This window comes from Lampris incognitus, chromosome 11 (genome assembly GCF_029633865.1).
Source record: "Lampris incognitus isolate fLamInc1 chromosome 11, fLamInc1.hap2, whole genome shotgun sequence".
Lineage (NCBI taxonomy): Eukaryota > Metazoa > Chordata > Actinopteri > Lampriformes > Lampridae > Lampris > Lampris incognitus.
In genome coordinates this window covers 25,400,912-25,545,090 of record NC_079221.1, presented here as the reverse complement: position 1 = coordinate 25,545,090, position 144,179 = coordinate 25,400,912, and the positions used below count along the sequence as shown (strand labels likewise).

General features: G+C 44.3%; 4 protein-coding genes across 7 annotated transcripts; 1 reads left to right on the top strand and 3 right to left on the bottom strand.

The window, feature by feature from the left end:
* The first annotated feature begins 11,491 nt into the window (after window positions 1–11,491).
* LOC130120650 (transmembrane protein 50B) lies at window positions 11,492–34,983 on the top strand. 2 transcript variants are annotated; one of them, XM_056289312.1, is made up of 7 exons: window positions 11,492–11,607; window positions 13,079–13,318; window positions 16,202–16,314; window positions 19,228–19,295; window positions 24,157–24,249; window positions 29,642–29,699; window positions 31,407–34,983. In XM_056289312.1, the coding sequence occupies exons 2-7, from the start codon at window positions 13,220–13,222 to the stop codon at window positions 31,450–31,452; spliced, it is 477 nt and encodes a 158-aa protein (XP_056145287.1). In that variant the 5' UTR covers window positions 11,492–11,607; window positions 13,079–13,219; the 3' UTR covers window positions 31,453–34,983. The 2 variants fall into 2 exon arrangements, with proteins under 2 accessions (XP_056145287.1, XP_056145286.1); XM_056289311.1 differs by having other exon boundaries at window positions 24,154–24,249.
* A 9,350-nt stretch (window positions 34,984–44,333) lies between these two features.
* LOC130120763 (uncharacterized) lies at window positions 44,334–64,863 on the bottom strand. 3 transcript variants are annotated; one of them, XM_056289482.1, is made up of 7 exons: window positions 64,661–64,863; window positions 57,961–58,069; window positions 52,520–52,689; window positions 51,986–52,131; window positions 51,381–51,522; window positions 50,974–51,146; window positions 44,334–45,882 (listed from the first exon to the last, which is right to left on the bottom strand). In XM_056289482.1, the coding sequence occupies exons 1-7, from the start codon at window positions 64,698–64,700 to the stop codon at window positions 45,769–45,771; spliced, it is 894 nt and encodes a 297-aa protein (XP_056145457.1). In that variant the 5' UTR covers window positions 64,701–64,863; the 3' UTR covers window positions 44,334–45,768. The 3 variants fall into 3 exon arrangements, with proteins under 3 accessions (XP_056145457.1, XP_056145458.1, XP_056145459.1); XM_056289483.1 differs by having other exon boundaries at window positions 50,974–51,119; window positions 64,661–64,843; XM_056289484.1 differs by lacking the exons at window positions 57,961–58,069; window positions 64,661–64,863 and adding an exon at window positions 56,851–56,954.
* Window positions 64,864–82,715: 17,852 nt separating this feature from the next.
* On the bottom strand, window positions 82,716–121,508 carry il10rb (interleukin 10 receptor, beta). The gene is made up of 8 exons (XM_056289714.1): window positions 120,306–121,508; window positions 104,143–104,278; window positions 102,002–102,186; window positions 100,378–100,538; window positions 95,052–95,205; window positions 88,493–88,650; window positions 87,707–87,885; window positions 82,716–86,016 (listed from the first exon to the last, which is right to left on the bottom strand). The coding sequence occupies exons 1-8, from the start codon at window positions 120,403–120,405 to the stop codon at window positions 85,788–85,790; spliced, it is 1,302 nt and encodes a 433-aa protein (XP_056145689.1). The 5' UTR covers window positions 120,406–121,508; the 3' UTR covers window positions 82,716–85,787.
* Window positions 121,509–127,979: 6,471 nt separating this feature from the next.
* Window positions 127,980–143,689, bottom strand: crfb4 (cytokine receptor family member b4). Its single transcript, XM_056289801.1, has 7 exons — window positions 143,318–143,689; window positions 142,475–142,604; window positions 134,903–135,081; window positions 133,394–133,548; window positions 131,709–131,859; window positions 130,209–130,354; window positions 127,980–128,787 (listed from the first exon to the last, which is right to left on the bottom strand). Exons 1-7 carry the CDS (start codon window positions 143,373–143,375, stop codon window positions 128,584–128,586), a joined length of 1,023 nt encoding a protein of 340 aa, XP_056145776.1. The 5' UTR covers window positions 143,376–143,689; the 3' UTR covers window positions 127,980–128,583.
* Window positions 143,690–144,179: the final 490 nt, after the last annotated feature.

The window sequence follows — 144,179 nt, the reverse complement described above, 5'->3', positions numbered from 1 at the left end:
GCGTAGGCTGGCGTGACAGAGGAATATTCAGAGGACAGGAAGAGATGGAAATGGGGGTATGTGTGTATGTATGTATGTATGTATGTATGTATGTATGTATGTATGTATGTATGTATGTATGTATGTATGTATGTGTCTGTCTGTCTGTCTGTCTATCTGTCTATCTATCTATGATAGGAACAGACTACAGTGAACAATAAGGTCAGCAGAAAAAAAATCAATGGCACTCCCCTGCCCACCCTGCAGGACTTGCACACTTCAAGAGCCTGGAAATGGGTGGATAGAATCGGCACAGACCACCCCCCCCCCATACCCAGGACACAGTCTGTTTGAACTCCTACCCTCTGGCAAGCGCTACAGAGCGATGGGCACCAAAACCACCAGACATAGGAACAGGTTTTTTTTCCCCACAGGCCATCTCTCTCATGGACACTTAACAGTATGCTGCAGGAATAGACATGTAAACATGACACTTTGTAAATAACCCCCTCTGGTCAAGATGTCTCACCTACATATCTATGATGTGCACTCCCTCTTTAAACCAGATGTGCAAAACAAATGTTTGTGCAATATAAATGCACAACTACTGTATACTGGTAACAATTATTGCTGTTATTGTTGTGGTTGTAACATGGGTGAATATTATAGTATGTAATTGTGAGGTGGATGGGAGATGAATATATAGTGCATGTATACTTCTGGTACATAAGATAATATAGTGTAATTCAGCAGGAGTATATAACATTGTACAGGGTAATGATGGGCTATGGAGTTGTGGTATTAGTCTACTGTATTGGCAATATTAATATTGTATATTATATTAATTACTTGATATATTGATTAATATATTATATTAATTAATATTAATATAAGCAATATGGCATAAAATATGGGCATAGGTTATTGAACACTAAACCATAACAAGACTGTATAGTAGCAACATACTTGTGCATACACGTTTGCCTCCAATGTCCTGTTGTTGTTCCATTTATTTCTTCTGTTGTTTTTTTTGTTGTTGTTTTGTTTTGTTTTGCTTTTTTGTGTGTGTATGTGTGTGTTAGGGATGTCTGCAAGTGCTAGAAGCTGCTGTGTACCAGAGTCAAATTCCATGTGTGCATAGGCACACTTGGCCAATAAAGTTGATCTATCTATCTATCTATCTATCTATCTATCTATCTATCTATCTATCTATCTATCTATCTATCTATCTATCTATCTATCTATCTATCTATCTATCTATCTATCTATCTATCTATCTATCTATCTATCTATCTATCTATCTATCTATCTGACTAATATGATAAAACAATCTTTTTTGAAGCAGGTAAAAGCTAGTGTTCCTATCATAACTCCTGTAATGATATTCATAACATAGTTCACCGAGTCTGAGGTAACCTCAACGGCTAACTGATATAAGCATTACCCAGACTGTCGTTAGGTTTAAATGTGATTGGAAAAGTGATGAGGAAGTGATGGGTAATTATGGTGTCAAGGAGAGGAATGTGGAAGAACAGATTGTGGTGGATTTTGCGAGAAGGATGGAAATGGCTGTGGTGAATACAGATTTCAAGAAGAGGGAGGAACACAGGGTGACGTACAAGAGTGGAGGAAAGTGCACACAGGTGGACTATATCATATGTAGAAGGCACGATCTGAAAGTGATTGGAGACTGCAAGGTGGTGACAGGGAAGAACGTAGCTTGGCAACATCAGATGGTGGTCTGTAGGATGACGTTGGAGACCAAGCAGAGGAAGAGAGTGAAGACAGAGCCAAGGATCAAATGGTGGAAGTTGAAGAAGGTAGACTGTTGTGTGGAGTTCAGGAAGGAGTTAAGATAGGCATTGGGTGGTAGTGAAGTTGCTGGATAGCTGGGCAGCCACTGCAGAAAGACTGAGGGAGACAGCTAGGAAGGTACATGGTGTGTCATCAGGATAGAGGAAGGAAGACCAGGAGACTTGGTGGTGGAATGAGGAAGTACAGCAAAGTATACAGAGGAAGAGGTTGGCAAAGAAGAAGTGGGATTGTCAGAGAGGTGAAGAAAGTAGACAGGAGTCCAAGGAGATGTGGTGTAAAGTGAAGAGAGAAGTGGTAAAGGCAAAGGCATATGGTGAGTTGTATGAGAGGTTAGAAACTAAGGAAGGAGAAAAGGACTTGTACTGATTGGCTAGACAGAGGAACCGAGCTGGGAAGGATGTGCAGTAGGTTAGGGCGATCAAGGATAGAGATGGAAATGTGCTGACAAGCGAGGATAGCGTGTTTAGAAGGTGGAAGGAGTACTTTGAGGGCCTGATGAATGAAGAAAATGAGAGAGAGAGAGAGAGAGAGAGAGAGAGAGAGAGAGAGAGAGAGAGAGAGAGAGAGAGAGAGAGAGAGAGAGAGAGAGAGAGAGAGAGAGAGAGAGAGAAGGTTGGATGATGTGGGGATAGTGAATCAGAAAGTGCAGTGGATTAGCGAGGAGGAAATGAGGGCAGCTATGAAGAGGATGAAAAGTGGAAATGCAGTTGGTCCAGATGACATACGTGTGGAGGCATGGAGGTGTGTAGGGGAGATAGCTCTGGAGTTTCTAACGAGATTGTTTAACACAATCTTGGAAACTGAGAGGATGCCTGAGGAGTGGAGAAGAAGCTAGGTTAAGAGGAGAGATGACAATTAACGAGCAACAGTATGGTTTCATACCACGAAAGAGCACTACAGATGCGGTGTTTGCTTTGAGAGTGTTGACGGAGATGTATAGAGAAGGTCAGAAGGAGTTACATTGTGTCTTTGTGTATTTAGAGAAAGCATATGACAGGGTGCTGAGAGAGGAGATGTGGTATTGTATGAGGAAGTTGGGAGTGGCAAAGTATGTAGGAGTGGTGCAGCATATGTATGAGGGAAGTGTGACAGTGGTGAGGTGTGTGGTTGGAATGACAGATGGGTTCAAGGTGGAGGTGGGATTACATCAAGGATTGGCTCTAAGCACTTTTTTGTTTGCAATGGTGATGGACAGACTGACGGACGAGATCAGACAGGAGTCTCAATGGACTATTATGTTTGCGGATGACATCGTGATCTGTAGCAAGAGTAGAGTGCAGGTTGAGGAGAGCCTGGACAAGTGGAGGTATGCACTGGAGAGAAGAGGAATGAAAGTCAGTAGGAGCAAGATGGAATACCTATGGATGAGTGAGAGGGAGGACAGTGGAATGGCGAGGATGGAAGGAGTAGAGGTGACAAAGACATATGAGTTTAAATACTTGGGGTCAACTGTTCAAAGTAACGGGAAGTGCGGAAGAAAGGTGAAGAAGAGAGTGCAGGCAGGGTGGAGTGGGTGGAGAAGAGAGTCAGGTGTGATTTGCAACAGAAGGGTACCAGCAAGAGTTAAAGGGAAAGTTTACAAGATGGTTGTGAGACCAGCTATGTTATATGGTTTGGAGATGGTGGCACTGATGAAAAGACAGGAGGTGGAGCTGGAGGTGGCAGAGTTGAAGATGCTACGATTAAGATGGTTTGGACATGTGTGAAGGAGAGATGCTGGGTATATTGGGAGAAGGATGCTGAATATGGGACTGCCAGGGAAGAGGAAAAGAGGAAGGCCAAAGAGGAGGTTTATGGATGTGGTGAGGGAGGACATGCAGGTGGCTGGTGTGACAGAGGAAGATGCAGAGGACAGGAAGAAATGGAAACGGATGATCCACTGTGGCGACCCCTAATGGGAGCAGCCAAAAGTAGTGGTAGTAGTTGCGTCAGTATTCCAGTCACCCAGACAGTTTTTTTTTTGAGCTGGAACAACAAGTCAATGTCCTTTACAACTTGGCAGAATAGAAAACCAGCAGTACTGTGGGTCAACAAGGACAGAATGGAAAACTACTGGCACCGAGAAGGTTGTTGTGTTGACTAATCACCCCCCACTACCACCACCACCAAAAAAAAGAAGAAGAGAGAGATTATTCCTGCCTCGCCTTAGCCAACTGAATTTCCTATCCTCATGTCAAAAATACATCACATCAATTTTTTTTCACATCATTTATAATGTTATCCCATTGCCTTTTCTCCCTAGCCTGCAGGTACGTGCTGCACAATGTCCGGGCTGTGGTAGGGGGCCAACTGAGCAAGGCAGCATGTGGCCAGACAAAAGGTGAGTTTAGGAGATATTCTGCACTCTGAATGTTTAACAATCTAGGATTGTGTTTTTTTTTGTTTTTGTTTTTTGTTTTTTTCTGAACTCTGCAAACAAGTAGTTTTCATGGAGAAAAAAATGGTTTTGTAATTGCAGTGCTTACTATTGCAAATGTGATACATCTTAAGATAAATGGCAACCACAGCTGTTTATATATCATTTTCTTTTTAAGGGAAAATGAAATGCAAATACTTAGGATTCAAAACATTAAAAGTTTTTTTTCTTTTTTTTTGTGGGGTTTTTTTGTTCCCTAATAGAAAAAGCCAGCCTCTTGAATTCTGTTTGATTTCAAAAGTCAATATTGCAATTTCCTGTTTCTTTTCTCTTTTTGATATTATTTATGCAGCCCTTCAAAATGCATTAGGAATTGCAAAGTTGGCATTGATGCTACTGAATAATGAATAGCACCTGACAATAATGGCATTGTTGTCATGCTGGTACAAATTCATCTAGTCTTGCTATGATATCTCTGGTAATCCCTATAAAAATGGTCAAAAAATATGCTGCCCTGAGGGTTACAAATGCCATAACTGTCCTCCCAGAAGACAGACTGGCTCCCATATTCACTTCGTCATTCTCTTTTCTCCTTACCTACAACCATTACTTGTGACATTAACATCTAGTAAACCCTGTTAATACATCATTAATACATCATCATCAATACATCACAGGGAAGACGGGGACAATAACAGGAAAAGGAAATGAGAGCAACAATTTAACTGTCTTCGATTCTCAGCGCAAACATTACAATTAAGTGCAAGGGTCAGAGTCATAGTGCTATCACCATAAACTAGACACGTGTTGATTTGTATGTGTTTGTGTGTGCATTAGTCTGTGTGTGTTTTCCTCAGGTCAGCATAAAATTTCGCACTTCAGTGTTTTCACACTGTGCCATATGAATTACTCTTCCTTACACAATGGTCCATACCCCGGTCCATACCATATGGATATGGTCCATATCAGTCCATACCCTGGCTGTTCAGTCTTTAGAAAATTATGTTGAAATGATGATGCACTTTAAGCATCTATCTAAGGAATATAGACATAGTTAAACATAGTATAAATCATATGTGGTCAAAGATTGAAAGTAAGCAAACATCATATATGATTATATGGTAGACAAATTGCCGTCACACATGGGTGAGCGGGAAAAAAACACATACACACACATACAAACAAAAACAAACCCTCATGGATACACGGGCACAAATATGCAAGCATGCACACAGCAGATGCTCTGCAAGAATGTGCACAAAAGACCTCCCTCTAGCGTTTAGGTTTTCTTTGTCATATCAATTTGTTTTCTCTTTGTCTCACTCAGTGCTGATCTCTGGTCTCCTGTCTCTACTTATGTGTCTCCCTCTCTCTGTCACTCTATACCTCTATCGGTCTTTGTTCTCCCACCCCCCCCCCCTCTCTCTCTCATAGCTGCTTGAAACTCAAAATATTCAGTGGTCTTAGACCTAAGAATAGTCAAATAAAGAGAGTGCATAGAGCAGCATCTGGGTAGTGTAGCGGTCTATTCCATTGCCTACCAACATGGGGCTCGCCGGTTCGAATCCCTGTGGTACCTCTGGCTTGGTTGGGCATCCCTACAGACAGGTCTGCAGGTGGGAAGCTGGATGTGGGTGTGTGTCCTTGTCACTGCACTAGCGCCTCCTCTGGTCAGTCGGGGTGCTTGTTTGGGGGGGGGGGCTGGGGGGAATAGCGTGATCCTCCCACGAGCTACGTCTCCCTGGCGAAACTCCACACTGTCAGGTGAAAAGAAGCACCTGGCGATTCCACATGTATCGGAGGAGGCACATGGTAGTCTACAGCCCTCCCTGGATCAGCATAGGGTGTGGAGCAACAACCGGGACAGCTCGGAAGAGTGGGGTAATTGGACGGGCACAACTGGGGAGAAAAAGGGGGGGGAAATCCAACAAAAAAAAAAGAGAGAGAGCATGCATAGAAGCATAGGAGCCATTCTCCCAAGTTTCACTCAGATTGTCTCTGTCTCACATTCTCTCTCTCTCTCTCGCTCTCTCTCGCTCTCTCTGCCTCCCTTCCTCTGCCTCTCTCTTTGCAGGGTCAAAGGAGAGAAGCAAGGAGCATGGTGCAGGAGAATGGGCAGTGTGTTGAGCCAGGTTTCACCCCTGTAACATCTCCAGCACACCCAGACCTGAGAGTTCAACAGTGCAGCTCCAGAGGATAAACTGAGAGCTAGCAAGGATGCAGGGGACAAAATAATGAGGACACATGCACAACATGCACACACGCATGCACGCACACACACACACACACACTTACTTTAACATGCCGTGCATCAGAGCTTCCTGCTTGCATCAAATAACCCAAGACAGTCATACTTTTTCCACCCACACAGGCACACAGTAAAAATTCTCCAGTTTGGCCTCCTGTGGCCAGCTCTGTCTGTCTTGATCAGAAGGAGTGATGTGATTCAACCAGCAAAGAAAAGGAAGACCTGGCCATCAATTCCCCAGAAGAGGAGATGATCAGGCTGGATCACTGAATAACGCATCTGCTGCTCACACAGTGTTCAATCATCCATTCAGCTTTATTCACTGACGCATCTGAGCTTTTATTATTGACTTAACGGACTGTAATTAAAATGGAGCATCTCTCTCTTGCATTCGTGAGCAATATATGTCTCTTTCCATCTGAATAAGATCAAACAGAAAATTGTGGTGGGTTTCATCTCTCCTGAGCTGTAGGATCTGACCACTACGTATGTAAATGATAAATTTAGGATGAATAAACTGTATGCGTTTGAATTATCCAGTTTAATGATTTCATGATTGAATGCTTCTTTGATTACTCATAGGCTGTCTTGTGCTTGATGCCACATCATAACAATCATACAGTAAGGCTTGATGTACAGCTCGGACCATAATGGAAAGTCCAGGTTTTTCATGTGACCATTCTGAATTTGTTTCTTCACATGCATGTGAATAAATCAGAAGATAAATAAGACGTGTCTCTAGTTTCATGACTTACAGGCCTGTCATAGTTAGATTTAAGAAAGGAGAAAAGGACTTGTGCCGATTGGCTAGATAGAGGGAGCGAGCTGCGAAAGACGTGCAGCAGGTTATGATGATGAAGGATAGAGAAGGAAATGTGCTGAAAAGCAAGGAGAGTGTGTTGAGAAGGTGGAAGGAGAACTTTGAGAGGCTGATGAATGAAGAAAATGAGAGAGGGTGAGAAAGAGAGAGTGAAAGAGAGAAAAGAGAGGGAAAATATTTGCTTGTTTCATAGATTTTAAAAAAGCCTTCGATTCCATCTGGCATGAAGGACTTTTCTACAAAATCCTTCAAAGTGGACTAGGGGTTAAGGTTTATGATCTTATAAAATGTATGTACAGACACAGCCAGTGTGCTGTGAAAATTGGAAATCAAAGAACAGAGTATTTTACCCAAGAACGCGGTGGGAAGCAAGGATGCTGTTTTAAGTCCAACATTATTCAACCTGTATATAAATGAACTTTCAGACCAGCTGGACCATTCAGTAGCTCCAGGCCTCACACTCTATGATGCAGAGATTAAATACCTGCTTTATGCAGATGACCTTATTCTGTTGTCCCCAACCAGCGATGATCTTCAACATAACCTGTCCATCCAAGGAAAATACTGCCAAAACTGGACATTGGATGTAAACTTTAAGAAAACCCAAATCATGATCTTACGAAAAAACCCAGATGCCTTGAAAACAAATACCACTTTACTTTGAACAACACCCTAATTGAACACACAAAAACTTATACATAACTTGGTCTGTCCATATCTGCATCAGGAAGTTTCAGTATGGCAATACACACGCTCAAAGAAAAAGCATGCAGGGCAATGTATGCATTAAAAAACAAACTATTAAACATTAAGATTCCAGTTAGAATCTGGACAAAAATATTTGATTATGTTATTTTACCCATAGCTTTGTATGGAAGTGAGGTCTGGGGCCCACTCAGTGGATTGGAGCATGGCTCATGGGACAAACACCCGATAGAGGCCCTCCACACTGAATTCTGCAGAAAAATTTAAAATGTTCAAAGGAAGAAACCAAATAACACCTGCTGAGCAGAACTGGGGCATTTCCCATTACTGTTAAACATCCAAAAATGGGCCATAACATTTTGGACGCACCTGAATTCAAGCCCAAAAGACACCCTTCCATTCAAGGCATTAAAAACCCAAGAGCTGAACCCTGAAAACAGTCCCCTCAGTCAGCTGATGGTGAAGCTAACCAACCAGGCTCCCATCAGCACTGCCTCAAAACACAGCAGAATAAAACAAATTATTATGAATCAGTCAAAAGGTCTATATTTGGAACATTGGAGAAATGAAACTAAAACCCAGAGTAGACTAAACTGTTATTTGACCCTAAACAGAGAATATAGATTGGCCGAGTATCTCCGTTCCGTCAGAGATACGAAGCAGAGACGGATCCTGACCAAATACAGGCTCAGTGACCACCAATTGGCTACAGAATCAGGAAGACACAGACAAACATGCTACCCAGAGAGGAGCGTATATGTGGTCACTGCTCGACAGGGGAGACAGAAACAGAGATGCACTTCCTCCTCCACTGTGAGAAGTTCTCTTCAGTAAGAGATTTCCACTTCTGGGAAATAGCCAAGAAAGTACCAAACTTCCTACTGTTAAGCCCAGAGGAGAACCTGGCAGTTCTACTGGGTGAAAGAACAACAGCTCCTCTGGCAGCTAAATATGTATCTGCCTGCTACAGCCTGCGCCCTGAGGGACTCACAACCACTATAAGATCCCCAAAATTATATGCTATTAAGTAATTGCATTAAACTGTACAACATTTATTGCACTGTACTGTATGGCAATAAAAAAAAATGACTGCTTCAGTAGGCAAAAATATGGAACCTACTTATGTGATGACACTTATGTATTAATATGTGATGTAATGTGAATTTAATGTGTATTTAATATGTGACGTAATGTTTTAATCTTCTGCAAACTGCTTTAGCAACAACATATTTTTTGTTCATGCCAATAAAGCTATTTGAATTTGAATTTGAGAGAGAGAGAGAGAGATTTTTTTTAAATTTTAAAACAAGTCTTTATTTAACAGAAAAAATGATCAAAAAACAGACTTGAAATCTTTCTAAACATATAAACAATAGTTGTCAAATTACAAACACTCAACATGCATCTTTTAACAATCCCAAAAACAATCATTCAACAACAACTCAAAACATAAAAAAACAGGTAAGGCCCCTTAAAGTTGTGAATGTGTCCAGATCTTTCATCGCCTTGTAATAATTGAAATCTACTCTTATCCTGGCCTTGACCATCCTGCTAAACAACAGCTCAACATGACATTCTATACACTCTTCAATTATTTTTTTCCAGCTCACATAGATAGCCATTTTTGCCTGCCCTGCAATGAAGTTTAAGAGTTGACATTTATATTTTACATGTTGGCTGTATTTGAAACCAAAAATAAAATTCTGTTTGCAGAAACTTTCCCCAGATGATCTAAATAAGCGTTCTAGTAGCAGAAACAGGGGTGTAAGCCTCACACACTCTAAAAAGCAATGAAAAACTGTTTCTCTCTGGGCACAATAGGGACAGTTGTCATTCACATTAGGGTCTAAAACAGAAAGAGAGAGAGAGGGGGGGGGACACAGAGAGAGAGAGCAAGAGCACTGGATGATATGGGGATAGTGAATCAGGAAGTGCGGTGGATTAGCAAGGATGAAGTGAGGGCTGCTATGAAGAGGATGAAGAGTGGAAAGGCGGTTGGTCCAGATGACATACCTGTGGAGGCATGGAGATGTTTAGGAGAGATGGCAGTGGAGTTTTTTAACAAGATTTCTTTTTTGTTTTGTATTTTTGGAATATTTTATTTTTCATTTTCAAACCTTAGAACAAAACACACACACACACACACACACAAAATCCAATCCCCTACCTTTCCTATAAACGGAAGACAGAAGGAAAAAAAAAGTCAGTGCATAGAGTGAAATACAGAGCACTGCACTAATACAGTGTTATGTCCTTTAAAGAGGCCTTTTGGCTAACCAGAAATGATCATATCCCTATGGTGGCGTCAGTGACGTGTCTATGTACTCTAGGTAAGGCTGCCAAATTTTCAGAAAGGTGTTGTATCCTGTTCTAAGACTACATGTGATCTTTTCAAGAGGAATACAACTGTTCATTTCCAAAGACCATCTATCAATGAGGAGAGGGGAATCAGATTTCTATGTCACTGTTATGCTTTTCCTGGCCACACATAAAGTGATTTCCATAAATTTAATTTGGGAATTGGTTGAGGATCTACTGACACTTGTAAAATTCTCCAGTAAGCAAAGCTCAGGATCTAATGGGAAGGTAACTCCTTTGATCTTGGTCAAGGTGTCACAGAAGTCATACCAAAAGAGCCTCACCTTTGTACAAAGCCAGGTACAGTGCAGGAAGGAGCCAACCTCTATACCACACCTGAAGAACATTTCTAGGTTTGGATTTATATAGTTTCTGTGGGGTGAGGTACAGTTGATGGAGGAAATTATAGTGAACCAGTCTGTACTGGGCATTAATGGTAGCTGACAAACTACCTTGAAATAAATCTGACCAGAGTTGTTCATCACTTGCTATGTTAAGATCTGATTCCTATCTTGCTCTAGATTTGTGCAGACCTGCCTTTGGGCCCTCATTCAGCAGTAGGGAGTATATTTTAGAAATAAATTTGTATACATTTCCCTCATGAAGCAGTTTCTCCACATCGGTAAGTACAGGTTAAGACATTCCAGGGCCCAGGTTGGTTCTTAGAAAAGATCTTAACTGAAGATAGCAGATAAAACATTTCTTGTTGGACAAGTCGTTTTTTCTCTTTAAATTTTCAAAGGACATGAGAAATCCGTTTTTGTAGCAGTCTTCCAAATGCTGGATCCCTTTATGATGCCAAGTCCCCGGGATCTTGTTTAGAGTCATGGGTATGAGCTCATTTTGTTTCAGATGTGTTTTTGGTAACAATCCCATTTTCAGTCTAAGACTTCCATGAGTCGCACGCCATAGTTTAATCAAATGCTATGAAGTAGGATTGTCTGTTCTGTTGGATATAATTTTGGAGTTCCACTTATAAAGAAAATCACTGTATACATTTTCTTTCAGAGAGTGCAATTCAATTTGTATCCAGGTGGGGAATCTGGCACCCTCAAAAAAAGATGAAATACGTAACATTTGAGCTTCCAAATCTACTACCACCATTCCTTTTGGCTGCTCCCGTTAGGGGTCGCCACAGCGGATCATATACATACATTTAAGTTTAACCGATAACATTATCCGGTTCGGTGAGTGCCAGTCTGCCACTGTGATTGTTTATCACGCCCCCATTCGCAACACGTTGTGATTACAGCTGGCTAACGTTAGCTAAGGAAGGATCAGACCTTTTTACATGGAAACTTAAAGCAGTCATCAGCTCCTAACGAGGTAGGCAAAGTATTATTTGTATTTTAATAGTAGTAACATGGTAAAAGTAAAAAAGATAGTATGTTAAGTTATACATAGCCTGTGACGTTAATACACAACACCGTTATTTCGCGTTATTGCTTGCTTTAACTTCACCAGTTTGCTAGCTAGCCTAACCTTCTAGCTAACCTTAGCACACCACCACCACAACCTTGTATCATAGCCATGCTAATGATAAATAGTTAACTAGTAACTAACGCTAATTGTGACAGTATTGTGGTTGTCCGGTTGCACTAACACAAGTGTTTACATTAATGGCTGACGACCATGTCATCTGATCAACATTATTCAGTAAATGATACTATTTGCGTTTTCAAAACAGTCTATTTTTCCATTGCTAACACTGTTAAAGATAAGCTAACGTTATTGTCAGTAGGCTTTAGAGGTTTTGATATCAGACGTCCAGCTGAATCTTTCTTAGGGGTGACAGATATAATCATTATAACGGTATATACATATCATGTCATATGATTATGTACTGCCACATATTTCTACAGAGAATAGGCACCGTAGTAGTCCAGATGGATTCAAACTTCTTTCTCTGTCTGAATGATAAAAGTAGTCTTACAATTTCAGTGATTGGTATAAATAATGATTTTCGCATTTCATTTCATTTGAAAGTTGTATCTGTTTCTTTATACTATTGGTTGTAAGCACAATGTTCTTTTAATAAATCCATTTATTTATGTATTGTGTCATGTTCGTCCACCTCAGGTATGTATGTAAGTAACCTGCTAACATCTATTTCAGCATCTCTGATATATTCTCTGCACCATTGTACTTTATTACCTCTTATTTTGCCTGTATAAGTCAATCCTTGTGTATGTATGTGAAGATTGTTGTGTTGTAGTGTTGTTATTCTATGTTAAGTACACTGAGAGAGCCACGAAACCGGAGTCAAATTCCATGTAGTGCAAACCTACATGGCCAATAACATGATTCTGATGATTATGATTTTGTTATATTGCCTTGTGTTTGTTTTGTTTCGTATATTGGTATTGTTTGTTAGCTTTCAGTTAACATTTGTATAACAGCATTTTTGCTCCCAGTGTTTTGCGCGCGCACACACACACACACACACAAAAACATGTACACAAACACACACGCACACTTACACGTCTGCCCTTTTTTATATCCTAAACACACCATTGCCAATCAACATGTCCTCAAACACACTTAGACATTCACTCAGCCCTTACCCAACCTTATCCTTTCTGTGATGTTGGCTATCAACACACATACTTTGTTTTAACCCTAACCAAGATTTCAAATCACTCTACATTCTCCCCTATCTGTTTTTCACTTTCTGATGTAGTAGTTATATGGCTATATTGCAAATGTACTATGTGTGAGTGCTAGCCCTGGAATATGGTATATAGGGTAGTACAATCACATCTTGTGTATTTATGGATGTTAATTTGTTCTCTTGCAGGTAACATTAACAGCGTGACTAGTCTTCTCCAAAGTAGAGGAGGTCATAGTCTGTGTGGAAAGCAGGTAAGCAGCTGCAGTCATATAAGAACCCAAGGAAAGGGGTTTTTTACTCTTGAGAGGGAGAGAGAAGGGGCTGCAGATGGCTGGCTTCCTGGATAACTTCCGCTGGCCAGCATGTGAATGCATCGACTGGGGAGAGAGGAGGAATGCTGTGGCCTCTGTTGTTGCAGGAGTTCTGGTCAGTGGTCTGAAAGTGTGTGTGTGTGTGTGTGTGTGTGTGTGTGTGTGTGTGTGTGTGTGTGTGTGATACCCCTTGTACACCTGGTATCATTATCAGCATAAAGAATTGAAATACTATCACAATGATGACACTATCACTTGGACTCCCAATTTTAAGAGCACCATACATACATTGTGGTACACATCACATTGATCAGGACTGATACTCTACATCAGTAAGATGCATTACAGATGAAAAGACACACAACATAGGCAAAACTACAGTGTCCTGACAGTATCTCATAAGAAACAGATTATGCTGCAAGGGTAAAACAGCCAGATGATTCTGTAAAGAGGATAGTCACCAACTATTTTGTTTTGTTCCACGTACTACCACAGTGTACATGGAACATTACACTCACACAAACAACAACACATGTAACAGCAAATATTGACTTAAATTTTAATCAAATTGTCAACGGGGACCTAGAATCTTCCTCTCTCTCTGTTTTTAAAAAAATACATATTGTAGCAAATTCAGGGGGCAGCTGGGAAGCGGGTCGCCCACACCACGGGCAACTGCGCTAACCAGTCAACTAAAGGGTCCGACCCACCCCCCTCCTTTGGGTAGTGCGTCCACACACTTCAGCATATCAGCTCTCTCACGCCTCTGGGCGCGCACACTTCTGATGGCCTCACAGTCTCACCATCCCACTTCTGACACCAATGTAGCGAATTCAGGGGGCAGCTGGGAAGTGAATCTGAGTCGCCCGCACCACGGGCGACTGTGCTAACCATTCAACTAAAGGGTCCGACCTTTTAGCTAAGGGCTAGCAAGTCTAGTCATTTGTGGTCGTTACAATATATTTCTTTATTGAAACAAACAACACTATATTTCTTTATTGAAACAAACAGCGAGGAAATCTTTGACAGAGTTATTTAACACTAGAACGACCAAGGCCGTCATTTTGACCGTTTTGGATTTTCAGTTTAATAACTTTGTGGAGGAAAAAAAAGATACAGGCCTGCCGCTCCCTGAATGCTCTGAAAATTGCATATATTTGCATTAAAATGAGTTTTAGATAATTGCACAAAAAAGTTATGATAAGATCTACCTAAAATGACCAAGAGCCGTCAAAACATATTTGCATGTCATTGTGCGTGTCATTTCACTATTTATGACGTGTTGGTCGCGTCATTTCCTTCGCGAAGTTCATTGCTCTGTCCTAGAAATACATTAGCCTTCTCCGGTGCAGAGTAATAGTCTAAACTTGATTTTTGATTATTGCCAACATGTCTGGTTACAGACGCCATTACAGACACACCATGACTACCACTGAAGCATTGCAGTATATACAGGTGTTGGACAGCGGCGATTTTAAATTGTTTGAAAAATAGTATTAAAGTTGTTAAAATGTTAATTTTGGTGTCAGTTGTTTCTTAACACACATACTAACATATGAAATGCATTAATATCTCAATTGGGTATTTATCTTCACAGAATATATGGTGGTGGCATGGTGGCACAGTGGTTAGCGCAGTCGCCTCACAGCAAGAAGGGCCTGGGTTCAAGCCCTGGCGTAGTCCAACCTTGGGGTTCATCCCGGGTCATTCTGTGTGTGGAGTTTGCATGTTCTCCCCGTGTCTGCGTGGGTTTCCTCCGGGAGCTCCGGTTTCCTCCCACAGTCCAAAGACATGTAAGTCAGGTGAATCGGCCATACTAAATTGTCCCTAGATATTAATGTGTGTGTCGGCCCTGTGATGGCCTGGCGGCCTGTCCAGGGTGTCTCTTGGCCTGCCGCCCTATGACTGCTGGAATAGGCTCCAGCATCCCTGAGAGCAGGATAAGCGGTTCAGATAATGGATGGATGGATGGAATATGTAGTTTAAAAACTGGCGGTTATTTTTGGCCGCCCATGGTCATTTTAGGTAGGAGTGAAATCCCGGTCGTTCTAGTGTTAAATGAGGCTCATTGCAACAGTTTTCCTTTCAAGAGCCTAAATTCAACATAGCTGACCAAAGGAATTCAGTCCGTTCTTCGAAAGGAGACACTAGTGCAACGACCAGGACACATACCCACATCCAGCTTTCCACCCGTAGACATGGCCAATTATGTCTGTAGGGATGCCCGACCAACTTAAAAAATAAAATGTAAAAAAAAAAGCTTCATGATTTACAATGGAAAAAATTTTGGAAAATATGTTAATTTCACCTGTGCGTTGTGTAAGGTTTATTATATGTATAGCTTCTGTGTTGGTCTGGCAGATGACTACTGTATTTGAATTATGTATCTGGGCTACTTCAGTTTAATGCAGGCATTATTTCACTTTTATGCTCAATATTTACATCTGGCAGGGCCCTACATAACTCAGAAGTCATATATATCTCATAGACTAGTATTAGCCATATCTAATAGACTAGTATAACCTTAGGGTCACTGCCTGCATTTGCCAATTTTATGAACCGCTCACTTCAAATACAAAACGTTCAGCCTAAAATTCTTGAGTGCAACAGAGTAAGCCCAGTCAGTAAGTCTCATTTTCTTCCATTCTATAAATAATGCTGGCATTTACAGCAGAATTTTCATTCAATTTTCAAAATTATCAGTATCACAGCTCAGTTTCTTCCACTTGTCTCATACAATGTCCACTACTATGAACTGACATGAACTCAACTACATATCACACTTTCTACATTTTTGTGTGGCCCTCGTAATTGCTGCTTGCAGCTAAATTTCATCTTGTTACTTCTCTTCTCCATCACTGTTTCCCTCTCTTCCTTCCTTCAAAGTAATCTTTCCTTTCTATCAGACGTAAACTCCACAAATCACAAAAAAACAGTGATAATGAGAAAAAAGAATGTAATGTATATGAATGTCCAACCAGTGTTTCTTGTTTGCTAGTTTTTCACAGGTTGGTGGATCATGATTGATGCAGCTGTGATCTACCCATTAACCGAACAGTTGAACCACGCCTTCCACACCTGTGGAGTCTTCTCCACCATAGCATTCTTCATGTAAGCCTGGTTTCTCTCCCATCCTCCCCTTGATTGCTTTTCTTGCTCTCTTTCTCGTTCTTTTTCTCAGTTACTTGGTCTCTTGCTCTCGCTCTCATCTTTATCTGTCTAAAGAAGGGGAAGATAATCAGTGAGACAGGTGCAAAGTCTGATATAGTATCGATAAACTGTGAAGAAGTTTAGAATGGGGAAGCCATTTATATTCCTCTCACACCAGCACACAAAGTACTCAAAGTACTCCTTCCACCTTCTCAGCACACTCCTCACTTGTCAGCGCATTTCTATCCTACACATCTCTATCCTTGATCGCCCAGACCTGCTGCAGATCCTTCCCAGCTCGGTCCCTCTGTCTAGCCAATCAGTACAAGTCCCTTTCTCCTTCCTTAGTGTCCAACCTCTCATACAACTCACCATACGCCTTTTCCTTTGCCTTCACCACCTCTTTCTTCACTTTACACCACATCTCCTTGGACTCCTGTCTACTTTCTTCATCTCTCTTACTATCCCACTTCTTCTTTGCCAACCTGTTCCTCTGTATAATTTGCTGTACTTCCTCATCCTCTGTTCAGATGACTCACCAAGTGCCTTCCTAGCTGTCTCCCTCACTATTTCTGCAGTAGTTGTCCAGCCATCCAGCAACTCTTCACTACCACCCAGTGCCTGTCTTAACTCCTCCTTGAACTCCATACAACAGTCTTCCTTCTTCAGCTTCCACCATTTGAACCTTGGCTCTGCCTTCACTCTCTACCTCCTCTTGGTCTTCAAAGTCATCCTACAGACCACCATCAGATGCTGCCTAGCTACGTTCTCTCCTGTCACCACCTTGGAGTCTCCAATCCCTTTCAGTCAGATTGCACCTTCTCCATAAGATATAGTCCACCTGTGTGCACTTTCCTCCACTCTTGTACATCCACCCTGTGTTCCTCCCTCTTGAAATATGTATTCACCACAGCCATGTCCATCTTTTTCGCAAAATTCACCACCATCTGTCCTTCCACATTCCTCTCCATGACACCGTACCTGCCCCTCATCTACTCATCACCTCTGTTCCCTTCATCAACATGCCCATTGAAGTCCGCTCCAGTCACCACTCCCCCCCTTAGGTACACTCTCCACCACTTCATGCAACTCACTCTAGAATTATTCTTTCTTGTCCATCTCACACCCAACTTGCAGGGCATATGCACTGATAACATTCAGCAATACACCTTCGATTTCCAGCTTCATACTCATCACTCTGTCTGACACTCTCTTCACCTCCAGCATGCTCTTGACATACTCTTCCTTCAGAATTACCCCTACCGCATTTCTCCTCCCATCCGCACCATGGTAGAACAGTTTGAACCCACCTTCAATGCTCCTGGCCTTACTCCCCGTCCACCTGGTCTCTTGCACACAGTATATCTACCTTCCTTCTCTCCATCATATCAGCCAGCTCTCTCCCTTTACCAGTCATAGTGCCAACATTCAAAGTTCTGACTCTCACCTCCATACTCCTACCCTTCCTCCTCTCCTGCTGCCTCTGGACATGCCTTCCCCCTCTCCTTCTCCTTCACCCAACAGTAGCAAAGTTTCCACCTGCACGCTGCTTGCCAACAGTACTGGTGGCAGTCATTGGTAACCCGGGCCTCGACTGATCCGGTATGGAAATCTGATTTATGATCCGCATATTTGATTTGGCAAAGGTTTTACGCCGGGTGCCCTTTCTGATGTAACCCTACCCATTTTTCTGGGTTTGGGACCAGCACGAAGAATACACTGGCTTGTGTACCCTAATTAGCTGAGTTACTAACCCACAGCAATCAGCATCCTAAATCCTTCACTGATTGTAGAAGTATAGTCTCCTTAAGCACATGCATTTTAATTTGTTACTTTAAGGGCATGGGATATATGGTTTATATGGCATTAAGTGAACAATAATTGCAACAGTATGTTTTGTGGACAATCCTTGTATGTATTGTGTGGTTTTACGTTTACTGTTATCTTTGAGCACATCGAAACATATTCCAAATCAACTGTAAAGTTGATATGGCAAAGTATTGAATCTTGATGTTGAATCTTAAATCTTGAAAATTTTAAGTTCATTTGGTTCAAAAATGTTTTTTGGCTTTTCCAAATGGGCACCCCAGAGTAACTCAGAGTACTAAACCAATAAAGAAAGTAAGGAGAAAGGCAGTACTACAGACAAATGCCAAGTACTCTGCAATTTAAAGAAAACTTCTGAAGGGCAATCTTTTTTCTTTTTTAAGTATAAAGAGTCTTGATTAAATACTTTTTTTTAATGGCCTTCATCAGAATTGGACAAAATTCCAATGAGGATGTTGCCACCAAAACCACTATGTTTTAAAAATAGTGTTCAATAAAATTCAATGCAAGACATTTTGTTAAAATCCAAGCAAACAAGTAAGTTGCTTTGGTATTTGAAAATACCTTTTAAGAAAACTAAAAAGTTGATCCTTAATAAGTTAAAAAAAAAGGTTAAAGAGTTAGGTCAAATAATGGGTTCACTAGCTACTTTCATCAGTCACCTTCCAAATTAACCACCGGTGAAAGTTCCTCCTGATAGTACGCTGATTAGAGTTACAGTTCCTAGCTAGTGGTTGGGTCAGGCATTTACCATGTTGGCTCAGGCCTGATCCCATGGTCCTGGGTTTGAATCGGCCATAGGACTTTTGCTTCATAGCCCATCCTGCATTCTTCACCCTATCTTTCCTACTCCATGTGTACTGTCCTGTCAGAAAATGTTAAAAATGGCAAAACATGTTTTAAAAGAAAAAAAAGTTCACTCATGTACCATGCTTGGAGGTCATTTGCTCTAGAAAGCTGAGCCGCAGTACTGACTCTGTTGTCTAATATCATTTATGTAATGATAGCCTGTCACATTTTATGGATTTTTTTTCCATTCCTTTTCAGGATCAATGCTGTGTCCAATGGTCAAGTCAGAGGAGACGCATATGGAGAGGGCTGCCTCGGACGGACAGGTGTGTCTCATATGGTCTGTGTTGTGCTGTATGTTTGTATTGTGCGTGTGTGTTGTTTATCTGTCAGGTGTTATGCCTTCTTATGGGTTTGTATGTGTGTGTGTGTGTGTGTGTGTGTGTGTGTGTGTGTGTGTGTGTGTGTGTGGGTGGTTGTTACAGTGGCTGACATATTCAGGCGTATCACTGGAGATCTGACGATGAGCAGGATGAACTGTTGTTAGCTATATTTCCCACCAATAACTGGACTTGTTCTGGCGATTTTATCCCTTCAGCCCGGTCCATCAACAACTCTCCTCTGTCCTTCACCTGTGTGTGTGTGTGTGTGTGTGTGTGTGTGTGTGTGTGTGTGTGTGTGTGTGTGTGTGTGTGTGTTTCTGTGAATGTCAGCAGCAGTATTTGTGCTAGCTGTGGTAGTGGTGGTGATTATAGTACTAGTATTGGTTACAGTGGCAGTAGGCAACTGTTAAGCAACTGCTTAAATACCCCAGGAGTCAATCAGCAGCACCTGAGCTTAGGCTGCACCACTGTGGCAGGGAAAGCCAACACCTAGTAATGATTGAGATGATGGGAAAAATGGTGTGTTTTCACCCACTTTGTCACAGAGACCATGCCTAATCCCTGCATCTCTGTTTTTTTCTTTGCTCTATCAAAGGCACGGTGTTGCTCAGATACTTAGGTGAAAAGTCTGGGTCTATGCTGATCCTGACTCCATTGAAAGACAGGGGAGGTTGTAGGTGGGCAATTATGAGGATTTTCTCCTCAGGAAAGTAGTGAATTTTGGTGATGATGATGCGAGGTCATGTAGATGAAGATTGTGGACCTATGCAGTGTGCACGGTCCATTTTGAGTCCGTTGGAAAATTTATTTTTCCCCAGGAGTTGCGGTAGGCGTTCTGTTGTGAACTGCATTGGATTGTTCTTCTCCATCTTTTATGGTAAGCCTGATTTCTTTTTAATATTATTTTTTCGGCATTTTCTGCTTTATTTTAACAATGACAGTAGAAAGAGACAAGAGAGAGAGGATGACATGCAGCAAAGGGCCAGATTCGAACCCAGGCCACTACAGTAAAGATTCAGCCCCATATGGCATACGCTCTACCAGATGAGCCACCGGGTTGCCCCTGTAAGCCTGTGATTTTGATGTTGGAGCATCTTGAACGGTTTTCGAGGTCAGTTAGCTTACGCTTCGTGATAGTGTTGTTTTCCATCAACTCCTCACACCGCGTGGTCGGTTGTACAACCTTCTAAGTCAGTAATGCACGTTGCGTGGTCAGCCAGGGAGGCTTGCACTAGGTGTAGTTTTGAGTCCAGAGCATTGAATCCGATGGTCATGTCTTCCTCCAGTTTCCGGATTGCAGCCAGGATATTAGCCAGTGTGGGCTGTGGGTTTGGGGCATCACTGATGCTGATGGTAGTGACACTAGGGGAAGCGTCCATGAGCTATTTTAAGCCCTTCCCAGGCGGAAGCGGAAGCTTCACAGCAAACTGAAGTCAGACATTGGATGCACTAAACTACATTAGAAGTAAGCAGTTTGTTGTAATTTTCTTCGTTTTTTGCGGGTTTTTTTCGTTTTTTTTCCGTTTTCACCTATTTTTTTCTAGTGTGCCATGGTGTACATAAAACATTGCTGCTATGGGGAATGCAATAGTGACTCCAGATACGCAGGTAGTCCCACATATGGTGGGTGTACGGTTCCTTAATTTTCCGAAGAAGTGTTTACGTTGGATCAGAGCTTGCGGCCGTCCACACGAGCAATTCAATGTTAACAAAGTCCATAAAATGGTGTTCATCTGTACCAAGCATTTTATTGGAGAAGAAGGACCAATGGATGATCACTCTGGTCCAATTCCAGCACGTTATTGTCAAGAGCAGGTGAGTTTGACGTTGATCACATACATTGTTGTTCTTTGTGATGTTTTCTCAACAAGCTAAGGTAAAGGCCCAGGCACACGCTGCACATAGAGTGAAACTTATGTTTGACCATACTAACTTACATTACTTGCATGAACCTTCCTACCTGAGTATGATCCATTACATATGTGATTGGCCAGTTGTGTAACTTAATATGACATAATACTTGGTGTGTCTTGTAGGCACAATACAAGAGAAAACAGTAGCTAAATACCAAATACTACAAAATTCAGTTTACTATTAATCATAATGTTAATCTAATTACCTATCGTATTCATGTAATGGAATGTGCTCAGAAGTATGATTCACGCATGGTAAAATAATACTAACAATGACATTAAAATGAATCAAAACATTTTTGAACACCAGTTACACACACGCTGTGTGTTACTGCCTTTTGCATTACTGGGGTAGCATTGTTATAGTGCGTGTGGCAATGTCTGGTTAGTGCAGTACTCTCCAACTTGCTTATGTACTTTTTTCCAGGTGCACAAATTTTCAAGGAAGAGAAAATCCTAAGCATGGCGTGACAATCCTGCCTCGCAGTCCAAAAAATCTGCAGACAATGATGCTGTTTCATCGATTAATGAAACATCAGTGTATGAGGGGAGGCAGTTTGGGCCGAAATGAATAGCCAGTACACCACCAGCTCAGATCTCAACGTAAATAAAAGCTTCACTAAGAAACTCGGCCAGAAAATCTATCTTCAAGACCTACGCGCATCAAATCGCATGTATTATGGAAGTCACGCATAATCTAAACCAATATACAGTGTCTTCCTTAATGTCTGGTACAAAGGAGAATTTTCTCTTCATTTGGCTATATACTACAAAAGTTCAGATTTTAACTCAAACAATTTCATATGTGGTTAAAGTACAGATTTTCAGCTTTTATTAGAGGGGGTTTGTATAAATATTGGATTCACATCCATAGATGAATTACATGGAATCTATTTAATTTTTTATTTACTAATTATTTTAAATATTTTCATTTTTATCTTATCATTCTTTATCTCTGTATCCATATTTTGGGATGTGGGACTCATGCTAAAAATCATATTTCTATGTGGGAGGTTGTAGTGGTGTGTGTGTACAGTGAATGATAAATGTAAGATGTATATCTTATTGTGGCACTGGTTGTGAGTTATGTTTGTCTCTCCTGTTATACTGTAAACATGGAAAATGAATAAACAGAATTTTCAAAAATAAATGGATATATAAATATTGGATTCACCATTTAGAAACTAACACTTTTTTTTTAATATAGTCCGAGTATTTCAGACACTTAAATTATTGGGACAAGTTAACATTATAAAAAATAAAATGTTAAAAAGTTATTAAAAGCTAATAAAACAAGTCCACTAATTTAACTGTAATCAAGTGTTCATAAAACCATGAGCAGGGGGTTGGGTGCAATCAGTACTTTGTCCTGGTGCGTCCGCTACTGACAGGGTCAATAATATAAGCTAAATGCTGAAAAGCTGTACTTTAACCTCATGAAATTGTTCAGTTTCAAATCTGAATGTATGTAGTCGCCTACATAGCCAAATGAAGAGAAAATGGGAAACCTTACGCCGTGTGACAGCTGACACCCCCCTCAACTAACCGGTCAATCAACTCCTGTTTTTTTCCTGTCCTTAGCAGTCCACAACACTGCAACCATCTTTTTAGTTGCAGGTTACTCAATTTCCGATGTAAACTTTGCACCGGGAACGTCATTTGGGGTTAATATTATCGGATTTATGGCAGCATATACATGAGTTGGTGTTGTAAACAGCCATGCTGTACTGTCTAACGTGCTCCACATGTCTAACTTCCTGCTGTGACGCGCCCATACGACAGCGATGCTGTGACATCACTCGGACGCTGCCCCGTCTGACTGCTAGTGTCGTTGTCTTCCTCGGTGGTAAAAGCAGCGTTACCATCTTTTTTGATGGTGGGTTTTGGGTTTGTAGGTTTCTCCTTAGCAGTATTTCTTCCAGAGTTGCTCATAGTTGAACATTTGCAGTGCAAACATGGGTTATGAGTACAATTTTAGTGAGGATGTAATGAAGCCTCCCAGGAAAGCGTATAATCCATGCCAGCGCCCCGCCACATATGAGTTATTGATCCGGGAAATTTGAATCTGTGAATGAGCACATCGATCCATCCATCCATCCATGTCTTAACCGCTTATCCTGCTCTCAGCATCACGGGGATGCTGGAGCCTATTCCAGCAGTAATTGGGCGGCAGGCGGGAAGACACCCTGGACAGGTTGCCAGGCCATCACAGGGCCGACACACATGTATTGCAAATCCAAGGGCACAGTTTACAAATCCGTGGACACGGATTAGCAATTCGAGGGCACGGATTATGAATCCGAGAGTACAGTTTATAAACTGTACGCACATATTTTTAAACTGAGAGTACAGATTTACACAGGGTTCTTTTTTTTGTTCCTTTTCAGCTGAACCCAGGGTGGCTCCGTAATAGGAGGAATAGGAAGGATCCTTAGTTTTGTTTGTTTACTGTCTGGTGAAGGTGGTGAGGATAGGACATTCACCAATAGAGGGCCTTCTTCAATGAATGCCACTGTTCACTTACGCTTGTGTGTCTACATTTTTATCTGTGTGTTCATGTGCTTACACTGAAAATTACTGACATGACTCAGTAGAAAAGCAGCAAGAATACCGCCGGGATTCTCTTGTGTAGCTCAGTAGGTAGATCAGTATACGAATACTGAGAGAGGCAGTGTTCTGTTCTCTTGTGGCAGACCACGCTGTTATGTGTAATTATCTACCAAATGGCATGTGTATAATACGATCAAACTTTGCACACACAGATATAGCTGCCTTGAAATGAAAGGTAGTGACTTTCTTTTTAATTGTGGTCCGTTTTTCCTGTTTGTGTGTGTGTTTGTGTCCTAACCTGTGAAGTAATTAGAGTTATTGACTTGTCCGTGTCCCAGCAGGAGCTCGCCTGTGGCTCTTCATTGGTTTCATGATGATGTTCGGCTCTCTCATCGCCTCCATCTGGATCCTGTTTGGTGCCTATGTCGTTCCAAGTGAGTGTCCCTCCTCATATCGCTCTCTCGCCCCCCTTTTTGCCTTCCTTTTTCATTAGCTGTTTGTGGTTTTCTAACTTTCTTGCTTAACTTATACACTCACCGGCCAATTTATTAGGCACACCTGTCCAACTGCTCGTTAACGCAAATTTCTAATCAGCCAATCACATGGCAGCAACTCAATGCATTTAGGCATGTAGACATGGTCAAGACGATCTGCTGCAGTTCAAACCGAGCATCAGAATGGGGAAGAAAGGTGATTTAAGTGACTTTGAACGTGGCATGGTTATTGGTGCCAGACGGGCTGGTCTGAGTATTTCAGAAACTGCTGATCTACTGGGATTTTCACGCACAACCATCTCTAGGGTTTACAGAAAATATCCAGTGAGCGGCAGTTCTGTGGGCGAAAATGCCTTGTTGATGCCAGAGGTCAGAGGAGAATGGCCAGACTGGTTCGAGCTGATGGAAAGGCAACAGTAACTCAAATAACCACTCATTACAACCGAGGTATGCAGAACAGCATCTCTGAATGCACAACACGTCGAACCTTGAGGCACATGGGCTACAGCAGCAGAAGACCACACCGGGTGCCACTCCTGTCAGCTAAGAACAGGAAACTGAGGCTACAATTCGCACAGGCTCACCAAAATTGGACAATAGAAGATTGGAAAAACGTTGCCTGGTCTGATGAGTCTCGATTTCTGCTGCGACATTCGGATGGTAGGGTCAGAATTTGGCGTCAACAACATGAAAGCATGGATCCATCCTGCCTTGTATCAACGGTTCAGGCTGGTGGTGGTGGTGTAATGGTGTGGGGGATATTTTCTTGGCACACTTTGGGTCCCTTAGTACCAATTGAGCATCGTGTCAACACCACAGCCTTCCTGAGTACTGTTGCTGACCATGTCCATCCCTTTATGACCACAGTGTTCCCATCTTCTGATCGCTACTTCCAGCAGGATAACGCGCCATGTCATAAAGCTCGAATCATCTCAGACTGGTTTCTTGAACATGACAATGAGTTCACTGTACTCAAATGGCCTCCACAGTCACCAGATCTCAATCCAATAGAGCACCTTTGGGATGTGGTGGACCGGGAGATTCGCATCATGGATGTGCAGCCGACAAATCTGCAGCAACTGCGTGATGCTATCATGTCAATATGGACCAAACTCTCTGAGGAATGTTTCCAGTACCTTGTTGAATCTATGCCACGAAGGATTAAGGCAGTTCTGAAGGCAAAAGGGGGTCCAACCCGGTACTAGCAAGGTGTACCCAATAAAGTGGCCAGTGAGTGTATATTTCTTCGGTCTTTTCCAACTCTTTCCTACCTACCTTCTTCCTTGCTTGTTTTCTAATGTTCATTATATTTCCTGCCTATTAACATTACAGCAGGGATGAGAGTCAGCAACTCCAAGTCCGAGACCATGGTTCTCTACCGGAAAATGGTGGATTGCTCCCTGGGGTTGGGGATGAGTTGATGCCTCAAGTGAAGGAGTTCAAGTATCTCGGGGGTCTTGTTCACAAGTGAGGGTAGGATGGAGCGAGAGATTGACAGGCAGGTTGGTGCTGTATCAGCAGTGTTACGGCCACGGGTGTGTCCGTATAGTTTTGTGTTGCCTCCTGTATCACTCTGACTCTACATTCAGGTGCTCCTCATCACCTAATCAACCGGTCAACGAATCCAATCTTCATCAGCTGTTCAGTCTCCCATTTAAACCCCCACATGTCTTCAGTTCACCGGCCAGCTAGTTTAGTTTGTGTGATGTAGTTACTTTGTGTTTGTAACGTCTGGCCCGTTTTTGGTTTAGTTTGCATTGTGACTATTTTGAGTTATGTTTAGTTGTTTAGCTCTTTTGGGCGAGGGGATCAAGGTAAGATGCCCATGGGCAAACACCCCATCACGTAGCTTACCTCTGTTAGACACACTAGGTTAGCAGCGGTTGCCACCTTTTTGTCTTTAGGTTTGGTGCTTTTCAGCACTGTCAAGGGTGGGTTACTTTTGTTAATAGTTTGTTTTGGCAACCGTTCGGTTCCCTTGTCCTGTCATTGTTAATAAATATATTTATTATATCTATACGTTTGTCTCACTGTGTTGCACCCTCACCTCACTGTTACTCAGTACACTAATAGTTGCACCCTCTCCAGACCGAGGGTCGTAACAAATGGGGGTTCATCCGGGATATTGGCGACTTTGGTCTGGCTAGTTGCTGTTTCCTGTAGTGTGCTGTGTTGGGTGGTGTTGAGCACAGTGTTCATTATTGTTTAGTGTTAACAGGTGTTGTTGGTGTGTTCTTGGTTTGGTGGTGGGTACGGCTGTGGCTGCTGGTCCACTTCCTTTCATCCTCTGCCATGGTGTTGGTTCTGGTGGCAGAGCTTCGTGCCGACGCGGACGAGGTCCGATGCTAGGGCGGAGCTGCCGGCCAGGCTGTTGTGGTTCGATCCCTGGTCCCCTGTGTTGCACTCGGCGTGGGTGCTGACGCCCGCCTGAGAGGCAGGCTGAGTCAGGTCTCCAATGGGAGATTTGGGGGGCGGGATTTGTGGCAGAGAGGCTGGAGGGGAGTTGCGGACGGTAGACCTTTAAGGCTATGAGTGCGGGGCGCGCTGCGCTCTTTGCTTCCACCACCAGCTGGTCCACGCTGGCACACCTTGTGTTGTGACTGTGGTCACGAGTTGTAGCTGGTTCACCTGCAGGTCGAACGCGGCTACGTCACTTGGCGTGGGTCGGCACGGTGACCGAGGTGTGGTCACGAGTTGTAGCTGGCTCACCTGCGGGTCGAACGCAGCTACGTCACTTGGCGTGGGTCGCCACAGTGACCGAGGTGTAGTCACGAGTTGTAGCTGGTTCACCTGCGGGTCGAACGCAGCTACGTCATTTGGCGTGGGTCGCCAATGTGACCGAGGTGTGGTCACTAGTTGTAGCTGGTTCACCTGCGGGTTGAACGCAGCTACGTCATTTAGCGTGGGTCGCCACCGTGACGGTGTGTGCGCTACTTTGTGTTGTCTGTCAGTAACTTGTTGTGGTTGAGGGCCACTTGGTAGGTGACCATGTGTTGGTGGGAAGGTGCTGGCCATATTTGGGTCACATTTTGGATGTAGCGGCGCTACTTGTGGTGACCCTTTGTTGTGGCTGAGGTGCTCCACCGTTTTGTTTGGTCACATGTTGCTGTTATGTAGCACATTGTCTTGTTTTGGTTCTTGTGGGGTTTTTTTGTTTGTTTGTTAAAAAGCCTGTAGGGGCTTGTTTTTATGGGTGGGGGTGTTACGGCCACGGGTGTGTCCGTATAGTTTTGTGTTGCCTCCTGTATCACTCTGACTCTACATTCAGGTGCTCCTCATCACCTAATCAACCGGTCAACGAATCCAATCTTCATCAGCTGTTCAGTCTCCCATTTAAACCCCCACATGTCTTCAGTTCACCGGCCAGCTAGTTTAGTTTGTGTGATGTAGTTACTTTGTGTTTGTAACGTCTGGCCCGTTTTTGGTTTAGTTTGCATTGTGACTATTTTGAGTTATGTTTAGTTGTTTAGCTCTTTTGGGCGAGGGGATCAAGGTAAGATGCCCATGGGCAAACACCCCATCACGCAGCTTACCTCTGTTAGACACACTAGGTTAGCAGCGGTTGCCACCTTTTTGTCTTTAGGTTTGGTGCTTTTCAGCACTGTCAAGGGTGGGTTACTTTTGTTAATAGTTTGTTTTGGCAACCGTTCGGTTCCCTTGTCCTGTCATTGTTAATAAATATATTTATTATATCTATACGTTTGTCTCACTGTGTTGCACCCTCACCTCACTGTTACTCAGTACACTAATAGTTGCACCCTCTCCAGACCGAGGGTCGTAACAAGCAGTAATGTGGATGTTGTACTGAACCGTTGTGGTGAAGAGGGAGCTGAGCCAGAAAACAAAGCTCTCAATTTACCAGTCAGTCTTCGTTCCAACCCTCACCTATGGTCATGAGCTTTGGGTAGTGACTGAAAGGGTGAAATCGCAGATACAAGCAGCTGAAATGAGTTTCCTCCGTAGGGTGTCTGGACTCAGCCTTAGAGATAGGGTGAGGAGCTCAGACATCCGGAGGGAGCTCGGAGTAGAGCCGCTGCTCCTTTGCATCGAAAGGAGCCAGTTGAAGTGGTTTGCGCATCTGATTAGGATGCCTCCTGGGTGCGCCTTCCTTTGGAGGTTTATCGGGCACGGCCAACTTGGAGGAGACCCCGGGGTAGACCCAGAACTTGCTGGAGGGACTACATGTCCAATCTGACCTGGGAATGCCTTGGAATCCCCCAGGAGGAGCCTGAGGTCATTGCTGGGGAGAGGGACATCTGGAGTACCCTACTTAGCTTGCTGCCACTGTGACCCGACCCTGGAGAAGCGGCTGAAGATGAATGAATGAATAACATTACAGCAGTATTGTTGTCACCCTCACTAAAATCCAGGGAGATAATTAAGAGAATCTATATGATGGTGGAGTAAGGCCACCAAAGAAAATAATTTAGGTCCTGCATTTAGGTCACTAATTTATAAAATTGTTACATTAGAGAATGTTAACATTAACGTTAATGCAACTAAAATGGCGTGACAATAATGAAAGGACAATATTAACAACTACTGAATAGGCAGGAAAACTGGAAAGGAGTGTGAGGAGTTTGTCAGAATTTTTTAAGTCTATGTGAACTTCATATCAATTGATATCGGTTGTGAAGTAGGAAATTCCGCTCAATTCCCCTGAAAATAATCTACTCGGCAGTAATTCCTTCCCAAAATATCAGCAATCTCAGGAAGCAGGATTCACTGATCTAAATATTTAACTCCACACAGCGGACAACCTTGGATGACCCTAAGGTTGGACAACCCCAGGGTTCGAACCCAGGACCTTCTTGCTGTGAGGTGACAGCATTAACCACTGCACCACCGTGCCACAATTTTTTATAACATTAATCTTTTTATAACATTAATGCTACTGTCTCCTCCATTCATGTATTGGCTGCACAATATAATCCATGTCAGAGCCAGCAGGGAACCGTAGTGAGAGACACGACCCTGCCGTGGCAAGCATCCACCCTGTTTGTATGTTTTGAGCAAAAAACTGAGTCCTCACCAGCTCCCCAAGGCATTGTGCGCTAGCTGAACCTTAGCGTAAACAAAAGTAATTTCACCAGAGATCTATGAAATGTAATGTTAGTTATAGTGGAATAAGAGTTTTTATAGGGGCTTCACTTTTTTAATTTCGGTAATTTTCTCATTTGCATTCCTCCTGTTTTGCTACGTCAAAGCTGCTGTCATTTCCTTCTCACTGAAATTTGGAAAGACGTCTATGAAGCGTCCTACTTGGGAACATATGGCATTTTCCAGTAAATAGAAGCAGATTAATTGTGTTTACTCTGTTTTCTGTTTTTAGAGAAGGAAGTGGCTCCAGGTTTGGCTGTCTTCTTTCAGAATGCCTTCATCTTTTTCAGGTGAGGATAATGTGAGACTCAATTCACAGCTGTGTAATTGTAGTTAAAGAACAAAATGTTTACTCCCCATGCAAACTAGAGCTAAAATATACAATACCTACCTCAAACCTTTTGAATTTAGGGGGTCATGTTTGTTTGTATAGCAAATCAGTTAGTCTCAGAGGGTTGCACTTTACGGTTCCATAGCGAGAAGCAGGATGATGCAGTAAATGACAATTGATGACACCCTCTATCTTTAGACCTGATCCAGTAAAAAAGTGTTTCTCTATTCCATCTATCTTCTTATATCAATATTATAAAATGGGTAGGTCTGATGAAGCTCTTTGATTGGATGATAGCTATGGTGTATATCCTGTAATCTACTATTACTATCGAAATGTTCACTCGGTATTCTATTTTATTTAACTACAGAGTAGCCTATTGAGGGGAAAAAAATACTGGCTGTCTAAAAATGAAATGGATCAGCTGGAGACAAAAACGGACCCCAAAAAAATGCTTTGGATGATTTGTTGTTTGTTCAGCTCCAGGAGTATCACAATAAAAAACAAAAAGACCAAGAGAGGGGTGACAAAAAAAATGAATGGACTGATAAATTACTTGTGAATTTATGAATGTTTAAAGCACATCAGAGCTACTTGGAGGAAGCAAAAAAATGCAGGGGTGTCCAGGTAGTGTGGCGGTCTATTCCATTGCCTACCAACACGGGGATTCCGGTTCAAATCTCCGTTTTACCTCCAGCTTGGTCGGGCATCCCTACAGACACAATTGGCTGTGACTGCGGGTGGGAAGCCAGATGTGGGTCTGTGTCCTGGTCACCACACTAGCGCCTCCTCTGGTCAGTCGGGGTGCCTGTTTGGGGGGGAGGGGGAACTGGGGGGAATAGTGTGATCCTCCAATGCGCTACGGCCCCCTGGCGAAACTCCTGTCAGGTGAAAGGAAGCAGCTGGCGACTCCACATGTATTGGAGGAGACATGTGATAGTCTGCAGCCCTCCCCAGATCGGCAGAGGGGGTGCAGCAGCGACCAGGACAGCTCGGAAGAGTGGGTAATTGGCCAAGTAAAATTGGGGAGAAAAAGGGGGGGGAAAAAACGCAGGGTGATCCACCCACGAGCTGTCAACACTAACAACTGCAGAAATAAGTTGCTTTGTGTCTGAATACAGCTTAATAGATTTTTATGCTTATGTTCAAACAACTAAAGGCCACGTTTATCTGTAAGGATACATTTTCACTAATGATCCTCATATTCTGTGCCTTCGGCTATGTTTTTCCATCTCTAGAACTAAAGTGGTAGTGAAGGGCTAAATGGTCGCTAAAGATTTTCAGAATATTTTAATTAAAAACAATTTTTTTTCATTTTCTCAATATTTGAAATGACCCAGAGTATGAAGGGGAATTATCATATGTAGGAAATATGTAATAATCATTTTATAGATGTAAATGGAAATAATAGCACAGCTAAGATGCGCTGTCTGTACAGTATAAATACTTAAGCCTACTGAAATTGAAGTTTTTCTTCCTTTGAACATTCAAACCAAACTAAAGGTTTCTCTAACATAGGACACTTTTACCAAAGGCCAAAGATTGCTTATAACATCAGCAAACACCTCTTGGAGGGTCTTTCCTGGTCGTTAGAAACTGTAGTTGTCCATATTTTGATTTTCTATATTTTCAGTTAATCTTTCTCCTGTCTTTCCTTCCTTTGCAGCACTCTGGTCTACAAGTTTGGCCGGACTGAAGATTTATGGGGTTAGAGCAGCACTGCTCTGTCATAGCAATCCACACACCCTCTGCCTATTAAGATGTTTTGTAACCTGCTGTTTTTAATTAGAAACCAACAAATCCTGTGCCCCCCCACCCCCCACAGACACACACATACGCATGTACACACATTAAGATGTGTGTGCCTGTGTAAGCACAGGCACACACAATAGGGTATAGAACATATTTTGTAATCAGAATCAGAATACTTTATTCATCCCCAAGGGGAAATTGGGTTCTATTACAGACACTCACGCTCTAATAACTAAAAACTAACAAGATACAAGATAAGAAAATGGAAACAAATAGAAATGAGAAAAACAGAAACAAATAGAAATAAAAGATAAAATAAGAAATAGAAACAAAATATATCAACAAGATATAGTTAAACAACTGCACAATGTAATTTGCTGTTTTTAAATGGAAACCTATTAAATCACACACACGTACACAAACAGCTTTATGAAATGTTTTTTAAATCTGCTGTTTATGAATAGAATCCTGTCACTTAACTCCCCGTCACAACACACACACACACACACCACACGTGCACACAAACACACAGATATATAGGCATTAACAGTCATGCTGACAATGTCGCCCAGCATGTATTGGTGCTCATTTTGCTGCATCTCCTTTTGTCCTTTCTGATAAGATTTTTTTTTTCCTCAGTCGAGGGACTCTGCTCAGAGACAAGTAACTGTATTATTTCTAATTATGAGTCAAACTGCTGTTATTTTGTTGCTCTACATCAGCTAGATTCCCTTCTAGCCTTTTGGACCAGCCATAAATGTGTGCAACATCTGCGTACTGTTTTGCTATAAAGTGCTAATAAGATTTTCCTCTGGAAATCATTTTAACTTATTTAAACTCATGTCTGTTTTGATTGAGGGAATTCCTTTTTTGTAGCAGTGAAATGGGGAGCCTGTCAGCTCAATGCCATTTCACCTTCAATACATTTCAATTTTTTTTGTTCATTATTTCTGTGCTGTACAGATCCCCATGGATCATGATGATACACTGTATTACGTCGCAAAGAGAAATTATTATTTTGTTGGCACTTGGATGGCGCACCACACTGCTGGGCTAGCATCCCAACACTAACGTTCCTGTTTGAATCCCGGTGTTGCCTCTGGCTTGGCCTGGCATTGAAGGGAGTGCAATTGCCAGCCCTCCCTGGGGGGGGGAGCTGGCAGGAGTATTCTCTCACCATTGCAGCTAATCACTCCTACGGGTGTCTTCTCCTGGAGAAACCTGCAGATGAAAAGAAGCGGTTGGCCGGCTCCACATATATCGATGCACATGCATGGACGTTTTTGGACCTCCCCAACTACTATAGTGGTTGGGCAATGGCCAACCCAGGAGAATTGGACATGCCAAATTTGGAAATGCACTGCGGTCTCCCTCAACCAGGAAAAGGGCGAATAGGGACATGCCAAACTGGGGAAAAAAAGCCTGTGCTTGTTATTTTGTAGATCCTGATGACCTGCCCCATAGTTGTGTATTTTCTCCCTGACCTTTACATGATTTCTTATAAGTGGAGTAATTTATTTGTGTAAATACAATTCAAAGTGAATAGAAGTCCTGAAGCACAGGCTGTACAGTGGAACCCTTTTCAGCTTCTGAACTTTAGCTGTTTTATATTTGTGTTTAACTGGAATAAAAATCTTAAAGATAAGGGTTAGGTAAAAAATTTCATATGTATTTCAGCCAGTTTCCCGTTTCTAGATGGATCACTGTCGTTCTGCCTCAGGATCATGCAAACTTGTACTTCTGTCTTTTGTTTGGAGCTTTTAGTGTTAGTTTTTCTTGTTTGTCCATTGTTTCTACCAGAGAAGGGACAAAAATCTTTTGAAACCAAACATTGTTATTAAGAGATGGTTAGTGCTCTTTCATATTTCATAATGAGCAAATCCCATGATTCTGTTTTATAGACAGTAAAAAAAAGGAGTTTTGAAGTACCGGGTGTTAATATCTGGTCTTAGTAACAAAGTCTGTTGTGGCATCTTTAAATATGTGAATGGCAGCAGTTTCAGTTTAATAAGACTCAATAGTTGGACCACTGGCATTGGCCTAAGGCAACAATTGAAAATCATAAAGGTAAAAAAGATGGTACACGGTATTTAGGCTGGCGAACACCAAGGGCAGTTCTAACACACCCTTAATGATATAGCTGCTCAAGGCTGGTCTAATTGGAGGCAGTTTGAGGGTGATTCAAAGGAGGATGGCAATCTGCTCGCTAAGAACAATTATTCAAAATTCACCCATTAGTTATTGATTTTGGCCAGTAGTTACAGTAGATTTATCGTAGTTATAAAAAAAAATAGTGATAGATGTTCTCCTCTTCATCTCACTGGACTGAGACACTGACACTTTAATGTTCACTGAGATTAAAAGCAGACTATTTTGTATCAATTGCGGTGTCAAGGTTTTTTCTACTGTAATTGGCCCTGGTCAGATAATCCTGCTTTGTGTTTGAAAGAAGGAATGCATTTTCAAAGCATTATAAGAGGATGTGGGGAAGAAGACTGCTGTGAACTCAGTTTAAACCTTTGCATTACTCTGTCTGGTGTTGACTTAAATGCTCCAGTTTACAACCCAGTCCCAAGTGCCAGTGTCTGACTTACTTGCAGTGAGAAACAGCTTCACTAGGCCCTGCTAGTAGGCTCTTGCCTACCACAAAGAGAACGAGATGAAAGACCAACAGAATTTTAAATGATGGATTTTTTTGTGTGGACTTCTTCATTCATTCCTCAGAAGAAACAGCTATGCTAACAGCCAATGCACAGATATGGGGAGTATCTCACAAAGCAGGATTGGCAAATTAGGCCAATAACTTCCTGATAAAAATCATTTGCAATTGCTTCCTCAATTATTTCCTTTGCTAACAGTAAGAAACATGCATGTCTAAATCATACCCCCAAACCTCAATTTGAAGTTTAATTTCATACATTCAAATCTGTATACCATGATATATTTGCATCCGTATCTAGCTAAATTGCTGTTCCTGCTTTGTGTAATACTCCACTGGCCAACCTGGGTGTGAATGAGGTTGTCTTGAGCTGTTGAAAAAGTCTGACAGACACATTTGCAGGGGCTCATTGTAGATAAAAGGGAAGTAGCTCAGTTCATGAGATGTTTGATTTTAAACCGTTTTGTAGTTTCACCTGTCCTTAAACATACTGCTCTCACATTGTACTGTTTGTACATTAGCTGATGTTGAAATATTGACCACCCGTTATTTAATCGACTGCAATTAAATAAGAATATCTCAATGGTTCCCACTTGGGGTGTACTTTTTTTCAAATAGGCAAAGAACTGAAAGGTATAAATTTGTTATTGCATAGGGGCCGCATAAATTGACTGAAGAAAGCCGCGGATATCCAGTTTGATTAATAGCATGGGGCAGATGCATGTCTGTACTGTTTGGTGCATATGTATATGGATGTTAATCACACACTACATAAAAATGAAAATGCAGAACTTAAACATGAATTGTTTGTACCAGATGTGTGAAGGGCTGGGTCGAGACGGTGCCACTAACACCATTGACAGTAAAAAATAAATCTGGAAATATAGTACCATTTGCTGGCCATTGACATTGTAAAATAGATGCTTTTGCACTGGTTCAGTAAAGCTAAACCTTGCTTTTTTGCAAACCAGCAACCCAGAAAAGCATCCTGACATATCAGAAACACTTAAAAACTTTTACCTAAAGATTTATTTGCTTGAGCATGCGAAAAGTGATGATTTCCTCTTAACTTGCATCTCTGTAGATTAGCATTTCTGTGAAATCCTACCTCTAAAACTACATGGGCAATACATTATAATTTCTGTATTGCTCCTAAGGGTGATACTAGGAGTAATGATTGTGATACAATTTATCTTCAATTAATGTAATAATCAACCCCTAACCCTATATTCTGCATTTTTCCTGAACTAAAGTTTATGTTAGCAACTGATTCATGAGATGTTTACTGAGTTTGATGGTTAATGGGGGCATTTCCTTTGCAAATGCTTCAGAGATACAGTTAAGGTCAAAATTATTAGCCCCCTTTATGAAATCAAACAAAACCCTTAACTTTTCCATGGAAATTACCATAACCAAAAGTGTTTATAGTTTAATTGCTTCCAAAAGAACAAAGACAAAAACTCCACTAAGGTTAAGATATTTTACTGTTGCACTGAATTGAAACAAGAAAAAACAAAAATGACAAGGCCAAAATTATTAGCCCTCTAACAATTAACAGACAATAGTGTAACCTTTCTGACTCACAACTGACAACAACCTCTTATGGTAGTTCCTAATTAGGTTGGCACATGTCTCTTGAGGGATCTTAGCCCATTCTTCCATGGCAAATTGTTCCAGCGCATCCAAATTGCATGGTTTTCGAGCATGGACATTAACCTTGAGCTCCTGCCACAGATTCTCAATAAGATTGAGATCTGGGCTCTGAGAGGGCCACTCCAGGACCTTCATTTTGGTGTCCTTCAAAAAGTTTTGGACCAACTTGGATGCATGCTTCAGGTCATTGTCTAGCTGGAAGACCCAGCAGCGACCTAAAGCTAGACTAGCAGCAGATTTCTTTACTTTGTCCTTCAAAATGTCCACATAATCTTCTTTCTTCATGATCCCATGCACCCGAACAAGGTTCCCTGTGCCTGAAGCAGCAGAACCGCCCCACAGCATTATGTTCCCACCACCATGTTTAACTGTGGCAACTGTGTTTTTAGGGTTGAAGGCCTCTCCCTTCCTTCGCCAAACAAAAGCAACACCCAAGTGCCCAAACAACTCAAGTTTAGTCTCATTAGACCAAAGGACAGAGTTCCAAAACTCATGCCCATGTTTCAAATGTTCACGGTCAAACTTCAGTCTGGCTTTGATGTGCCGCTGTGTGAGAAATTGAGTTTTTCTTGGACGATGACCTCGAAGCCCACCACGGTGAAGGGCCCTCACAACAGTCTTCCTTGAAACATCAAGTCCAGAAGAGGCCAGTTCAGCAGCAATCATCTTGGCAGAGATCCGGGGATTGTTGTTGACATCTCTGACTATTTTCCTCTCCAGAGTTTTTGAAATCTTGCACTTTCGACCACGCCCAAGTTTGTTTCTAACAGAATTTGTCTGCTTGTGCTTTGCAATGATGCAACGTACAGCTGTTCTAGACACTGAAACGCTTGGAAATGGCAGTATCACCTTCCCCCTTAAGATGAGCATCCACTATTTTCTTTTTGAGTTCCAGACTGATTTCTTTACTTTTTGGCATGATGAAATTACTTCTTACCAAGAACTTAAGAGTAGTCCCTCTCAATCAAGTGTTCAAGTGCCACTAGCCCTGTTCATTGGAGTCCCTTAAGTAAAGTTCAATGCTGATTGATTGCTCAGGTGTAGTTTGAAAGCTGATTGATTGCTCAGGTGTGTTTTGAAAGCAAAAAAATAAATAAATCACATAGGGCTAATAATTTTGACCACCTCAATTTTCACTACATTTGGTATAAAGCAAACCTGAAGATTTATGTTACATTCCAAAATGTACCAAATAGGGGCCTTAATATTGATGAATGTTTTACTATGTAAAGTTTTATGAATGGTGCAAACATTGGGCAGAATTTTAGGGAAATGTTCCATAGTTCCAAAGCTTCTGAACAGGCAAGCCAGGCAACTGCTTGGAGCCCCAGGCAGTAGGAGGCCCCCGAGGACTGACAGAATTTGCTCCAAAGCAGTGACCGCAACCCCCTCTGCCTTAAACAACCAATGGACGATTTGCAATGACATGACATCACAGTAGGAAACCTCCCTTGTAAGGGCCCCATGGCATTCGTTGCACGTGCATTGCCTGCTCTCTTCTGGTGTGACACATTTCATTCCAACAGGCAGGGAACGTAAACAGAAGAGGGGGAGGCGGGGAGGGCTACATGCTAAACTAAGTGTCAAGATTATTTATAACATAATGGCGATGAACGCTGGTTGGGGGCCCCAACAGACCCTAGCATCGCCACTGCTTGGGGTTAATAATTTTGACCTTAACTGCAGTGGCGAGCGGTGACCTTTGAAGCTGGGTATGCTACCTCGTCCCCAACCCCACCCCGGGCACGCACGCACGCACGAATGACCGCCCGCCCACTACAACTTCCTCCCACCCCTGCAAATGACACGCTCGCACCCCTCACTCACTCACACACAAACACACACCCTATTTGGTAACGTACCTCCAGACTGCAGAAAGTTGGGCGAAGTTGGACACATCGGTGGTTTCATCAGTTAGTATCGCTACAAAGCGTACGTCTTTGATTTCAGATTTTATTTCATTCAGCAGCACATTCCCCACAGATTCCATCAGATCATTTTGGATGTGGCTTGACATGCCAGAAAAGACTGCACGTCTCCAAATGATGGGCTAGCCTCTCATCATATTTCCGGAGTAGGTTGACGAGCTCAATATAATCACCACGATCGTCCGATCCTTCCCCCCGTTGAGTGTCCCCGGAATGCCTGCTCCTGGGTTCCGAGGTACACAACGACGTCGTCCACGAGTCTCTTTAACACGTCCCTGTTTTGTTTTTGTTTTTTAACGCTCTGGTTATGTTGCTCTGTGGCTATTCGCACGCCCTCAATCAACTGATGATCAATTCGTGTGTTGCCACTCGTGTATTCCGCACTGTGGGCGACAACGTTAACCAGTCGACTAAAGGGTCCGACTCGTTAGCCTCTCCTTGCGGAGGTCCGCCATTTTGTCGTCAGCCAGCTACTCTTGTACGAGACCGCGCCAGCACAAGATCGAGCGGGGCCGGGATAACGCTACACCCCCACAGCCCGTGCCTTCCCAGTCAACGAAAGGACAGACATGCTACAGAAGTGGCCCTCCTCAGCACACTGCCAACTTCGAGGGCTGCCCTGCAAGAGATGCGTCATGCAACAAGTGCAAAGAGAAGGGACATTTCGCAAAAGTATGTAGGGGCTCTAAGCATGTGAGTGAAATAACTTCCTGAAGTTACTGTGCTGGAAGTTGATGATACGGTGGGGAAGGTAGACAATACTGTGATGAAGGTTGATGCTACACGTGATGCTAACAAGATAATGTGTACAGTTCAAGTTTGCACAAAAGAGAGAGAGGGGCAGGACATTGAATTCATGCTAGACACGGGCTCAGCTGTATCGATCCTACCCAGAACGACTTAGTCACGACTCTTCCCTGGCGGTTCCCTCACTGAACCAAAGCTTGGACTTGTTAGCTACAGGGGAAATACAGTTCCTCGATGGACGCTTAAAAGCAAACGTAGCATTTGGTGACCGTTACACTGACACGGGGCTTTACACTGTGAAACAAGGTTCAGCCGTATCAGGGAGAGACTTATTCTCTGCATTACACATGGAACTACTAGATGGTCATGTCACTTCTGCTCCGTGCAGGAAGCCAGACGGATGCTACTGTTGAACATGTAAAAAATGAAGAAAAAAAAACACTCGGGTGTGCTAAAGAGTTCCCTCGCCGCGTTAACGTACGCCAGGACGTTAAGCCAGTACATCAGAAGCTGCATAGGATACCATTCTCTGTACGTGAAGCAGTCTCCGATGAGATAAAGAAACTGGTAGAGCAGGACATAATAGAGCCAGTGGAGTCTTCTGAATGGATCTCACCCATAGTTGTTACCAAAAAGAAAGATGGAGGTATTCGACTTTGTGTAGATCTGAGAGAGCCTAACAAGGCAGTGGTGGTTGATGGCTTTCTACTACCCCACATGGAGGAAATGTATACAGAGTTGAGGGGTGCAACACTATTTTCTACATTAGACCTTCAGAGTGCTTACCACCAGGTCACATTGCACGAGGACAGCTGTAGCTTAACTGCATCCATCACACATGATGGACTGTTCCGCTACAAAATAGTGCCTTATGGGCTGGCGTCTGGATCTAGCTGTTTCCAATGCATGATGTCGATGGTCCTCAAAGGTCAGTCAGGGATCCAGTGTTACCTTGATGACATCATAGTCTCAGGCACAACAGCTGAGGAGCATGACAAAAACCTGATGGCTGTGCTCCGATGCATTGATGAGGCAGGACTCAAGTTGAATCCTGCAAAGTGCCACTTTAGAAAGGCAGAGCTCACACTCTTGAGGCATACTATGTGGCGAAAGGAATACAACCTGACGCGTCACATGTTACTGCAGTATCCCAAGCACCTCCTCCTATAGACCTGATCACTCTGTGGTCATTTCTAGGCCTTACAGCATGGTACCAGAAATTCATCCCAGGGTATGCTGCTGTGGTTGAGCCCCCGAGAGCCTTACACTGTGAGTCAGGTACTTTTAGGTGGACACCTGAGGCTCAGAGGAGTTTTGAGGCTGTTAAAGGACTCATAGTCGATAGCCCTGCTCTTGCCCTCTTTGATCCGAAGCTGCCCACTGTTGTTACTATGGACGCATCAGACTATGGTCTAGGTGGGGTCCTTAACTCAGCTATACCCTGATGGCTCAGAAAAGACAGTGACATTTGCTTCACGCACACTTTCCCAGGCAGAGAGAAAATACTCTACAGTGGAGAAAGAGGCACTAGGGTGCGTGTGGGTGACAGAAAAGTGGAGAACATATCTGTGGGGGAGACAGTTCACCCTACGCACAGACCACAGCCCACTGACAACACTACTTACCTCAAAAGGTCTGGGTAGAGCAGGTATGGGCATAGCCAGGTGGTCTGCAAGACTACTACCATTTAGTTATGACGTCCAGTACAAGCCCGGTCGAGAGAATGTCACAGCTGACTGTTTGTCTTGACTTCCGTTGCCGAGCTCAGAGTCTAGCCTAGAGGATGATGTGGAAGTGGTAGCACTAACCTCTACCCTTTCAGCTATCACTGCAGTTGAGTTCAAGGCTGCATGTGTTTCCTGTCCTGTGCAACAGAAACTGCGTGAGCTACTCAACTCCGGATGGCCTAATACAGACAAGAGCTTAGATCCGGCCCTGCAGCCATTTTTCAAGCTACAGAACAAGCTTTCCCTACAGGATGAATGTGTTGTGCGGGGCACAGACTGGCTTCTGGTCCCAGACAGTCTCCAGCCTAGGCTGATTTCCCTGGCCCACGACACACACCAGGGAATAGTGAGGACAAAATAGAGACTTAGAGAAGTATATTGGTGGCCTGGCATGGACTCCCAGGTTGAGTCTGCTATCAAAGCACGCATCACATGCCAGTCACATGACAAGTCTGCAGTTACACACACCTCCCCACTGCAGCCTGTGCCTTACCCTAGTGGCGCGTGGGAGAAGGTAGCGATAGATATGGTGGGGCCCTTTGACAAGGCGCCCTTGGACTGTCACGTTGCAGTCACTCTGATAGATTATTACAGCAAGTGGTCTGAAATATGTCTGTGAATGTTCTCATTCATCCAGGTCATGGTTATCCGAAAGAATTGAATCGAGTGCCCGTCGTCATCGGAGCCTCCAAGAACAACAGTCGGTCACTAACGGCTCCAACGACTCATGACCACTGAATAATGAAGTCGAAACTAACACCCCCAACGACCGTCGCTGCTAAACAAATGCAAATCAATAGCTCCGATGGCGACGGGCGCGGCCAAACATCGGTACACAAAAGAGCCACTCATATCGATGGCTCTGTTAGCGACGGGCGTTGGTAAACATCGGGACACAAAGAGCCATGGACATCTATAGCTCTGACAACGACTCCAAGAGGATAAATTCTGAGTCTCATCACCAGCCAGTCAGACTAGCTTGGTCTAGTCAGAAAGGCACGAACTGATGAAGCCTCTTGGATGAGAGGCGAAACGTCTTCACGGATATATACCAAGTCCAGTTGCACTTGATTCAACTCCTTTGGATAAACATGACCTGGATGAATGAGAACATTCACAGATATATTCCTGATTATATTATCATGTTATAACATGCTGTTGCACGGTAATATGGTTCTTGCCGGAAATACTAAAAGAAGAAGAAAATAAAGTGAATAAACCTACGAATGCTACAGCCGTCCTCATTTGTATTCTTACCAGAATACAACACTAGTCGACTAAAGGGTCCGACCCGTTAACCAAGGGCTACCGAGCCTATTCATCTGTGATCATTACATACCCCCCTTTTCTTCGGGAAGGGCGTCCCCGGCCGGACCGTCACAGCCGGGGCGCGAACTCGTGTATTCCGCACCGCGCGTGACAACGTTAACCAGTCGACTAAAGGATCCGACCCGTTAGCCGAGGGCTAAGCGAGTCTATTTATCCGTGCACGCTACACTACCCCCCCCCCTTCGGGAAGCGTGTCCCCGCGCTTAAGCATATCAGCTCCTTCACGCCACTGGGCGCATGCGCTTCCGATGGCCTCACAGTCTCACCATCCCACTTCTGACACCAATGTAGCGAATCCGGGGGGCATCCCGGCCGGACCTTTTAGTGTGACGTACACGAATAATAGACGCGTCAGCCCTTGGGTAACGGGTCGGACCCTTTTAGTGTAGCGTGCACGGATAAATAGACTCGCGTAGCCCTTGGCTAACGGGTCGGATCCTTTAGTCGACTGGTTAATGTTGTCGCGCGCGGTGCGGAATACACGAGTTCGCGCCCCGGCTGTGACAGCCCGGCCGGGGACGCCGTTCCCGAAGGAAGGGGGCAATGTAACGATCACGAATGAATAGGCTCGGTAGCCCTTGGCTAACGCGTCGGGCCCTTTAGTCGACTGGTTAACGTAGTCGCCCGTAGTGCGGGAAACATGGGTTCGCGTCCCGGCAGCGGCGGTTCCCGGACTGCCCCCCACCCCCCGAACTCGCTACATTGATGTCAGAGGTGGGATGTACGCGGACGCGCTTGCCGAGGGAGGGGGGCAATGTAGCGAGTTTGGGGGGGGGGCAGTCTGGGAACCGCCGCAGCTGGGACGTGAACCCATGTTTCCCGCACCACGGGCGACTACGTTAACCAGTCGACTAAAGGGTCCGACCCGTTACAATATGTTTGATACATCAGTGTCATGTAGGAATGCAGAGGAGAACTCCTGATCAGTGCGTTAAGACACAGGGAAATGTAAAACGACCTCAGCAAAACAAACAACATAGGTTCTAAAATAATAATTCAAATAAATACAGTTTAATGTAGCCCTGGAATAGGTGTACTTATTGCACTGAAGAGCAGTAATTATGCAATAGTATCAATGTAATTATGCACTCGAACGTAATTTCGCTCCGTTATTACCGACAGGTATGCATCCCTTTAGTAATAGTACAAAGTGAAATAACGTGTTTACCCTGCGTGACGAGAGAAGATACAAAGTAAATGGAATTCCCCTGTGCGGGCCTGAATGGTCAGAATGTTTGCGGGAGCGGGCGGGAGTGGACAAGCACATTGCGGTTGCGGGCGGTAATGGTCAGAAATCCAGGGGGGGCGGGATTAAGAGAACAGTTCCGCGCAGTGCTCTACTTCGTTGTTCACTGGTGCAGCTTTTACAAAGCAATGTTCCTGCTGACGGTGTGCACCAAGTTTTCGCTGAAAGAACTCGAGTGGCTTATTGACGTGACTGGGGTGTAATGTCTCCAAGTGTCTCTCCCCCCACTCTTCCGAGCCATCCCGGTCGCTGCTTCACCCCCTCTGCCGACCTGGGGAGGGCTGCAGACTACCACATGCCTCCTCCGATACACGTGAAGTCGCCAGAAACTTCTTTCCACCTGACAGTGGAGTTTCACCAGGGGGACATACGGTGTCGGCGCCAGAACAAATCTGACGGCCGGGCCTACGGTTTTCACGGGGGGGGGGGGGCTGTCAAATTTACATTCTATATTTGAATATTCTTTGATTGTGAATTTTTTTATTAATTATTTGCTAATTAACCTTCGAATGTGCGCTTAGAATCCTTACTTGTGCTCTGCTCTTTTCCCCCGTTGTTTTCCATTCGCGCACAGACGCTACAAGCAGATCGCGTGTTGTTGCAGCACCTGTCCTTTCTCTTTCTGCTGGTGTAGACTTGTTGTTTGTACCACGAGAGAGCCATTTTCTTATATCCATCATGATTTTACAGTTAGCTAGCTAGCTCAGTCGATTTTGCCACGTTTTTAAAGTATCTTTTTCCTGTGTGTCACACGCAATTACCACCTGAATGGACAAAATCACCCGCTGATGTTCCGCTCCGGTGTCCTGTTAACCCCGCTCCTCCACAATCACGAAATTTAAGCATTTTATTGCATTAATTATTATTATTATTGATTATGTATTTCAATGTGCTATGTGCATTAATTAATTTTAATTTTTACATGATGTTTAAGTACTAATTTTCACATCACTGGGTAATTGGCGGGGGGGCACAACTTTAATTTGGGGGGGCGAGGCCCGGCCAATGCCCCCCCCGTAGCGCCGACACTGGGGACATAGCGCGTGGGAGGATCACGCTGTTCCCCCCAGTTCCCCCTCCCCCCCGAACAGGCACCTCGACCGACCAGAGGAGGCGCTATAGCAGCGACCAGGACACATACCCACATCCGGTTTCCCACCTGCAGACACGGCCAATTGTCTGTAGGGGCGCCCGACCAAGCCGGAGGTAACACGGGGATGCGATACAGCAAGCCCCGTGTTGATAGGCAACGGAATAGACCGTTACACTACCCGGACGCCCATTCTAAGTGTCTTTCTTAATTTGTTGGGTCTCATAGTATCAGCTGCCAGAGTTTTCAGACATATACTCTGGTCTCGCCTCCATCTCCCACCACATTCACTGTGAACCCAACAGTACAAAAGTAAGATAAGCTTCATAATAATTTCTTAACTTGGTTTTTGGTTGATTACTGTCAGGCGCCACACACTATGAGAACCGCTGCACTAAACCTTGCGTCCAGATGAAGTGATTCAACTTTCTGGGATTGAAGAAACCATTCATCTCATTCTCGTATTTCACATTTAATGCTTTGTTGGGAGTTTTACCACCTTGAAAAATCTAAAAAAATACAAACACCGCAGCATGTATGAAAAAGTTAGTATTCGTACACATAATCTGTAATTCTCTGCACATTCTCACATGCACTTGGCAGAGCCAGAACAACCCTCAGTGACCACAGCCCAGTCGGAGACTTGAGGAAGAAAATGTTGAAGCCAACATCAATGTCAATAATGGGCAAAGGTCAAAATAAGAGAGGAACTTGAAGAAGAGGCACAAGGTGAAATAGGGAAAACAAAGTATGTGGGACGGATTCAAAAGAAGAGTTTATCTATATATTATCAAAAAGGCATGCATGATAGGATTAATATCCTGACATGCATGCCTTGATCTGTGCCCCTGACCAAGGCAATATGAAAAAGAACTGCAGTAGGACTCAGTGCGCTGCACCACAGCTGCCCACTGTTCCTATACGATGGGTTAAATGTAGAAGACAAATTTCCATGTAACCTGTACAATGACAAAGTAAAGTGGACTTCATTCTTTCATATAGCCTCGTCTCAGAGGGTTTTTACATTCCCACAGTGAGAAAAGACCTTTGATAACGCAAAGGGGTCTTCTTTCAAATAGTTACAAAGGAAACAAATGAACAGTATGGGCACAAGTCAATTTCTTATTTTTTCAAACCTACATCCTTTTCAACATTGACTCTTCAACCGTCGTTGGCACAGTAACTTTTCTCAGATGACCACAGCACTAAATTAGCAAGTAACATGAAGTACAATTAATTTGAAATCTGCTTCTCAGAGTATCCGTGTTTTAAAAAGATAGGCCTCCTTGGTTGAGACGAGTGTCATGCAGTTTCTCTAATACAAAAATGCTTTATGTTACTGAAACTCCAAATGAGCAGTGCTGCTATAACTACTGAGACATGCACACAAAGTAACACACTGTATGGTAGCAAAAATCTACGACAAACTTCTAAACCATTATAATGAAAATGTTGGCCATAGTTTGACATAAGGAGAACAATTTGACCAAGTAATAATTAAAATTCACTTTTGGCTCAATTTTGTCCAAAATCTCATGAGACCATTTCTCCTTTTTGTATCAATCAAGCCAATAGTTATTCTGTAATGTAGTAAACTCACAAACTGAAATAAATGGGACTTAATATACATAACCCCAAGCAGGTTTTATGTTAATACTGAAAAATGAAAAGAAAAACAAAATATGTTTGCTTCAAGAAATGTTGATGAAAAAGTTTTGAAAAATGCAGAATATCATCCAGTGAAAACAGCTGGTACAGGTTCGTCCAAGTTCATGTGAGACGTAGCGTGGGTAAAAAGGAGGAGCTTGTACTGAAAAGGACTGGTAAAGACGCCTATGCTTGGTCTGAGGGACCTCAGCCACACAGAGGACAGGATGCACTCAGCAGGTTTTAATTTTCATGCTCCCTGGACATCTTTGTTTTCACTGACAAACGATAGCCTATCAAAGTCTTCTATGCAGGGACTGGTGCATATGCGCGGGTGGTCTTCAGGAAGTGGCTGCAGGATGAACTGGAAGAGGAAAATAAAGATGTTAAGTTCACATTATGTAGATATATCTCATCAGATAGCTGATGTTTTTGATGAGTGTATGTTTACAGGAGTCTGCCTTCTTGAACAGTGTGTTCTGTATTTGTGCAGCAGATTTTTTATGTGGGCATCAGTCATACAGACATCAGTGAGTGAGAATACATCATACTGGCCAGAGATGGAGAAGTTGTATGGCTGAGTAATGCCTGTAATTCAAATTTGAATCCACTCTGCAACAGAAACTGGTGATGACTAACTTTTTGAATTACCCTTTTCCTAACATTAACATAACTCTGCTCAACTGATATGATGTTGCAATACTACACAACTGCCATGTTTTTCCCTATTGCAAAGAAAGACAGATGGGCATAGAGCCTGCCATAACAACACACAGAGACGATGACAGACACGCAGATCGACAGACTGACACACAGAAAGATACACAGATAAATATAGCCAATATACACCAAACCGAAATCCTGGATTTTTAAATTGGGATTTTCTTTGGTTTGAAACAGTGTGGAAGAATCGCTTTGTCATGGCTTTGTTGTGCCCATTTACTCAATGTTCAATTGCACCTGATGAACGTCCCTGAACCCTTATCCTGCCCATTCATTTGCATACCTTTTTTAACCTTTCTATTTCAATGACAAAATATCCTAAACTACATATGGATCTGGCACAACCCATTGAACCCTATCTTTTTTGCAGTTACCCCCCACATCCTTCATTCATTCTTCAGTTGGGTCTATTCTAATAGACTTGTTCATTGGGAGAGAAGTTTATAGTTATATATCTGCATTTACAGTATAAGAGTCAGCATACACAAACAGATGGAATTTTTACCATAGAACACCTTCAGTGCTCTATTTCTCTAGTGAAATCCATCCCAAAAAAGTGTGATTTATTAGTTTTAACATCAAGCTATCAAATAGCAACTCATTCTCAGTGGCTGTTATTGGCCCCTATCAGCACCAGCTTGCACCCTAGCAGTCTTAAAGCAGCACCCTGGCCCCCATTACCAGATCAGAGTTCATCCTATTATGTGACCTCAACTAAGACAAGCTCAAGGCATCTCACAAAGTATTCCTGCAGTTTGACTCCCTAAACCTCCATCAAATCGTATCCCTCCCTACTAGGTCTGACCCCAAAAACCCTGAAAAGGCCACGTTGATTGATGTAATCTTCACCAAGTCCCCTCATATTTACCAGTCTGGTGTGTTCTGCAATATTAGCGATCACTGTTTTATTGCCTGTGTTCAAACTAATTGCTCTGCTAAATAGCCTGTTCAGCTCAATCGTAAACAAATCCTAAAAAATGCAATACTCAAGCCTTATATATATATATATACCTTTTAATACATGGCACTACAAGCTTGTTTTGTGCGTCGCACACTCATCAGCTGCTAATGCTGAGTTCAGCTGATGAGTGTGCGACGCACGAAACAGGCTTGTACTGCTATGAATTAAGGGATTTTTTTCCCTACATCTATCTTAATATTCCGCTCCTCATATTGGTTGAGCACTTTTATCAACACCATTGACGGTTTCCAAAAAAACAAAATAAAAAACGCTATATATATATATATAGTACTCTTTTCCACCTTCTCAACACACTCTCCTCGCTTGTCAGCAGATTTCTATCTATATCCTCCATCACCCTAACCTGCTGCATATCCTTCCCTGCTCGGTCCCTGTCTAACCAATCGGTTCAAGTTCTTTTCGCCATCCTTAGTGTCCAGCCTCTCATACAATTCGCCATATGTCTTTTCCTTTGCCACCTCTCTCTTCGCTTTACGCTGCATCTCCTTGTATTTCTGTCTACTTTCTTAATTTCTCTGACTATCCCACGTCTTCTTTGTAAACCTCTTCCTCTTTATACTTTCCTGTACTTTCTCATTCCACCACCAAGTCTCCTGTCTTCCTTCCTCTGTCCAGATTACACACCAAGTACCTTCCTAGCTGTCTCCCTCACTATTTTTGCAGTAGTTGCCCAGCCATCTGGCAACTCTTCACTACCACCCAGTGCCTATCTTAACTCCTCCCTGAACTCCGCACAACAGCCTTCGTTCTTCAACTTCCACCACTTGATCCTTGGCTCTGCCTTCACTCTCTTCCTGATCTCCAAAGTCATTCTACAGACCACCATCCGATGCGGTCTAGCTATGTTCTCGTCACCAACTTGCAGTCTCCAATCCCTTTCAGATCATGTCTCCTGCATAAGATATAGTAGTCCATCTGTGTGCACTTTCCTCCACTCTTGTACGTCACCCTGTGTTCCTCTCCCCTCTTGAAATACATATTCACCACAGCCATTTCAATCCTTTTTGCAAAATCCACCACCATCTGTCCTTCCGCATTCATCTCCTTGATATCATACCTACCCATCACCTCCTCATCACCTCTGTTCCCTTCACCAACATGCCCACTGAAGTCCGCTCCAATCACAACTCTCTCCTCTTTGGGTATACTCTCCACCATTTTATCCAACTCACTCCAGAATTCTTCTTTCTTTTCTATCTCACACCCAACTTGTGGGGCATATGAATCAGAATGAGAATCATGTTTATTGGTCATGTAATGGAAGGATTTCCTTTCTTTTTAGAGCCTCCCTGCCGCTAGGGGAGTAGTTCCATTATCTTGAGTCCTGCCTTCTAGCGGCATAGTTAATACTACAGTTTCAGCTACTTCCTTTTCCTGTGACAACAAGAAAATGGTGTGACAACACAGCAATATTCATGCTCCATCATTAGCTATCACCTAGTTTCTACCCCTTTGAGTGGCAATATCTTTTCACACTTCCTTGTTATTAAATCCCATCCATATACAACACTGGTCTGTTCCTTGGAGTATATGATGCAAGGGAGAGTTTAGCTGGCTGTAAAAACCCAATATAGGACAAGAGTCACATTGGGTGTAGCAGTACAGGCCATGTAGGTTTGCACATACATGGAATTTGACTCCGGTGTCGTGGCTCTCAGTGTACTTAACATAGACTAACAACACTACAACACAATAATCTTCAGAGATATACACAAGGATTGACTTATACAGGCAAAAGAAGAGGTGATAAAGTGCAATGGTGGGCGTCTGGGCAGCATAGCGGTCTATTCCATGGCCTACCAACACAGGGATCTTCGGTTCGAATCCCCGTGTTACCTCCGGCTTGGTCAGGCATCCCTACAGACACAATTCGCCATGTCTGCAGGAGGGAAGTCGGATATGAGTATGTGTCCTGGTTGCTGCACTAGTGCCTCCTCTGGTCGGTCGGGGCGCCTGTTCAGGGGGGAGGGGGAACAGCGTGATCCTCCCACGTGCTATGTTCCCCTGGTGAAATGCCTCACTGTCAGGTGAAAAGAAGCGGCTGGCGACTCCACATGTATTGGAGGAGACATGGTAGTCTTCAGCCCTCCCCAGATCAGCAGAGGAGGTGGAGCAGCGACTGGGATGGCTCGGAAGAGCGGGGTAGTTGGCCGGGTACAATTGGGGAGACCCCAAAAAAAAAGGTGCAGTGGTGCAGAGAATATATCAGAGATGCTGAATGGATGTTAGCAGGTTACTTACAAACATGCCTGAGGTAAATGGACATGGACATGACAGAGCGTAGCAGTATACGTACAATGTACAGTATAGTATACACAAAATGGTTGGATTCAGTTGACAGTGTTAAGCGTTCATTTGAATGACAGCCTGCGGAAAGAAACTGATTTTATATCTGGTTGTTTCTGAGTACAATGCTCTGTAGTGCCTGCCAGAGGGGAGGAGTTGGAACAGGTTTTGCGCTGATAACATTCATCAACTAACCTTCGATTTCCAGCTTCATACTCATAACTCTGTCCGACATCTCTTCACCTCCAACACACTCTTGACATATTCTTCCTTCGAATTACCCCTACCCCATTTCTCCTCCCATCTGCACCATGGTAGAAGAGTTTGAACCCACCTCCAACGCACCTGGCCTTACTCCCTCTCCACCTGGTCTCTTGCACACACAATACATCTATCTTCCTTCTCTCCATCATATCAGCCAGGTCTCTCTCTTTGCCAGTCATCGTGCCAACTTTCAAAGTTCTGCCTGTTACCTCCACACTCCTACACTTCCTCCTCTCCCACTGCCTCTGGACATGCCTTCCCCTCACCTTCTCCCTCACTCAACAGTAGCATAGTTTCCACCTGCACCCTGCTGGCCAACAGTACTGGTGGCGGTCATTGGTAACCTGGGTCTCGACTGATCTGGTATGGAAATCTACTTATGATCTGCATATATCAGCTTTTAAGGGATCGATTATGGAAATTTTCACTCATACATGCAGTTGTTTCTGTACAACTAATGTCCCCTAACCTTTATTCTGTCTGCTGCATATCATTGCTCTCTTGCCTCTGCTGTTTTGCTTTGCCTGTTTGTGTATGCTACTCTTGTTCTGTTGTTGTATTGCCTGATGTTGTCTGCTAGCTACCTGCTCAATGTTTTTGTGCTAGATTGCATGTCATTTATGTAATGCTTGTTTTTATATGTAATGCTTGTTGTGACTGTATGTAAGTAGTGGATGTGTTAGAAATTTTTGGATGCTGCTGTCTTTTTAAACTTTTGACATTTCTTTTAGACCCTACCCCTTTCCCTCAAGAGGCTTTGCCTTTTGCCAGGCTGCCATTGTAAAGAAGAATTTGTTCTTACTGACTTGTCTTGTTAAATAAAATAAATAAATCAATACTGAAAATGTGAAAAAAGAGACACATCAGAACAATATAGTCCAACTGCCATTGTCAAACTCAGTTTAAATGAAGTGATCATAAGATCTCGGTCTGACATAACCAATGATGTGTGTGAAGGTGGATTTTCCAGGAAAAAAATGGAATCGGGTTGGTGGTCTGAAATAGGATTTTGTCAACAATCCAAGGATTTCAAAAAAGGAAATTACACGATTTTGGCATGGCGACAGATAAACAGTAAATCACCCCTCTACCCAGGGGGGCAGTGTTCTGTGCCCTGACCCTACACTCCATGTGGTGTGGTAGGATTTAAAAACTCACAGATAGGTCTTTATGCATGTGCTCAGAACTATATGTACATACCTCTGGCATTTGGTAGAGGGGTCCCAGCCACTGTTTAATTCTCTTGGACTGGAAGATGATCATATATGCAATGGCTATTGACACAGTTACCACGAAGACAACTGCCACAACAGCCCCAATGATCTCAGCATATTTTCTTTTTACACCTGGGAAACCCATACATGTACACGATTCTCTCTCACACACACACACACACACACACACACACACACAAAAGATACAAGTGAACATTATTATAACTCTACATTCAGACATAATTGTCAAGGTCTAGTGGTTATATTTTTAACCGAATTCAGATGCATAGAAACATTATGTATCAGTTCAAACTTATTCGCTTCAAAAGTAGTTTATGCATCTGAGAGAAAAATACTTCAGTACCAGTTTCAACACCATTCTCCAACTCTTACCCGATTCAGGGATGACGGTACACTGCGTGCAGCCAGGTGGTCCAAGGGGCTTGTCATGGTAGATGAACTGCACCCTTACACAGTAGTTTACCCCCTCCTCTAGCTCTCGGATAGACTCAGAGGAAGTAGCAACTCTGAATTTCTGTTTTAGGTGTGTGAAAGTTCCATAACAATGTACATAATGTACCTAATGTAAATAACACACATTTCGCAATGCAAGCCTTGTCTAGTGTGAAACTTGTCATCTATCTTTAAATTACAATATCCAATGAAATTAAATAATGCAATAATGATGCAAAAAGTGTGTCAAAATTCATTAAGATGTAATCTGTTAATAGTAGGTACATTCCTGGTTTGGCTCCGTTGTGTTCAATCCATTTTTCTTAGTTGTTCAGCACTTTGTAAAGTGCTGTAAAAGATGATTTATTTCTAACATAACTGAGAACAATATCTAGCTAACTAATCACATGGAGAGTATACTCAGCTGTCGGTTAGTGGTCTAAATGCCAAGCCACAGCCCTAAGAACAACTTTTCATTTTATCTTGTAAGAATTTACAGTGTGTTACATAGAAATAGTCTTAAACAAGCCTATGAGAATTCTCACCTGTAGGTCCTGTCCCTCCTTGCCATAGTAAATCTTATGTTTGGCATGGTCAGCGTGCCGCAGAGCCAAACTGTGATTTCTACTTAGATGCACAGTCAGGAACCCTGGTCGTGAGGTCAGATTAAACCTGGGACTACAGGAATCACCTGGGGAACCAGAACAAATAAAAGACATTCAGACTCCCTAGAAAATACTTGCACAATATGGAACATTTGGAAGTATGTATTCTTAGTCACCTCCCAAGAATGGGCTTTTAGTTCTTTCTGTAAAAGGGGAACCATCCAACAGGACCTATTTTTCTGACTACCTAGTTTTCTGTGCCTTTAAAATGATGCCTCTGAATGCAAAAGTAGTCTAATTGTAAATATCTATTAACGTCCAATAGAGCGGCACAAAACATAAAGCATGTTGAAAATGGTGCACACATACACATTTTATCCATCCATCTATATTTATCTATGACTTAAGACATCTGATATATACACCTCCCCACACACACACACACACACACACACACAGGTCCTGGTTCATTACCCTTTTTGCTGCAGGCTTCAACAGGTGTAGAAGTCAGGCCAAGTTTTTTTGTGAGGACACGCAGCTTGACACAGCCGTGCTTTTCCTTTGACTTGGTGACAGTAACATCACAAGAGGTGAGCTTTGTCTGGACACAAGCAGGAACATCCTGCCAATGTTGGGCATCAAAGCTGAGGAGAATTAACAAGGATTGCTCACTCAAAAAGGATAGACAAGGAGACTTGGTGGTGGAATGAGGAAGTACAGGCAAGTATACAGAGGAAGAGGTTGGCAAAGAAGACGTGGTATCGTCAGAGAGATGAAGAAAGTAGACAGGAGAACAAGTAGTGAGGGAAAGTTAGCAGGAATTTGACCAATCTGGGAAGTAAAGTGTTACCAATAAATTTCTTCACCAATGTGTTCCTTAAGGTGTGTAGTAACATGTATTAAAATGTTGAAATTCAACTCCCGGGGGTAACCTCCGAAAAAATTGCTCAAAGTCAGGGTACCGATAACAGATTTTCGAAAATTGAAAAAAGCTTAAATTGGACTTAACTTACGTTTGAGGGGTCAAACTAGGAATTTGTCATGATTCTAAGTTGATTGCAAGCATTTATTTTTCACCAAGACCCTGGTAGAAAAATATTCACATCCACTTTCCCACTCATCACCCCCCCCATGCCGTAGAGGGCACCCGACATGTTGAAGCCATTTACATCCTTTTTCTCTATTGATCAAGGGCTAACTGAATATACTGCTTTCAACACCTGATACGTACGTATTCTCAAAAATTTTTCTAACAAGCTGTAATGTTTCTCTGCACAACACTGATGATTCTCATTTGTTACATAAAAGGTATAACGTTGCTTGTTCTTGTTAGCTAGCTAACAGCAAGTAATATGATCGGCTAACGTAAATATTAACTTCCACTAAAAGTTGTCATTACTAGCTTAACAATACTTGTTAGCTGGCTCATAGTTGTCATAAGTTGTCTGACTCTCATGTGTGCACTATACTCCAAAACCTACATCTGATTTATTTATTTAGTTAAATGCTAGCTGTCTGCTCCATTAACTACCTAGCTAGGTTAAAGTGGTGTAGTCTGTACTGCCTCAGATTTTTTTTTAATTTATTGTTACGGTTAAGCAAATCTATTCTTTTACACCTCAGTACAATATTTCAGAAACTATGCCTCTATGACAGATTCGGTCTTTATTCTACTTTGTGTAGGCTATGGGTCTTCAGTAGGCTAATATGGAAGACGATGTGAACCTACCTCTGCTCAAGTGCTTCTTCTGTGAAGGCGTGGAAACGCCAGATGAGAGGCTTTTGCAAGGAACTTCTAAAGGCTACGCTACTTTACTGAAACATGCAGAAGCCATGGAAAATGCTACAATTTTGGAGCGTATGAAGAAGGATGAAAATGAAGGAAGACTTAGATACCACATAAAGTGTAAAGATTATTTGTACAACAAGTTTGTCAAGGTCACCAAGACGTCAGCTCAAGCATCAAAGACAGAGGGAGAGAGAGCAAAGCTGAAGCAAAGGCGCACTTGCTCTGAGATCAGTGCATCAACTGCATGCACCTCTTCAAGTTCACGGTCCGTTCAGCTTCTGTACAAGAATGTATGCATTCTTTGCAACCAACCCGCTCATCTCTACGAACATAAACCAGCAGACGCTAGAAAGAAATATAGAGTGCCTGATAATGTGACTGCAGATAGACTAAAGGCAAGCTTGCTGAAGATAGCAAGGAGTCGTGGAGATGACTGGGGCACAGAAGTCCTTGGACGTCTGGAAGGGATCAATGACTTAGTAGCAGAAGAAACCTTGTATCATTTGCGCTGCAAACTTCTTTTTGAAACGGGTATGCCTTACTCCAAGACTGCAGATGAAAGACCAAGGAAGAGAGGACAAAAGAAAATAGATGATGAGTGAGAGGTTGTTTTTATTGAATTATGCGAATGGCTAGACACAGAACTCGAGCATGAGGTGATGACGCTTGACCAAGTCCACGAAAAGATGCAGCAGTTTGATCAGTCACCCGATAAGAGCCTCTCTTATTCAAAGAAATGGCTAAGGATGAAACTTCAAGAGAAATATCATGACACACTGTACTTCACATCACAGTCGAAAAGGTCAGATGTACTCTGCCTCAAAGATAACACAAGCAACATTCTGCGAGAGCATCATGCTAATCTTCAGCAAGGAGATGAGAAGACACAAATCATAAAGACAGCACTAAAGTTCATATACAACGACATCGCCATGATTAATCTAGATCCAAAGTCATACCCCACTGCATACAGTATGGCTGATATCCAGAGTCAGCTGGCACTTGTTCCTGAGAGCCTCCAGATGTTCTTGAGACCAATAGTGAAGACCGATGAAAGAGTAGCTGTTTGGGGGCAGAACTTTATCAAGGCTCGTCGGCCTCAATCAGGAGTATTGCCATACCAAATGGGGCTTGCCATACAACTTGATCATAGATTTGGGTCAAAATGGATGATCGACAAGTTACATCGGCTAGGATACACTGAGTCTTACTCAGAGACACAAAACTACAAATACTGCTTCCTCAATGACAGGAATGGAGATGGCATCCCAGATACATCTGGCACACTTGATACCACTGTAGAAGAAACTGATGACCAGATCAATGATGAGGCTGCGATTGATGCCGCACTTGAGGATCCAACGGTTCCGACCACCAGTGAAAGTGACAATCAGGTGGTCATGGAGGTTGCGGAAGCAAACAATGCAGTCACTCAGTTCGTTGGGGACAATATAGATTTAAACATTGTCTGGGTCAGTGGAAACACCCCGTTTCATTCAATGGTTTGAAGAGAACAACCCATTCGACCACGATCGAGACAAGAATATGCTTGTATCTTTCTCTACAGGATTCACAAGCACGGGGGATGACTCAGTTAATGTGGAGAGAGCAGCTGAAGTAGGTAGAGAGATGCAGATAAAGCTGGATGGACAGTCAGCAACATCAACCATGGAGGTGAAGTCAAATGTACAAGCCCGGTCATCACTCAGAAAGATTTCCAAGATCAACGAGAAGAAGATTCATCTTGACTCACTCAAGTTGTTCAACTGACTGATCATTTTTGCTCAACGGGATATGACAGTTGAGACAAGCTTGGAGTATGAGCTAACTCCCGTCCCATTGTCCCTTTTCAGCAACAAAGATCACAAAATGAACAAGGCAAACAAGACAGGGTTTTCCAAAACTAGCCTGAAGGAGTTGACTGATCCACTTGAACTCACTAACCAACCCTGTTCCACTTTGGGGGTTGATGGAGGATGGCTTCTCTACATGGTGAAGTGGGAACAAGGCCAGACTTGGCAGGAGATTGCCAACAGTTACCTAAGGTACGTGCGGCGTCTTGGCTATAACTCTCAAAGGATCATTGTGGTCTTTGATGGCTATAACAGATCACCAAAAGATCATGACCACATGCGACGTAGCAAGAAATCATGCTGTGATCTCCAGATTCAACCAGATATGATGCACTGGACACCAAGAGCAAAGTTCTTGGACAACATCCATAACAAGAGTGAACTCATTCACCTCCTCTCCTCAACGTTCAGAAAACTTAACATCACTGTGGAGCAGACTGACAAGGATGCTGACACTTCGATTGTGAGAGAGGCATTGGTTGCTGCTAAAGATGGCTCTGTTGAGGTCAGTAGTTTGTGTAGATATTTAACTTTCATTTGCTTAACTACTTTAAAATAAGAGTTTTGATTTTTTTAAATATTTTCACATGCTCTCTTTACAGTTGCGAGAGGAAGACGCAGATGTGCTGGTAATGCTGGTGCACCATAGCTCGAGCACGAACCACCCACTCTTCTTAACCACATCCAAGGGCTCTTATGATGTCAGGAAGATCCGGGAAGCTCTCTCAGAAAGAAAGAGACGCTACCTGCTCTTTTGTCATGCGTTCACTGGGTGTGATACAGTTTCTGCTATTTCTGGCCATGGGAAAACAACTCTGTTTGACAGGTAATAATAGTAGGCCTATAATAATAAAAGTAATTGTATTTTAGTGAAATATTTGTATATTGAAATATCTTTAAAAAACCTTGAAATGCACTTTTTCAGGTTTTGTGCAGGGGACATTGATAAACATATGGACATCTTCATGGACATTCATGCTACCAAGGGTGTAGTGGTTCAGGCTGGAACTGCGATCTTCCAATATATTTACAATGGACCAGGTACTACTCAGGGTGAAATTCGGTACACCATGTTCTCACGGAAGGCAGCGGCTGGGCTGATCAAACCAGAGACTTTACCTCCAACAGAGGGTGCAGCTGCACAGCATTCTCTCCGTGCCTACCTACAGACCCGGGACTGGATTCTTCTACAGAGCATGTCTCTGGACCCCAGTGACTATGGACGGACATTCGGTGTTCATGGTTATGAGCCAGTTCCAACACTAGACCCAATGGCTCCTGAGGAGCTCCTCCAGTTCACAAGCTGTAATTGTAATGGAGATTGCAGCAACAGGCGATGCAGCTGCAAGAAGAATGGTGTCAAGTGCATCTCAGCATGTGGAGTTTGTAAAGGCATTACATGCAAGAATGGTATTCATGATGGTCTTGAAGAAGACTCAGACATTGACTTGTGAAGCATTTGACATAGATTTTCTCTGACTATTGCAACTATTGTAATAAATGCAAAAAAATATATATGCAAAAGTTGGCATGGCAGTTATTCCACTAAGGAGTAGATCTAGAGAAAATGAAATGCTAGCAATCAACTCAGAATCATGAAAAAAAAAGTCTCTACAGCATTGCTGTGATTTGTTATGATAAAAAATTATTTATCTAAATCTTTTTCAAAAAAATCACCCTCACCCGGACTCCCCCCCTCCCCCACTTCCTCTCTATTTTACTACAATATTTTCAAAACAAAAAATGAAAATAAAAGAATAGATGAATTAAAGAACAAGGGTCTCTCACTGGGAGGGGTGGATGGAAAGGGCCTTAAGAACGGGATAAAAAAATAAAAATAAAAAATAAAAAATCTTGTAAAAATCATAAAAAAATCACACGAGTGAGTTAGAGACTTACCCCAAGAGACTTTTTTGTTCAGAAAATTATGTACAAAAATGTTTTGGTAGCCTTTTTTCCTAAACCGGAAGTTGATTTTTTTTTAATACTGGTGTCAATACCCCAACTTTGATCAGGTTTTTTCAGGGTTTCCCCCTGGAGTTGAATTTCAACATTTTAATGCATGTTATTACACACCTCTATGAACACATTCATGAAGAAATTTCGTGGAAATGCTTTACTTCCAAGATTTTCCTAACTTTCCCTCACTAAAGGAGATGCGGCAGAGGTACAATCCACTGTCATCATTTCTACATCTCTCTATAAAAAGAGATATGGTCTCATTCCACAGACAAATGGGTTGCCATAGGCAAACACAGATCGAGGCCCCTCACCTGAGATACTGAACGGTGTATGTGACATTATTGTGCTCAGGAGCAGGACTCCATCTCAGCATTGAGTCAATGTGGACATCTTGCAGTGGTGGCAGGACCTCAGAACAAACTGGGAGAGATGGAAGAGAACAAGGATATGAATTGAACACTACGCTGATCTACAGCAGGCTCAGTGAGGCCATGTTTAGGCTGGGTTGGTCACGACGGCTCCCTAACTCTTGTCACTCCACACGTGTACACACACATTATAGGACCTAGGATTGAATTCACAGTTGTTACATCCTACCTATCTAGTTGGGGAGGCTACCGAGTGCGGATGCACGGGTTAGAGTTTGGGTTATGGTACGGTCACACATGCGCGAAACTAACATTGGCTAATATTCATCTCCTGTTCACTTCCATTCTATGCAAATGAAGGGGTTAATAAAACATTCACTTCCAGTAGCAAAGCAAATTTGCGAATTCCCCATTCAAAGTTCAACAAAGTTGAACTCCACATGAAGTGAAGATGCAAACTTCCTTTGCCGCTGGAAGCAAATGTTTTAGGCTACGGTCACACATGCACAAATGCAGGTGAATGACCATCGCCTGCCGAGGCGAAATCGGCTATGCATAACTGTAGTCCACTGACTTCCGGTTTCTACTGCAGCGGTCATACCAGTTTCCTGTTTGTTGGCGTGTACTATTGACAATGGCCTATTGTAGCGAATTCGGGGGGCAACCACAGGAACTGCCGCAGCCGGGACGCAAACCTGTATCGCCCGCACCGCGGGAGACATCCCTGACCGCTAGACTAAAGGGTCCGACCCGGTAGCCAAAACGTGTCTACTTATCCATTGTGGTGACCCACATCTATATAACAAGAGACATTCACCTAAGAGGACGGTGTACCTTTAAGGGAAGAGGCAAGGGGTCAGATAATGCACTTCCGCTTCCGGTTGACAGTTGAGTTCAGTGTCGTTGTCGAATGTATGACATGCTAAGTTGGAGCTAGTAAACTACCTCGACTACGTCTACTCTCACGTGTCCTGTCTCGTTGTTTTCTAACTCCACATTGGTGACCCCGACGTGATCGAACTACTAATACGAGTATGTCTGACAACGAAGACGCCGGGAATAATGCTGCCGCGGTACCCGCTCCCGACGCCGGTGATAACAACATGGCTATGGCTAAAGCTAGCATTTACGCCGCTACTGTGAAGCTACCCAGCTTTTGGCAGCATAATCCACGGCCGTGGTTTCAACATGTGGAAGCCCAGTTCCAGCTGAGAGGGATAACGCAGGATGCAACGCAGTACTTCCACGTAGTGGCGGCGTTAGACGCGTCGACAACGGCGCGAGCAATGACACTGTTGGAAGCTCCGCCAGCTGCTGGCAAGTACGATGCTATAAAGGCATTCCTCCTGAAGCTATTTGAACTGTCGGAGCTGGAGAAGGCAGACCGTTTACTGTCCCGAATGGCCTCGGCGACGGCAAACCGTCTGAGTTAATGGAAAAAATGCTGTCTGTGCTGGGACCGGCTGATCCGGCCTTTCTTTTCACACACATTTTTCTGAGGCAGCTCCCCGCACCTGTACGCACAGCACTGGCCAGTTCTCCTCTCGCCGCCTCCAAGGACTACCGTTCTCTGGCTGCTGAAGCAGACAGGGTTTTCCTGGCCAACCGGCAACAGTTTGTGCATGCCCTGCTACCCCACCAGACCGCCCCACCACCACCTGTGTACGACTATATGGACACCGCGGCTGCGGTGACAGCCCGCCGCCAACCGGACGACGGGCTCCATTATTACCATGCCAGGTTTGGGGCAAAAGCAAAACAGTGTCGCAAACCCTGCAGTTACAGGGTTCAGGGAAACGCCAAGGCTGGCGCTCGTTAACGGCTTTGGGCGCCGGCCGTGACTGCAAGCTGTTGTTCATCAGAGACTCCTTGTCGGGCCGGCGGCTGCTGGTTGACTCTGGCGCTCAACGCAGCATACTACCAGCACAAGCTGTGGACACGATGACCGACAGTCACGGCCCCCAGATGGACGCCGCCAACGGCACGTCCATTCGGACGTACGGTATCAGACATGTGGACGTGTGTTTTGGCGGCCGACGTTTCGGCTGGGACTTTGTGATGGCTGCTGTATCCACCCCGCTCCTAGGTGCGGATGTCCTCTGTGCTTTCAACCTGCTGGTGGATGTTAAAAACTGTCGCGTGATTGATGCCGTCTCTTTTGCGTCATACCCCTGCACGCTTGGGGGCGCTGGATCGCTGTGCCTCGCTAACACACTCTCCACCGGGGATCCATACCAACGCCTGCTCGCAAATTTCCCCGAGCTCACCACACCCACCTTCTCCTCGGCGGTGGCCAAGCACGGCGTGGCACATCATATCACCACAGTGGGCCCCCCAGTTTACGCCCGGGCCCGACGCCTCGACTCGGCCAAGCTCGCAATAGCCAGGGAGGAGTTTTCGACTATGGAGCGCCTCGGCATTGTCCGCCGTTCTGACAGCCCATGGGCTTCCCCTCTTCACATGGTTACTAAGTCCGACGGGGGTTGGCGCCCGTGCGGGGACTACCGTCGCCTAAACAATGCCACGACCCCCGACCGGTACCCCATACCGCACATACAAGATTTCTCTACCCACCTGGCGGGCGCTGCCATCTATTCCAAAATCGACTTAGTGCGGGGGTATCACCAAGTGCCGGTCCACCCACTGGATGTCCCAAAAACGGCTGTCATCACACCCTTTGGGCTCTTTGAGTTTTTACGTATGCCTTTCGGCCTTAAAGGGGCGGCGCAGACGTTTCAGCGCCTTATGGATTCTGTGCTCCGCGACATGCCATTTTTGTTTGTGTACTTAGATGACATCCTCGTGGCCAGCGCGTCGGCGGAGGAACACATGACGCACCTCAGACAGCTGTTCGACAGGCTCAGCGAACACGGCCTCATCATCAACCCAGCTAAGTGTCAGTTCAGGGAGTCGTCCATCACCTTCCTCGGGCACCACATCACTCCACAGGGGGCCGTTCCCCTCCCTGCCAGGGTTGAGGCTGTCACCATGTTCCCCTGCCCCCGCACTGTACAGTCGCTGCAGGAATTCCTGGGCATGGTGAACTTTTATAACCGTTTCCTGCCCCGTGCTGCCCACATCATGCGTCCCCTGTATGAGGCCCTGCGGGGTAAGAAGTGTAAGGACGAGCTGGACTGGTCTTCGGGGATGGACGAGGCTTTTGTGGCCGCCAAGACCGCGCTGGCCAACGCTGCGCTGCTAGCTCACCCGTCGCCTGCCGCCCCCATAGCCCTTACAACGGATGCCTCCGACTACGCCGTGGGGGCCGTGTGTGAGCAGTGGGTGGGGGGGGGGCTGGCAGCCATTGGCGTTCTTCAGTAAACAACTCCGTGAGAGCGAGCGCAAATACAGCACCTTTGATAGGGAACTACTGGGTCTCTTCCTCGCAACCAGACACTTTAGGTTCTTATTGGAGGGCTGACAGTTCACCGCTTTCGTGGACCACAAACCGCTGACGTTCTGTATGGCCAAAACCTCAGAACCGTGGTCTGGGCGTCAGCAGCGCCATCTCGCGGCGGTTTCCGAGTTTACCACGGACATAAAACACGTGTCGGGCAAGGATAACTTCGTCGCCGACTGCCTTTCACGGGCGGTTGTTAACGCCGTTCACTTGGGACTCGACTACGCCGCTATGGCAGCGGACCAAGCCAAGGACGCGACCGTCCAAGACTACCGGTCGACCCCTACGGCGCTACGGCTGGAGGACGTGACGTTCGACGCGGCCAACACCACCCTCCTCTGTGACATCTCCACCGGTCAACCGTGCCCCCTGGTGCCTACTTCCTGGCGGCGCCGAGTTTTCGACACCGTCCACGGCCTTTCCCACCCGGGAGTGAAGGCCTTGACCAAGCTGGTGAGCGTCAAGTTCGTTTGGCCGGGGCTCCGTAAGGATGTTAGAGCCTGGGCCGGCTCGTGTGTGGCGTGCCAACGCGCCAAGGTGCACCACCATACCAAGGCCCCTTTGGCGCCGTTTGTGGTTCCAGAGAGGCGGTTTGACCACGTCAATGTTGACCTGGTGGGTCCCCTGCCCCCCTCCCGTGGTTATACGTTCCTCCTCACTATTGTGGACAGGGCCACCAGGTGGCCAGAGGCTATTCCCTTGTCCTCCACGACGGCAGCAGAGGTAGCACGGGCGTTCATCGGCTGCTGGGTGGCCCGTTTCGGCACGCCCAGTGACATCACGAGCGACCGGGGCTCCCAGATTACCTCGGAGCTCTGGACGGCGGTCGCTGAGCACCTGGGGGTGAAGATCCACCGCACTACGGCGTACAACCCGCAGAGCAACGGACTTTGTGAGCGGTTCCATCGGGACATGAAAGCCGCTCTGCGGGCAAGCCTCACTGGCTGCGACTGGATGGACCGGCTCCCGTGGGTCATGCTCGGCCTGCGTTCGGCCCCGAAGGAAGACCTCCAGACCTCATCCGCTGAGCTGGTGTATGGCCAGCCCCTGCGGGTTCCGGGGGAGTTTCTTCCGGATGCTACGGCTCCCTGGTCGGCCGCCTCTCACCTCAGTGCATCCCGGAGCGCTGCCGGTGCCTTCGCTCCCGTTCCGATGTCTCAACACTGCCTCCCCCGGTCCTATGTCCCCAAGGATCTGCCATCGGCGAGGTACGTCTTCATTAGGCACGACAGCCATCGGTCCCCGCTGCAGCCCCCATACGACGGGCCCTTCCGCGTCCTGGAGGCAGGGGATAAGAACTTTGTTGCGGACGTGGGGGGCAGGCCGGAGTGGGTCGCTATAGACCGTCTCAAGCCCGCTCACTTGGACATTGGGGAGCCAATGCAATTGGCCCTACCCCCGCGGCGGGGGCGCCCTCCTAGGTCGGCCCCGGCACCTGCCTCTGTTCCTGCTTCGGCCCCGCCTATGGCCCGGGTTTCGGCCCCATCTGTTTCCCCTCTTGTGAAGCGCAGCCGTTATGGCCGCAGGGTCCGCCCCCCGACTCATCACCTGTTTTCCCCGTGACTTTGCACTGTGTCATTGACTGTTCTGTTGTAGAGTCTATTTTTATGTTCATGACTTGCACTTTTGCTGTTTTGCATTGTTTTGTGTAGGTGAATTCTGGGGGGGCCTGTGTGGTGACCCACATCTATGTAACAAGAGACATTCACCTAAGAGGACGGTGTACCTTTAAGGGAAGAGGTGAGGGGTCAGATAATGCACTTCCGCTTCCGGTTGACAGTTGAGTTCAGTGTCGTTGTCGAATGTATGACATGCTAAGTTGGAGCTAGTAAACTACCTCGACTACGTCTACCCTCACGTCTCCTGTCTCGTTGTTTTCTAACTCCACACCATGCACGTTACACTACCCCCCTCCTTCGGGAAGCGCGTCCCCGCGCTTAAGCATATCAGCTCCTTCACACCTCTGGGCGCATACGCTTCCGATGGCCTTGCGGTCTGCGGTCTCACTATCCCACTTCTGACAACAATGTAGCGAATTCAGAGGGTAACCCCCGGAACTGCCGCAGCCGGGACGCGAACCCGTATCGCCCGCACCGCGGGAGACATCACTGACCGCTCGACATGCACAGAATTTTCGAAAACTTTCACCTGTACCTATCAGCAAAACTGATAGGTGACAAACTGATAGGTACAGGTGAAAGTTTGTCGAAAATCCTGTGCATGTCGTTGACATTTATTCATGGTAAATCGTGTTAGCGTCGCGAAAAATAAGCCATTGTCAATAGCACACGCCAACAAATAGGAAACTGGTATGACCACTGCAGTAGAAACCGGAAGTCAACGGACTACACTTATGCACAGAGTCGATTTGTATCTTGTGCTGAATGTGGGCAGTGCAGAATGTGACACACACGGAAACCAGTTTGCTGGTTTGTGGCCCGTTTGAGTCAGGGGTGGGCAACATGATCCAGAAGGGGTCGGTGTGCGTGCAGGTCCTTGTTCTAACCAAGCAGTTGCACACCTGAGTCTACAAATCGAGGTCCTTAGCAAAGACTGCTGGTTGACTAATACAGTCAGGTGTGTAATTGCCTGGTTGGAACAAAGTCCTACACCGGCCCTTTCTGGATCATGTTGCGTATCATGGTATGTGGTTGTCGGTCACATATGTGCGGTTGTTGGTTTTGTGACGGGAAAATGTACATTTAAGTCCGCAGAAAGATAAATGTTTTCACTTGTACATGATATCAAAGTATCAGACAAATACGGAAGAGGAACACTGGTATACAAGTTATATTTGTATACCGCGAAATATGTTATTAATACATTTTCATTTACGTTCAATGTGTCTCCCGACTCACTGCCAGCTAGACATCATCTCTCGTCTGGAGACATCATCTCTCGTCTGGGGCAGTTTGTAGTTTTCATGGGCAATGTTAAAATACCGGCTGGTTAGACACAGCAACCACAAGTCTCCTCCATCTTGGCCAAATACAGCCAAGTGGGGTCGGTTGAGGCTGAGGATTCGCCGTTAAAGTTCACCAAAACTTAACTTCACGCGAAGCGAAGATGCAAATTTCCTTCCCCACCGGAAGCGGATGTTTAATTCATAACTGGCATAGAATGGAAGTGAACGGGAGGCCAATATTCGTCAATGCTCATTTCACGAATGTCTGTGCCCACGGTTACTAGCTACTATTTTCGCCAACGGTAGACCGAATCGGGGGGGAAAGAAAAAAGCTTTACCTTTTCCGATGACGTGAATCCAGAGTAAAACAAGCAGCATGATGGAGTCATTTCACATATCGCTGAGGTTTTATTTTACAAAACTTCGCGGACAGAAAAAACATTTCTGCCCTGTCTACGGGAAGACCAAAGCACTTCCGCAAACTGTCACCTCGAGGAACGCCCCTTTGCTGATTTCGCAATCTTTTTTTTCCTCCTCAAAAGCTTTATTTCATTTACAATATTGCATCCATCCATTGTCCGAACCGCTAGTCCTGCTCTCAGGGTCACGGGGATGTTGGAGCCTATCCCAGCAGTCATTGGGCGGCAGGCGGGGAGACAGGAATACGTTTCACATTTCCTCTGCACAGTATCTACTTATCCATGCACGTCACAATACTGACGATGTCTGTGTTCATATTATCAAAACAGAATCATTGTAGAGTAGCAAATGTCAATGACTATCCACATACACCTGACTAAAAACATATACATTCCACAATCATTAATGGCTTTCTTTGTCTTTTTCCTTAATAAAGCATATTCTTGTAATCATTAAATTAAAACCGATTTCACAACCCCTTGCAACACCGCTTGCCTTGGAAATGGAGAGAAGATGTCGCAACATGAAGCACGCATGGCTCCGCACAACCTTGGCGGAAGAAAAGGTTAGATTCCCGGACCGCCATCCGTTTCGATTTTTCTTCTTGATTTGGTTAAATTTCCACAGTACCGGGGCTCTATTTTCTCGATTAGATGAGTCATAATTCCACATAAAGGCTGAAACAAAGAATGAGGGAAGAAAATAAAAAAGTTAATCCAGTTGTCTAACAAACAAATCTCTTTCCTTTATTTCCCATACTTTCTATAACATTAGTATATTTTTAAATTTACCATATTCACATATTGTACCATAAACAATTACGATGGTATATCTACCACGGTATTTTTGACAACACTATCGTATATACTGCGATTGTAAACCGTATGGTATGCGCTACGGTACAAGTTTACCGTGGTAATTGTACAACTGCCATGGTATATCTACCACGGCATTTTCGACAGCATTAAGGCAGTAAACCGTATGGTATAAGTACCATAGTACCGTCTTTAAACCATGGTAAGTACATAAACAAAAGTAGGACCATGATATATATATAATATATATATATACACTACCGTTCAAAAGTTTGGGATCACCCAAACAATTTTGTGTTTTCCATGAAAAGTCACACTTATTCACCACCATATGTTGTGAAATGAATAGAAAATAGAGTCAAGACATTGACAAGGTTAGAAATAATGATTTGTATTTGAAATAAGATTTTTTTTACATCAAACTTTGCTTTCGTCAAAGAATCCTCCATTTGCAGCAATTACAGCATTGCAGACCTTTGGCATTCTAGCTGTTAATTTGTTGAGGTAATCTGGAGAAATTGCACCCCACGCTTCCAGAAGCAGCTCCCACAAGTTGGATTGGTTGGATGGGCACTTCTTTGAGCAGATTGAGTTTCTGGAGCATCACATTTGTGGGGTCAATTAAACGCTCAAAATGGCCAGAAAAAGAGAACTTTCATCTGAAACTCGACAGTCTATTCTTGTTCTTAGAAATGAAGGCTATTCCATGCGAGAAATTGCTAAGAAATTGAAGATTTCCTACACCGGTGTGTACTACTCCCTTCAGAGGACAGCACAAACAGGCTCTAACCAGAGTAGAAAAAGAAGTGGGAGGCCGCGTTGCACAACTGAGCAAGAAGATAAGTACATTAGAGTCTCTAGTTTGAGAAACAGACGCCTCACAGGTCCCCAACTGGCATCTTCATTAAATAGTACCTGTTAGAGCCTGTTTGTGCTGTCCTCTGAAGGGAGTAGTACACACCGGTGTAGGAAATCTTCAATTTCTTAGCAATTTCTCGCATGGAATAGCCTTCATTTCTAAGAACAAGAATAGACTGTCGAGTTTCAGATGAAAGTTCTCTTTTTCTGGCCATTTTGAGCGTTTAATTGACCCCACAAATGTGATGCTCCAGAAACTCAATCTGCTCAAAGAAGTGCCCATCCAACCAATCCAACTTGTGGGAGCTGCTTCTGGAAGCGTGGGGTGCAATTTCTCCAGATTACCTCAACAAATTAACAGCTAGAATGCCAAAGGTCTGCAATGCTGTAATTGCTGCAAATGGAGGATTCTTTGACGAAAGCAAAGTTTGATGTAAAAAAAATCTTATTTCAAATACAAATCATTATTTCTAACCTTGTCAATGTCTTGACTCTATTTTCTATTCATTTCACAACATATGGTGGTGAATAAGTGTGACTTTTCATGGAAAACACGAAATTGTTTGGGTGATCCCAAACTTTTGAACGGTAGTGTATATATATACATACATACATACACACACACACACACACACACACACACACACACACACACCATAATAGATACAGTCAAGTCAATTTTATTTATATAGCCCAATATCACAAATTTGCCTCAGTGGGCTTTACAGCAACATCCTCCTGTCCTTAGACCTTCTCATTGGATAAGGAACAACTCCCTTTAAAAAAAAAACTCTTTAACAGGGAGAAATTTTTTTTTGGAAGAAACCTTAGGAGAGCAACAGAGGAGGGATCTCTCTCCCAACACGGACAACGTGCAATGGATGTTGTGCTTACACAATAAAACACTGAAAGATGATAAACAGCATTATAATGGACTTACACAATTTATGAAGAATATGATGTGCAGGATCCCAAGCAGTGTCAGGACGCCACCGGAACAGTCGAGGACCCAAGCCACGCAACCAGCATCAACGGGTTAAAAAAAATTATATATATGGATTTATAAGATGTATAAAAAGAAAATGCGATGAGGGGAATGCCAGGCAGCGTCCAAGTGGCGACCACCATCACCACGGAGACCTGGGAGGAGAACCGACTCCAAGTACACACAAGGTAGCGTCACATGACACCATTCAAAGAAAAGGAGAAGACATCATTCAGAGAGCGAAAGAAAAGACATGAGAGAGAAGAGAACAGTTTGCAATAGTCAGTGAGTGTCATCAATGTGCTATAATCTCGTATGCAGAACAGTGGTTGGTAAATTTATTGAGACAGAAAACCGACCCGCCATGCAGTTCAGGTTGTGAAGTACTCAAATTGAAAGCAACCAATTGTAAGCTAGGGCAAAAAAGATGAGTTTTAAGTTAGGATATAAAGGACTCACTCAGACTGTCGGATGGCAGCAGGCAGGTTATTAATTCCACAAGAACGGAGCCCGATAGGAAAAGGCCCTGCCACCAGCTGACTTCTTTTTAACTTTGGGTACACACAAGAGCCCTGTATTTTGAGGGCGAAGAGCTCGAGATGGAACGTAGGGTTTAAGGAGACCAGACAGGTAAGATGGGGCAAGCCCATTTAGAATTTTATAAGTCAGCAGAAGCACCTTGTATTCTAACATGGATAGGAAGCCAATGAAGGGAGGCAAGGATTGGTGCAATATGGTCCAATTTCTTAATGGATGGATGGATGGTTAGGATTCTAGCAGCAGCATTCTGAACCATCTGAAGACTTAGTACTAGAATGTGGCAGACCTGAAAATAGAACATTACAATAATCAAGTCTGGATGAAACAAACGCATGTATTAGAGTCTCTGCGTCAGCTATGGACAGAAAAGACAGAATTTTAGCTATGTTATGCAAGTGAAAAAAGGCAGTCTTGCTGATTTCTTTGATGTGCTTATCAAAGGAAAGGCTGGGATCAAACATAACACCAGTGATGTGCAGTCAGGGGAGGCAGGGTAGGCACTGCCTCACGAAGGCTAATAAAGAAAAAAAATGAAATGTCATGATAGTTACAAAACTTTTTTTATCTTTAATTTGTTAAAATTGTTGTAAAAAAATGTAAAATTTGTTTTATCAAATAAAGGCATGTCCTATTCAGGATGGCTTGCACCCAGAGCTAGCATTCGTGAATGCATGCTGCTGAGGCAGAGTCTGCTTGTGCCTCTCTCTGGCGTGTGGAATGAAAGCAAACGGTTTTGGAGTTTTGCGCATGCATAGTCTGTTCTTACAGTGTCTTTCATTATCAATGATGGGGCACATCGCTAACCTGCCTCACGTTTTGTGATGGTGTATTTTGACTCCCTCCCACCCACTGGGTTGCCGTCTTCTGCCTACCCAGCCATGGACCTCACTGCACGTTACTGTGTAATACCAAGAGTTTTGGCTGCCACACTTTGTGAAAGAGTTGTCAGTTGTTACTTGATCAAATTGGTGTCTGTGTCTAGCACAGCCAATGATCGGCATCTCGGTTTTATCTGAATTTAAAAGCAGAAAGTTAAGTGACATCCAATTTTTCACAGTAGCCAAGCAGGCCTCTAAATTAGTTAGTCATTTGAGTATGACCATCAGCCCTTATAGGCACATGCAGCTGAGTATCATCAGCATAGCAATGGAAATGTATTCCATAACTGCATATAATTTGGCCAAGAGGTGAAATATAAAGAGAGAAAAGTACAGGGCCAAGAACTGAGCCCTGAGGTACACCATAGTTAACGTCAGAGGATGTTGATATATTACTATAGCATACACAATGTGTTCTTCCAGATAGACTTAAGCCAAGAGAGCACTAAGCCAGAGACACCAAAATTACAATTTAATCTAATAGTATATAGTGATCAATGGTGTCAAAGGCTGCACTGAGGTCCAGTAGTAGAACCACAGAAGTGGAATCAGAGTCAATAGCTAGTAAAAGATCGTTCACCACTCTGGTCAGAGCAGTTTCAGTGGAGTGACAGGGCCTGAAAGCCAATTGAAAAGGTTCATATAGATGGGTTTTCTTCTATATTGGTCAAAAGTTGTTGATACACAACTCTCTCTAGTACTTTAGAAAAGAACGGAAGATTAGAGACTGGTCAATAGTTATTAAGAGACCCTGGATCGAGGTGCGTTTTTTTAAGTAGCGGTTTAACCACAGCTGTCTTAAAACTGCTGGGAACAATGCCAGTAGTAAGTGATAAATTAACAATGTCTAGCATTGTAGGTCCGAGAAAAGGCCAGAGATCTTTAAAAAGTTTTGCTGGTAAGGGGTCAAGTAGGCAAGCGGTTGGTTTAGAAGCTGACAAATTTAGAAAAGAGATAGTCAAAGTATCGAGAGATAGTCTCAAAAGCTATAATAACTGGGACTGTCAGTGACTCATTGTATAGATATGAATTTGGTAAGACAGGATCTGAAGGAGTAGCTGGACTTGAAGAACAAATTTTTGTTTAAGAGCTCAACCTTATTGCAGAAGAAAAACAATCTGGAAATTCATGGGCTGTGAATGGTGAGCAGCTAATAGACGGCTGCTTTTTAGTAAGTGTATATAGTGTCAAAGAGAAATCTGGGGTTTGTGGTGACCCACATCTATATAACTAGAGACATTCACCTAAGAGGTCAGATAATGCACTTCCGCTTCCGGTACACAGTTCAGTGTCGTTGTCGAACGTATGACATGCAAAGTTGGAGCTAGTAAACTACCTCGACTACGTCTACTCTCACGTCTCCTGTCTCGTTGTTTTCTAACTCCACATTGGTGACCCCGATGTGATCGAACTACTAATACGAGTATGTCTGACAACGACGACGCCGGTGCTAACAACATGGCTATTGCTAACGCTAGCATTTACACCGCTACTGTGAAGCTACCCGACTTTTGGCAGCATAATCCACGGCCGTGGTTTCAACATGTGGAAGCCCAGTTCCAGCTGAGAGGGATAACGCAGGATGCAACGCAGTACTTCCACGTAGTGGCGGCGTTAGACGCATCGACAACGGCGCGAGCAATGACACTGTTGGAAGCTCCGCCAGCTGCTGGCAAGTACGATGCTATAAAGACATTCCTCCTGAAACTATTTGAACTGTCGGAGCTCGAGAAGGCAGACCGTTTACTGTCCCGAATGGCCTCGGCGACGGCAAACCGTCTGAGTTAATGGAAAAAATGCTGTCTGTGCTGGGATCGGCTGATCCGGCCTTTCTTTTCCCACACATTTTTCTGAGGCAGCTCCCCGCACCTGTACGCACAGCAGTGGCCAGTTCTCCCCTCGCCGCCTCCAAGGACTACCGTTCTCTGGCTGCTGAAGCAGACAGGGTTTTCCTGGCCAACCGGCAACAGTTTGTGCATGCCCTGCTACCCCACCAGACCGCCCCACCACCACCTGTGTACGACTATATGGACACCGCGGCTGCGGTGACAGCCCGCCGCCAACCGGACGACGGGCTCTGTTATTACCATGCCAGGTTTGGGGCAAAAGCAAAACGGTGTCGCAAACCCTGCAGTTACAGGGTTCAGGGAAACGCCAAGGCCGGCGCTCGTTAACGGCTATGGGCGCCGGCCGTGACTGCAAGCTGTTGTTCATCAGAGACTCCTTGTCGGGCCGGTGGCTGCTGGTTGACTCTGGCGCTCAACGCAGCATACTACCAGCACAAGCTGTGGACACGATGACCGACAGTCACGGCCCCCAGATGGACGCCGCCAACGGCACGTCCATTCGGACGTACAGTATCAGACATGTGGACGTGTGTTTTGGCGGCCGACGTTTCGGCTGGGACTTTGTGATGGCTGCTGTATCCACCCCGCTCCTAGGTGCGGATTTCCTCTGTGCTTTCAACCTGCTGGTGGATGTTAAAAACTGTCGCGTGATTGATGCCGTCTCTTTTGCGTCATACCCCTGCACGCTTGGGGGCGCTGGAGCGCTGTGCCTCGCTAACACACTCTCCACCGGGGATCCATACCAACTCCTGCTCGCAAATTTCCCCGAGCTCACCACACCCACCTTCTCCTCGGCGGTGGCCAAGCACGGCGTGGAACATCATATCACCACAGTGAGCCCCCCAGTTTACGCCCGGGCCCGACGCCTCAACTCGGCCAAGCTCGCAATAGCCAGGGAGGAGTTTTCGACTATGGAGCGCCTCGGCATTGTCCGCCGTTCTGACAGCCCGTGGGCTTCCCCTCTTCACATGGTTACTAAGGCCAACGAGGGTTGGCGCCCGTGCGGGGACTACCGTCGCCTTAACAATGCCACGACCCCCGACCGGTACCCCATACCGCACATACAAGATTTCTCTACCCACCTGGCGGCCCTGCCATCTATTCCAAAATCGACTTAGTGCGGGGGTATCACCAAGTGCCGGTCCACCCACTGGATGTCCCAAAAACGGCTGTCATCACACCCTTTGGGCCCTTTGAGTTTTTACGTATGCCTTTCGGCCTTAAAGGGGCGGCGCAGACGTTTCAGCGCCTTATGGAGTCTGTGCTCCGCGACATGCCATTTTTGTTTGTGTACTTAGATGACATCCTCGTGGCCAGCGCGTCGGCGGAGGAACACATGACGCACCTCAGACAGCTGTTTGACAGGCTCAGCGAACACGGCCTCATCATCAACCCAGCTAAGTGTCAGTTCAGGGAGTCGTCCATCACCTTCCTCGGGCACCACATCACTCCACAGGGGGCCGTTCCCCTCCCTGCCAGGGTTGAGGCTGTCACCATGTTCCCCTGCCCCTGCACTGTACAGTCGCTGCAGGAATTCCTGGGCATGGTGAACTTTTATAACCGTTTCCTGCCCCGTGCCGCCCACATCATGCGTCCCCTGTATGAGGCCCTGCGGGGTAAGAAGTCTAAGGACGAGCTGGACTGGTCTTCGGGGATGGACGAGGCTTTTGTGGCCGCCAAGACCGCGCTGGCCAACGCTGCGCTGCTAGCTCACCCGTCGCCTGCCGCCCCCATAGCCCTCACAACGGATGCCTCCGACTACGCCGTGGGGGCCGTGTGTGAGCAGTGGGTGGGGGGCTGGCAGCCATTGGCGTTCTTCAGTAAACAACTCCGTGAGAGCGAGCGCAAATACAGCCCCTTTGATAGGGAACTACTGGGTCTCTTCCTCGCAACCAGACACTTTAGGTTCCTATTGGAGGGCCGACAGTTCACCGCTTTCGTGGACCACAAACCGCTGATGTTCTGTATGGCCAAAACCTCAGAACCGTGGTCTGGGCGTCAGCAGCGCCATCTCGCGGCGGTTTCCGAGTTTACCACGGACATAAAACACGTGTCGGGCAAGGATAACTTCGTCGCCGACTGCCTTTCATGGGCGGTTGTTGACGCCGTTCACTTGGGACTCGACTACGCCGCTATGGCAGCGGACCAAGCCAAGGACGCGACCGTTCAAGCCTACCGGTCGACCCCTACGGCGCTACGGCAGGAGGACGTGACGTTTGACACGGCCAACAGCACCCTCCTCTGTGACATCTCCACCGGTCAACCGCACCCCCTGGTGCCTACTTCCTGGCGGCGCCGAGTTTTTGACACCGTCCACGGCCTTTCCCACCCGGGAGTGAAGGCCTCGACCAAGCTGGTGAGCGTCAAGTTTGTTTGGCCTGGGCTCCGTAAGGATGTTAGAGCCTGGGCCGGCTCGTGTGTGGCGTGCCAACGCGCCAAGGTGCACCGCCATACCAAGGCCCCTTTGGCGCCGTTTGTGGTTCCAGAGAGGCGGTTTGACCACGTCAATGTTGACCTGGTGGGTCCCCTGCCCCCCTCCCGTGGTTATACGTTCCTCCTCACTATTGTGGACAGGGCCACCAGGTGGCCAGAGGCTATTCCCTTGTCCTCCACGACGGCAGCAGAGGTAGCACGGGCGTTCATCGGCTGCTGGGTGGCCCGTTTCGGCACGCCGGGTGACATCACGAGCGACCGGGGCTCCCAGTTTACCTCGGAGCTCTGGACGGCGGTCGCTGAGCACCTGGGGATGAAGATCCACCGCACTACGGCGTACAACCCGCAGAGCAACGGACTTTGTGAGCGGTTACATCGGGACATGAAAGCCGCTCTGCGGGCAAGCCTCACTGGCTGCGACTGGATGGACTGGCTCCCGTGGGTCATGCTCGGCCTGCGTTCGGCCCCGAAGGAAGACCTCCAGACCTCCTCCGCTGAGCTGGTGTATGGCCAGCCCCTGCGAGTTCCGGGGGAGTTTCTTCCGGATGCTACGGCTCCCTGGTCGGCCGCCTCTCACCTCAGTGCGTCCCGGAGCGCTGCCGGTGCCTTCGCTCCCGTTCCGATGTCTCAACACTGCCTCCCCCGGTCCTACGTCCCCAAGGATCTGCCATCGGCGAGGTACATCTTCATTAGGCACGACAGCCATCGGTCCCCGCTGCAGCCCCCATACGACGGGCCCTTCCGCGTCCTGGAGGCAGGGGATAAGAACTTTGTGGTGGACATGGGGGGCAGGCCGGAGCGGGTCGCTATAGACCGTCTCAAGCCCGCTCACTTGGACATTGGGGAGCCAATGCAATTGGCCCTACCCCTGCGGCGGGGACGCCCTCCTAGGTCGGCCCCGGCACCTGCCTCTGTTCCTGCTTCGGCCCCGCCTATGGCCCGGGTTTCGGCCCAAACTGTTTCCCCTCCTGTGAAGCGCAGCCGTTATGGCCGCAGGGTCCGCCCCCCGACTCGTCACTTGTTTTCCCCGTGACTTTGCACTATGTCATTGACTGTTCTGTTGTAGAGTCTATTTTTATGTTCATGACTTGCGCTTTTGCTGTTTTGCATTGTTTTGTGTAGGTGAATTCTGGGGGGGCCTGTGTGGTGACCCACATCTATATAACTAGAGACATTCACCTAAGAGGTCAGTTAATGCACTTCCGCTTCCGGTACACAGTTCAGTGTCGTTGTCGAACGTATGACATGCAAAGTTGGAGCTAGTAAACTACCTCGACTACGTCTACTCTCACGTCTCCTGTCTCGTTGTTTTCTAACTCCACAGGTTATTATTAAGTGAGAGAGATGCGCTGTTTTTGCAGCTGATAAAGCACATTTGTATTTCAATAAACACTCATGCCACGATAGGTAAAAAAAACTTCCAATTTTGATTTTCGCCATTTATGTTCCTGTCGCCTGCAGGCCCGCTTAAGAGCACGCGTCTCATCGTTAAACCAGGGTAAGGCCTCTTTAGTCGCCAGCTCTGGTAGTGAGCAGTGCAGCTGAATCGAGGAGACTAGAGAGGACCACATTTAAGTCACTAGTGAAATTTTCAACAGAGTCAATTACCACAGTGAAAGGAGGCAAGACTTCAGGCAGCTGACCAATGTGGCGAGTGTAGCATGTACCATTGTAAACAGTGCCGTGGTCCTTTACCACTACCTCGAGAGCTGTGGGGTTCTGGGGCTTAGGGACTATAGCTGCCAGAGCAACCGCCTGCCCCTCGGGTTTGCTTTGGCTCATTCTGGCTTCGACGTTCTGTTAAGTATCACGAATGAAGACCAGAGGCCAGTGTAGCGAAACCCAAAGGACAGACGGACTCAGAGCACCGAGATAACCCGAAGGCGATTTTAATACAGGAAAATAAACAACATCGCCACAGGGATGATAACAGGGGAATCTCAGGTGGGAGTTGTTGAGATGATGGGCGTGTGTCTGGCTACCAAAGTCCGAATCCGTAGAGCGAGGAGTTGTCCGAGGAAGTCCGGGTCCGAGATCCAGGTGTAATGTATTGGGACTTATGTTAATTCACATGCTCTCTGGTTAGTCTTTGATGGGGGGCTCTCGCGAGGCGAGACTAGGAAGCAATGTTAAGTATGAGCGGAACTGGGGAGAACGCAGATGTAGCCCGATGGCTGAGTATTCTGACATTGCTAAGTTCTAAGTAAAGAGTTCGTTTACAACCAATGTCTCTCTCATCTCTAAGTTGAATCTTACACTGGCGACGAAGTGGATCCGAACTCCAACAGTTCTGAACAGTTTATTGATGGAAATCAGCAACCTCTGATATTCTACTACAGCTTTGAGGAATCTGTGAGTAGCCTAACGACATCACTATGACCACGCTGGGTCGCATAGAAGAGTTTGATGAAGGCTCCGGCAATGCCATTGAGGAGTATATTGAGAGACTGGAATGTTTTTTCCTGGCAAATGGAGTAGATGGGGAGGAGAAGAAACGCGCTATTTTGCTTAGCGTCTGTGGTGCTGCAACGTATTTTACACTACGTTCGGTGGTCACTCCCGTCCTTCCTATGGCCGTCATCTATGACAACTTAGTATCGGCCTTGGAGCGCCACTACAGTCCTCCTCCATCACAAATTGTTCCGCGTTTTCAGTTTCACAATTGCAAACAAAAGCAAGGCCAAGGAATCTCCAGCTACATTGCTGAACTCCGTAAACTCTCAGTGCATTGCGCTTTTGGTGACCAACTGGAAGCCATGTTGCGTGACAGAATTGTCTGTGGGGTACTATATGAAGCCCTTGCAGTGGAAACAGCCATGTTAAATGCGCGAATACTACAACCAAACCAGCTGGGACCACTACAGTCAGCAGAAGTTCATCAGACTGCACAAAGTCAAACCGTTTTGAAAGTGAAACAAACAGTAGCAGAAGGTGGTGCAAAGCCATGTTTTCATTGTGGAGGCACACACAACCAACAACATTGCAAATTTACCTCTGCTGTATGCCACTATTGCAAAAAAAGGGGGCACATTTCTCGTGTTTGTTTTAAAAAGAGCAGGGATGTCCCATCAGCAGATTCTTCTGACACAGTTCCTCAATCCGAACAACACACACACACACACACACACTGTTAGGCAACAAGAAGAGGAATATGACATTTACACCATGGGCAGGCAGCTGTATGCTCATGTAAAAAAGCCATATCAAGCCACTGTGATCCTGAATAACAAAACACATGCAATGCAGGTGGACTCTGGAGCCGCATGCTCCCTGATCAGTGAGGGCAGTTACAACACCTTGTGGCCTGACCAGCCGCCTTTACTGCACAAGGACAGTAGTGTGCTTAGACAATGGTCACAAGCAGAACTACAAGTTAATGGGAAGATTTTTGTGGATGTGCAGTATCAAAGCAATCACAAGACCTTACCACTGATTATTTTTTGAGGTCAGGGGGCAAGTCTACTGGGCAGGGACTGGTTTGAGGCACTGGGCATTTCTGTAATGGGGGTGCGCCAAGTATGCTTACAATTTGTGGAGTCCATCTTAACGGAATATGCAGAAGTCTTCCAGGACCTCGGGGCTTCACGAACCCCTCCAATTCCTATTGATATTGATACGACAGCATCACCCAAGTTTTTCAAAGCACGTTCGGTGCCCTTTGCCCTTCGGCCAAAGCTAGATGAGGAGCTTGACAAGCTAGTAGCTCAGGGTATTTTTGAACCCGTGAGACACTCAAAGTGGGCCACACCCATCGTACCAGTAGTTAAAAAGGATGGCAGCTTAAGAATTTGCGGTGACTATCGCTGCACTGTGAATACAGTTGTGAAACCTGATGTATACCCCATTCCTACGGTGGCTGAACTGTTTTCCAGACTGGCAGGGGGGATGGTTTTCAATAAATTGGACCTCAAACAAGCTTACCAGCAGCTGGTGCTGGACGACGAGGCTGCAGAGCTTCTCACTATAAACACCAATCGCGGGCTGTTTCGGGCCCGCCGCCTACGGTTTGGAGTATCGACAGCTGTGTCCATATTTCGGTGTTTCATGGATACACTCCTCACCGGTATATCAGGCGTGCAACCGTACCTGGATGATGTCTTAATAGCAGGAAAGACTGTTGACCAGCACAATGACCATCTTTGTGCAGTGCTGGAACGATTCGCAGAAGCAGGATTGCGGCTACAGAAGGAGAAGAGTGTGTTTGCTGCTGACCAAGTTGAATTTTTAGGTTTTTGTGTGGACAAGGATGGCGTGCGGCCGACTATGGAGAAAGTTGAGGCTATTCAGAAGGCGCCTTCACCCCGGAACAAAACGGAGCTTCAGTCATTCCTAGGCCTACTCAATTTTTACAGCTGTTTTTTGCCAAACAAGGCTACCATCTTAGAACCGCTGCACCGCCTCCTGGATCAGTCTGCACCCTAGCAGTGGACAGACGCACATGAAAAAGCTTACACTGCTGCAAAACAACTGCTTCAGGCTGATGGCGTGCTCACGCGCTATGACGAAACAAAGCCATTAGCCGTTGTTTGTGATGCTTTGCCTTATGGCTTGGGGGTGCTGCTCTTCCATATGAAGTCCAATGGCCAGGAGGCTCCCATTGTCTTTGCCTCGAGGACACTATCCTCCACTGAAAGAAATTATGCCCAAATAGATAAGGAGGCCTTGGCGGTCATTTTTGCAGTCAAAAAATTTCACCAGTACCTTGCTGGTTGCCACTTTGTGGTTTTTACTGACCACAAACCTCTTTTGGGCCTGCTACACCACTTTAAGCCCATGCCACCTGTCTTGTCCCCGCGCATGCTACGCTGGAGTGTTCTTCTTGGGGCCTATGATTACGAATTGTGCTACCGCCCTGGCAAACAGCTAGCAAATGCTGATGCCCTCAGTCGCTTGCCACTGCCCGCTGGTATGCATGAGACCCCTCCACCCATGGAGGTGATCTTACTTGAAATGGCGCCTGAAGCCCCACTGAATGCAAAACACATTGCCGCCCTTACTCGGAAGGATCCAGTTCTGTCCCGGGTGCTGTGCTGGGTCCTGCATGGCTGGCCAGTGGATACACCTGACAGCCGTTTCAAGCTGTTTGTCACCCGGCGCCATGAACTGTATGCACACAAGGACTGCCTTTTATGGGCGAGTCGTGTAGTTATTCCCAACCTGGCGAGGGAGGAGGTACTAGCCATGCTGCATGATGCACACCCAGGCATTGTGCATATGAAGGACCTGGGGAGGAGTTATGCCTGGTGGCCAGGTATGGATTTAGCAATAGAACAGACAGCAAAATCCTGTGAAACCTGCCAGAGAACTCGTCATGCACCACCAACAGCACAGCTGCACCCTTGGGAGTGGACAACTAAGAAATGGTCCCAGCTACACATTGACTTTGCTGGTCCATTCCAGGGGAAGACATTTCTCATAATTGTGGACTCACACTCTAAGTGGTTAGAGGTTGCCATGGTGAGTTCAATGTCCTTCTCTGCAGTGATCAGCACACTGAGGCTCCTCTTTGTAACTCACGGGTTGCCAGATGTCATTGTTTCTGACAACGGTGCGGCCCTCACATCAGAAGAATTCAAAGTGTTTGCCAGACGTAATGGCATCAGAGCAGTGACTACGGCCCCTTACCATCCTCATTCAAATGGCCAAGCAGAACGTATAGTCCAGACAACCAAGGAGGCCCTGTCTAGGATCACTATCGGTGACTGGCAGATACACCTGGCTAGATTTCTGCTGTCACAGCATGTGACTCCCAATTCAGCAACAGGAAAGAGCCCTGCCGAGCTTTTCACGAACCGGCGTCTTACCACAGCCTTTGATTGCCTTCATCCTGACGATGAAAATGAGATGCACCTCAAGAAGGAGGTGAGAGCAGAAAAGCTGCAAGGCCCAAACAGATGTTTTAGGCCACAGGACACTGTGTACATGAGGAGCTACACTGGGGAACACAAATGGGTCCCTGGCGTGATAGCGGATCCTACTGGCCCAGTTTCATATAGAGTGCAGACTCCTGATGGGCAAATGCATTGACGCCATGTGGATCAGCTGCATGGTAGAGTGACTGCACGCATGGATGTTGTCGCTAGAGAATCCATTGTTCCTGGTGAACAGTCACCTGAAGATGGGCCGCTCGAGTCTACCTCGTCTGAAACGCCACGACCAGAGACCAGCAGGTCTGTTGAAGATCCGTCTGGTCCTGTGGCCATTCCTGTGCCCACTACCCCTCTACAGCGTCCGGCAAGAGACCGGCACCCTCCACGCCACTTGGCAGATTTTGTTGACTGAGGGAAAGGGGTGCAATGTATTGGGACTTATGTTAATGCGCATGCTCTCTGGTTAGTCTTTGATGGGGGGCTCTCGCGAGGCGAGACTAGGAAGCAATGTTAAGTATGAGCCGAACTGGGGAGAACGCAGATGTAGCCTGATGGATGAGTATCCTGACTTCGCTAAGTTCTAAGTAAAGAGTTCGTTTACAACCAATGTCTCTCTCGTCTCTAAGTCGAATCTTACACCAGGAAGTCAAGTCCGAAGGGAGGGGTCCAGGGAGAGAGACACGGAGGGAGATCGCTGGAGAGGTCCGGGGAAAACGTGAAGGTCGGTGGGGACGAGGAGCGAGGGAGACGCGGGGAGCCGTGGAAGTCTCGGAGGGAGGGCCTTGAGGGAAAACAAAAACAGCGAGATGGGGGGGGGGGCAGGAACACAGGCGTTAGATACTGAGGAACAAAACAACAGCGTGGGAATAGGCACGAGAAAAGGGTAAGCAGGAAAATCACTGGACTAGGCTTGTCAGAGCTTTACCGCAGGAAGGCGTTCTGGGAGGCTTTTTGTAGCGGGCTGCCTGATTGACGATGGCAAACACCTGGTGCAGCGCAGCGCAGTGCTCGTCTCCTCAGAGCGCGAACCGAGCGCTCGGATGTTTCCGGCACGTCCGAGGTGGGGGAGTGGCTTGAACGTGCCGGGGAGACAGCTCGGGGCGGTGTAATAAAGGTGACCATGTAGGTGACAAAAGTATAAAAATATGACCTTTAATAGAAATTTGTGTAAGATTTCATGTCAAAGCTGCTCCAAGAGATAATGCCTCAGGCCGCACACCCCTGTTTAAAAGGATTTTCTGTTCAGAGCTCTTTAATTTACACCATACTTGTAAATACAGTGAGATTTTGATATGTTGTTATGAATTTGTTGTATCATTATTTTGATTAAATTGTCACAGGGTACGCATTGCCTACTCTGACTACACATCATTGCCATCAACAAATATGTTTTAGCTGTGTTATGTACTTGTACTTATAATGTACTTATATTACATCGTGTCTTTGTAGATTTAGAGAAAGCATACGACAGGGTGCCGAGAGAGGAGGTGTGGTATTGTACGAGGAAGTCGGGAGTTGCAGAGAAGTATGTAGGAGTGGTGCAGGATATGTATGAGGGAAGTGTGACAATGGTGAGGTGTGCGGTTGGAATGACGGATGGGCAAGATCAGGCAGGAGTCTCCATGGACTATGATGTTTGTGGATGACATTGTGATCTGTAGTGAGAGTAGGGTGCAGGTTGAGGAGAGCCTGGAGAGGTGGAGGTATGCACTGGAGAGAAGAATGAAAGTCAGTAGGAGCAAGACGGAATACCTATGCATGAATGAGAGGGAGGACAGTGGGATGGTCACGTTGCAAGGAGTGGAGGTGACGAAGGCATATGAGTTTAAATACTTGGGGTCAACTGTCCAAAGTAACGGGGAGTGATAGAGTGCAGGCAGGGTGGAGTGGGTGGAGAAGAGTGTCAGGAGTGATTTGCGACAGAAGGGTACCAGCAAGAGTTAAAGGGAAGATTTACAAGATGGTTGTGAGACCAGCTTTGTTATATGGTTTGGAGACAGCGGCACTGACGAAAAGACAGGAGGCAGAGCTGGAGGTGGCAGAGTTGAAGATGCTAAGATTTTCACTGGGAGTGATGAAGAAGGACAGGATTAGGAATGATTATATTAGAGGGACCGCTCAAGTTGGACGGTTTGGAGACAAAGCAAGAAAGGCAAGATTGAGATGCTTGGACATGTGTGGAGGAGAGATGCTGGATATATTGGGAGAAGGATGCTGAATATGGAGCTGTCAGGGAAGAGGAAAAGAGGAAGGCCAAGAGGAGGTTTATGGATGTGGTGAGGGATAACATGCAGGTGGCTGGTGTGACAGAGGAAGATGCAGAAGACAGGAAGAGATGGAAATGGATGATCCGCTGTGGCGACCCCTAACGGGAGCAGCCAAAAGTAGAAGTAGTAGTAGTAGATGTACTTGTACTTATTATACAAATACACACACCCTCCCCTCTTACTCAGGACACTGTCATCTTAAGTGACTTACAATAGATACAGCTAGATAAATTCGAGTGTTACCAACTGGCATCACAGAAATATGTCAAATGACCACGGCCCCTTAACACTGCATTCTGTGATGGTGGCATGTAATATGTTAAGATAACGTGCTGGCACCATGGAAACAATGCCAATCGAAAGCCAATTAGGATACTTTGTCGTGTGTGACACACAAATTCTCTTCTTCAGCAACTTCATGTAGTGGGTGGTGCGTTCTAGTTTAGAAAACTATTTTATTGCTAATTTCATTGTCATTTGACTGAATTTATATCGTGCCTTAGTTACGGTTCTTCGTTCTGTAAAACACTGACGTGTGTGATAGAACTGTGAGTTTGATGCAATGAGGTAGTTTTGAGGGAAGGCCAGTGCTTCAGCTGTGTCAAATAGATAGTTTCCTTTACGCTATTAAAAAGGCAATTATATTTCTCTTTGATCATTTCCCCCCCATCAATTAAAAAAAATATGATGATGATGATTGTGAAGACCACCCCCCCACATTGGAATGACAAAATTCTAAAATATGATGACAATGCTCACCCGTGGTTGACTAAACAAAATCTCGCATCCAATTTAGTGAGCATGGAACCAAGTATGTCTGAATACATATGGACAGAAGTGCGTCATACCAGAAATATCAATAGAAAATCAACATTTCATTACAATCAATCATGACATCATTTTTTTCTGTTACACAGGTTATTTATTTAATGTGAATGATTGTCCATTAATATTGTTACTGGAGATGTAATAGGTGGTAGCTGTATGACTATAGACATTACTGACATAGCTTCCAGTTTGAGAGTATGCTTCACCAGTACACTTCTTCACAGCTATGCTTACATACAGTTTCTATGCACACTAACAGCCAGAACAAATAGGCAAGATGCTAATGTGAGCAGATAGGCAATTTAGTCAGCACTTGGCACAACGCAGTCATTGAGGTGAGGGTCACAGCTGATTGGAAGCTCGTTGGTTTCAAAAACCTGCACCAACTAGAAAAAAAATAATGTGCAGAAAACATTAAACAAAATTGCTCTTTCCAGTTAAATAATGTTTTGTGTGGTGCCCTGGAGTAAGGCACTGTACTGGGGTGGCATGAGTTTATGTTACTGAATCATGTGACCCAGGGTAATGATGGGGAGGGCGGGGGGGAGTGAGAATGCTCGATCAACCTTCCCTAGATCAGTTAAGGCTAAGGAGCATATTTGTCAGACAAGATTTGTAATAAAAATAAATAAATAAAAAAGTGACGCCCACCTCAGATCTGTCAGTTATTTTATTTATTCATTTACTACTTTATTAATCCCTGTGCAGCAGTTCCTCCTCTGTATTTAACCCAATCCCAGCTGTGTAGCTAGGAGCAGTGGGCAGCCACCGTGCAGCACCCGGGGACCAACTCCAGTTCCTCTTGCCATGCCTCGGTCAGGGGCACAGACAGAAGTATTAACCCTAACATGCATGTCTTTTGATGGTGGGGGAAACTGGAGCACCTGGACAAAACCCACCACAGACACGGAAAGAACATGCAAACTCCACACAGAGGACCAACTGGGATGACCCCCAAGGTTGGACAACCCTGGGGTTCGAACCCAGGACCTTCTTGCTGTGAGGCAACAGCGCTAACCACTGGGCCACCGTGCTGGGCTGTGTTATGTGTCATGATATCCACCCCCCCACCCGCCCCCGTCCTGCACAATCGCTCCCATTTCATCCCAATTACTGTCAGTTTTGCCAGTCTGCTATTCTGCCTAAAATGTCACCAACATGCATTAGCAATGAAGCTTTACAAAAAAGAAGCAATTAACACTTAGATTTTATGTCGTAAAGCTTAAGCGGATGAAAGTTGTAGTTGTTGAATGAACTATATACTATGTATAACTGTTTATACAGAATAGAAGCACCACTTTCCTGTTTCACAGATTAACACAAAAGATCAGTGCACTTCTTTAAATCTTGGTGAATAACGAGACTGATAGACTGTACGTAGCTTAAGACAGGGATCTAAAAATGTCAGCAAAAGTGCAAAAGCATTCTGTGGGATTGTAAATGTTAAGAAGGGAGTTCAATTCCAGTGAAGCTTTCATCCTAAACCACTGAAACTAAAGATTAAAGAGCACATTTGCATCTCATTCCAATTGTGAAAATACATAAACAGTGCCTTCTCCTTATCCTCTTTGATACTCAAGACAGACCATTACAATCATTGATAGCATCACAAATAATAAGAGATGCAAGAATTGAGAAACAACTAAAATGAAATAGTAACGTTTTCATGATTCTATAAGAATCATTAACCGACAGAACAAAAAGAACAACGTATAAGACAACACATGAGACATTTTCTAAGTCTCTCCAAGACAGCCAGTGAAAGGTCCTCTTACAGACATGCAGACATGAGCAATGGGAAATGAACCAAAAACCTTGACTTTCAAAATAAAAATGATTAAACACATTATTTGCAGGTGGAATTGAATAGAAGACACTTTCATGTATCGCTGTATTTCTTGTTTACTTTCAGACTAGAAACACACACACACAGGGCAAAGTGGACAGACACACAGCCAGATTAACACCAATACAGACAGACAGAGAGAAATCTTGATTCAGTCCTTAATTCTTTTGTTTAAATGAAAACAAACGGGCAAAGGAACACACAGTCACATTTTTTACCATGAAATAAACTCTACTGCTGTTCAGTGAGATGGATGTACACAACTTATTTGCTCCTCAATGTAAAGACACAAATACACGAGCAGAAAAACACATCACAAAGAATCCCTGTGTTGCATCCGGCTTGGTCAGGCGTCCCTACAGACACAATTGGCCGTGCCTGTGGGTGGGAAGCCAGATGTGGGTATGTGTCCTGGTTGCTGTACCAGCGCCTCCTCTGGTCGGTCGGGGCACCTGTTCATGGGAGAGGGGGAACTGGGGGGAATAGCGTGGTCCTCCCACGCGTTATATCCGCCTGGTGAAACTCCTCACTGTCAGGTGAAAAGACGTGGCTGGTGACTCCACATGTATTGGAGGAGGCGTGTGGTAGTTTGCAGTCCTCCCAGGATCGGCAGACGGGGTGGAGCAGCGACCGGGATGGGTTGGAAGAGTGGGGTAATTGGCCGGATACAATTGGGGAGAAAAAGGGGGAATCTCCCTCCCCCCAAAAAAAGACATCACATGTACGCACGCATGCACATTAGTCTAATGGTAATCTAAGAAACATTTATAAACCTTTGCTGTGGAAGGAGGACTTGGCCTTGGTTGGCAATGACCAGCATCACCTTTAGATAACTACAGCTAGATGTGGAAAGTATACTCATGTTTACGGAGAAACTGGCATACTTCCTTTCCCTATGACTAAAAATCAGGCTTGGATTGAGAAGCACATCGATACTTTACAAGTACATAATATTTGACATAATGCTTTGGATAACCACAGGTAAAATGACTTCCACTGACAAATACTGGCCTGTGATCCTCAGAGTAAACTCTCTCACCTTTAAGATTGTTTCGAAACTTGTGTACTAACCAAGGCACAGCAACATAACTGTAAGACAGCGGGTGCTAGAGGGCGAGAGGAGAGGGATGAAGGAGCGAGGGAATCATTGATAAGCAAGAAGCTACCTCTGGATGCTCCCTAATCCTTTCATATGGCAAAGAATGATGCATTCAAATAGATCAGCAAAGGGTTTTCCTTAACCTCTCCTACACCATGAGCTATGTGCAGGTTTGTTATCAATACTTCCAAACTCTCTTGTTGAAGTTGGGTTGATTGGATTCGCTGTCATAGTGACTGACTGGAATGACAAACCAGCATACAAAAAGCTCTGGTGGCATATAGACCCCATTTCCGTACACTGCCATCATACAATCTGTACATGGGTATATTTCTTGTAGAAGGAAAACACACATTAATGCAAGGTGTAAGTGCATACAGTAGGCAATGAGTGGGCTTCACAAGGCCACCTCCAGAGGTATTCTGGCTTGCATTGTGATCGGATCTATGCCAGAAATAGCCAGGTGTAAATGCAATGCAAATAGGGGACGCACATTAGATTCTGGCTATGTTCTGTAACAGTTTATCACTCACTCTCTGCCTTTTCAGGAGGTTACTTTCCCTTACCAATTTCAGTTTTTGTTTTTATACTTTGTTTTTTCTTTAAAAAAAAAACAAAACAAAACGTGGTTAAATCCTCCTGTCTTCACAGTGCGAGTTGAGGTTGTTGAGAACACAAAAAAGGGTGCAGACTTCTAGAAATATTCATCTTCTCATAAAACCCTTCTCTTGTTGAACATAAGTCTTTTCCATCCTCTCATCTGTCGGATGTCTATTTATTCAGAAGCACATGTCGATGACACCCTCATCCGGGATCACAGCCTCTGCCCTGGACTCTGGGCCCATGTCCTGCATCTTGACCTGCTCCAGAGAGGGGTCCTGCCAGGAGACCTCTATCCCCATGGAGGAGTCCTTGCTGCCGGGTTGCTGTCGCAGGGCAGAACCCCCCTCTGTGGAGTACATCCCAGAATCTTTGCTGTCCCCGCTGTTCTGACGACTGTGTCTGCCACTGGCAAAGCCAGAAAGAAAATAACTTCAATCAGTAATCAATTAAAAAAAAAAATCATACTCAATATTGGTTGAGACTTCACAGTGGTGATATTCTACTGTGCATACTCGTAGAAAAGCCACATGGAAGCACTTAACCGAAGCAGGTTACACTGTTTCACCCTGCGAGTGAGCATTCACACCGAACACCAATTAAGACAAAAAAATAAGAGAGTAAAGTTTATTTAGTGGAAAAATCCTGAACACACATTGTAGGAGCCATTTGGTCTCATCCTGTAAGCACTTAATTGGTCCACTAGGTGTCAATCTAACTGCTATGTGCTCACAGCAATATAGGTGGGAACATTCATCTGGAGGTGACAGGTGTTGCTTGACGGAGGGGAAGACAGTGTTTGACCGCTTCGCTGCTGCAGGCCACGCTAGGTTGGCAAGCGATACACGTGTGAGTTTGGAATATTGGACTGTTTATGGATGCATGACGCTTCATGGGTTATGGACTGAAACATCGTGGTGAGCAATAAATATCATAACGTTTTAACTTAAACAAGTCTGGACTTTACTTCATAGACACACATAATGTGAAGTGGCTACAAGCACGTCAATTAGGTGCCTGTCTAGCAACCCCTCAGGGGCTTTAAGTGTAGGCTTCGTCTTTACACACATAATTACTAATGATGAAAGAACAGCACAAAGTACAAAATTTTCTACAGCTACTTTTGTTTGTAGATTGTGCATTAACACTGTTTTGAGACATCCATGAAATCCATATACACTTCAGCTTTACAATCATTTCTATAAGCTAATTCCCATCTTATTGCACTGAAAGAAATTCATCATGTAAACTAGAAAAATATTATCTTCATGGGAAAATGTGTGTGGTTGCTTCAGCCAAACTGTAAATGAAGGGTGGGTCTACGAAGTGACTCACACCCTGTGAAGTGAAGTGAGGCTAGAGTGAAATGTGACATCAGCAGCAGAGTTGTAAAAACCAGGTCCAGAAAGCAAATGTCCAAACCATGTATCTGCTCCAAACATGTTACTAAACCAGCTAGTTTCATTAACTAGTTTTCCCTACCTAGTTGAGGAGTGGTGTTGACTAGAATCTGCTGGTGTAGTGCACGAGTAGAGCAAATACATGGTTTGGACTTTTACTTTCTGGACCTGGTTTTTACACCTCCGATCAGCAGTATTTCCTTCTTTTTGGGATTCCAAAGATTCCTCTGTTCATTTCAATGGGGACGTTTCTCACAAGGCAAGTAGAAGCCGTGTCAAAAATCTGTTTACAGATTTCTTGGGCTTTTTCTGTATATTATGGTGTTGTGGTAGTGCCACTGCCCTCAAGGGCATATTCCAGCATACGTGCAAATATACATGCAAATGTCTATAAGCATGTTGGTATCAATATGCACATGTTTGTAAATGTGTGGACATGGTGCATAACTCACAATTAAGAGTGTTCTTGCTGAAGCAAGCCCACTAACAACTATTTTCCTCACTGTTTTCAACAACTGAGATTTGTGTTGTGAGCAACAGCTTTAATTTAAAATAGTTTCTCATTATTTTCCCAGAGCACTTCTTGGAAAACATAAATGCAACAACAGATGTATTTCATATGTTTTTCTTGGAATCGTAAGTCAATAGAAGAACAAGCAAACAGAATTTTCTCAAATAACATTACAAAACTGACATACCTGCTGTCTGGCTCCATCCCTGAAGAGGACTCTGTGAGGGCTTCAAAATGGGGAGGGATGTGGATTTCCAGCAGCCCTGCCTCTGGACAGATGCTCACCCTATCACATATCAGCTCAGGCTCTGAGTCTGGGGTTAGGAGGCGAGGCACGTCAGAACCAGGGGAGAAGTCATGAAGGTACTGGGAAAACAAAGCAAAAGGAATAGGGCAGGTGGGCAAGAATCAATAACTCATACTTATTAAAAGGCTAAGCATGCCTAACTTGAATATAAGAGTAAAGAACCTGGAAATGCTACAGGGTTAACAGACTTGACAGTACTGCAAGTAAAATAGCTGTACTCAACAGGTGCCAAGTTGGCCTCCTTGCACCTATGGCTCTGGTTCCACTTAAAAAAGGGAAAACTCAAAAAGCAGCCTATCCAAAATGTGATTTCTGTGTCTCAAGACCTGTGACCGAACAGGAGGTCAAAGTCCAAGAGAAAAGATTAAGAGTTTGAGATTCCAGTATTTGAATGCATAGTCCTTGACCTTGTCCTGCTTTAGTCTTACTCTACTGTCCCTACTGTTCTGTTATGAGATGACTGCTGCACTGTTTTTCTGATGTCTATTGCACTAATTTATTCCTATGGATTAGTTTGGTATTCAAGCCCCGCAGTTCTGTCTAGGTGTTTATGTTTGCCCTGTATAACTTGTGAGAAACTTTCTGTTTCATTTGTACACCTGTATGAATGACATAACAATAAATCTGACTTGAAATAAAAATAAGATTTCCTGAGCTAGCCGGTACCTCCAGAATGTGTACAGGCAGCTGGATGGAGGGATACATGGTGCGCTTTAGGATCCTGTAGCATTGGAAGAAGACGTAGAAGGGGAGGAGCCCTCCCAGGAAACAGAGCAGCAGAGAGGCAGCAAAGTACAGCAGAATCTGCCACCATGGAGTGGCACCTAGTAAGAGGCACATAGACATACACGTACGTACACATGCGCGCGCGCGTGCGCACACACACACACACACACACACCGATCAAGTATGTGCATGTACACAAACACACAGATACAAATACAAACATACACATAAGGAATGTATAATTTTCTTGGCACATGTGAAAATAGACAGATAAAATTGATGTAATGACATTTTTTAAAACATTATTTAAACAGTCAGGTGCTCAGATGCCAGTCAGATGCCACACTGTTATAGCTTCCTTGACTCCCCCTTACTATACACACTTCCCCTTATCTCTTGTTAACCAATTGTGAGTTTTAGTCTTGAGAATGGCAATACATTCTCAAAACAACCACTACCATACAAACAGCAAAGGCCAGTCAAAGACATATACAGTGCTCTGAAAAAGTATTTGCCCCTTCCCGATTTCCTCTATTTTTGCATATTTGTCACAGTGAATTGTGTCAGATCTTCATACAAAATGTGATATAAGACAAGTATCTGACAAGTACCTGAGTAAACACAAAACACAGTTTTTAAATGACCATTTCAATTATTGAAGAAAAAAAGTTCCCCAACAAAAAAAGTTCCCCAACATCCATATCACTCATGTGAAAAAGTAATTGCCCTCCTGAACTCAATAACTTGTTGTACCACCTTTAGCAGCAATGACTGCAGCCAAACACATTGGAGGTTTTTCTCCCCAATTGTATGTGGCTAATTATCCCACTCTTCCGAGCCGTCCTGGTTGATGCTCCACCCCCTCTCCCCATCCAGGGAGGGCTGCAGACTATCACATGCCTCCTTTGATACATGTGGAGTCGCCAGCCACTTCTTTTCACCTGACAGTGAGGAGTTTCGCCAGGGGGACATAGCGTGTGGGAGGATCACGCTATTCCTCCCAGTTCCCCCTCCCCCCTGAATAGGCACCCCGACTGACCAGAGGAGGCGCTAGTGCAGCAACCAGAACGCATACCCACATCCGGCTTCCCACCCGCAGACATGGCCAATTGTGTCTGTAGGGACACCAGACCAAGCCGGAGGTAACATGGAGATTCAAACCGGCGAGCCCCATGTTGGTAGGCAACGGAATAGACCGCTAAGTCCGGGTAGCATAGCGGTCTATTCCATTGCCTACCAACACGGGGATTGCCAGATCGAATCCCTCGTGTTACCTCTGGCTTAGTCGGGTGTCTCTACAGACACAATTGGCCGTGTCTGTGGGTGGGAAGCCAGATGGGGGTGTGTGTCCTGGTCCACTGCACTAGCGCCTCCTCTGGTTGGTCAGGGTGCCTGTTTGGGGGAGAGTGGGAACTGGAGGGAATAGCGTGATCCTCCCATGCGCTACATCCTCCTGGTGAAACTCCTCACTGTCAGGTGAAAAGAAGCGGCTGGCGATGCCACATGTATTGGAGAAGACGTGGTAGTTCGCAGCCCTCCCTGGATCTGCAGAAGGGGTGGAGCAGCGACCAGAGTAGGGTAATTGGCCGGATACAGTTGGGGAGAGGAAGGGAAAAAAAGGGGGGACAGGGGGGGAATAGACCGCTACGCTACCCTGACGCCCCTAACATTGGAGGGTTCTTGAGTATGAACTGCTTGTTTAAGGTCCTGCCACAACATCTCAATGGGGTTCAAGTCAGGTCTTTGACTAGGCCACTCCAAAACCTAAATTTTGTTTTGACAATAGGTGGCAGGCCTGCTTCCTCTAATTTGCAGCTGGGTGCTCATCGATGAAAACTCTTGAAAAAACTTACCACAAAAAGTGACATGACGTATTCAGACCCTTTGCTGTGGCACTCCAAATTGTGGTCGTGTGCATCCTGTTTGTTTTAATTCCCCTTGAGATGTGCCTAGATTGGAGTCCACCGGTTGCAAATTGAATTGATTGGACATAGTTTAGAAAGGCACACGCCTGTGTAGATAAGGGTCCCACAATTTGCACTGGATGTTAAGCCAAAAACCAAGCCAGGAAATCCAAGGAACTCTCTGTAGACCTCTGCAATAAAATTGTAGCAAGGCATAGATCAGGGCAATGGTATAAACCATTTCTACAGCTTTGAGTGTTCCCAGGGGCACAGTGGCTTCAATAATCTTTAAATGGAAAAGGTTTGACCAGGACTCTTCCTAGAGTTGGCTGTCTGGCCAAACTGAGGAACTGGGCAAGAAGGGCTTTGGTCAGGGAGGTGATCAAGAACGCAACTGTCACTCTAACAGAGCTTCGGGAGTCCTCTGCAGAGATGGGAGAACCTGCTGGAAGGATGTCCATCTCAGCAGCACTCCATCAATCAGGCCTTTGTGGTAGAGTGGCTAGATGGAAGCCACCCTTGAGTGAAAGGCATATGAGGGCCTGCTTAGAGTTTGCCAAACAGTATTTAAAGGACTGTGAGAACATGAGGAAAAAGATTCTCTGGTCTCATGTCTCCGGTCTCAAATATTGAATACTTTGGGCAGAACTCCAAGCACTATGTCTGGCGAACACCAGACACTGCTCCACCTGGCTAATACCATCCCTACGGTGAAGCATGGTGGTGGCAGCGTCATGCTATGAAGGTGCTTCTCAGCAGCAGGGACAGGGAGACTGGTCAGAATTGAGGAAAGGATGAATGCAGCCAAATACAGAGAGGTCCTTGAAGAAAACCTGCTCCATAGTGCACACAACCTCAGACTGGTGTGACGGTTCACCTTTCACCATGACAATGACCAAAGCATACAGCCAAGACAACGCTGGAGTGGCTTTGGGACAAGTCTCTGGCTGTCCTCGAGTGGCCCACACTTAGACCCCGTAGAACATCTGTAGACAGACCTGAAGATGGCAGTTCAGATGTTTTCCACCCAATCTGACAGAGCTTGAGAGGCTCTGCCCGGAAGAATGGGATAAATTGCCGAAATCAAATGTGCAAAGCTTTAAAATATTTACCCAAGAAGACTTGAAGCTGTAATAGCTGCCAAAGGGGCTTCTACAAAGTACTGAATTACGAGTCTGAATATTCATATAAATGAGACTTCAGTTTTTGATTTTTAATTTGCGAAAGGGCGGCACGGTGGCGCAGTGGTTAGCGCGGTCGCCTCACAGCAAGAAGGTCCTGGGTTCGAGCCCCAGGGTAGTTCAACCTTGGGGGTCGTCCCAGGTTGTCCTCTGTGTGGAGTTTGCATATTCTTCCCGTGTCTGCGTGGGTTTCCTCCAGGTGCTCCGGTTTCCTCCCACAGTCCAAAGACGTGTAGGTCAGGTGAATCGGCTGTACTAAATTGTCCCTAGGTGTGAATGTGTCGGCTCTACGATGGCCTGGCGGCCTGTCAAGTGTGTCTCACCATCTAACGCCCAATGACTGCTGGGATAGGTTCCAGCATCCCTGTGACCCTGAGAGCAGGATAAGCTGTTTGGATAATGAAATTAAATGAAATGAAATTTGCAAAAATTTCTAAACACCTTTTCACTTTGTCATTATGGATTATTGCGTGAAGATAGATGGGAAAAATGGCAATTTTATCCATTTAAAATTAAATCTTCAACACAAACTGTGCAAAAAGCGAAGGGTCCTGAATACTTTCTGAAGCCATTGTAATACGCAGGTCAGGGATCAGCAGATCTTGAGGAAGAGAAGGCGATAGTCATAAGATCTCAGAGGACCATGAGTATAATGCGCAGGTAAACATCACAACCCCTCACCTGAAGAAGCGCAAGCTTTAAAAGTGCTCAAAGCAAACAAGAGCATCACAATCAAACCTGCTGATAAAGGGGGAGGAATCATAATAATCGACACCTCTTTTACAACGTGGGTATTGAAAACCATCTCGATCAGTCTGGCTATTACAGGTGCTTACAAAGTGAACAGATAAAAACAGAAATTGACAATATTTTAAAACATGCACTGGAATGCAACTAGATAATAAAAGGTGAATTTGATTTCCTACAAGTGCCTTACACCATCACCCCCGTTATCTAAAGCCTACCCAAGGGTCACAAAAATTCAACTGACCGCACACCTAGAGCAAGTGGCATTGGGTCTATAATGGAACGCCTCTAAATTAATAGATAATTTTCTAAAAGGCATGTAATTCAAACTGCTGTCTTTCCTCAAAGACACAAAAGATGTTCTAAATTGCCTCAATGAATGCCAAGTGGACTGACACTTTACTGGTGACTCTTGATGTAGCCAGTGTAGTCTCTATACATGCATACCCCATGATGTTGGTCTCGAGGCCGTAGCCAGTGCCTTGTTACATGAGGGCCAAACACCCCCAAATGATTCTTTTTTAGAACTTTTAAATATAGCGTTAAAAAAATATCTATTTAAGAAAAATGACAAGTTCTACTTACAGACCCTGGGCACAGCATTGGACACAGATGTGGCATTTAACTTTGCCAAACTAGTTGTCAGACACCGGGACGTGACCCATGTACATACATAACGCAAGCAAAAATCCATATTTGCCCAATATAAAGCTTTGGCAATGCTACATCGATGATATTTTATTATTTTGGGGTTCCTCAAAATATTAACTTGATGCATTTGTTTCTTACCTGAATGATAATACTAACTTTCTGAAATTTCACAACTGAGAGTGACCCGAAGATTGCAAATTTTTCAGACTTCAAGATCACCAAAGAGGACTAACAACATCCAAACAACAGTATATCGGAAACCCACTAAGTACAACTCTATTCTTCACAACAGCAACCATCCTCATCACCTAAAAACAAAAGCATACCCAGGGGACAGTTCTTAAGACTCAGGCGCAACTGTTCCACAGAGACTGAATTCAACTCTAATGCTGTGGATGAGTCGTCGCTGTGCCCTTGGAGGAATTTTGGTAGGCCATCCACTCCTGGGAAGATATACCACTGTTCCAAGTTTCTTCATTTAGAGACAGTGGTTCTCAGTGTGGTTCACTGGAGTCCCAGAGCCTCAGAAATGGCTTTGCAAACCCTTCCAGACGGATATCTCAACAACTTTGTTTTTCTCATTTCCGCCAGAATTTCTTTTGTGTGCAAGTGTGCCGCTTGTTGAGACCTTGTAGCCTACTTCACATTGATGGTAAGGTTCTATATAAGTAATGTTTAGATTCAACAGTGTTGGCAGTAATCAAGCCTGGGTGTGTCTGCTCTAATTGAATCCAATGATCAAATAAATTGGTTAATTGGTTGACTGAGTAAATGAGGGGGCAATTATTTTTTCACACAGGATCAGCTGGTGTGGACAACTTTTTTCCTTAAATAAATAGAATTAGCATTTAAAAACTGATTTTTTTTTTGTTTATTCGGGTTCTCTTCATTTTACACTAAATTCTGTATAAAGATCTGAAACAATTCACTGTGACAAATATGCAAAACTAGAGGAAATCAGGAAGGATCCCCGAGGAGTGGCATCAATTACATCATGGGGGAGGTTCCCCGAGGAGTGGTGAAATAAAGAAACTGCACACAGAAATAAAGTAAACATAAATAAAGCACACAGAAATAAAGTAAACAGAAATAAAGAAACTGCACACACAAATACAAACACACATTGATCAGTCAGATGGAGCCACTAGACACGTTTTTTAACATGCAGACAAAAACAAATACATGTCTACAGACACTCACACACAACACACCCTCACACACACACAGACACAGAGGCAGGTGTCTCCACAAAAGACAGATCATCAATATCGGGATTAGAGGCCAGGTCAAGAATAAGTGATGAAATTCAATGAAAACAGTGGCAGAGAGACACATACGTGGGGAGACGTAAAGACAGAAAGAAGCAAAGAACAGTGACAAACAAACAGTTGAGTCTTTTTTCGCAGATGGACCAGTTAAAACAAGTCCTCTAACACCTGATTGTCTGTCCATACGTCCACCATGGCTTAGGTGTTGCATACAGAAATAAAGAAACTGCACACATTTGTGTGTGCAGTTTCTTTATTTCTTTCATGGAGGAAGGATCCCCGGGGAGTGGCATCAATTACATCATGTAATAGGATGGGCTTGATGGATTCTGAGCGAGTATTTGAGTTTGTGGGAGATGCTGCAGAGCACAAAGTTAGGTGCTTTGCATGTATTAACATGCAGACAGAGGTTAGGAAACAATTCCACTGTGTCTACAAATCAATGGTCTGTTGTCTTAGCCAGATTTCTCTACAACAAAAAGGTCCTTGATCTCAACAGGACTACCCAAGACTAAAGATAGAATTCTGAATTTTACAACGTAGCACGTTGTGTGCACAAATAATTGTAAATAATTTTAAGCATACTTTTATCATAAAGACATCGAACTAAAAAAAAAATCATTAAAATAACAACACAAAGAGGTAAACAATAAAGGACAAAAATGGTTAAAAAAGACCAAGTACAGGAATGGATAGATTCAAATTATTTATGTGGTTGCACTTCTAAAAAAAGACTAAGGTGTGCTACCTTCAGTTTGCAAGCAAAGGGGTGCGGTGTAGTTGCTGCTCTTGTTGTAGTAGTCACAGACCGACTGGACACTCACACAGTACCAGGTCCATGCCTTCAGATCTGGCAAGGTCACCAAGTTGGCGCTGCTGTCCACCATCTTGGTTCTCAGGGCCTTGAGGACACATAGGTAGATCAGGGGTGGTGAAGGGTGGGTGTGATTCTAACAAGCCAAAGAATTAGGGGCTGTGGTGATGACCGGGCTTAGACACACAGCTGTCCTCTGTCCTATTAAGCGAGGAGAGGCAACTTGACCTAGGGCAACAGATACTGGCTTATCTTGTGCCAGTGCTGTTGACTTACTAAGACCAGGGCAGGAAGCAAGGCAAGCTTATCTCTAATAAAGCTATCTACAGAAAAGCAGGCATTCATTCATGCATGTCCAGAAACACACAAAATGGCTACAGTAAACATTTCCAAACTGGTCTATGTCAGGGAGGAAAAAAAACAAGTACTAAACTAGAGTGCACTCAGTAGAGTGCAGATCTCCACCAGGCGTATCGCCCATTCTTTGGCGCTTGGACAGATACACACACACAGACAGAAAAACCAGTAGTTTTCCTGCTATTATAAGACTTTTGTGCCACGGCCAATGGGAAACATGAAAACAAAGAAGATTTTAATATGCAGTGCTCAAGCTAAAAAGAATCTACCTAATAAAAATGTTTTGCCTGTCAGTCTATGGAAGCACAGTTTTCTAGGTGGACCTTCGCACGAATGTGACCAAGTCCAAGATGAACTTTCACTTTCAAAAAAGAAAAGGTTTGCTATGCGACCATTTTGGTCTAACCCTAACCCTAACTCTGTCTATATTTTCATAATACAATAAAGCTGGGTAAACTGTTTATGCTTGCTTGACTCACATCTATGGTTGACTCAGCTCAGGCAGTGACAAGAATATGCACCACTTTCTGTTTTGACTGCAACATAGAGGAACCTGTTCCTTTACAACTTTCACATTTTAGGATTGTCAAAATTATTTTAATAATTTTTGATTACGTCGCTGCCCAATCTGAGTCAACCATAGGTGTGAGTCACACATGCGCAAGTAAAAACAGTTTATCCAGTCCACGTCATGCCCCCAGCTTGTTGTGCACCGTGGCTGGGGGCGTGATGCGGGGCAACATAATATTTATTGGCTGTGTATGGTTTTTCTTTGTTGTTTAACCACACTGGCAGCCGATGAGTGCGTGATAACAAGCTTGTTCTGCTTTGTATTAAAGTTTTTTTCCGACATCTATCATATATATATATATATATATATATATATAAAATCCAGTGAGTCAAGTAAGTTATTTATGAGACAGTACAAACCTTTTTCATGCCATAAGCAATCATCAGCTGTCAATAATCATGTGTGTAATAATTTTTTGTTTAATAATTTTTTGTGTAACAAAATAATTGTGTGTGTGTGTGTGTGTATGTGTATATATACATATGTATATATATATATATATACATACACACACATATATATATATATATATATATATATATATATATATAAACACACACACATACACACAAACACACACACACACACATAGATCAGCCAAAACATGAAAACCACCAAACCACCTGTGTAAGTCCCTCTCGTGCCACCAAAACAGCTCTGAGCCGTCAAGGCATGGCCTCTACAAGAGTCCTGAAGGTGTCCTCTAGTATCTGGTGCCAAGATCAGCAGCAGATCCTATAAGACCTGTAAGTTGTGAGGCGGGGCCTCCATAGATCGGACTTGTTTTTCAAGCACATCCAACAGATGCTCGATCATATTGAGATCTAGGGAATTTGCTGGCCAACGCAACACACCTTGAACTCTCTGTCATGTTCCTCAAACCATTCCTGAACAATCTTTTGCTGTGTGGCATGGTGCATTATCCTGCTGAAAGAGGCCACTGCCATCAGAGAACACCATTGCCATGAGGGGGTGTACCTGGTCTGCAACGGTGTTTAGGTAGGTGATATGTGTCAAAGTAACATCCACATGAATGCCATGACCCAAGGTTTCCCAGGAGAACATTGCCCAGAGCATCACACTGCCTCCGCTGGCTTGCCCTCTTCCAACAGTGCATCCTGGTGCCATGACTTCCCCAGGTAAACACACACACACACACACACACACACACACACACACACACACACACACACACACACACACACACACACACACACACACACACACACACACACACACACACACACACGCGCGCACACACACACACACACACACACACACACACACACACACCCCAGCCATCCACATGATGTAAAAGAAAATGCGATTCATCAGACCAGGCCACCTTCTTCCATTGCTCCAAGTTCCAGTTTTGATGCTCACGTGCCCATTGTAGGTGCTTTGGGAAGTGGAGAGGTGTCAGCATGGGTACTCTGAACTGTCTGTGTCTATGCAGCCCCATACGGAGCAAGCTGCAATAAACTGTACATTCTGACACCTGTCTATCATAGCTAGCAGGAATGTTTTCAGCAATTTGAGCTACAGTAGCTCTTCTGTGGGATCTGACCAGATGGGCTAGAACTTCACCCTTCACATGGATCAATGAGCCTTGGGCGCCCATAATGCTGTCGCTGGTTCATGAATTGTCCTTCCTTGGACTAATTTTGGTTGGTACTGACTACTGCATACTGGGAAACACCCCACAAGACCTGCCATTTTGGAGATGCTCTTACCCAGTGGTCACAATTTGGCCCTTGTCAAAGTTGCACAGATCCTTACGCTTGCTCATTTTTACTGCTTCCAAAATATATACTTCAATAACTGACTGTTCACTTGCTGCTCAATACATTCCACCCCTTGACAAGTGCCATTGTAACAAGATAATCAATGTTATTCACGTCACCTTTCAGTGGTTATAATGTTTTGGCTGATCGGAGTGTGCCTTGTTTTTCTTATTTTTAGCCTTGAGTTTCTGTGGTTACTGCATCTTTAGGATTTTAATGTGGTCACAGTGTTGCCACCAGGTGCCAACTTTGGAGGGTCTCCAGGTGCCTAGGGGCCCAGAGATTAAAAGAGAAGTGTGAGTAGAAGGACACTGTTTGGGGAATTTTCTGCTGCTCAAGATGGCATTCCTGTTGTGTGTCTCCAAGGACCTGTCTTGCCTTTAAACAAAGGATCTCCAACACAAAAGTTGGTAAGAAGTCATATCAAATGGGAATGAACAGTTGAGGGGATTTGTGTCCCATCATATCATCTTTTGTTTTCAGGCTATCATTAGTTAAAATTGTGACATAAGATTAACAATATTTATTAATGTTTTTAAAGCATTTGTTTGGTTTGTTACAGCAAAATTGTCTTTTGGAATGAAGACTTTTTCTTCTTTTTTGTTTTACTAATACTTGTTATACATCTGGTGACTCAGGAAGGGGGAGCAGGGCTTGACTCAGGCTGTGTTCAGCAGGGGAGGGGAACTGTTGACCCAGACTGGGGATGTTGTTGAGCGGTGGAAAGAACACTTTGAGGAGCTCCTAAACCCGGCTAACACGTCCTCAGTGGAGGAGGTAGAGTCTGAAGACTCAGGGGAAACCCCACCCATATCCCTGGCAGAGGTCTCTGATGTAGTTAAAAAGTTCCTCGGTGGCAAGGCGCCGGGTATGGATGAGATTTGCCCTGAGATGCTGAAGGTTCTGGACATTGTTGGGTTGTCTTAGTTGACATGCCTCTTCAGTGTCACGTGGAGGTCGGGGACAGTACCTGTGGAGTGGCAGACTGGGGTGGTGGCTCCCATATTTGAAAAGGGGGACCGGAGACTGTGCTCCAATTATCAGGGCATCACACTGCTCAGCCTCCCTGGGAAAGTTTACTCTAGGGTGCTCGAAAGGAGGCTCCGACCGATTGTCAAACCTTGGATCCAGGAGGAACAATGTTGATTCTGTCCTGGCTGTGGAACAACGGACCAACTCTTTACCCTTGCGGAAGTGCTGAGGGGGGCATGGAAGTTTGACCAGCCAGTCTACATGTGTTTTATGGACTTGGAGAAGGCTTACAACCGTGTACCCCAGGGCACTCTGTGGGGGGTACTGTGGAAGTATGGGGTGCTGGGGCAATTGCTACAAGCCATCCGGTCCTTGTATAACCAAAGTGAGAGCTGTGCCCGCATTCTTGGCACAAAGTCAAACACACTTTCGGTGGGTGTCGGACTCCGCCAATGTTGTCCCTTGTCTCCGATTCTGTTTGTGATATTCATGGACAGGATCTTAAGGCGCAGCCAAAGTGAGGAGTGTGTCCGTTTTGGGACACACTCCTCACCGGAAGCCGGAAGGCCAAGCTCTTAATTTACCAGTCAATCTTTGTTCCAACCCTCATCTATGGTCATCAGCTTTGGGTAGTGACCGAAAGGGTGAGATTGCGAATACAAAACTGCTGAAATAAGTTTCCTCCGTAGGGTGTCTGGGCTCAGCCTTTGAGATAAGGTGAGGAGCTCGGACATCCGGAGGGAGCTCGGAGTAAATCTGCTGCTCCTTCACGGCGAAAGGAGGCAGTTGAGGTGGTTCGGGCATCTGATTAGGATGCCTTCTGGGCGCCTACCTTTGGAGGTTTACCAGGCATGGCCAACTGGGAGGAGACTCCGGGATGGACCCAGAACTCGCTGGAGAGACTACATGTCCAATCTCGCCTGGGAACACCTTGGGATCCCCCAGGAGGAGCTGGAGGGCGTTGCTGGGAAGAGAGACGTCTGGAGTGCCCTACTCAGCTTACTGCCACCGCGACCCGACCCCAGAGAAGTGACTGATGATGAATGAACCTTGTTATCTGTATCTAAATTAACTAAACTTAATGTTAGTGTTCAGTAAACTGGTTTGTAAAGGGCATTAAACAGGCAGCGAAATGGCCACACTACAGAGTGAAAACAGGGTCCTCAAGTCTAAAATTTAGAGTGTGGTGCTTCTTTCAAAATGACTAAATCATAAAAATGAGAAAACAGCACTTACTTCAATTCACCTTGTTAATTTTAATTCGCCATCCTGTTACAGACATTTTGGCTATAGCGCCTTCGTCAGTATACCACAAAATGGCCACTATAGAATAAGAACTGTTACAAGTGCAGAGGATGTTTGTTTTTAAAACACACAAGATTTCAAATACATCAAACATCTTAATTACAGGAGAGAAAAATTAGTTTTCAATATGTTTGATTTAAGGATTAAAGATTTAAAGTGCTCAAAGCTTTAATTCAGAGAGTGTCAAATTCAGCAAGATGATGTAATTCTTTGTAAACAAGATTCAACAGTCATATTTAACAGCTATGAATAAAAACATTATGGCCCCCACCTTTTTATCTGCTGAGTGTTCCCAGTAGATGATGCGGTAGTACATCATGGGCTGAAGCTCCTTCATGGAGCCATTGGTGCTGGTTAGGGCATCTGAGATGGACACGTCCAAGAGGCTGCCAGCTAGAGAAAGGTCTACTTTGGATGGAGGGCCCAGGGCAGCTAGGAAGAGAAGACCAACAAAATATAAGGTCAAAAGGACAAAGTATTTTTTGTCCTTTGTTCTACATAGGACAAAGAGTACTCTAAAGATTGGTTACTGGAGGAAAATAGTCTGAGCATAGTGTGTTCTTTCATCAGCATTCAGCATCACAGTCAGGGGGGCTTTTATCATTCACTTTCCAAATCATATTTTACTGAGTTTGTAACCAGCAACCCTTTGGCAACCAGCCCAGCCCTTAAGCTGCACAACTGCAGTTGGGGCACCTGGCTGCTCTGTGAGTCACTTCAGACCCTGTTCTAATTATAACAGCAAGGTATTGTTCAGGCTGAACTATTACAAATAAATGGAGGTAGAAAGTTCCATCCTTTGATCAGTTCCTGTAATAAGCAACAAAAGCAATTGTCTTTGACAAGACAATGCCTTCTGATTGGATGAAAGGTGCAGAGTTCCCGAGTCCACCAGCCCCCTGACAGACCTTACTCTACTCTGAATAATTATGCTTCCAAATTCTATGATCATATTTCAACTATGAGATCAGTACTGAACAAGAAAATGGTTCTTAAATGCTGTCATTTATTGAAATGTTGTTTAAGTCAGAATCTTAAATTTGATAAGTGGCACCCTGTGTTAATTGTACCCTGAGGGATCAAAGTTGGCAATTTAGATTGCATGAAAATGGCTGTTCATCAACTTATGGTTGCCAAGGACAACATATTGCTTTTGAAGACACAAACACAAAGAAGACGATGCCCTTTGTGCGCTAAAAGTCAATCGTCTGAGATTCTCTGCACAGGCACTTCTTAACATTTCATTCACTTGGCTTTGCCTGCTTGCCTCTTTTTGTCCTAATATGATCTTGTCAGCTTGATGAGAGTATCTAGATGTGTTGGAGACAACCACTGTGAAAGTGTTTGACTGCTGAGTGTTGTGCTGTGCTGTTCACCACACGACCACAGTTCCACCATCACCTTGTTTACTTGTTCTTAGCACTTATTGTATTCACTCATTAAGAAAAAAAAAATCTCTTTCTTGCACTTTTACTTTAGCACTGGTTTTGCTCTTAGATGCTTGTTTAGATGCACTTATGACTGCTGCTGACTAGCAGTTCTCCTGATTTCCTACGTTAAATGCACTTATTGTAAGTCACTTTGGATAAAAGTGTCGGCTAAATGACTGTAATGTAATGTCATGTAATCACTGCTCAGTACCTCAGCTCAGCCTTGGTGTTATTTTGTTCTGGTGCGGTTCCTTCTTTCCTCTATCTACACGTTTTTCTTTCTACATACTTTCTTTGTTCTTGAAGTTACTGTGGGGGTGCAGCACAGTTTGCACACTGCCAACCATCTCCGGAAGAAGGTGCCTGTGCAGCAAAGTTATCCAAAATTATGTACCCTAACCAAAGTACTACTCTTTTACTCTCCCACACTCTTTTTTCCTTCCTTTTCTGTCTCCTACCGCATACCTTCTTTATCGGGGCAGAAGTCCTTGAGGACCCAGTCGGAATCCTGCTTGTCTGTATTGGCCTGCACGCGGAGCACGTAGATTGCAAAGTAGTGCAGGTCCAAGGCAGTCAGGTCACACTCAGTATGTCGTGTTCTCTCACAAACCGTGATCCAGTCAATTAGATTCCTCTCCCACCTGTACTTCCTGGGGGGGGGGGGGGGGGCAAACTGCTGTTGTTGCTTGTCCTGACAAAATGGTACATGATTTAAGAGCTGTAATTGCTCTTCATAAATGGGAGATAAACTGAGGTGGTCTTCTTTACACATGACTGTGAGAACAGGCAAGTGTAAGTTTAGAGTGTGTTTAACCCACCTCTTACGTACATAAACTTTAGCAAAATGATCAGAAACTTACACTTACTTTATAAACATAAAATACAATAATATACAGATAACAAACTTTTACATTCATAAGATTCCAGAAGAGTCTTCTGGTGCTGGCAACCCAGCCTGTTTATTTCTTGCAATATAATCATTTTCTAACCAAACCTAAAGCACTACAGGGCCGTAACTCTTCCTGTCACAGTGGGGGATACAGTGTTTACAGATCAAAGTCCTTATACAGAAACTGACCACTGTTAGATGTAGTTGGCGCCTGTGGCTCAAACCACATTATACTTTAGAGATCAAACCAAAAACTCTGTGTGTGTGTGTTTAACTGAATGACATTGTGAGAGTGCATCAAGTTAACGACCCAAATCGGGCTAGTGGCAAATGAGATTTCCCTCCTTGATGTATGTAGTAGGTTCATCATAGTGGGCAGTTTCTGGTTTGGCGGCTAAGTTGAATGAATAAGAGGCAACCTTGGGATGGTTAGGCTATTTTCAGATTGCAGACCCTATGGTCTACTTTTGACTTGGTCTACCTTATGACTGCTGGGATAGGTTCCAGCATCCTCATGACCCTGAGAGCAGGATAAGCAGTTTGGATAATGGATGGATGGTCTACTTTTCCACTTTTTCCTCATGTCTGATTTTTTTTTTTGTTGGTCTAATTGTTGTTATTCATTTTTAATAATGACTGCATTTACATGTAGTCAATCTGATAAAGATGAACAATCCAATTAAGGTGACAGTTCAACTAAAGTGGCTACATGCATCTGCAATAATTCAATCTTTTCAATAATCTGTTTTCAAGATTTGTTGGATAATAAAATCATGGAATGAAAGTTACATTGTGTGTGACCTCAGTTTCTTTATCCCTGCCTGGCTGATGCCTGGAGAGGATTATACGCATGGTCGCAAGCGTGCATGCGTACATGTGTGTGTGTGTGTGTGTGTGTGTGTGTGTGTGTGTGTGTGTGTGTCTCTGTCTGTCTACAGCTAATCTCGCAAAACTACTGGACCTATCAGCTTAAAAAAAATTTTGTGCACAGTTATGACTGTATGATGAAGAGCCTCACGTGGTTGTGGTGATCCTTCAAAAAATATGTGTTCTTGCTATCACTGCTCCCTCTCTTCATCTCTTCATTCACTCTCTAGCTTGCTCAACCAATGCTGCTCTCTGTCACTGCCCAATCTAAGTCAACGGTTCGCATGCATGCGCATGTACGACTCACATCTATGGTTGACTCAGATAGGGCAGCAACATGATCAAAAGTTATTAAAAGAATGCTGGTAATCCAAAAAATGCAGAAGATATAAAGTAACAAATTTCCTCTAGGTTGCAGTACAAACAGAAAGTTTTACATATTCTTGTCACTGCCTGATCTGAGTCAACCACAGATGTGAGTCGCGCATGCACGACAGTAAATGATTTACCCAGCTTTGTTTTTTTGAATCAGTCACCTTCCTGTCCCTACCTGCCTCCTACAAGAGTTATTAACAAGCCCCTGACTGTTGGCCCATGCTGTACCCAGTGGTGAGCACGGCACATATCTCTCATCATGTGTTGTCAGCTTATCTTCATTTGGTATGCCCAAACTGTGAGTCATAATGCAACATGGAGTTATCATGGGATCACTTACAATGTAAAACAAGGAAGGCCAAGACCTCCTCTGGCGGTGAATGGCCCCAATACCTGTTATTTACTTTATCAAAAAACAGCAAAAATAGTACCAACATGACAATTCGAGCGTGTAACCTGTGTAACTGAGACTTACGCCATGTACTGTGCTGTGAAGGTCACGGTATGATTCTCCGCAGAATGTTGATCCCAGTCCCAGCTGATGATGTACTGCGTGTTTAGTGTGATCATGGTCACATTCTGTGGTTTGGCCAGGTCTGCAAGGACTAAAACTGAAACAGGAAAAAAGCGGCAGTTAGCGGCCTAGCCACATGACGTTGATGTAAAATCAAAATATTAGACACTTGCAAGAGAATGAGATATCCCCAAAATGTTATACACTTTTTCTGATTTTTCAAAATTTGTAGAAAAATTAAAGGTTTTTCCTTCCAAAACTCATCAAGCCTGAGATCACAACATGGGCTCTTTTCTGTTCATCTAAATCTATGAAGTGATGCCATGCTGGAAATGACATGTAAACATTTATTGAGGAGTATTTTTGCTTCTGATGTTATAGATAGATAGAGATAGATTATTTTATTATTTTATTATCTCTAAAATGTTTGGTGATATGGTGCTAAATCATATCAACTTTACATACAGACCAAAATTTTACAAGATTACAACAAAACTCCAGTATCACTGAGTCACTCAAATGAATATTCCACTTAGTAAGGAAAATTTTGTTACTTAGTTTGTTGTAATAAATGTACAATTAGGTATACTAACATAAATGCATCATCCAATAAGGTGACTAATATCACTGTTGGAGATAACAAAAGCAAAAAACAAGGCTACAACAAAAATACTATTATAATTTAAATACTATTATAACTGTTATTGATAAAAGTTTATAACAACCTTTTGTATATTTCAGTATTACTATTCCTATTTATAAACAAAGGAGAGGAGATAGAAGAATTTTGTCTTTGTCCACTTTTGGAGCTTGACCAAACCAAAACATGTCCTGCCTGCACTATTTACAAATCAAAGCCTTTGTATGAAAGAGGAAACAATAATACTTCACTATAACTAAAACAAAACATGTTTCCAAAACACCTGCGTTGAGTAAGAAATTGCAGTGATGAGTTCTATTGTAGGAGCTACTGAGTACACTCAAGCAATTCAAACTCCTGTGAGACCACAATATGAACGGCTATAGACACTACAACCAGGAACAGACAGTAAAAAAAATAAAAATAACAACAACAGGATATAGGAGTTACAACAAGGATGATAACTTCTCTGTAAATGCTGCATGTTTGCGTGTACTTTTGTGTACTTGTGTGTGTGTGTGAGTGTGTGTTCTTTATGAAATCTGAAACTCTTTTTTGGTGAGGTTAAACAATCTGTTTCACTTCTCTTGCTTGTCATTTCTACTTCTCTATCTTAGCCACAACACCATTCAGATCACGAATACACTATATGGCCAAACGTATGTGGACACCCCTTTTAATAAGTGGATTTGGCTTATTTCAGCCACATCCATTGCTGGCAGCTGGTAGATACATAAAATCAAGCACACAGCCATGCGGTTTCTATAGACTAACATTCGCAATTCCCCGGGCGCTGCACGGCGGCTGCCCACTGCTCCTACCTACTCAGCCAGGATGGGATAAATGCAGAAAGGAATTTCCCCACGGGGATTAATCTAGTATATCAGAAATCAGAAACTAATAGAATGGGTCATACTGAAGAACTCAGTGACTTTCAATGTGGCTCTTTCATAGGATGCCACCTTTCCAACAAATTAATTCATCAAATGTCTGCCCTGCAAGATCTGCCTCGGTCAACTGTAAGTCTGTTATCATGAAGTGGAAACGTCTCGGAGTAACAACAGCTCAGCCATGAAGCAGTAGGACACATACGCTCACAGAATGGGCCCGCCAACTGTTGAAGCATGTAATGAGAAAAAAATCCTCTGTCCTTGGTTGCAATACTCACTACCGAGTTCCAAACTGCCTCTGGAAGCAATGTCAACACAACAACTGTTCTTCACGAGCTTCATGAAATGGGTTTCCATGACCGAGCAACAGCACATAAGACTAAGATCACCATGCCCAATGCCAAGCGTCAGCTGGAGTGGTGTAAAGCACACCGCCATTGAACTCTGGAGCAGTGGAAATGCGTTCCCTGGAGTGATGAACCACGCTTCACTATCTGGCAGTCTGACGGACCAATATGGGTTTGGCAGGTGTTAGACTAAAGGTTTGTTTTGTTAATAAATCTGTTTTTACATCTGGTTCCGCCTTCCACCTTTCTTATTCCCCCGGGACACACTTTTATTTTCTTTGTTAGTTCCCCTCATCCCCGGGGATGAGGGGAACGTAACAGAGGGTTTGGCAACCAACCATAGCTGAAACTGCATTTCTGAATCATGCACTAAGCAGTGGATCTATGCCTAGCCCACATGTACATGCGTATTTTTGAAAACGGGGTTTTTCGTTCTTTAAAAAAAAAAAAATCTCATCCACACAAAATCACAATCCAAATGAAAATGCAAAAACATATGCTACTTAATACAATGAATGCACTGTCAAGAGCATGTCAAACCATCCTGCAGTGTTATAACCCTAAAATCATGTTGGCCAATCAGAAGCATGAAAAAACAACAACAACAACAAGCCACAAACTCCATTTTCCCTGTCTACATGTCAACACTAAAAACAGTTTCTGAAAACCTTCACCTTGTAAGGAGTTTTCCAAAGGGTCCGTTTTCAGTGACCTAGAAAGCAGTTTGCATGTGGACAAAAAGCCAAAATGCATAGAAAAAGCTATGTTTTCAAAATACCAATGTAAATGCGGACTAGACACTAGTCAAACTGCCTGGCTGATCAGCTGCAAAAAAAAGAATACGAAACACCAATATGATCACGCAATAAGGGTGTGTGTGTGTGTGGCTTGTGGGGTGGTAATAGCATGAGATGAATAACCTTGTTCTAAATGTGTGTCTTGATTTGAAATGTTCAGTTTCATGAGAATGAGTAATGCTGAGTTGCACTGATCTTTCCTGTTAGCTGTAGGCCTGGGCTTAAAGTTACACCCATGAGAAACGCACTTGAACCAGTTCCAGCGCTGAAGCAAATGGAGGCCCACTTCCCCTCCATGTAACCTCCCATATCTTCCCCCCATCCTCCCTTTTCATGTGTTCCAAGGACAAAGAGAGCTAGAAAAGAGAGAAAATGTATTCTTTCGTTGGGGAAAAGAAAAGCATGTGCTGTATGGTATTGAAGATACAGCTCAAAAATTGGTACAGGAGGTGAGATGAGTTGAAAAATATTGTTCCCTACGGCCTAAAACTTTGAAGATCATTTTCATCATATCTCAGTGTTTCCACAAATGGACTTCACTTGGGCAGGCTAGCCAGATATATTAAAGGCTCCAAAGTATATTTTGTGACCCATTTTAGCATTTTTTTTTATCTGTCCGAGAGAATGATGCCCTCCGCGATTGTTTTCTGCAATAAGGTTGAGGAGATCTTAAACAAAATTAGTTCTTCAACTCCATCTACTCCTGCAGATCCTGTCATACTAAATTCATATCTACAAAATGAGTCACTGTCAGTTCTAGTTATTACAGCTTTTGAGACTATCTCACTTGATACTTTGACTAAGTTCGTGTCAGCTTCTAAACCAACTGCTTGCCTACTTGATCCCTTACCAGCAAAACTTTTTAAAGACCTCTGGCCTTTTCTTGGACCTACAATGCTAGACATTGTTAATTTATCTCTTACTACTGGCATTGTTCCCAGCAGTTTTAAGACAGCTGTGGTTAAACCTCTACTTAAAAAAACGCACCTTGATCCAGGGTTTCGTAATAACTATCGGTCAGTCTCTAATCTTCAATTCTTCTCTAAAGTACTAGAGAGAGTTGTGTATCAACAACTTTTGACCCATATAAAAGAAAACGATCTATATGAACCTTTTCAGTCGGCTTTCAGGCCCTGTCATTCCACTGAAACTGCTCTGACCAGAGTGGTAAATGATCTTCTACTGGCGATCGACTCTGATTCCACTTCTGTGCTTCTACTACTGGACCTCAGTGCAGCCTTTGACACCATTGATCACTGTATACTTTTGGATAGATTAAATTGTAATTTTGGTGTCTCTGGCTTAGCTCTCTCTTGGCTTAAGTCCTACTTATCTGGAAGAACACATTGTGTCTGCTATAATAATATCATATCAAAATTTTCTGACATTAAACATGGTTTGCCACAGGGCTCAGTACTTGGCCCTCTACTTTTCTCTCTTTACATTACACCTCTTGGCCAAATTAAAGCAGTTACGGAATAAATTTCCATTGCTATGCTGATGATACTCAGCTGTATGTGCCTATAAGGGCTGATGATCATACTCAAATCACTAACTTAAGAGGCCTGCTTGGCTACTGTGAAAAACTGGATGTCACTTAACTTTCTGCTTTTAAATTCAGAAAAAACTGAGATGCTAGTCATTGGCCCTGCTAGACACAGACACCAATTTGATCAAGTAACAATAACAATCGACAACTCTGTGGTTTCACAAAGTGTGGCAGCCAAAAATCTTGGTGTTACGTTTGATCCCAGCCTTTCCTTTGATAAGCACATTAAAGAAATCACCAAGACTGCCTTTTTTCATTTACGTAACATATCTAAAATTCGATCTTTTCTCTCCATGGCTGACGCAGAGATTCTAATACATGCATTTGTTTCATCCAGACTTGATTACTGTAATGTTCTGTTCTGAGGTCTGCCACATTCTAGTATTAAAAGTCTTCAGATGGTTCAGAATGCTGCTGCTAGAATCCTAACTAAAACTAGGAAATTTGACCATATCACACCAATTCTTGCCTCCCTTCATTGGCTTCCTATCCATGTTAGATCAGAATACAAGGTGCTTCTGCTGACTTATAAAATCCTAAATGGGCTTGCTCCATCCTACCGGTCTGATCTCCTTAAACCTTATATGCCATCTCGAGCACTTCGTTCTCAAAATACAGGGCTCCTGTGTGTACCCAAAGTTAAAAAGAAGTCAGCTGGTGGCAGGGCCTTTTCCTATCGGGCTCCATTTTTGTGGAATAAACTGCCTGCTGCCATCAGACAATCGGAGTCTGTTGAGTCCTTTAAATCCAAACTTAAAACTCATCTTTTTGCCTTAGTTTACAACTAGTTGCCTTTAAGTTGAGTGCTTCACAACCTGTACTGGATGGCGGGTTGGTTTGCTGTCTCAATGAATTTACTAACCAATCCTCTGCCGACGAGATTATCGAGTATAGATTATGACGAATTGATGACTTAATTGATTATGGCTAATGACTATTGCAAACTGTTCTCTTCTCTAACATGTCTTTTCTCTCTCTCTGAATGATGTCTTCTGCTTTCTCTTTCTCTGTGTTTGAATGGTGTCATGTGAGTCTCTCTTGCATGCATGTGCGGTCGGTTCTCCTCCTAGGTCTCCATGGTGATGGTGGCCGCCATTTGGACGCTGCCTGCCCTTCCACTACTCACCTAAGTTTTTCTTATTACGTGATGATGCTGGTCGCGTGGCTTGGGTCCTGGACTGCTCCGCTGGCACGTGGACACTGCTTGGCATCCTGTGCATCATGTTCTTCATAAAGTTTATGTCCATTATAATTCTGTTATCCTCTTTCAATGTTGTATAATGTAAATTGCGTGAACACAACATCCATTGCACGCTGTCCGTCTTGGGAGAGAGATCCCTCCTCTGTTGCTCTCCCTGAGGTTTCTTCCTATTTTTTCTCCCTGTTAAAGGGGTTTTTTAGGGAGTTTTTCCTTATCCGATGAGAGGGTCTAAGGACAAGATGTTGCGTTGCTGTTAAGCCCACTGAGGCAAATTTGTAATTTGTGATATTGGGCTATACAAATAAAATTGATTTGATTTTGATTTGAAAACAGCTCAGCCGTAACGACGAGGGCATGATGTTATCTATGCCAAAAGCATTGTGCCCCCACGCTGCACATTAACTTTTATGTTGTATTTAATTTAACGTTGAACAGGGCACCTTTATCTTTAATAAAATATTGCAGCAAATTCAGGGTCAGCCCGGGAACCGCCACAGCCGGGACACGAACCCGCATCTCCTGCACCGCAAGCGACAACGTTAACCAGTTGACTAAAGGGTCCGACCCATTAATTAAGGACCAACGTGTCTACTTATCCATGCACGTTACACTACCCCCCTCCTTCGGAAAACGCGTCCTGGCGCTTCAGCATATCAACTCCCTCATGCCTCTAGGCGCACGCGCTTCTGATGACCTCACCCCTCTCACTTCTGACACCAATGCAGCGAATGCAGGGGGCAGCCCGGGAACCGCCACAGCCGGGACACGAACCCGTATCTCCTGCACCGCAAGCGACAACGTTAACCAGTCGACTGAAGGGTCCGACCCGTTAGTCTAGGACCAACGTGTCTACTTATCCATGCACGTTACAAAATGCTTAAACGTGATAATTGTCATTTTCTTCAATCATATAATTATTAGAACTCCTAAAATACGTTGCTTGTAAAAAGTGTTTGTTTGAGCCAGTTCAAGGCACCGTTCACCTGCACATGAGTGCACATGATCAGGATGGTACTACCCCCACCTCATTTTGAGCCAGGAAAAACCCTGACTGAAATCCGTTTTCGTGTCTCAGTTCCGTGATTCACATGGCTGCTTCACGAAGAGCTCCAGGCTGCAGCCTTGCCCTACTCAAGTGGGCAGAGCCACTGGCGTAGTCGGGGGGAGCGGGGGATTTCGGGTTTAACCCCCCCCCCAAATATTTTCTGACAGTTCCAAACTGCTTATTCACGGATTACGTTTAGTGCAGCACAGCTATATCAAATAACACTGATTTTGTGCAGTCCCTGTGCTGAATAATTCCCATAAATGTGCAGTGAGTTTATCATAAACCAATCAGTAAGCTACCTGGATTTTTAACCACCCTCTTTCTTTGAGAGACATAAATTGAACAATTCACATCACTTATCTTGTGTAATCATGTATGCTATTGGCCATACTATCTTATCTTACAGCAAGCCAATCATAACTGAGCTATTGTGCGAATTCATCGTTCAATTCGAAAGGGAAATCGTTAGCTAGCCGTGATCATCACTAACGTTAGCTAGCTAGCTAGCTGCAATGGATCAAACAAAAAATCAGCGACTTCTTCCTTCCCCCGAAAAAGTCCAAAGCCTCTGAATCTGATCTTGTCGGCGACGGCGGCATTTCCGGCGGAGTATCTAACGGTGGATACGACGACGGTGCAAGCAGAGGAGGCCGCGGCGGGGGATCAAACAGCACAGGAGGCGGCGCCGGTAGCGGCTGCTGTTAACGTTTCACCAAAGTCTGACATAATGGACTATGTTTCACAAAGACAAAGTAAAGGACTTTCAGATGAGCACAGGAGAAACGTTTATTCATCTGACTGGACGCCCTTGACATTCATTCCCCGTGAATGATGGTAGGCTAAGTTTTCAGCGTCAGTGGTTGAAACAATATACTTGGCTAGTTTATTCGGCACATGCAAATGGTTGTTTTTGCAAGCATTGCCTTTCGTTTGCGATGGACGGTTTGGGCAAAGGAGGTAACGCTACATTCGGAAAGTTAGTCAGTGTACCATTCTCAAACTGGAAGCATGCATTAGAAGCATTCAGAGATCATGCAAAGAAAAAAATACCACAAGCGTTAGAGCTGACCACTTTGAACAGATTCTTCAAAACAAAACTGAGGACATATCACTGAAATTGGACTCTGAGAAGAAATGACAGGTTACAGAAAACAGGGAAAAACTGAAGAGCATAATGTCGTGTATGAAACACTAATACTGTTCTAAACTGTTTAAGTAGATAACTGGAAAGTGCACACGGCAGACTTAAGACAGTAACGTAGTATATTTAGTCTTACGCTGTAACAACCTAGCTATTCCGAGTAGAGCGGAGTACCAAGAGGACGCCCTGGTGGCGATTCTGCCTTATATACTCTTCAGGAACAACCAATAGCTGACCTCCACCTCATTCAGCACCAATCACATTTGAATGTACACATTCAAAACCAACCAACCCACACTAGTTAATATTCTGTGTTGGGAACACCACACATAATTGAAACCATAATTTTCTGTGGTCGTCAAGAAATCGTGCTACAAGGGCATGTAGATTCGGGGCCAGTTGGGCTTGATCAGCCCACACACAACGTTGGGAATTTCAGAGTGCTACTTCGATTTAGGGCAGTAGTTGGTGACAAAGCTCTGTTCCAGCACCTCGGTCACTTTCATGCGAATTCAAGCTATTGCAGTCCCGAAACAGAATGAGATTATCAACACTATAGGTGATATCATGACAAATAAACTAGTCCAGAAAATAAATGCAGCTAAATGTTTTAGTGTACTAGTGGATGAAATGAAAGATTGCTCTGGAAGAGAACAGCTGTCTCTCTGCATTCGATATGAAGATAAGCATGATGATGGCAAATATGCAATCAGAGAGGACTTTCTGTCATTTGTATACATAGAAGCGTTGACTGGAGAAGCAATTGCCAATTCTATTGATGGACAGATCACGAAAGCAGGCATTGATGTACGATTCTTACGTGGTCAGGGCTATGACAGGGCCTCTGCCACGAGTGGCCGTATTAACGGGGCACAGGCAAAACTGAAAGAAAAGCATAAGCATGCTGTGTATGTGGACTGTGCGAGTCACAGACTAAATCTGGTGTTGAACAAATGCCGTACAGCTCAGTTTTTTAAGCAATATATTTATTGAATTTTGTTTGCAAATTACATCAAAACAAGTAATAGCTCAGTGCAGCAAACATTTTCACCCTACCCCCCCCCCCCCATAACCCTGGCCCTATAACAAGTAATACAATTCAAAGCAGGGTTAAAGAAGATAATAAAGATAAAAATTCAATTAATAAAAATAATAAAATAAAATAATAATAACAATAATTTCTTTCACAGACTGATTAGAGGGTGTGGTTTTTTTCAGTTGCTTTTACGCATATAAACAGTTAGATAGAGTTGTTCTACTCCCCCAGAGCTTGTTCTTGATTAAGCAAGTTACCAACATTAGTATTACGTCTTAGGAAGTACAGAAACAATCCCCAGATTTTATCAAAAACACTTTGTTTACGTCTAACAATATACATTATCTTTTCCATTGACATGTTTGAGGCCATTTCTTTAACCCACATACCAATTCTTGGTCCATCAACACTTTTCCAATTAAGAGCAATTACACGTTTTGCTTGTAATATACACATATCTATAAATCTGAACTCATTGCTATGTAAATGTGGGGTGGTAGGATATAAACCAAGAATAAAAAGCTTTGGACTCAATGGTAATTTCTTTGACAAAATTTGATCAATCATATCAACAACATCTTGCCAGAAGGTTTTCACTTCCACACATTCCCATATACAGTGAAACAGCGTCCCCCTTGCCTCACTACACTTAATACAGGTATCAGGAATATTGTCATTAAACTTGTGCAATTTAACAGGAGTTATATATGTACGCATCAGCCATTTATACTGTAGAAGCTTTAGGTTGCTGCTAACTGTCTGTCTCTGGGCCTCTTTACATGCCTCACTCCATTCTTCTAAAGATATTTCCTCCTCTATATCTCCCTCCCATAATCTCAGTTTTGTCTCTGATGATTCATCAGATCCAGATACAAATAAGTCATACATAGTTGAAATTAAACCTTTATCATAACAGTGTTTTGTGACTGCAACTTCTAATATAGAAATAGTAGGAATGTCTAATGAATGGCTTTGACAGGATGATATAAAACTCCTTAGCTGAAGATATTTGAAAAAATGGAATGTCCTTGGAATGTCATACTTGGTAGATATTTCCTCAAAGGACATGAATACTTCATCCTCCTCCCTGTACATGTCTTGCACTTTCCTTAACCCCTTTTCAGCCCATAATTTAAATCCCCTATCATTTTGCCCTGGTTTGTAATTGGCATTACCCCAAATAGGACTGAAGCGTGACCGGGACATATTTATATTCAAATACTTACAAGCATCGAACCAAACATCAATCATATTCAATATTATAGGGTTGTCTGTATTTTTCTTCAGATATTTACGGCTTGCCGAATACAAATACAGGTGCAATGGTAAGCCTGGTTTAACAGAGCAGGCTTCCAGATCAATCCAAGCTGGGGGACTTCCAGATGAGAAGTAAAACATAATCGACCTTAATTGTGCTGCCCAGTAATACCATTGGATATTTGGACATTTCAGGCCTCCTCGATCATATGGTAGATAAAGTAAAGATAGACGTAATCTAGGACGTTTATTTTGCCAAATAAAGTTGGTAAACAGTTTCTTGATTTTCGTGAACAAAGATGAAGGAGGGGGTAGGGGGATATTCTGGAACAAATAAAGAAATTTGGGAAGTATATTCATCTTTAGGATATTAATCCTGCCGATCATTGAAATAGGTAAGGATGTCCAACGCTCTATCAAAGCAATACTAGCGTCCAGGATGGGCTCATAATTTGACTGAGCAATCTTATTCACCTCAGGGACATTTTTTATTCCCAGATATGTAAATGTGTCTGTTGGGTTGAAGGTAGAAGCATAAACAAGACCATTCTTCCTCTCTGTTTCATTCAGTAACATTATAGATGATTTGGAGTAATTAACTTTATAACCAGATATTTTCCCAAATGATTCAATAAGGCTTAGGAGCGCTGGGATAGATCTATGCAGATTTTTAAGCATTAATATCACATCATCGGCGAAGAGTGCTACCCTGTGCTCCAGATGTCCCTCTCGAATTCCATAAATATCGCTGTGTGTCCTCACCGCTATAGCAAAAGGTTCTATCGCTAGGATAAAAAGTAAAGGCGATAAAGGGCTCCCTTGAGGGCAACTTCTACAAATGTTAAAAGGTTTAGAAACCTTACTATTCGTCAAAACTTCTGCAGTAAGCCCTGTACAAAGCAATCTTACCCATTTGATAAATGTATCCCCAAGGCCAAATCGTGTTAACACTTCAAACAGATAAGGCCATTCAACACGGTCGAAGGCCTTCTCTGCATCAAGTGAAAGTAAGGCCGTGTCAGGCGCCTCCCTCTGACTGTATAAAATATTGAGCACTCGTCTAACGTTATGAAAACCCTGTCTCCCTTGAATGAATCCGTTCTGGTCTTCTCCCACTACTCTAGGTAGAAGATCCTCCAATCTTCTTGCAAGAATTTTACAGAGTATTTTTGTATCAGAATTTAGGAGACTAATTGGACGCATATTTTCACATTTTGTATTTGGTTTCCCCGGTTTTGGGAGTAAAGTGATTAGGGCGCCCCTCATAGATGTAGGGAGAAGACCATTCTCAAAGGATTCCTGAAACATCTCCAAGAGGGGTGGTATTAATTTGGTTTGAAATTTTTTATAAATGTCTATAGGGATGCCATCTGGACCCGCTGATTTTCCAGCCTGCATACACCCAATTGCTTCTGCAGTTTCCAATGCAGTTACATCTTGATCTAATACTCTACTTTCCTCTTCCAAAATTTTAGGAATATTAAGATTGTCTAGGAATTGTGTTTGCGTGTCCAGATTAGGAGAGCACTCAGAGCTGTATAATTTCCTGTAGAAGTCTCTAAAGGCTTCATTAATCTCTGTCGGGTCCACTATAGTTCTACCACTTGGGACTTCAATACAATAATAGACCTTTCTGTTTGTTGTTGTTTAATGCGCCATGCTAGAAGTTTTCCGGGCTTTTCCCCCTGATCATAGTAGGACTGTTTGAGTCTCATTAAATCAGCAGCCGCTTTATTAGCTGCCAGTTCATTGTACTGTGCTCTAAGCAGTAGCAGTCTTGTATGAACATCTGTAGGTATATTTCTATTATTATATATTTCTGTTTCCAGTTTTTTAATTTCCTCATCTAATGTCTTCATTTCAAGTCGTGTAGCCTTTTTCTTGGAACTAGTGAAGGAAATGATTTGGCCCCTGATAAAGGCTTTGAAAGCCTCCCACCTTGTGCTAGCAGAAGTCTGGGACTTGTTACATTCAAAATACAGGTCAATCTGCTTATCTAAGAAATCTATGAGTGTAGGATCCGCAAGCCACCCGGGTTGAAAACGCCATCTCGGGGGGTCGCACACTAAGTTATTATCTTCATAGGTCAAGGATACTGCAGCGTGGTCAGACAGAACTATACTACTATAATGACATTCATCTATTTTGGAGACAAGTAGCGCTGAAACCAAAAAGTAGTCTATGCGTGAGTGAGTTCTATGAGTACCGGAATAGCAGGAATATTCTACTGCGTTCGGTTTACCATGCCTCCAAACATCAAACAAATTTAATTCCTTCATAAAATGGTGTATCGTCTTTCTGGACTTACTGTGGGTATCATCTAAACCAGTTGACCTGTCTTTTGAAGGATCTAACGTACAGTTAAAGTCGCCAGCTATTATGTATTTCCCAGGATGATTTGAAGCAGTCAAAAACAGACTATTATAGAATTTAGAGTCATCTTCATTGGGGCCGTAAACATTTATCAAAGTTAAGGTTTCAGATAATAACCTACCCTGGACTATAATATACCTCCCTGCAGGGTCCTTAACTACATGCTGTACCCGTAATGGAACCGATTTATGAATTAGTATCATAACCCCTCTAGCATGAGTGGTGTAAGGAGCAGACAACACTTGACCCTGCCATCGTCTTGCTATTTTGGGAACGTCCTCATCCACCATGTGTGTTTCTTGTAAAAAAAACGATTTTTGATTTCAAGGATTTTATCCTGCTCATTACCTGCTTCACTTTTGTGAGTTTGATCAAACCCCTACAATTCCACGAAGTAAATTTTACCTTGCAACTCTCTGACATTGATTCCGGTATGTTATATTAGGAACCGTAGTGAAGAAGTACTTTGACAAACCACACCCACTGATGAAAGAATAAATAATAAAATGAAACCACAACAACCCACCCTCAACCCCATACGAACCTAAAGTCCAGGAACTCTGGACATCCCCTCCCATCCCACGTTTAACTACCGCTAAAACGAGTTTCTCCAACTTTTCTTTTCTTCTCGCTCTAGCTCGCTATCTTACTTTTTCTAAATACTAATCACACATAACATCATTAATGAACTGTTCAACGCCAACAACATGTAGGCATATATAAAATTAACCATCCGAGCACATACACAAACCTGGAACCCGTGCATGCAGACTGGAAGACGAGGAGAGGGAAAAGTCTGTAGCCTGGTCACAAGAGTCCGCGATGCATTGGGCCTTCCTTCCTCCGACAGGCGCATAAACCCATGATGACTCTCTCTGTCCCTTAGGTCTAGGCCTACTTGGATGTGCCCATGTCATTTCGGCTGGTGCTTGGACATTGTCTCTCATTCAGGGTTAAGTGCATTCCACAAAAGCTGAATAGTCTAGCTATAAACCAGACTCCGTCCTGTCCAGGTAGAAAAATAAAGCCTAAACAAAAACAAAATGGCGACAGCCCGAACACGTAGCTACATCTTTCGTGTAAATGGAAATAAAATAAAATAAAGTGAGCTTAATAGCCTACTGCATCAGTCCTTATCCGAGGGATTGAATAAACCGCTCCACTTCTGCCGGGGTTTGAAAGGTGTGGGGTCTCTCGTCGTGTGTTACCAGGAGCCGGGCTGGAAAGATGATTCTGTGCTTGTGGATCCCCTGGTCTCTCAGCTTCTTCCGGACCTGGTCATAGCCGCGCTGCATCTTGTGCACCCCAGCAGAGAGGTCGATGTGAAAACGGACCGGCGTGTTCTTGTAAAGGACCTGTCCCTTGGTTTTGGCTGCCTTTAGGACTCGCTCCCTGTCCTTAAAGTTCAGGAACCTCATGATCAATGTCCTTGGACGACCCGTGCGAGAGTCTACCGGAGCGCCGATTCTATGAGCCCGCTCCACCACCAAGCCCTCCCGCGGATCCATGTTCAGAGCCTCCGGCAACCACTTCTCCAGAAATGCAGGTGCATCCTGGCCCTCTTCTTTCTCCGGTAGGCCCACCAACCTTACGTTATTTCGCCGACTCCTGCATTCCAAGTCCTCCATTTTGTCAGTAAGGCTTTTGACGGTGTTTTCCAGCGTGCTAACTCGGGGTGTTAGCTTCTTAACGTCGTCCTCCACGTCAGAAATCCGTTGCTCGGCCTGTTCCATGCGGCCCGTGCATTCCTGTATTTGTTTCTTTACATCCGCAATTGTCGCTTGCACTCCATCAATTTTCTTGTAAAGTCCACTTTTCAAAGACTGTATGGCTTTCATGATATCTAGGTTCTATTCTTATCTGTGTCTAACATTTCGTCATCTTCCTCGTGGTCGTCTTCTTCGTTAGCCATATTTTCAACCTGCATGGCGTCGCTAACCTTCTCGGCCTCTTCCTCGTGTCGCGATTTCCTTTTCTCCTTCTCTTTTTCTCTCTTTGCCTTTTCTTTCGGGTTTTTCCCTGACATTTTAGTTCTGGGTACTCTTATACACGTATTGCGTGACTTTAGACAAGATTCGGATTAGTATTGTAGGATTAATTTACACGGTAGCTGCAGAGCTTGAGATGTGCGACCCCCTAGTCCCTCGCCATAACCGGAAGTCCCCGTACAGCTCAGTTAGTGAGAAATTGCTTTGGCATTGTGTCTGAAATTTGCCACTTTTTTCATGATTCCGCTCTCCGGCCCGCCTGCTTGAGACAGGAAATACAGCGGCTTATGCCTCATCAAAAGAAAACCAGACTCTGCTCCCTGTGTGAAACAAGATGGGTAGAAAATCACTCCCTGGGTGAAACAAGATGGGTAGTGCGTCACGAAGCCATATTCACTTTTAATGAGCAATATGAGCCAGTGAGCTCTAGCCTGATAAAGATCACGGACACATTCTCTGGTGATTCGTCTGTTAAAGCTTACCAGCTTTTCAGTGCAATTGATAAAACTGAATTCATGCTTACAACAAATGTCTGCGAGAAGACGCTTGCTAAAACATTCCACCTGTCCCAGTTTCTTCAAAAAGAAAACTGAGATCTAGTGAGCTGCATCTCTTCTGCAGACGAGGTCGGCAGACATGTTGAAGAAATACGATCCAATTCAGAAACAGTTTGCAAAAAATCTTCCAGGAGACATGCGCCAAAGCAGCCAAGTTCGAGATACATTTCCGACCATTGCAGATGAGAGGCAATGCGAGTGACACTGACCCCTTGAAGGCCTGTGAAATCCACCATCGCCAGCAACTTTTTATTCCATTACTGGACTTTTATACATTCCAAATGAAGGAGCGATTCACAAAACACAGGGAAGTCATCTGTAAGCTCCTTACTCCCACGCAATGTGAACACACTGAACGAGGGTTAGCTAAATGCCAACTTGTGTTTTGGGACGGTGCTTGGTCCGCAATAGGTTACATTTCATATGTTCACGAGGTCACAATTACTGAAAGTACGCTTATTGGAAAAGCCCACCACCACCATTAAGATGGTAGGGTACCTGACATAACGGGAACGTAATTAACAACTTGTTAGAATAGAAAACCAGCAGTAATGTGCGTCCCCCCAATGACTAGTTTAAAAACCACTTCTTTTGTCAACCCATTACTCCCAGTACTCTATAATGCATGGTTTTAGCAAATTTCTTTTGAATCGAAGAACAGATTACTCCTAGTAATCCTGGTTTCACTGTAGACTCCAATAGTCACTCAGTGCCAGTTACACAGCCAAACTACAGAATTTAATAACACCTTAGCTTGATTTTGACATACAATATTTGTGTCAATTTTTTCATTTGTTATTTGATTATGGTATTTTGTCCAATTTTGATAAAACCATTGATGAAACGATGCCCCTAAATTTTAAAAAAAACAACTCTAAACCGATTGCATTTTTTAAATATGTATTTGCTGCACTCTCTGGCATGAACAAAAGGCACAAAACGAGAGTGTTGTTTCATATGTGGTGCAGAGAAACAGCAATATCCTCAACTCACGTAGGCTGTCAATCGTTCGTGTTTTTTCGCCCACGTAGCCCCCCCTCTCTCTCTAATACACAAACGATTCGTCGTACCTCGCTTCAACATCAAATGACTAGCGAAAAGGCAGATAGACAAACCAGCAGGCAGACAGGCGAGAAAGATGTTTTCCTTTTTTTTTTTTGCAGAGTTAAAGTTAGTAATTTTAGGCTAGTCTAGTTGGTAGACTAACTTAATGGAAGACGGTGTCCAGATTTAAACATATCATGGCACTTGTCTAGCTTTTCAACAGTCTAACCTTAAACTAGCAGCCGACGCAACTTACCGGCCCTTGCTGGGAGGCACCAGATCAGAAGGAATACATATATAGCAGCAGATGACATTGTTGAAGAATGGCGACGACCGAAACTCCTCTTGTCTAACATGATTTAGCTTTCTGCCTCTGCGCAGCCTCAGTCCCTACAGCGCGTGCTCCGCTTCTTCCGCATTGGTTGGGTAGTTCGTCATAGCTTTCCTCAGGTTTGAGGGAAGTGACAAAATAAAAGACTGCATGATTCCAAAATGAATTCATTCATTCACACGGTAGTTTTTCATCCAACATATTTGCCTTGCATTGTCTTTAACGCCCGATCCTTTTGATCACGCCTGATTATTGGCTGTGTATCATTTCAACACAATGCTATGAACTTTGCGTTGCAAAGCTGAAGGGAACTATTTTATGATATCAATTTTTCCCCCATTATTCCAAAAATAATTTCAAAAAGTAATTCATTCATTCACAAAGTGGAATGTTATCCAACATATTTTCATTACATTATCTTTAACGTCCAGTCCTTAATCCGACCATGAATGAACGAATGATGATATTTTTCAAACAAGTAAATAATAAGCAGGATATAACATACAGATAAGCCATTTCCAATAATATGAAGTGATCAACAAATTCACACCTCAAACACAGTGAACAAATCAACATATGCATCAGATTATTTGTTACATGCTGGAAAAAGAGTAGGAGGAAGTATATACTTATTTTTCCCCTTCCCCTTCTCACCTACTCTTAAGTTAATTCAGCTACTATACATTACAAACTCAATTCCCACTATATTATATAGTTCAAATACAATGCAAGTTCTGCTGCACGATACAAACTCTGAGCAATGGAAGAAAAAAGAGAAAAAGCACATAAAAAAACGAGAGAAAGAGAAAGAAAAACACACCCCAATGTCATGTACCAAGAATAAACAGATCTCAATGCTACGCATAACCCAAATAGATAATCGGTGTCATAGAAAGAAAAGTGAAAAAAAACTAATAAGAAATGTTTAGAAATAGCTAAAACTTAACACAACTCGTCATCATTCCTATATATCTTGATAATCAGTCCTTTGTACTTCTTCTTGAACGATGTAATGTTTGTACTTTGAGTTCAATGCTCAGACTGTTCCACAATTTGACCCTACAGATTGCCCATGCTCTTCAAAGTTGTAAGAACACATAATTTCTTGAAGTTTAATTTCCCTTTCAAATTATATTCCCCTTCTCTAACTGAGAATGTTTTTCGTATATTACTTGGTAGTGGATTATTTCTTGCTTCAAACATTGTTTGTGCTGTGTTAAATTCTACTAAATTCTTGAACTTCAATGCACTTGACTTTAAAAATAGCTTGTTGGTGTGTTCACAATATCCTACATTATTAACCATCCTTATGGCTCTTAATGGTTGTAGGTTGGTTTTGTAGGTGTTATCTCATACCTCCGCACAATAGATCAGATATGGTGAAATAAATTAACAATACAGAGTGTGCAATGACTTATGATCCAGAATGTGTCTCGCTTTTCTCATGACTGCAATGCTCCATGTTAGCTTTGCTCGCACATATGTTATGTGAGGTTTCCAGCAGATTTTCTAGTATCACACCTAGGAATTTATTTTCATATACTATTTCTAGTTGAACATTGTCAATCACTACTTTTACTTTTGTGTTTATTCTATAATTTCCCAACAACATAAACTGTTTTGTCCAGATTTAAGGATAATTTGATGGCCTGGCGACCAGTCCAGGGTGTCTCCCCGCCTTCCGTCCAATGACTGCTGGGATAGGCTCCTGCGTCCCCGCGACCCCGAGAGCAGGATAAGCGGTTTGGATAATGGAGGGATGGATGTTTTTGTCAAACACCGTTTTAATTTCTCCATCTCTATTGTGGTCACCACCAAAACCGCTGCTGTAAATTCTCACCAGAACCAAATATATTCGTGTTGTCCGCAAATAGAACAAATTTCAATATTTTTGACATCTTGCATATATCAAGATACAGAAAAAAAGGTAAGAGTTAGAATTAAAAAAAAATCCAGTATGAATAAATCAAAACGAATATCAAAAATCAGTAAAAGCTTTCATAAAAAGAAAAGTTTTAAGACGAGATTTAAAAGAAGCTAGACACTTAGTTCAATAGGAAGAGAGGTCCATAGTGTGGGACAGCAAAATCCCGATCACCCCTTGTGACAAACCGAGACCCAGGAATAACTATTAGGGCTCCATCTGCTGATCGTAATAGCCGAGAGTGTGTATGTATACCAGGCCAATAAACCAGAAACGTATGTAGGAAGCAAGACCGTTTAAGGCCTTAAAAGTGAGCAATAAAATTTTAAAAATCAATCCAAAATACAACAGGTATATATATTTGTATGTTTATAATTATTAAGATAGATGTAGGAAAAACAAACAACTTTGATTCATATAAGTACAGGCCTGTTTCGTGCGTCACGCACTCATCAGCTGCTCTATCTTAAGATTCCCCTCCTCATTTTGTTGAGCACTTTTATCGACATCATTGACGGTTTCCGAAAAAGAACGCTATTGTAACGTGCATGGTTAAGTAGACACGTTGGTCCTTGACTAACGAATAAGACCTTTCAGTCGACTGGTTAACTTTGTCACTTGCGGAGGGGGAGATACAGGTTCGCGTCCCGGCTGTGGTAGCGGTTCCCGGGCTGCCCCCCCACCGACTTTTCTGCACTATATTTATAAATATATATTCTATATATAAATATATAATTTTTTATACTTTTTCACGTATATTTATGTAACCGCTTATTTTCTTGCCCGGTGCGGCATTCGCTACGAGGTGTACTACACCACAAGGCGACATCACTAACCGCTCGGCTAAAGGCTCAGATTCGTTAGCTAGGGGCTAACGTATCTTATTAGTAGTTTACATTTATATATTTATTTTATATATATATATATATTTATATATATATATATATATTTTATATATATTTTATATGTATTTATAAATTTATAAATATATTGTGGCGGACACTAGAGGCTATGCCTCTCACCCAGCAGGGCTGTGAGCTGGGGGCGTGGTTTACGCCCCCAGCTCACAGCCCTGCTGGGTGAGAGCCAGGGGGGCACCAGAGAGCCAGGGGGGCTCTCTGGTGCAAGGTTGTTCCTGTTTCAGTTTGGTTTTGGAGCTGAGGAATAAAGTTCAAACTCGCCTTCGTCTCCTGTGTTTTTCCTCATCCTGCCACAATATTATGATTTATAATATAATTTATTTTAAATAAATTATAATTTATTATGATCTATATATGTTATAATTTATAAATATATTTATAAATAACTGTTAAAAGAAACAGTCAGCGGCAGGGAAAGTGCTTAACAAATAAGGAGCAAAATAATCCAGTGAGTCAAGTAAATTCTTTATGAGACAGTACAAGCCTGTTTCATGCCATAAGCAGTCATCAGCTGTCAATTTACTTGACTCACTGGATTATATTAATAAATATACACTCACTGGCCACTTTATTAGGTACACCTTGCTAGTACCGGGTTGGACCCCTTTTGCCTTCAGAACTGCCTTAATCCTTCGTGGCATAGATTCAACAAGGTACTGGAAACATTCCTCAGAGAGTTTGGTCCATATTGACATGATAGCATCACGCAGTTGCTGCAGATTTGTCGGCTGCACATCCATGATACGAATCTCCCGGTCCACCACATCCCAAAGGTGCTGTATTGGATTGAGATCTGGTGACTGTGGAGGCCATTTGAGTACAGTGAACTCATTGTCATGTTCAAGAAACCAATCTGAGATGATTCGAGCTTTATGACATGGCGCGTTATCCTGCTGGAAGTAGCCATCAGAAGATGGGAACACTGTGGTCATAAAGGGATGGACATGGTCAGCAACAATACTCAGGTAGGCTGTGGCGTTGACACGATGCTCAATTGGTACTAAGGGGCCCAAAGTGTGCCAAGAAAATATCCCCCATACCATTACACCACCACCACCAGCCTGAACCGTTGATACAAGGCAGGATGGATCCATGCTTTCATGTTGTTGATGCCAAATTCTGACCCTACCATCCGAATGTCGCAGCAGAAATCGAGACTCATCAGACCAGGCAACGTTTTTCCAATCTTCTATTGTCCAATTTTGGTGAGCCTGTGCGAATTGTAGCCTCAGTTTCCTGTTCTTAGCTGACAGGAGTGGCACCCGGTGTGGTCTTCTGCTGCTGTAGCCCATCTGCCTCAAGGTTCGACGTGTTGTGCGTTCAGAGATGCTCTTCTGCATACCTCGGTTGTAATGAGTGGTTATTTGAGTTACTGTTGCCTTTCTATCAGCTCGAACCAGTCTGGCCATTCTCCTCTGACCTCTGGCATCAACAAGGCATTTTCGCCCACAGAACTGCCGCTCACTGGATATTTTCTCTTTTTCGGACCATTCTCTGTAAACCCTAGAGATGGTTGTGCGTGAAAATCCCAGTAGATCAGCAGTTTCTGAAATACTCAGACCAGCCCGTCTGGCACCAACAACCATGCCACGTTCAAAGTCACTTAAATCACCTTTCTTCCCCATTCTGATGCTCGGTTTGAACTGCAGCAGATCGTCTTGACCATGTCTACATGCCTAAATGCATTGAGTTGCTGCCATGTGATTGGCTGATTAGAAATTTGCGTTAACGAGCAGTTGGACGGGTGTGCCTAATAAAGTGGCCGGTGAGTGTATATATTGTAGCGAATTCGGGGGACAACGCAACCACAGGAACGGAACTGCCGCGGCCGGGAAGCGAACCCGTATCGCCCGCCCCGCAGAAAACATCGCTAACCGCTCGACTAAAGGGTCAGACCCGACAGCCAGCGGCCAGCGTGTCTTCTTATCCATGCACGCTACAATTATTAATTAATTAATTAATTACTTCATTCATTCATTCATTTATTCATCTTCAGCCGCTTCTCCGGGGTCGGGTCGCGGTCGCAGCAAACTAAGTAGGGCACTCTAGACGTCTCTCTCCCCAGCAACGCCCTATTTATATTCGTATATAAACATATATTAAAAATATTGCCAGTAAAGGCAACATTTAGGCAATATTAAAATAGTAAAGGCAATATTTAGATAAATACAGGATATGCTGTGCTTGGTGGATTAGTCATATGGTCATGCCTTGTTGTCCCGGTGATAAGCCGAGCAGCAGCGTTTTGTACTGTGGTGATACACAATTGAGGGTAGATTCACCAGCGGCTGCTGCTCCTTTAAGGCGGACATTCAGAGTGGCACTTCTTAAGAGTTTCTGGGAGGAGCCATGTTTGCAGCAGTCTAGGCGGTTAGCTGGTTGCCACGAGAGATTGAGCTGTATTGGTGTTGTTTTGTGTGGCGAGTAAACGGGATTGACTCGACTCGATCTCTCCGTCTCCTCATTCCTGCACTCCCACAGTACCAACTGCAGACGGTGGTGGGAGGGAGCCCTTACCCAAGTAAAGTTGTGACGGAGCGGCTCCATCGCTGACTGCGGACAGCGCACACGCGCTTCCCCCACTCCCTTCCATTTTCTCCGAGTAGTTAATAAACCTCGCTATTATCCATCTTCCCTTCTCCGTTTCAGTAGCGTGACCAAGGGTGCACACTGTGTAGTCTGTTTTCATTTATGCATACATTCACGCAAACATTTTATTCGCTTATAATTTGTTGTAGTATGTTGCATAATCGCAACTCTCATCAGTGAGTTTGGTTGGCAAAACAAGGGCGTAACAGTATGCGGATGACGTCACAGATGCGAACTATGTAAATTGATCGATTGAGCGGCAACGCGGCACTGAGTGGCAAAAAGACAGTGGCAGCGTTAACGTCCAGCTCGAATACAGCGAAAACGCATCTAAAATGGGAAAGAGCTGTTGTGCAATAGACTGCACTAATAGATTTCACAAGAAATCCAGTCATCGTTTTACGGATATCAGGAAACTGGGAGTGCAGGAATGAGGAAACGGAGAGATCGAGTCCATTCCGTTTACTCGCCACACAAAACGACATCGATACAGCACAATCTCTCGTGGCAACCAGCTAACCGCTAGGCTGCTGAAAACATGGCGCCACCCTGGAAACTCTAAGCAGTGCCTACGTCAGCACTCTGAACGTCTGCCTTAAAGCAGCAGCAGCCCCTGGTGAAGCTACCCTCAGTTGTGTATCACCGCAAAACTCTTTTTAAAAAAAACTATCAGGAAACTCAATTTGTGACCAAATGTTAATGTCCATGGACCACTGGTTATTTGGTAAGATGTACGGGTCACTGTCAAATCCAATTTCCTTTCATTTAAGCAGATAATCTTGTGTTATAATCCCGGTTTTACTGTTTCCCTTACTTGAAGCAGCCATGTTGCGGGATGTTTTGCCACTCACTGCGACTGAGGGGGCGTGTTCCAGTGGGGAAAGTGACGTCAATGCATACAGAGATCCCCTTTTATGGATGTGGGCGGGGTTGGACGGTCTGGACTAAAGCGCCCCTTTAGTCGACTGGTCAAGTGGGCGCCCGTGGCGCGGGAGACCCTGGTTTGCGTCCCGGCTGCGGCGGTTCCCGGCTATCCCCCTGAAATCGCTACATTGGTATCAATCAGTCAATCATTGGTATCAATCAATCAATGAGTGGTTGGCAAAACAAGGGCGAACATTTTCCACTGTTTAATAGTATTGTTGCGAGCCGGCGTCGAAGAAAGAGAGGCAGAGATCCCTTTTATGGATGTGGGCGGGGCTGGACGGGCTGGACGCCCAACTGCGCCTTCCCGCAGGCTGCAGCAGGTACTACTTGCTTTTAATCGCAACTCCCGTGCCTCAGACGCCGCACGACTCCGGGGGTGCTGTTAAATTTAACACACCGTCAGAATTGAACAGACCTCACGGGAAAGGAGGAGGCAAGAGACAAGGATTGCATTTGCATTTCATTGCAATGACAGCTCCTGTGCTCCTTCAAAGTGCACGATCCCAAGAGTGCTCCGCTATTTTGCCCCTCTTCAATGGTTGCTTCCCCTAACGATGTCCCTATTGAACACACCAGTCTTTAGTCACGGTCCTACAGTCAGGTAGTCGGTCAGTAAAATGGTCATCTACCCAGTCCGAGTCAAACCCCCAAACAAACAATACAACAGTAATGAAGACACGATCACAACATTACTAAAAAAATGATCTGAACATGAACGTTAACAGTCGCATAATCCCTTGCACTCCCTCAGCGCATAGCCGTCAACAGTCCAGTCGCTACAATATGTTCTTGTAATGTTCATTTTTGCTGCAGACAACTTCTCCCCCCCTTTTTTTTCCTCAATTGTATCCGGCCAATTACCCCACTCTTCCGAGCTCTACCCCTTCTGCCGAGCCGGGGAGGGCTGCAGACTACCACATGATTCCTCCAATACATGAGTCGCCGCCACCATGTATTTCATCTGACAGTGAGGAGTTTAGCCAGGGGGACGTAAATGCGCGGGAGGATCACGCTATTCCCCCCCCCCGAACAGGCGCCCCGACCAGGCGCCCCGACCGACCAGAGGAGGCGCTAGTGCAGCGATCAGGACACATGCCCACTCGAACCGGCGATCCCTGTGTTGGTAGGCAACGGAATAGACCGCTACGCTACCCGGACGCCCCTCTTGTTTTGGTTGAAGGAGAGTGTATGTGAAGCTATGGACATATCACGATAACATTGTTATCATTCATTCTTTCGGGCATGATAATTGTGTCATGAAATTCTGATATCGTGACCTAATCACAACCATATACAGCAACAACATGCTATTTGGTGGATGCTTGTCTCCAAAGAGCCTACAGTACCACAAGTTTATACATCTTTAGTGTGGATAACTCCAATTGGAGTATCATACCTAACTCCTACTACATACACCACCACTGACAGGATAAAGCATTTTTGAACAATACTCTTTTTTTACAGTACACAAATAATACCACCAATTTCAAACTGCATCTTGAACTTATATGACTGTTTAGCTCAAGTCTGCATATATAGTATAGTCATTACATAATACTAAGTGCTTTAGAAGTAGGTATTGTAGATTGCTGCATATTTCCACACTAAAACCTGTGAGTATATCAAACGCCGCATAGTTTCAGTGATTTCATTCAGTTTCACTCTTCAATTTCACAATAAGAGTCCATGCAGATGTAATCTTGGTAAATCTGTGTAATGTTATTTTTGTGCAAATCTCTTTTTGTGCAGCCAACGCTTTCACACAAGCTGAGTTCTCTTTGAGAGCTCTTTCATTCATGTTGACTGTTGCCTTTTTGTCCTTCGCTTCAATATCCTCTTCCGTTCACACAACTGTCCCGTTCCCTTTTAACCTCTCTTCTTTTGTGGCGTCAGGCTGTGCGTTGCAGTTAGTCCTGCTTGTCTCTAGAGGGAGAGCTTCCCCTTTGGCCTTGTTTTCCATGACACTCACCTGGTGATAAATCTCCTCAGGTGGATGGGAGTTCTGCATGGCCAGGTAAATGGGCGACTGACAGGGCTCCAGCAAGTACTAGCGGGCACAAGAGAATTGCAAATGGGCAGGTTAGCCTAAAAAGAGTCAGCAGCCTGTCAGAGTTTCTTGTCAACCCTCAGTACCATGAAAACATCTGATAAGAAAACCCCATGCATAAAAGAAACATTGCAACATGTACACATTGCATACAAATAATCTATAGACATAAATGCAGTTTATAGCAGGAGGGCTGTTCCTGAATAAAAAAAGGCTAGCAGACCTGAAACAAGCATGATAAAGTTGGCACTGTTTATGTAGCAACAACCTATACAAATAAAACACTTTTTTAAGTGCACCATGCAGCAGTGTGCAGATGGACACATAAGCCAATATTTAAGAGACTAAGGGTGCCAATTTAGGGGAAAGGAAAATACTAGTATCGTGTGGAACAGCTTCATAAGAATGCCCTTATGACTCCATGGGGGGCAGCTGTGAACATGAACATGAATATCATGCTCAGAATATTCCCCTTTTACTAAAAGAGCAGCACCTATTTGCAAGACGGATGCATTTGGCAAAAGTCGCCGAGTCCGGCTTTTTTATTCCACTAGGGTGCAGAACTTCCTAAAACTGAAAAGTTGTACATTGTAGCGTATACCTGATGTGAACTGCATTCCAACCCCCCCTTTTTCTCCTCAATTGCATCCGGCCAATTATCCCACTCTCCTGAGCCGTCCCGGTTGCTGCTCCACCCCCTCTGCTGATCCAAGGAGGGCTGCAAACTACCACATGACTCCTCCAATACATGTGGAGTCACCAGCCACTTCTTTTCAGCTGACAGTGAGGAGTTTTGCCAGGGGAACATAGCGCATGGGAGGATCACGCTCTTCCCCCCAGTTCCCCCTCCCCCCAAACAAGCACCCCGACCAACCAGAGGAGGCGCTAGTGCATGGACCAGGACACTTACCCACATCTGGCTTCCCACCCACAGATACGGCCAATTGTGTCCATAGGGACGCCTGACCAAGCCGGAGGAAACACGGGTATTCAAACTGCCAGTCCCTACAACGGAATAGACCACCACACCACCTGGATGCCCCACGAACTGCATTTTTTTGGGAGTTAAGTCAACTCATAGTTTACAACCATTGGCAAAACCAAAACAAAATCAAGCACCAGGGAAAAGAATAAAAAAAATAGTTGTAGTTGTTTGCGAATTTCAGAACTACCATAGCTAATTTTATGGACTCAAACATGAGCTTTTTCACTGGAAAAAAACAAAGTTAAATAGTATGAATACAGTCCAAGTGAATAAAACGTTAAGCTTTGGTGGAAAAATTTACAAAGAATGGCAATTTGCAATTATGTCATCGGTCCATTTGAACATAGAGTATAACTAGGTATGATGGCACAAAGATAAACACACGCGCGCGCCCGCGCGCGCGCACGCACGCACGCACGCACACACACACACACACCTCTTTGAAATGCTGGGGCAGTGAGTCCCTGGGACAGAAGAAGCTGAACAACTTTTTCCGATACACCACCACAATGGCCGTCAGGGTCACCGCCATCACCATGACAATAAACGTCAGCACAGCTGCCCCCCATGGAGCTCCTTCCTCTGCAATAGGATCAGCACAGAAAGGAAAGGAAAAACACAATGATTCATTGATTTTTAGCCCACATTAATCCATACTGAGTTTGATGAGCAGTTCACAAACGTTCAACAACACCCTGGTCTAGACGTGCACAGTTTCATCATCTGTCTTTTGAACTCATCATTTTGTATTTTTTTTCTCCCCAAGAAGAGCAGAAAATTTCATTCACCATAGTATTTATAATGTATTACTAGGAAAGCTGAGAGGGACACACAAGACAGAAAGTTCCTGGCGGGGTTAGGTACTTGTGATTCCAGAAGCAACACACAAAAATACTTGATATATCTGAACAAATACCTTTGTTCAGATATTATCAAGTACTTCGGTCAATGTTGTTTTTTTCCCCCAACCTGATTTCATCAACTTCACATGCATTGATACCCAGTGTATTACATTGCAATGATGCATTGATAAGGTTGGTCCAAAGGCAGTAGACCTTGCTAATGATTGCATTGCAATGCATTGCATGCATTAATACCAAGCAACTGCACAGTTCACATTGAATCAGAAAGCTTAAATCCAATCAAAATGCTTTAAACAGTAAATGTAATCAGTGAATGCTGTGTTTTCTAACTGCCTTTCGAGCTCAACCACAGGCTTTTATTCTAGGCCAGTGACTGGCTTCCCTGCAGCAGTTTGGGGCAGAGTTCCTTGCTAAGGGACACCTCAGTTGCAGCCGCTTGTGGGAGGGATTTTTACTTTTTGGATTTTCCTCAGCCAGCTATTTCAGAAAAGAGGGTCATTGAGTCTCTGTTTATCTCAGTATATTGGAGCTTTTCTAATCCAACCCCTCTGAGAGTGGAGACTGTTCAAATTTATTAAATCTACAGACAGCTGAACTGCATCAAATTACTGGCAAAAAAAAAATTGTACAAAACAGAATATATGTTTGGTTAAAAGAATATCTGGTCCAGTATATACAGATGTGGATATGTGTATTAACAAGCAACTCCATCAACTGCCCACAATTAAGAAAATATTATCATGCTATTTTGTCTCCCAAAAGGTCAAACTTTCTTTTTTCACTTTCTTCATAGAGCTCAAAGCTTAAGGTTAGCTACAGAGTAGCTCCCTTGTGTTTGGTAGTGTTTGAATGAATTGCTTAAAGACACTTCAGCAGGGTAGATGCTCGTTGTCATGGGGACTTAAATATGAACCAACATTGACTGTGGTTCCTCCAAAGACAATTTGTACTCAATTATCACTTGAGAAAGCAAGGAAGTGAAAACAAACATTTTCTGCGAGAGTCAATAAATTCTCACAAAAGCCAAGCTTGTTAAATTTTCCCCATCCTGACTTCTGAAAAACAAAACTCACTGCTAGTGGTGCTCTCGCAGGTGCCATTACTGGGCTGGCTTGGATTTTTGTTCCTGTCAGTGTAAATTTGGACTTTGACGCAGTACTTCGTCCAGGGCTCCAAGTCAGTCAGCACTACCCGGTTCTGCTGGAGGTTGTCTACGTTTTTAGCCTGTGGATGGCAAAATTGAATATTCAGATGTTAGTCAATGGTGGTGCGGTGCAGGTCAGTAAGATGAACATTGAAGGGGCAGCTTTCATCCCTTCATGGCCATCCTGGTGGTGAATACCATATTGGCTCAAATCTAAATGCAACATTCTGGCTTCAAGTCTGGTCCAGAGATCAGCGCTTTCCTTCTCTCTCTCCCACCTTCCTGTTACTGTCCAATCCAGCAAGGGCAAAATTGCAATAACGTCCCTGATGCAAATTGGAAGAGCACACTGCAAAGGCATCAACTGTCATCTCATTTTCCTCTCCCCTTGTATACTCCATTTCTTTCCTTGCACGCCTGTCAATACCTTGCTGAGGGTAACAGAACATCAACACAGAGATGTTGTGGCAGATGGGAGGTGGAGGGAGAGGAGGAGCTTGCTGGTGAGATAACAAAGCACACCTGAACCTTATTATAGACAGTGTTGTAAGGTCTACTACAGTATATACACACACAATGGCTTACTGGTGCGCCAGAGAGCTGGAGAAATGCTTTATAAGAAGGGTTTCGGGTGAAACAAGTTAAACTTGGCAAATAAATTTACCAAACTGTGCCGTTAGATCACATGCCATGACATTTCCTCTGCTGGGATACTACTATGGGCAGAAGGCAAAACTGTTGGGGTATGGAGTATGATATAAGCACACTGTAAATGGAAATGATGCATGGTATAACACACTTGCACTGTGCATACTTTTTATACCCAGTTCTATTTGACTACAATGCATTGGTCTCCTGGTTCTTCCTGCCTGCTGTCGCCATTATGTCCTTTACATTTCAGCATCATATTTTACTCTGCAGTGTATTTAATGAAATGACAAATAAAGTGTTCCTGATTCCTGATTAATCACTGGAAAAGAGCTCTATAAATAAAATTTGTTGGGCATTTTCCTCCAAAGCTCTTCTCAGTATCAAGAATGCATCCACTTTCGATACCATTGGCCCCAGTGGGACTTGAATCCCCAACCCAAGCAGTATAGGCACTGTTCTTAATCCACCTAAACTACTGCTTAAGTGTACTGCAAGTCACAGTCACAATGCACATTTCAAATAAGAAAGTCATGTTGTTTTTCATCTTATTCAACACATAATACACAATATAAGAAAAGTAATATATCTATATATAACAAGACAAGAAAAGTTAAATCCTCTCATGTACAGTGTCCAAATAGAAGATAAAAAAACTTGCATAAATACCCCAAACAAAATAAAACTAAAAAACAAAATACGACAAAATTCTTGCACCATTGTTTTAACTTACAAAACATTCTACCCTGGCCTTACCAGAAGTCTAAGCAGACATAATAATGCTACATGAAGCAACACAACTCTGTACATTAGCCATTCAAGCTCAACTGTTTTGTGAGTGGGCATATCTTTTTTTACTCAGGCATCTCCCATTGAGCATTACAGGACCACAAGTGGACATCAGACCATGTGTCGTCCTTGGTCCTACTGTGGGAAAACAGATGTTTTTCTGAACTGTGGCCTTACCTTTTCTTCTTGGCCTGCCTTCCAGTAGGTAATGTTATAGAAGACATAGCTATAAGTCTCTTTGATAGCGAAGATCTTAAACTCAGGGTCTTTAATGCTCACTTCCAAATTACCCCCATTGGGGATGAGAGATACGCTGGGTGGGCCAATGGTAGCTGTGGTGGAGGAGGGAGAGATATGTGCAAGGGGGGGGGTAGTCAGGCAGAAGTTGCAGAGAGAGAGAGAGAGAGAGAGAGAGAGAGAGAGAGAGAGAGAGAGAGAGAGAGAGAGAGAGAGAGAGAGAGAATGAAATAAAGAAACAAAGAGGGAGTTAGATATGTTCTTCAATGGTGCACTAAATATCTGACTGACTGAATAGGTTCAGCAGCAAAATAAAGAATGTCACCAAACTTAGGTCACAGCCCTGAAAAACTGAAAATTTTAACAAATGACAATGGTTATCACACCCTGTGATGGACTAACATCCTGTCCAGGAGTTGAATCTGCTTTGTGCCCCAAAGCATACTGGGATAGGCTCCAGCACACACACACACCCCTCCCCCCAATGACCCTGACCAGGACAAGCAGTAATGGATGGATGGAGAATGGTTATCAAAAATGGTTACAGGGAAAAAATATGTAGGGTAGAGAAAAGATGAGCTGAATTAAATTTTTCTTTTTTTATTCCCCCCCGTTTCTCCCCAATTGTACTTGGCCAATTACCCCACTATTCTGAGCCGTCCCGATCACTGCTCCACCCACTGTGCAGGGGAGAGCTGCAGACTACCACATGTCTTCTCCAATACATGTGGAGTTGCCAACCGTTTCTTTTCACCTGACAGTGAGGAGTTTCGTCAGGGGGACCTAGCACGTGGGCGGATCACACTATTCCCTCCAGTTCCCCCCACCCCCGAACAGTCGCCCTGACTGACCAGAGGAGGTGCAAATGCAGCGACCAGGACACATACCCACATCCAGGTTCCCACCTGCAGACATGGCCAATTGTGTCTGTAGGGACGCCCGACCAAGCTGGAGGTAACACGGGGATTTGAACTGGCGATCCCTGTGCTGGTAGGCAACAGAATAGACCCCAGCGCTACCCAGACGCCCCCCTGAATTCATTTTTGATTAACCCATAAAAAGCACAGAGTACAAATTAAATGTATAACAACATTTTTTTTTCTCAATCAGTATTTTCTTTCTAGGTTGTGTATGAGAGACCTTCTGACAATTGACGAAACAAATGATATTTAATTTGTTTTTTTTTTTTTTTTTTTACTTTAAAGGGGATATATTTTCTGAAGTGGTTGAATTCAGTGCATTGACTCCAAATGAAGTCTGGACCATGAAGTGTGACACACTTAGCACATAATAAATAGAGTGAAAGCTGACATGACAGTCATCCTAAGGTCTTGCAAAATTTCTGTTTCTGAAAACAGAATCATCCATGTGTCTGAAGTAGAATGGATGGACGGATGGATGCATGGAAGGATAGACAGATGGATGGATGGATCAAAGGTTCTCACTCACTGTCTTCATCCATGGTAAACAAGGGACTCTCCACCCAGACAGACCTGTTGCCCCCCTGCTCTGCCATTACTCTGAATGTATACTTTCCAAAGACTGTTAGGGGAAAATCCAAGGTTGGGAAGTGGCAGCTGAGAGCTGTGGTGTTTGGACAGCCCACTTTGTATTTACTGGCTGGAGTGCTGGGAACAAAAATGAAAGGAGTGCAGTTATTGAGAATTTGTGGATGGCATTTCTGACATCATTTCTTCTAGGAATAGGAAGTTCATGGTTACAGACGCTATGTGTATTGCTGATGTACATACTACTTCTACTACTACTACTTTCGGCTGCTCCCTAATGGGAGCAGCCTTTCAAAATTAAATAAACCAAAGCCATAGTTGAAATACTAAATCCACTCACACCCTTTATAAATCAAATAGAAGTCCTGTCATGCTTCATACTAGGCTAAAATACCTTTCAACAGACAAGCTGGCAATAATGTAAAAACGAAAACGAAAGGCATGTCTCCTCAAGAAACTGGATCGGATATGGTTTATGTATTTGCTCCAACCTTATCAAGAAAAAAAAAGATCAAAGTCATAGTCTTTGCCTGTTGCTGATAAATGTAAGGTCAATGTGTTATCAGTATTCCTTGTTTCATTATTTACATGTTCTCCCCGTGTCTGCGCGGGTTTCCTCCGGGTGCTCCGGTTTCCTCCCAGACTCCAAAGACATGTAGGTCAGGTGTATCAGCCATACTAAATGGTCCCTTGGTGTGTGTGTGTGTGTGTGTGTGTGTGTGTGTGTGTGTGTGTGTGTGGGCCCTGCGATGGCCTGGTGGCCTGTCCGGGGTGTCTCCCCGCCTGCCGCCCAATCACTACTGGGATAGGCTCCAGCATCCCCGTAACCCGAATTCAGATAAGCGGCTTGGATAATGGATGGATGGATGGATGGATGGATGGAGGGCCATCAACAAAAAGACTGACAAAATGCTTGAATCACAATAATAAGAAAACCATTGTTAGAAAGGTCCCAAATGGGTGTGTGTGTGTAGCTCGCCAATTTTACCGCCTTCCATTGTGGGGCGGAACTTCCCTTTAATCTCTATGAGAACATCAGACCTGTTTAGGGGACGGGCCAAAAACCAGGATGAGGTTTACGTAGATAGATTACCGTAAAAGTTAAGGGAGAGTTCGATCATATTTTTATCCTGTCTCCTGAAAGACCTGTTGTGTTTGTGTGCGTCCAGAGAAATAACCACACACACACACACACACACACACACAAACACACACACACACACACACACACACACACACACACACACACACACACACACACACACACACACACACACACACACACATCTACTTGTCAATAAACATAGTTGAAGATAACATCTTTGCATTCTTGCCGATGCCCCGCAGTGGTCACATACTCCCAACTAGCTACAGCTACGGTCCAAGCTATTAATCCTTCAATACAAATGGTCCTTCGAGCCGGATAGAGTGACTGCTGTGGAGAGTGAAGATGTTTTCCTGCAACAGAAGTGAAGCAACGCAGCCAGCTGATACTCGACCCAGACGTCAGATACGTCCACCAGCCTGGGTCGCTAACTATGCCGTCTCCCTGCCCACCGTCGAGAGACCTCCCCTTGCTGCTGCTGCAGAACTCTCAGTCCAGCGCCCCCAACAGAGGCAGGAGTCCTACCACAGTACGGAGAGGACCGCCGAGGTGCTACCTCTCACCCCCCTGTCCTTTGATCAGTGGAGTCCAGTGGGTGGTACCCGTCCGAAGTATCCCAGGGAGTCAGTGTACTCGAGGCCCCAGCACAAAAGCACCCCAGACCCACTGTCTCCCCAACAGGTGCCAGAGGCTTCACCTGCAATACTGGAAGCACTGTGACAGATCAGGGAGGACACCCAGAGGCTCCAACTCACCATGATTGAGATGCAAAGGCAGCTTAATGCAAGTCGAGGGCCAGATCTATCACTTCTTCCTCCACCCCCCTCCATGGTGCACAGCCCACTCACTCAGCCAGTAGTGCGCGCCACTGCTGTCAGTCCTCCAGGCCCAGCACTACAGGCCATCGTTCACTCTTCATCAGTCCATGTGCATGCTGTCAGCAAAGAAGAAGCAGAGGATGGAGACTGGCCACCCCCCACCCCCCTCGAGTGGCAGAGGAGGACACAAAACCTCAGCCCTCCACTATCACACTGCCCACAGATCTAGTGGCGGAGCTGACTGCGTGCCTCTTGAAGATGGGAATGACTCCAGAGCAGCTGCTCAGCCAACCAACGCTGGAATACTGTGAGCCTTATGCTGAGTCAGTTTTATCAGGTCTTGTGGAGAAGTCACACCATCTGACAGAGCCACCAGTCCGCTCACATAAATCACCTTCTCCATTAACCCCACTGCTAGGCCCCCTTGATGACCAGAGACATAAGGACTTCCACTCCAGCCGACAGACAGAGAGTGTATATGGGGCCCTCAACCCACCAGCCCAGACTTCAGTAGGGGGGACCCACGTGAGTTCGCCAGGCTAAAGATCTCCCTGGAGAACCTTCTCCCTAGGGACGCAACGGAGAGGTTTAAATATCAGATCCTGGTAGACCGTCTGAAATTTGAAGATGCACTGCTCATTGCAGACTCATATACAAACTCTACCCAGCCCTATACAGACACCATGGCCTCTTTAGAAGAGCATTATGGGCAACCCCACCAGCTGGCGTTAAGGCGCATCACAGGCCTAATGGAGGCACCTAACATCCGTAGCCACGACACAGCTGCCTTTAAAAGATTTGCTCTCACAGTGAGAGCCTTGGTGGGCATGCTCGACCAGCTGGGAGAGAAAGGCCATATTGAGCTTCAGTGTGGTGCCCACGTCACTAGGCTGATGTCCAAACTCCCACAAGACATGCAGGCTGCGTTTATGAGGTACATGTACCCCCTCCACATCCGTATCCCTATTCTGCTCGACTTCGCTGACTGGCTGGAGTTCGAGCTGAGGATTCAAGAGTATGGTTAGGCAAAGATAACACTGAGGCGAAGAGGGAGAGACAGAAGGACTCAAAGTCTGGTGGGCCAACCACAGTCCTCCATGGGGCTGAGCGGACTTAAAGTGGCCCTGCCATCCCAGAGTCCTCATTCACCAAAGCCAGTCCACAAAGTAAAGTCATCCTGTCGTGCCCATACTGCGCCAATGACCAGCACTACCTGAACCAATGCACTAATTTCAGCCAGCTTACCACTGAGCAGCGGAGTGCATGGGTCAAGAGTAACAGATGGTGCTGGCGTTGTGGCTGCTCTCACCAGGCCACACAGTGCAGACTGAAGGCCTGGGGTAAGAGATGTGACGGCAGATGTCTGGAGGCTCTCCATGACCTCAACACTAAGCCAAACCCAGAGAACACCTCATGCCTAGTGAGTACCACCAATGAAATGCTTTACCTGGACAGGAAGTCCGGTTGCAGTCAGGTGCTCCTGAAGGTGGTCAAGGTTGTGCTACATAATGGAGAGCAGGCCATGGAGACCTACACAATACTAGATGACGGATCAGAGCAGACCATGCTCCTTCTGGCCGCTGTTAAGGATCTAAAACTTCAAGGGGAGCCAGAGCACCTTGCTTTGAAGACTGTGCACCAGGATCTCAGAGTTCTGCATGGTATGTCCATCTCCTTTTCCATTTCTCCTGCCAGTCACCCCCAAAAGACTTTCAAAATCCAGAGGGCCTTCACTGCCGATTAGCTGGGACTGGCGGAACACTCACAACCCGTCAAGACACTCCAGCACAAATATAAGCACCTGAAAGGCGTCCCCCTGCAAACGCTGGATCGTGTCCATCCCTTGGTCCTCATTGGGTCTGACTAGAGCAAGTTTGTCAGGGACCCCATGGAGGACCAGCCGCTGTGAAGACCAGGTTGGGCTGGATCATCCAGGGGTCCGCCAGAATCGTCTGCCAGCAGCTACAGCTACAGCAGTGTCTGCATGTAGCCATACAGTCACCCTCTGATGAGCTCCTTCCTCATGTGGAGAAGCTATGGCAACGGGACGAGTTGCCCTACAGGAGTGGAAAGATAGTGACATGATCAAGGCAAGACCAAGAAGCATTGCACCTCCTGGAACCCGAAACAGTGAGGGTGGACATTAATAGAATACATCGTTATGCCACCCCCCCTGCTGCGCGTGAAGAACATGCCCTATCTCTGTACCCTCAAGGACGATGTAATGGCAAGTCTGCAGATCACTGAAAGAAGCCTGATGAAAGACTCTTGCTGATTTAAGGTGTTTGTGGGCACCAGAGTTGATGAGATCCAGGAGCCGACCGAAGCCCAAGCCTGGAGGTACATGGACTCTGCAAACAATCCCCCAGACGACATCACCCATGGGAAGACTCTAAGGGAGCTGGCTGAGAAGAACCAGTGGAGCCGCAGCCCAGCATTCTTGTGCCTGTCGCCTCAGCACTGGCCTACCAAGCCAGAGGCTGGGCCTTTGGAAGGCACCGAGCTGCATAAGGTGGCCTTCTGCGGCTCCATCACCACTGCTCCTCTTCCTCATCTATTCGTTGCCAGCCTGTTTATTTGTTTCAGGGACATGGTAGAGGTTGTTGTGCAGTCACGTCATGGGGCGGCTAGTAACCAGTCCACCCCAGTTGCAAAAGACTATTAGGAGGCTGAAAAAGACCTGCTGAGAAAAGCCCAGACAGATTGCTCCGCAGAGGATCTCCAGCACCTGTTAGACAAAAAACCTGTACCCTCCACCAGCCGTTTGAACACCCTAGCTCCTGAATATGACAACCAACTGAAGCTGATCCGGGTTAGAGGTAGACTGCGTCGTTGCGACCTGCTGGACCCAGAGACCATTCATCCCATAGTCCTGGACCCGGCCCACCAGGTGACCAAACTCATCATTCAGGATGCTGACCGAGACCTCCGTCATCCAGGCTCAGAGCGGCTCTTTGCAGAACTCCATCGGAAGTACTGGATCCTCCGCGGAAGAGAGGCTGTAAAGTGGCACCAACATGCCTGCCCTGATTGTCAGAGATGGAGGGCGAATCCGGCAGTACCACAAATGGCAGACCTTCCCCCTGCCCGTCTGCGGCTGTTGAAGCCACCTTTCTTCTCTACAGGCATGGATTGTTTTGGGCCCTTCATGGTGCAGATGGGAGGATCAGGACAGCGGAGATTCAGGTGAATACCAGGAACTACACCTGTCCAGTTGCCCGTCTAGTCCCACTTCCTGCCGTAACTGAGACAGCACCAGAGACCACCAGTCCTTCTCAGGGACAGCAAATTTGACCGTGCGAATTTAGAGGTGGCTGGTAGAAAGGTCCCAAATGGGTGTGTGTGTAGCTCACCAATTTTACCGCCTTCCGTTGTGGGGCGGAACTTCCCTTTAACCTCCACTAGAGTGTTGGACCTGTTTAGGGGACGGACCGAAAACCAGGATGAGGTTGGTTTACGTAGATGGATTACCGTAAAGATTAAGAGAGAGTTAGATTATATTTTTGTTCTGTCTCCTGAAAGACCTGTTGTGTCGTGTGCGTCCAGAGAAATAACCAAATACACACACACACACACACACACACACACACACACACACACACGTCTACTTGTCAATAAACATCATTGAAGATAACAGCTTTGCATTCTTGCCAATGCCCCACAGTGGTCACATACTCCCAACTAGCTACAGCTACAGTCCAAGCTATTAATCCGCCAATACTTCCATGAACTTGTGAATTTGGAAAACTTGTTACATTTCAACTGACAGATAGTAGTTTGGGATTTGTTTTTATAGATCATACAAATGATTTCTATCTACAGATAATGTAATATTTGTGGATCGAGTTGTATTTCTGTGGATTTTCTTCTGTACTTATGTACAATAAAATCTTCCATAGAAAAACCACAGTATATAGATTAGCTAATTTCCACACAAAAAAATTTTGCCATCAGTTATGAACCTGATACTGTACATAGCAAACACTTTTCAGGTATTTCACGAATGTAGTATGAAATATATACAGTCCAGTGATCAATACTCATATATCTATTTTATCAAAGCATGTCTTCTCTCAGCAGGCTTCATGGGCCCCAATAGCTCACACATGCACTGCAAATGAGTCATGGCCTTGAACTGTGAACTTTCAGTTCACCGGTAGTAGATAAAAAAGTCACCAGAGCTGGACATCATCGTGAGGTTTCCATACATCTGCAAAATGAAGGTAAGGTTGTGCGCTGTAGTGATGGTCAGGGGAAATGTGTGTCTGCTCAATACAAAGACTCAGTCATACTGGTAGTAGTGGGCATGTCATGCCTTTTTTCCCTGAACAGGACACTTCTCATATCATTGTGTCATAAAATACTAATGTGAGTAATTGTGTGGCAAGTTTATTCTGGGGACAGGACGCAAAGTAATTCTGCTCATTCCTTGTTTAGGCAATAGTTAGAAGGGGATTTTATATGCAATACTGAGTATTACTGTTAAGTTGGATTCCCTTTTACATCACCGATGGCAACACACTTTGATTGTTCATCTTATGAAGAGGAACAGATGGTCTCCTCCTGATGTAAGAGAAAGCAACACTACCCCTGTTTATGCTGCTGCAAGAATCAACTCACTATCTCCAATATTTCCAACAAAGACCAACTTCACATGCAACTACTTCAAAAAAAAAAACCACACCGACGTGGATGCAAGAATGACTATTGTTATTTCTGATGCCCTTCTCTCACTGAATCGGCAGTATCAAATGTGAAACTCGTCTCAACTTTCACTTCTCACACGCATTAAACTTTGTTGTTTTCATATTTGGAAATGTAGTATGTATATTTATATATATATTAGAACTACAGTTCTACAGTTCTTACTTCCTTCTGTCTATCTATCCTGGTGCATGGGAAACACCGTAAAATAGGATGGGAGATCACTTTTATCCCCTAAACTGCATCCAACGTTTTATTTTGTGTCACTTCACTACCATTTACAATTTTTTCTAACCACATGGTCCATTTCTGAAAGTGTTACTGGCTCCTCTACTTTTTCATATCTGGTAATTACTATTGCAGCGAACTCAAGGGGGCAGCCGTGGGAGCACCGCCACAAAAGGGACGCGAGCTCGTGTCTTCCGCACCGCAAGCGACAACGTTAACCAGTCGACTAAAGGGTCCAACCTGTTAGCTAAGGGCTAACGTGTCTACTTATTTGTGTACGTTACACTACCCCTCGAGCATATCAGCTCCCTCACGCCTCTGGGCGTACGCGCTTCCGATGACCTCACGGTGTCACCATTTCCCTTCTGACACCAACGTAGCAAATTCGGGGGGGGGGGGCATTCAGGAGCACCGCCGGGACGTGAACCCGTGTTTCCCGCACCGCAAGCGACAACGTTAACCAGTCGACTAAAGGGTCCGACCCGTGGCTAACGTGTCTACTTATTCGTGTACGTTACAATATAAACCTGTCGTTTCAACCAGCTGTCATATGTTGTGAACAGTACTGCATGCCAAGTAGTCTAAATAACAATATCCACACTATCAAATACCAGGAACTCTTGTTCGGCAGTGTCTGTAGAGATAACAGTTCACTCACCTGTACTCAGTCCTATAGACCACACCACCAGTGGCATTTTCAGGTGGATCCCATCTTAGCACCAGATCCATGTTGTAGGATGTGATCCTGACATTTCTGGGTCCACTGAGAGATCCTGATGCTCCAAGTGCTAAAACATGACATGAAGTCAGCATCATTACAAATACACAATTATGTCAAAAGTGACCTAGACCCTATTTACCCTTGGTTTTAAAATGCATTTTGGGCGATCGGATCACAAGTGGACAGCGAGACACATCGCCGTCTACACATGTGTCTATCATACGTCTCCAAATGCATCCTGCTGACCACTTGTGATCAGATTTCGGTACTCTGAAGAAGAAGAAGATTTCCCGTTACGTCATTTTCGGGGACACATCAGGACGCATTAGCGTTTACACTACAAAAGATATCTGGTCAAATGCGTCCCAGACCACCTTGGCAAGTGGTTTGAGTAACCGGTTCACAAAACGTTTTGGTGGTCGTTTACACTTGTATTTAGCACTGTCAACTTGTGGTCTGATCGCAAAAAACAAACAAACAAAAATGCATTTTAAAACTAAGTGTAAACGGGGTCCTAGACTGGTAATGTGGTCTCTATGTTGGGATTGTTGTAATATTTTAGGATGGGCATCCTGAAAACGCTATCTTTCAAAACAGTGCGTACATGTGTGCAGTGAAGAATTACATGTTATAACTGACCATGACTAGAACAAAGTACTTCCGGTATTGTCAGGATCTGTAAAGCAAAGGGATCATCAACTCTGACCCCCTCACCCATCTCTCTCGCTCTTTCTGCTCCACATTAGAATCAATGATTAACAAAACCAAGTCAAAGATTACCTCTCGATCCACAAAGTGTTGAAAACGTCAAAATAAGACTTAAAACGACGGCTGGCATATTGTCCAAGCAGAAAAACTCGCCGATCTGTCCAGTGTGAGAGCTGCGTGTGAACTGCAACCTCTGCTTTCACCTCATTTCTTTGAAACCCACAATGTAGTCAGATTAGGGGAAGGCGGGGAAGTACGAGGAAATCGAAAGCGCGATTCTTGTAATTGAGACGGTTATCTCCCCTGTCATATTAAAAAAAATGTACCAATCGAGTTATGGGGAAATTTTAAATGACCCTCAATCTCACAGTTTAGATTCCGCGATCAAGACAACTCAGTCTAGAATTGAGAACGGACAGACTTTCCAACCCTAAAAACAACAGTGCCAGGAGACACCGGGAAAGAGGGGGGGGAGGGGGGAACCTGCGGAGGCCATTTGTTTGTAGTTCAGTCGGCTTGGTTTCAAATTTCACATCCCTAATAGAATATGTATTACCGTGTGTCCGCGGCGTCGGGGGAACGCGCACGCAGACCTCGACTGTTACGTTTCACGTTAGGAAATGAGAAGTGGAAAATGTAATTGATTTTATCTTTTTTTTTTAAATACTATACTGTTGTAACTGTGAAAACGCATATTAGTCATTTGCAGACGACCCTACGCGAATTTTTTTTAATAAATCGTGTTGAGAATCTAATATATATATTGTTTTGTTTTTGTTTTTTTAAATCGAGAGCCCCCCTGGGGTCAGCTTAGAAGAGCGAGGGGGGGGGGACCACTCCTTCGACGCTGCGGATTATAAGGGATACATATTTTTTTTACGGACCCACATTTGGCGCAACAGCCTGTAAAACTTTCTGTGGCAGTGAGAGGAGA

Bases quoted from the DNA above. Each gene is read 5' to 3' on its own strand.
- LOC130120650 (XM_056289311.1), top strand. From the start codon at position 13,220: ATGGCTGGCTTCCTGGATAACTTCCGCTGGCCAGCATGTGAATGCATC. The intron at 13,319-16,201 runs GTCAGTGGTCTG...CTTGTTTGCTAG, and splicing joins CTGTTGTTGCAGGAGTTCTG to TTTTTCACAGGTTGGTGGAT. The intron at 24,250-29,641 runs GTGAGTGTCCCT...TTCTGTTTTTAG, and splicing joins TGGTGCCTATGTCGTTCCAA to AGAAGGAAGTGGCTCCAGGT.
- LOC130120763 (XM_056289482.1), bottom strand. From the start codon at position 64,700: ATGCTGCTTGTTTTACTCTGGATTCACGTCATCGGAAAAG. The intron at 51,147-51,380 runs GTAAGAGTTGGA...TGTGTGAGAGAG, and splicing joins TACCGTCATCCCTGAATCGG to AATCGTGTACATGTATGGGT. The intron at 45,883-50,973 runs GTATGTACATAT...TTCCTCTTCCAG, and splicing joins CCCTCTACCAAATGCCAGAG to TTCATCCTGCAGCCACTTCC.
- il10rb (XM_056289714.1), bottom strand. From the start codon at position 120,405: ATGTTAGACAAGAGGAGTTTCGGTCGTCGCCATTCTTCAACAATGTCA. The intron at 95,206-100,377 runs GTGGGGGCCATA...TGTGTCCTCAAG, and splicing joins AACACTCAGCAGATAAAAAG to GCCCTGAGAACCAAGATGGT. The intron at 87,886-88,492 runs GTACCGGCTAGC...TTGTTTTCCCAG, and splicing joins TGCCTGTACACATTCTGGAG to TACCTTCATGACTTCTCCCC.
- crfb4 (XM_056289801.1), bottom strand. From the start codon at position 143,375: ATGCCAGCCGTCGTTTTAAGTCTTATTTTGACGTTTTCAACACTTTGT. The intron at 131,860-133,393 runs GTAAGGCCACAG...TGCCATCCACAG, and splicing joins AGGCAGGCCAAGAAGAAAAG to GCTAAAAACGTAGACAACCT. The intron at 128,788-130,208 runs GTGTGTGTGTGT...TGTGCCCGCTAG, and splicing joins TGCCCCAGCATTTCAAAGAG to TACTTGCTGGAGCCCTGTCA.